General features: G+C 38.4%; 7 protein-coding genes across 10 annotated transcripts; 3 read left to right on the top strand and 4 right to left on the bottom strand.

Annotated features, from left to right (window-relative positions):
* Positions 1–9161: 9161 nt before the first annotated feature.
* Positions 9162–21432, top strand: LOC134662348 (vacuolar protein-sorting-associated protein 36). Its single transcript, XM_063518539.1, has 7 exons — positions 9162–9372; positions 9483–9678; positions 15752–16110; positions 17428–17592; positions 18182–18282; positions 20115–20229; positions 21235–21432. The coding sequence occupies exons 1-7, from the start codon at positions 9277–9279 to the stop codon at positions 21406–21408; spliced, it is 1206 nt and encodes a 401-aa protein (XP_063374609.1). The 5' UTR covers positions 9162–9276; the 3' UTR covers positions 21409–21432.
* Positions 21433–22521: 1089 nt separating this feature from the next.
* On the bottom strand, positions 22522–24956 carry LOC134662346 (piRNA biogenesis protein EXD1-like). The gene is made up of 3 exons (XM_063518537.1): positions 24369–24956; positions 23881–23997; positions 22522–22817 (listed from the first exon to the last, which is right to left on the bottom strand). The coding sequence occupies exons 1-3, from the start codon at positions 24954–24956 to the stop codon at positions 22575–22577; spliced, it is 948 nt and encodes a 315-aa protein (XP_063374607.1). The 3' UTR covers positions 22522–22574.
* A 44-nt stretch (positions 24957–25000) lies between these two features.
* On the bottom strand, positions 25001–25482 carry LOC134662347 (vacuolar ATPase assembly integral membrane protein VMA21 homolog). The gene is made up of 2 exons (XM_063518538.1): positions 25347–25482; positions 25001–25255 (listed from the first exon to the last, which is right to left on the bottom strand). Exons 1-2 carry the CDS (start codon positions 25365–25367, stop codon positions 25001–25003), a joined length of 276 nt encoding a protein of 91 aa, XP_063374608.1. The 5' UTR covers positions 25368–25482.
* A 638-nt stretch (positions 25483–26120) lies between these two features.
* Positions 26121–31386, bottom strand: LOC134662638 (uncharacterized). The gene is made up of 6 exons (XM_063518910.1): positions 30950–31386; positions 30460–30853; positions 29082–29314; positions 28653–28719; positions 26539–27646; positions 26121–26181 (listed from the first exon to the last, which is right to left on the bottom strand). Exons 1-6 carry the CDS (start codon positions 31262–31264, stop codon positions 26121–26123), a joined length of 2178 nt encoding a protein of 725 aa, XP_063374980.1. The 5' UTR covers positions 31265–31386.
* Positions 31387–39985: 8599 nt separating this feature from the next.
* LOC134662874 (uncharacterized) lies at positions 39986–43771 on the top strand. 2 transcript variants are annotated; one of them, XM_063519182.1, is made up of 7 exons: positions 39986–40112; positions 40333–40422; positions 40691–40791; positions 42353–42464; positions 42688–42774; positions 42856–42954; positions 43424–43771. In XM_063519182.1, exons 1-7 carry the CDS (start codon positions 40074–40076, stop codon positions 43733–43735), a joined length of 840 nt encoding a protein of 279 aa, XP_063375252.1. In that variant the 5' UTR covers positions 39986–40073; the 3' UTR covers positions 43736–43771. The 2 variants fall into 2 exon arrangements, with proteins under 2 accessions (XP_063375252.1, XP_063375253.1); XM_063519183.1 differs by lacking the exon at positions 40333–40422.
* A 1535-nt stretch (positions 43772–45306) lies between these two features.
* Positions 45307–55561, bottom strand: LOC134662345 (cytosolic carboxypeptidase Nna1). Of its 3 annotated transcripts, XM_063518535.1 has the most exons (17): positions 54084–54615; positions 53058–53233; positions 52360–52512; positions 51641–51873; positions 51371–51517; positions 51027–51285; positions 50784–50948; positions 50594–50709; positions 47943–48102; positions 47534–47853; positions 47336–47459; positions 47183–47260; positions 46937–47116; positions 46690–46838; positions 46262–46438; positions 45921–46091; positions 45307–45622 (listed from the first exon to the last, which is right to left on the bottom strand). In XM_063518535.1, exons 1-17 carry the CDS (start codon positions 54295–54297, stop codon positions 45307–45309), a joined length of 3138 nt encoding a protein of 1045 aa, XP_063374605.1. In that variant the 5' UTR covers positions 54298–54615. The 3 variants fall into 3 exon arrangements, with proteins under 3 accessions (XP_063374605.1, XP_063374606.1, XP_063374604.1); XM_063518536.1 differs by lacking the exon at positions 54084–54615 and adding an exon at positions 55492–55561 and having other exon boundaries at positions 47183–47459; XM_063518534.1 differs by having other exon boundaries at positions 47183–47459.
* Positions 55562–56906: 1345 nt separating this feature from the next.
* LOC134662637 (glutamine-dependent NAD(+) synthetase) lies at positions 56907–88013 on the top strand. The gene is made up of 13 exons (XM_063518909.1): positions 56907–56966; positions 65560–65712; positions 66890–67145; positions 67682–67827; positions 69212–69461; positions 70362–70566; positions 71584–71730; positions 72886–73034; positions 75089–75244; positions 79827–80041; positions 83344–83566; positions 84758–84934; positions 87882–88013. The coding sequence occupies exons 2-13, from the start codon at positions 65567–65569 to the stop codon at positions 88011–88013; spliced, it is 2202 nt and encodes a 733-aa protein (XP_063374979.1). The 5' UTR covers positions 56907–56966; positions 65560–65566.
* Positions 88014–103160: the final 15147 nt, after the last annotated feature.

The raw sequence follows: 103160 nt of genomic DNA, 5'->3' as shown, positions 1-103160 counted from the left end.
ACGCCAACATCAACATTTTTTCTGCTTTGCCTTAAGGCAGGCTTAGGGCATAAGGTGGACTGGTAGAGAATGTCATAAGACGTATAAAGTCCGCCTTTTGTACACTATGTTTTTCTTCTCTTTAAGTGGATCTAATAGGTTTATGTGTTTAAAATGATGACAACTTAGTTTATCGATATCCTTGTCAAATATCAACTTGTCTTCGCAGCACTACAGACCGCCATGTTCAGTTCTCGGCAATATGGCGCCGGCCACACTTTTTTTGTAGGTATGTCGCTTCCATATGATTCTTTTTTCATTGGGCTCTACCGATTCTTATGTCAAAATCGGTAGTATCACGTGCTGACGTCACGTGACATCAATCAAACTATTGTAAGGTGATTTGACTGAATTAATAATCATTTGAGGGTATTATTAAAATCGGTTGGAAGTCAGCTGTCAGTTATGACACTGATGACAGCTGGTGACAGCTGTCAGGTTTTTTTGGCGGCAAGTGGGAGCATGGCGGGATTGGAAGGTTAACGGCCGTACGGTTCGGACGCTTGGGACAAGCGAAAGGTGTTCAACAAAGTTACCTATTATAGGGGATCATTGTAGTACCTACCGTGTAATAGTAATCGATTAAAATTATATATTATATCGTATTGTGGAGTTTTACTACAGATCAGACGTGGTAAGTACATGCCCACATATTTTGTCAGTGTCGTGATTTAAGTATGTGCTGCGTCTGTGTATGTGTATAGAACATTCGTTACAATCATAAGATTGTTATGGCTAGATGCGCGTACAAAGATAAAGCTATGTCAATTATTTATTAATAATTTGACTTACGTATAATGACATTCTCTTGACTGTACTTTTGAATTATAAAAAAAAAACCTTAACGAAAATAATGATTTTTACGAACTGTAATATTTAGAAATAATATACTTGATTACCTAACGGTTCTTTTAATGAATTAATAGTCGAAATTGCTGTGCGCTTTGTTTGTGTAATCTGTCACGAATTTCCCCTGAAATAGTTTGGTAGATAAGAAAAAAAAAAACAACTACAATATGAAGCTAAAAACAACTACAATATGAAGCTTAATGTTTTATTTAGATTCTACAATATAAATCTTCTTATTTCTTGATGATTTAAGTTATACACAGACATAAATACACAGTGATATGATGATGATAACAATGTTTCATGCCCTCATGTGATAGGTTATTCAGGGTAGGGGGTATTAAAGGGGAACGAAAATTTCATTATTTTTGTGCTACGATGCACGGTTTAGGAGATAAAGGCCTATAAAGATATTCTACTTTGTATGACGGCAACTAACCTTTCCTTGTATAATAGTAGGTATTTGATACTTGCGATACTTCACTACATAGTATAAAACAGGGTCGCTTCCCGCTGTCTGTCCCTATGTAGCCTTAGATCTTTAAAACTACGCAACGGATTTTGATGCGGTTTTTTTTAATAGATTGAGTGATTCAAGAGGAAGGTTTAGTATAATTTGTTAACCTGTGGGAAGCCGGGGCGGGTCGCTAGCTTATTATATATCTTATATCTTGACAGTGAGTATGTGAACCTTTACTTAAATTATTGAAAGCCATAACACATGGTTTAGCAACCACGTGGTAAGCATTGAAAGACCTTTTCAGCAAATACCTTAATATGACAAATATATTAAGCATAGAGAAAGCAGAGTTAAGTTTAGTTTTTCGACAATAATAATGTAATAATCACTGTACACTATGCAATTAGTTTAATGCGTGCAGAGGGACAAATGATGATTAACAAATACTAATATTTCTCTATAAACATGTTTTAATTAATTATGACATTGAGACATATATGTTATTGTTTACGAGTTCCAGATAATGAGTGACAAGGAACCAGACCGCAGCAGGCGCTTGCGAACGCCTAGTGCTCGGCGCGAAAGCGGAATGAGAGAGGACAATCGCACTAGCCGGAAAAGCCGAACTCTTGAAAGACGAGGGGATTCTCGCGGAAGCCGCACGCGTAACCGAAGCCGCAGTCCAATTCGGAGAGACCATAGAGGTAGTCGACGCAGCCGAAGTTATACCAGACGCAGCGGGTCTAATGTAAGTCACACTCGTCATAGGAGTCGCAGCCCTGGTAGACGCAGCAGTAGTCGCCGGGGAACAGAGGAGGACCTGCAACGAAAATGTGAAAAGCTGGAACATTTAATGGCAGAGCTTCGCTCAGAGCAGCAGAGATTGCGTGGCACTACTAGTAAGGTTTCCGTCGTGACAAATCTAGGCAACACAGCACACGGTGGACGATCTTCGAAGCCACGTTCAGGGGAGAAGCATACACGTCACCATGAAGAGGAGCGAGGTCGAACGCGTGGTAAAAGGTCGGCTAGCCCTGGTTTTTCTGCTAAAGATGTAGCTAGTATTTTAAGCTCTATTAAAAAAATAAAACCACAGTCGTCTCAGCCGCAGAATGGCCCATTCGATAATAACAGTGGCAAATTAAGCCATAAAAATATTCTGCCAGAGTTTGACCCGTCGGTGAAGACCCAAACTATAGACACCTGGCTTAAGAAGGTCAATGAATGTGCCACCGTCTACGGCTGGGACGACAAAACGATTGTACATTTTGCTGTGCAAAAGCTTCAGGGATTGGCCAAAACCTGGTACGATAGCTTGCAAACCATTCTGTTCACGTGGGCAGAGTGGCAGGATAAGCTTAAAGAAGCATTCCCGTATGAACAGAATTATGGCCAATCCCTCGAAGATATGCTCAGGCGTAAAAGTAAGTTCAATGAACCGATCGAAGTTTACTATTACGAGAAGATTGCTCTCCTGAATCGATGTGGCATTGAAGGTAAGCATGCGGTAGACTGCATAATACACGGATTAAACGATAGAACTATGAGATCTGCAGCCAACGCAATTCGATGCTCACAACCCGATCAATTGCTACAGTTTCTACTTACAAATAAAGACATTTCACAGAGTTTTGAGCGACCTCAATTTAAGAATAGATTGGTTGCAGATGCCAAGTCCATTAATAGTAATGCAGATCATAAAAATGGTGACAAATTTAAAATTAATAATCAAATCACTTGTTACAATTGTAAAGAGAAAGGTCATCCTTACTCGAAATGCCCTAAACCCATATCTAAATGTGCAAATTGTAATAGGTTTGGTCATGCGGCCGACAACTGTCGAACTAAGCTAGGCAGCACTGAAACTAAAGATGAGATAGCTCGCAAACAGATGTGCATTAATTCAGTTGCATCAAACACAAAATATTATAAGGACGTTTTGTTTAACAATACGCAATTCCCAGCTTTCATAGATTTCGGAAGTGCAGCAACCTTAATAACAAAATTCGCTGCAAATTCGTTAGGGCTCGTGTCCAATAATGCTCCTGTCCCTTTTAAAGGATTTGGCAATAAGGTTGTGCAATCGTATGGAAGTGTAGTTGCTGATTTATCTGTTGACGGTGTGCCAGCTCAAATTAAAGTCCATATAGTTGATGACGATCTTCTTGATTCTCCGATACTGGTAGGGCAGTCGTTCACGGAGCTACCCCATATAATTGTCGTTAAGGATCCCCAAAATCTGATGTTCTACGATATTGGAAAAGAAATACCAGCTCCAAAGAGCGTGATAGATGATGATAGGTCAGTCAGGGTTAAGGTTTTGTCATGTGTTGACATAGGTGGACCTGCTACTGTTAGAGTCGTTACTGAACCGAGTATTGATGGCGAAATTCTCGTAAGTGGCAAAGTTGTTGGAAAACCGTGTCAACAGTATTTTGTATGTGAAGGTATTTGTCAAGTTAAAAATGGTCAAGCTCACTTAAATATCATACCCCTTTCAAGCCGAGTTCAGCTGCTTGCCGGAATGACTTTGTGTCGAGCAGTAAAAGTTCAAATTGTCAAGCGTATTGTTCCTGGTAGCAATTCGATTTCATTGCCCGAACAGTTGGACAAGGACTTGATACATACAGGTGAATGTGCAAGCGATGCGGACAGGCAGAGACTTTATGATATATTGCATAAATATAGGCATTGTTTTGCGTTTGAATTAAAAGAGCTAGGTTGTACTGATGCCGCCGAAATGTCTATTGAATTAAATAGCAAGCGTCCTGTAGTCTACCGCCCATATCGCTTATCGCACAAAGAACGCGAACAAGTTCGCAGTATGGTAAATGATATGTTAGAGGCAGATATTATACGGGAGAGCGTATCGGAATTTGCGAGCCCAATAATATTAGTACGGAAAAAAGATGGTAACTTGCGCATGTGTGTTGACTATAGGTTACTAAATTCAGCTACGGTTAAAGAACGTTACCCGATGCCCGTAATCGAAGATGAAATCGCAAGACTTTCGGGACAAGCTTATTTCATCACGCTTGACCTGGCATCGGGCTACTATCAGGTCCCAATATCGGAATCATCCAAGCCTCTGACGTCGTTTGTAACACCGGACGGGCAGTACGAATTTAATCGTATGCCCTTCGGTCTTGCAAACGCGCCCGCTGTCTTTCAGCGTATGATGAACAGGGTATTAGGATCAGCTCGTTATAATGAGGCTACTGCGTACATAGACGATGTGTTGATTTATGGTAAAACTAAAGATGAATGTCTGGATCGATTAGACAAAATTCTGGGATTACTTGATGAAGCCAATCTGACGTTGAATTTGGGGAAATGTAAATTCTTGCGCGAGTCAATAGATTACCTCGGTTATGAAATTAGTGCTGCCGGTGTTAGACCGGGTGACAAGAAGATACAGTCTGTCTTAGATTTCCCTCGACCCACAAATCAACACTCGGTTCGACAGTTCTTGGGATTGGTCGGATATTTCCGCAAATTCATTAGAAATTTTGCACAAGTCGCACACCCATTGTGTAAATTATTAAAAAAGGAGGCCGCCTGGTCTTGGACAGATGAACAAGAAAATGCGTTCACCCTTCTGAAAGATAGACTTGTAGAGCGACCAATCTTAGCTATATTTGACCCCAATGCCGAGACTGAATTACATACGGACGCAAGCAAAGTAGGGATTGGCGGTATACTTTTGCAACGCCCGCGAGGTAGCAATGACACTTTTCGTCCGGTAGCATTTTATAGCCGACAGACTAGCCCTGAGGAAAAACATTTCCATGCCTATGAGCTGGAAACTTTGGCAGTAATATGCTCCTTAAAGAAATTTCGCGTCTATTTGATAGGCCAAGACTTTAAAGTCGTAACGGATTGTAGTGCTTTAAGGAGTACGTTTTCTAAACGAGACATCATACCACGTGTGGCTAGGTGGTGGCTTCTCTTACAAGAATTTCAATGCTCCATCGAATACCGCTCCGGTTCCAAAATGACACATGTGGATGCGTTGTCTCGGAATCCTATTCCAGATAAAGAAACACTCGACGCTTTAGACTCTTACCCATCAGTAATGTCTATAACTAGTGACGATTGGTTACAAACTCTTCAACTAGGGGACACTGAGCTAAATAGAATCAGGGATATTCTTTCTTCAGACATAGATGTTGACGAGTTGAAGGACATTAAGGACAGCTACGTAATTCAGGACAACAAGCTGTACAAATGTGTAGATGGCGATAAAAGTAAATTACGTTGGGTTGTGCCGAAGGGCGCGAGATGGCAGTTGTGCCGTCTCAATCATGATGAGATGGGTCACTTCGGTGTTGAAAAGACACTTGATCGAATTAAAGATACTTATTGGTTTCCGAAGATGGCAAAGTTTGTCAAAAAGTACGTAAACGCTTGTGTTCAGTGTGCTTATGCCAAGAAGTCATCTCATTCAAAAGAAGGACAGTTGCATGTCATTGAAAAGGTTGATATTGTTTTTCACACCGTGCACATCGACCATCTCGGGCCCTTTGTGCGGTCGAAACGGGGAAACACTCATTTACTAGTCTTGGTGGAGGCCTTTACCAAATTTGTCTTCATTCGCCCTGTCAGGAATACGAACACCGCGAATGCAATACGAGCGCTACAAGACGTGTTCTATACATTTAGGTTTCCAGACAGATTGATTAGTGATCGAGGTTCGTGTTTTACATCCAATGCCTTTCGTAGATTTTGTCTTGATAAGGGCATAAAGCATACTTTGAATGCCGTGGCGAGTCCGAGATCGAACGGACAAGTAGAACGATACAATCGTTCTATCTTGGACTCACTGACGGCGCAAAACCTGAATCATGACGAGAGGGAATGGGATGAGAGAGTTGGTATTGTGCAGTGGGGCCTTAACAACACGAAACAGAAGACAACCGGCAGGGCTCCTTCTGAGGTCATGTTTGGAGTTTCAATGAACGCTGAGGTAGATCCGAGGCTTAATGAGATTAGGCAGAGTTTACAAGAAAATAGTGACGTGACAGCCATACGAGAAGAGGTTAAGGATAAAATCAAGGAGAGCCAGATAAAACAAAAAGAGAATTTCGATAAAAATAGGAAACCAGCTAGAATTTACGAGATAGGAGACTTGGTTAAAATAACGAAGGTATCTTTCAACAATGACGGCAAAAGCACAAAACTTATGCCATCATATATTGGTCCTTATAGAGTAGTTACGGTTTTAGGTCATGATCGCTATAAAGTGGCTGCTATTCCGGGGTTAACTGGTAGTAGACACAAGCGATCTACAGTTGTTGCGTCAGACCGCATGATGCCTTGGGTGCATATAGCTGCCCTTGAAGTTCAGGATAGCGATTCTCATGATGATATAAGTTGCTCCATGTCAGATGGTGATGATGATGTTTAAATATATTGTACTTGTCGCACACGGTGATTGAATATGTCGATTTTGCTGTTATTTTAAGTATATTATGGTGGTGTTAGGTACCAAGTATACGAATGTAGAAGTTTCTATGGATAAATGTTTAATATAGTCTGTTAATTATTGATTGTGGATAATGTTATGTTGAACTGGTTGTTGTGATATCTATTTTTGCTAATATGGACTGGCTAGCAAAATAAGATTTTATAATATGTACTCGTGAGAATCGATGGGTTCACGAAATCTGCTTGGGTTGTTTGGAATGAAATACATTTTACTAGAATGGATGGGTTAGTAAAATGATATTTCTTTAAATAATGGTGCCTCGTGAGAATGGATGGGTTCACGAGGTTGTGAAATTGATTTCGCTAAAAGAGAGAAAAATGGAAAATTGAAAAGTTGATAAGCGAAAAACAAAAGAGAGAAAGAGGGAAAAATAGAATACCTACACCTCCTTTGACAATGTAGGAGGATAATTTATTCCTATTTGATTGTTTTGTTGATTATGTTGGTTGGATTGGGTAAACTAATGTTTAACATTTGTAATATATATATTTTTTTGTAATGTTGATGTACGTAATCATGACTTACATTTAGATATTTTGTAAACCACGATGCTCTTACTTGCCGAGTGTAAGGTGAAAGTATAGTTTCTTTTAATACAACCACTCTGGCTACGTGTATGGGGACATACACGCGGTCAGGATGGACGAGTGTAAGGTGATTTGACTGAATTAATAATCATTTGAGGGTATTATTAAAATCGGTTGGAAGTCAGCTGTCAGTTATGACACTGATGACAGCTGGTGACAGCTGTCAGGTTTTTTTGGCGGCAAGTGGGAGCATGGCGGGATTGGAAGGTTAACGGCCGTACGGTTCGGACGCTTGGGACAAGCGAAAGGTGTTCAACAAAGTTACCTATTATAGGGGATCATTGTAGTACCTACCGTGTAATAGTAATCGATTAAAATTATATATTATATCGTATTGTGGAGTTTTACTACACTATGAACCCCCTCCACACTCGTGAGTGAATCGCGGCGCGAACTCGCGAGTGTGTTTTGAAACGTGCTTTTAAATGCAGTTAAGATCGGTTTTCCTAGGATAGCGGTGCCGTCATATAGCGGCCGTCTCCATACTAAATAATACGGTTAAATATGGATGTCGTAGTATTTGTATGGAGACGTCCGCTATATGTCGGCACCGCTATCGGAGGAAACCAAAGCTTTAGGGCCACCCCACATCGCGTCTTTCGAGCGTCGGCGTCGGTCAGCGCTATGGAAAATGACGTCACTGCGCAGTTGCGTCGAGCAACTGCGCAGTGACGACATATAGCGGCCGCTATATAGCGTTCACTGACGTCACTAGAACGTTGTCTATGTAAACAAGATGGCGCGGTTTCCTAGACGGCGTTACGTTACGTTGATTGTCAACGTAACGTAAGATGACGGCCGTCATGACCTTGTCGATAGTTTCGTGAACGTTTTATTAGATAGCGGTGACGCCATTTTGAATAAATGACACGAGATTTGAATAAATGATTCCGTACTACGATTATTTTCCTCTTCTGATGATATTTCATCCTCCAAGTAAATTATAGATGATCAAGCAAATCTTGTCAGTAGGAAAAGGCGCCAAATTCAAATTTTCTATGGGACGTTATCCCATTGCGCCTACATTTTTCAAATTTGCCGCTATGACCTTGGTGGATGACGGTGTGTTATGACGCCGTGGTACTTTCCACATGTCGCCACCATAAAGACGGCCGTCTTTTGCTGCCGCTATATGACGGCCGTCATATGACGGCACCGTTTTCGGAGGAATCCAAAGCTTTACCGTTTTAGGTGGTGTCAAGTTGTGTATGTGTGCGTAAAAACGTATGTGTGCTCTTTTAGGGATGCGAAAAGTCGATTTTAATCATGTTATATATCGATAAACGCTACACAGCGGAACGAAATAGCGATTAATTGAAGCTTCAATATCTTCGTCAAAAATAAACATAATTGTAATGCTAATGGATAATGAATATATTATAATATCATAATATAATTCAATTATTGCGGAACACATATTTTTGTAGGTATTTGCGTATTGTAATTAAAAATCTGAACTTTTCCTTTGTTCCCTGCTGTGGCGTGACGATAAAATCGTGATCTGATAACCTCCATAAAGAATAGAAGCGTTTTTTGTTTATTTTAGTTGTCGTATATTATGTCTATGATATGATATGATACACAGCACTAGTTTTTCCGTATATCTGTCAGTGTCACTGTCAAATCTGTCAGCGTCAGACATCGACTCAGATTATCTCAAAATTGAAAATTATCATTGTCAAATCTTGTTTATCTTTTAGGATTCGTTCTTTTTAGAGTGATTTTAATTATTTTTAAAATTAGCTGTTGTAATTATAATCACACTAGCTATTTTTGAAAATTATTATTTGCGTTAATAAACATCCATTATAGTTAAATAAGTATATTAACGCATCCAAATTGAATACACTACGATGGATAGGTTCGAATACATGGAAGCGCGTTTGTTTGAAGGTGAAAATTACATTAAAAGGGATAGGAACGTTAAAATTTATGACGGAGAAGACAAGGTATGTATGTTCTGTTATATGGATAATTAAACATATAAACATGATCAGGAAAGATAGCAAGACAAGCCTACCATTATTTTACTGATTCTCGTATACTTGTCTGACTTTAGACTCAATTTGTGGACGGAGAAGTTGTCCTAACAACTCACAGAATACTATGGGGTAAGCCTGGCGACATACCTAAGGGACTAACTTGCCTTTCTCTACACTTATACTATGTGTTCTGTGTTGAGGAAGAAAGTTCTGGAGTATTTGGGCTTGGTGGACTTAAGAGAATAATATTACACCTTGGACCTGCTTTACCGGGTAAGTAATTACTAATCTAACTTGTGGCCCTGTAAAAAGTATTAAATTATCCTCTACTCTGTGGCAAGGTCCGTATCGGACATCTGATATTGAGCAATTCCTAAATTCAATCATTTTAACTTCAAGATCACTATTTAAATAACACATTTTTGACAAGCCACAGAGGAAAGGTTATAATAATTCTAAATTCAGTGAATCAGACACAATTGTGAAGAAAAGTAGGTTTGTATACAATTTTGTATTGAATTATCATTAACACTTTGAATGCAATGCTGTCGTGTGTGGTAGTGGTACATCATCATGTACCTTGTCAGAAGGCACAAAGCTTGATATTGGGCTTAAACACTGTACAGCAACTACACTTGACTATTCATCTTCAGTGAGATGGTATGAAATTAACTTGACCAATCCCGCGACCCGAAAACTAATTTTGTCGTTGTCTCCCAGTATGGCTCAGATTTGAGCCGTGGGAGTTGAAATTTTGAATATCGTGGGAAATCTGGAAAATTTATTTACGGCTCCTATTTGAGCCCTTAACTGAGCACCTTGTCAACATTTTCAACAGAGTATTGGAAGAGGAAAAAGTCCCTACACAATGGTGCCAATCCAACATCATATTGCTTTACAAGAAAGGAGACCCACTTGACATCAGCAATTACAGGCCAATCAGCCTACTTTCCTCAGTCTACAAGCTCTTCTCATCAATATTACTAAGCAGAATAGCACCAGATATTGACAAAAACCAGCCCATCGAACAAGCTGGCTTCCGGCCACAATACTCAACAATCGACCACATACATGCCATCGAACAAGTTGTAGAAAAATTCAAAGAATTCCGAAGACCACTGTATGTGGCGTTTGTGGACTACTCAAAAGCATTTGACAGCTTAATACACAAATCTATATGGAACACGTTAAATAGCAACAAAATTAATGAAAAATACATCAACATCATAAAGAACATCTACTCCAACAGTGTCAGCAGGGTAAGACTAGAAAGGCTAGGAGAAGAATTCAAAATCGAAAAAGGTGTGAGGCAAGGAGACCCCCTCTCTCCAAAACTTTTTATAGCGGTGATGGAAGAAATATTTCAAAAACTTCAATGGGAAAAGGAAGGCATATGGATATCAAACAAAAAACTAACACATTTGAGGTTTGCGGACGATATAGTTCTATTCGGTGATACTGCTAAAGGTATAGAAACAATGTTAAACAGTCTAAATTCAGAGAGCCAAAAAGTGGGCCTCCATATGAACGCGTCTAAAACCAAAGTTATGACGAACAGCCACAAAAAAAACATAACTGTAGAAGGAAAACCAATAGAATACGTGGACAACTATGTATACTTAGGAAAAATGATTTCGTTTGTCCCCAATAGCAACGTAAACGAGGTGGACAGGAGGATAAACATAGCCTGGAGAAAATACTGGTCACATAAAGAAATCCTAAAAGGAAATTATAGTCTAAAAATAAAGAAAATAGTTATGGATTCCTGCATCCTCCCCAGTTTAACCTACGGATGCCAGACATGGGTCTTCACCGAGAAAGTTAAAGAAAAAATCTTAGCATGCCAACATGCAATGGAAAGAAGCCTATTGAAACTAAGAAGAATAGACAAAGTAAGAAACACAGATATCCGGATGAAAACAAAACTGACAGATGCACTACAATTTAGTTTAAGACAAAAATGGAGGTGGGCTGGACATTTGGCTAGATACAAAGACAAAAGGTGGACTATTCAAACAACCAAATGGAAAGGCCCACTGGGCAAACGAAACTCAGGAAAACAAAGAAAACGATGGGTTGACGACATCATAGCAATTGCAGGAAAGACTTGGGAGAATAATGCTACCGACAAAGAGAAATGGAAAAAGATGGAGGAGGCTTTTACCCTTAAGGGATCACACATCGTGTAAACATAACAAAAGAACAGTCAATTTTTAAAACAGATGTGCGAGAAATGAAGCTATAATAATAATAATAATAATCGACCATGGAAAATAATGTTCAACATGTATGACAAAACTCCCTAAACGAAAATGCAAACGAGAAGCAAAACACGAGCTCAACTAGCGTCTCCACGAAACGCACGCCCACCACCCCCGTCCGCATCATCATCCGTCTCCTCGCAATCGGGCGATGATTTCGCCACTGCGCCCGATACCAGCACCAGCGAGTCGAGCGACGAGTGCGGGCCGCCGCCGCCGCCGCCACGACCACCTGCGCGACGAGGGCGGCCACCGCTGCCGGCACGCTTGGGGCCTGCGGGACATCCTGCCCCGCCCACGGCTCCCGCTGCCGGTGGTATAGTGCGACGCATGAGATGGACTCGAGAAATGAACGAGAACGTCATGCGCGCCTATTATGGGGCTACAGAGGGGGGAACACAACTATCCGCCTATCGTTCAAGAATACTGCCTCTGTTTCAGGCTCTTGAACCCACCATCACCGTGTCGGAGCAGCGATTATCGGATCAGGTGCGCGTCATTCAGCGGCTAAAGCGGCTGGATGACACGACACTTGATCGGCTTCGCCTGGAGGCTCTCTCTGCTTGCGCGGCCTCCACCTCGGCGCGGGACCCGCCCGCGACGTCGCCGAATCCGGTGCCCGCACCCGACCGGGCACCGAGGGTACCGCGGGTGGATCTCAACGCCGACGAGGAGGAGATCGCGCAGAGTGTGAGTAGTACAGCCAATGAGCAACTGAGGAGGACTCTGGATGAGGCGATTACGCAGTATCGCTCCACTCCCAACACTAGGCCACGATTACCACGTTTGCCTATGAATAGACGCAATCTAGCGCTAATGGGAGCCCTAAATGCTTTACTAGAGCCATATCTACGGACTAGTAAAGATTTAGATGATACGCACGCGATCATGTATTGCGGAGCCATCGCGGCGTGCCGTGTTGCACGAGTCAAGTTTCCGGACTCTGAACGTGCACCTAGGACTGCCGGAGGTGCCCCCGCATGGCAAATACGGATCGAGCGACGTATCAGCTCCTTTAGGACTCTTATCGCAAAGCTGATCTGCTTCAGGGGGGGCAACAATCGCCCCCGAGTAATGCGCTTTGTAAACCAGGCGTTCGCGGGGACGGATATCAGGCCCCGCGACTACATGGCCAACGTTATGGAGCGCATCGACTTTCTAAAGCAGAAAGTCTATGCATGGGCAAACCGTATTCGCCGCTACAGAGAGCGTGTGGATCGATTCCAGCAGAATCGTCTTTTCCAGAGTGACCAAAGGAAGGTGTACCGAAAGTGGGAGGAAACCAACCTTCGTGAGCCCGACACGCAGCCGCCGGATCCTACTGTCATGACTGACTTCTGGCGTAGCATCTGGTCGGTGCCTGTCGGACACACCGAGGGGGGTTGGATGAATGTTGTCGAGCGTGAGTGCGAGTCCATCGAACCTATGGGGGTAGTCACTATCACCCCCGATGACGTAAGTTGTGCCATCCGCACGGCCCAGAACTGGAAAAGTCCTGGGCCGGATGGATTGCACAACTTTTGGCTAAAATGGTTCCGATGCTCGCACTCGTGCTTGGCAGCACAATTTCAACAAGCCCTCGAGCTTGGTTCTCTCCCACCTTCCTTAACAACTGGTGTCACCTTCCTGCTCTATAAGTCCGGTAGTACCACGGAAGCGAAGAATTACAGACCCATCACGTGCTTACCTACACTCTATAAGCTCCTTACATCCATTTTGAGAACAAAAATCAACGCGCATATTGTCGCTAACAATATTTTGGCCCCTGCTCAAAATGGATGTAGGGTTGGGTCCCGTGGTACTAAAGAGCTCCTCCTCATAGACATGACCATCTGCCAACAAATCCGGCGGAACAGAGGTGCCCTCTCAGCCGCTTGGATTGACTATAAGAAGGCCTATGATTCGGTGCCTCATTCATGGCTGGGGAGGGTCTTAGAGCTGTATAAAGTTGATGCAGCTTTGAGAGCCTTCCTAAGCGCGTGTATGAGGCAGTGGACCACAGTCCTTCGTCAACCAGGAGGCGGGGATGACCGGCCTGGCCCGCAGGATTTTATAAGGATTGAGCGAGGAATATTTCAGGGTGATAGTCTGAGTCCCCTATGGTTCTGCCTAGCTCTGAATCCCCTCAGCACCCTGCTGAAGGATTTGGGACTAGGTTGTCGGCTTCGGAGAGAGGGTGAAGTCATTTCTCACCTTCTGTACATGGATGACCTCAAATTATTTGCACCAAATAACCAAGACTTGAAGGAGCTACTGAAAACCACCGAAGTCTTCAGTAGTGCCATCAACATGGAGTTTGGTGTCGATAAATGTGCGGTTATGCATGTACAGCGGGGGAGGGTTGTAAATTCAACAGATTTACAACCTTCTGAGACAATGTCTTTCAGATCTATCTCTGAATCAGAAACCTATAAATACCTTGGTATGTCACAGTCGTTGGGTATTGAGGACGAGGGTATTAGACGGTCGGTGAAGGAGCGCTTTTTCGGTCGGCTCACAAAAGTTCTTAACAGTCTTTTGTCAGGAGGCAACAAAGTGCGCGCCTTCAACGCCTGGGTAATGCCCCTACTCACATACTCCTTTGGCATACTAAGGTGGACTCAGACCGAGCTGGACGCCCTGGATCGGAGGGTCCGATCACTGCTCACCGCACATCGCATGCTACACCCACGCTCGTCAGTTATGAGATTGTACATCCCACGGAAATGTGGAGGCCGAGGCTTCCTAAACGCCAAGGATCTCCACAACCGCGAGGTGTACAATCTCAGGAATTATTTCCTTAACAACGAGTGTGGGATGCATCGTGATGTGGTGGCAGTAGACAGGAACCTCACGCCGCTCTCCTTGGCAAACGAGAACTGGCGCAAACCTGTGGTACTAAGTACTGCGGATCGCAAGGCGGCATGGGAGAGTAAGGTGCTACACGGGCGGTTCTACAAGGCCCTCACGGGACCCGATGTGGACCTGATCGCGTCGGTGAACTGGTTACGATTCGGGGACCTCTTCGGAGAAACCGAGGGTTTTGCCTGTGCAATTGCGGACGAAGTAATGATGACGAACAACTATCGGAAATATATCCTGAAGGACGGTACGGTCGACATTTGTCGGGCATGCCGCCGTCCCGGAGAGTCACTCAGGCATATTATTTCCGGTTGCTCTCATCTTGCTAACGGCGAGTACTTGCACAGACATAATCTCGTAGCCAGGATTATTCACCAGCAGCTTGCTCTTCTATACGGCCTTGTGGACCGCGAAGTACCGTACTACAAGTATTCACCTGCGCCAGTTCTCGAGAATGGTCGTGCCACGCTCTATTGGGATCGATCTATCATCACTGACAGGACTATTGTAGCCAATAAGCCTGACATTGTGATAATAGATCGATCGCAACGCCGGGCCGTGCTCGTTGACATCACCATCCCCCATGATGAGAATCTCGTGAAAGCCGAGAAGGACAAGTCCAGTAAGTACCTAGACTTGGCTCACGAGATAACCGCCATGTGGGATGTTGATTCGACGATCATTGTCCCGATAGTTGTTTCAGCGAACGGTCTAATAGCGAAGAGTCTCGACCAACATCTTGAGAGACTCTCGCTAGGTGGTTGGGTCAAGGGCCAGATGCAGAAGGCGGTGATCTTGGACACGGCGCGGATAGTCCGCCGGTTCCTCTCTCTGCAGCCCTGACCACCGGCAGCTTGGGTCTTGCCCCGCTGCTGGCGGCACCCTAGGTTAGGTTTTTTATAATATGTTTATAAGTATTTTGTATTGTTTTTGTAAGTGTTTTTGTATTTTATTTTTATATCCATATTATAAAATAACCTAACTTAAGACCAAAAATAAATAAAGAGAATAATAATAATAATTTGAGCCCTTGGGATATGACACGTTAATTTAACACATTCACTGCCAGACGATAGCCATGAAATAGAGCACTACCCCAGAAACTGGTTGTCTATTGCTGCGTATAAAACAACCCGCCCAGCGGGTTGTCTGACATCTGAGAAGAGTTCACGAGCGCTCACCACCTGGTGGGTTCCTGGTAGTGAATGTGTTAACTAATCTTCATTGTGTACTTTTCCTTACAGGCAAAAAACCAGGACCAGCTGTAGTAAGTCCCTACCACTTTGTAAAATTATCATTCAAAGATGGTATAGACTCCGCCTTTTACAAAGCACTAAATGAAGCAGTCAGCGCAAAAGCATGGGAACAGCCCAGCCCAGCCTCCCCTCTCTCTGCCTCGAGCCCCAATGCTAGCCCTAAGCCCTCAGTAGCACCAACAAATTCTAAAATCAGATCTGGTATAATCGGAATTGAAAGAAGTATAGAGGAGCAACACAGAGCAACTGATGAAAGTATCACTGTGGCATTTAAGGACTTGACCAAACTTATGGAAAAAGCTAAAGAAATGGTTGCAGTGTCTAAGAATATTTCTACTAAGATAAGGGTAAGTTAGGTATTTGTATGTATGTACTTATGTATAAACTCTGTATTGTACAAAACACAGAACACAAATATATGGCACAGGATAGGCAGTACAAAGGCGAGCTTATCCCTTTAAGGGATTTCTTCTAGTTAACCTTTGAGTAGATGAGAATTGATGGAAAAACTACTACTACTACTACTTTACTATTTATTTAATACAGTGTCCAACTGAGATTCGGTTTCGGAAGGTTGTGGTATAAAACGCGTGTTTTGGCCAATGGTTCAGTTTTGGCTAAAAATTTTAGGTTTGGCCATGGAAGAAAGAATGAGCTGTGGGTTTGGCTAATGTCCGATCGAACTTAATCGCGTATCTAAGTTTTAAGATTTACCTCCGACGTTTCGAGGACGGCGTTGTCCTCGTGGTCTCGGAGAAGACTGGCTTAAGTTGACAATTAACATCAGCATCTTATAACTGTGCGAGTTTTTCGAACTACCCGCACTACAGTTCGTTTTTTTTAGCATTAGAAAAAAGTAAACAATCTTGATGTGTCTTTTATCTGAAAAACACGTTTTAAAAATAAGTCACGGCAAATATGTAACAATTATAAATCTAATACGATCATTTATATTCTTCTGCTTTCATTAGTGATAGTTACTGATTTTTAAAATGCGTTTTTCAATTAAAAGACCTGTCAAGATCGCTTACCTTCTTTCTAATGCTAAAAAAAACGAACTAGGTCTTGTTTATCAAATCAGCTTAAACGTTTTGCGCACTAGGGATGTCACTCTGTCGACACACAACACTAACGATATTCAATTTAATAATGTGCAAAAATTGTGAAAGTTTAAATCAGTGTCCGACCGAAGTTTCGGTTTCGGCATAAAAATCATGTTTTGGCCGCAGGTTTGGTTTCGGCAAGAAATCCGGGTTTGGTCCGACACTAATTTAATAACAGTGATAAGACGGATAAGATTAATGGTTTGTATTGAATGGTTGGACTTGGAAGAGTTGCAGTACCTACTTACCTAATGTTTCTGTGAGCTGAGACTAGTCGGGTCCACACGGAACGACCAGCCTCGCGAGGAAATTGCCGCGCGAAGCAGCTCGGTCCGAGTAGAAATGCCTCGCCCGAGGCATTGTGGCCGCGAGTGCGTTTGCTTCGCCCGAGACTGCTTTAAGCTAAAAAGACCACAATATACTTTATACCAGGAAATATTAAAAACAAATAATTATTTGACTAAAGAAATGTATACCTACATATTTACTCAGTTTGTCAATAACTCAATATCCAAGTAAAGTATAATTAAATATTTTTACATAAAGATCATTATGTTGCAGGAAAAACAAGGTGATATATCAGAAGACGACACAGTGCGGTTCAAGGCGTACCTGATGAGTCTAGGCATCGACGACCCGGTTACCAGAGATGCGTTCCGGTCCGATTCCGATTACTACATGGGGCTGGCGCAACAGATCTCGGATATGATGGTGGCTGTATTAATGGTAAAATTTCCTATTTTAAATAAATTTGAACTGTGGAATGAATACGACCGACGATTTTCAAGAAAAGAGCGTACTCCCATCTTAAATGCCGGAAACGCACTGACAACCGTCACGCATGGACACCCATGCCTGACGATTTTTAGGCAAAGGCTAACCTGACCTAATTTCGGAATTGTACGGCTACCACCAGTTTGACCCTATCATATTCGCTAGCGTGTACGTAACTTTATATGCATCTCGCTCGTACTAAATAGTACTAATATGCGAGTACGAGCGAGCGAGATGTATTCGCTGGGTGCGCGATGACAAATATGTCAGTTTGACATTACTAACGCAGTCATCGTAAGGATCAATGGATATTCGTAATGGGTTATTTCCCACTGGGAATTATTTTTCCCAGTAGTTACCAGTGGTAAAAGGGCGGCAAAAAAAAATTCCAGTAGTTACCACTAGTAACAACTTGGTGGTAACTAGTGGGAATAACCTTCATAATCCAACAAAAAAAGTCAAATTCACATTTATCATTCTTCAATAATTAATTAATTTGCTCAAGTACCAGCATTACATGTAATATTGTGTATTGTTACAGGAATGTGGAGGAATCATGTCTCTGTCTGATGTTTGGTGTCGCGTGAACAGAGCGAGAGGGTTGGAATTAATATCTCCTGAAGACTTACTAAACGCTTGCAAGTAAGATATATTCGATATTAAACTTTCGTGAGATATATTCTAAACTGTTTAGACGACAATGGTTTCACTCACTTGAATTTTTAGTCGCTATTGGCGACATGTTTCGGGCCCTTCGGGGATCCTTCTTCAAGTGAGTGAAACCGTTGTCGTCTAAAACAGTTTAGTATGCTATATTGCCTAAAAATTCAAGAATCCAGAACTTAGGCTTAGCACGAGTGCGCCGCGACAGAATCTCGCGCGCGAAATGGACTACCCGTTTTTTCCCAACTGTACAACTGATTAGTGTATTAGAACAAATTAAATTATTTTCAGAAAATATTTTAATTTGTTTTTATTTCAAGTAGACACACTACTATAAATTATAAACTTTGAATAAATGTCATATACTAAGAAAAAGTGACCAAGGCCTCCAGTGCCCCAGGCTGGAATCGAACCAGCGTCCTCTGCTATCGCGGCAGGTGCCTGAGCCACTCGGCCACCGGGCCACAGCGGCATAGGTCGAATTTTTCCAAGTATATGCACTTCTTACTGAAGGCTTATGGCGCCCCCTGGCCACCTCTAAGGTAGAACAGTATGGTTCGACCTTTCTAACTGGATCATCTCAGGTGATACCGAGTTAGCGAGAGAGATGGCGCTGCCAATCAATGTATTAGAACAAATTAAATTATTTTCAGAAAATATTTGGCGCCAGGCAGGAAGGCTTATGGCGCCAGGGGGCGCCATAAGCCTTCAGTAAGAAGTGCATGTACTTGGAAAAATTCGACCTATGCCGCTGTGGCCCGGTGGCCGAGTGGCTCAGGCACCTGCCGCGAATTAGCGTATCGCCGGTCAGTTTCCTAATTCGTCAATTTTGCTGATTCAACAGTTTAATGATTAGACTGTTTCTTAATTCGCAAATTTCCTTTTTTGCCAGTTTCACTAAATTGTCAGAGCCCCTGTTAAGCCAGTTTCTTGAGTCGCAAACTTCCTTATTCCTCAATTATCTTAAGTTGTCAGTTTTGCTATTTCGTCATTTTCCTAATCCGTTACTTTCCTTGTTCATCTGATAGTTTAGTTTGTCAGTTTTCCCATCTCGTCATGTTTATGATTTGCTAATTTTTTGGGGTTCCGTAGTAAACTAGGAACCCAGCTGTTAAGGCGATCTTAAGGCGATACAAGACATATTTTTGTACTCAGCTAAAAGTCACGAAATGTAAGTTTAATATTTTTAAACCACATTACAGGAGAATAGCAGATGACATAACTTTATATGGTGTCGGATAATAGTTTTAAAATAACATTTAATAAGGTGACTAGAAACATCAATGAAGCATCAATAGGTTCATCTTTTGATTCTGCATCAAGCCTTGGTCTCTTGCTACTTGCCACACGACCCTGAAATCACCTTGTATATTTGATACACCGAAACACGACTATAAGACCCTGGCAACTAGTGAAACTGGCGAATATAGAAACCGATTATCTATAGGGGAAATGACCATTTGACCAAACTGACGAATAATTAAATTAGCACATAAGGAAACCAGCAAATTTACGAAACTGAAGCCTAGCAAAACTGGCGAAAGAGTAAACTGAAGGTTTAGGAAAATGACCCACTAGCGAAATTGTCAACCTAGTGAAAATGACCAGAAGGTAAACTGTTGAATCAGCAAAATTGACGAATTAGGAAACTGACCGGCGATACGCTAATTCCCTGCCGCGATAGCAGAGGACGCTGGTTCGATTCCAGCCTGGGGCACTGGAGGCCTTGGTCACTTTTTCTTAGTATATGACATTTATTCAAAACTGATTAGTGTTTCAAATATGTACTACATTGACGTATTGCATTCTAGGTTACTCCAAACTATTGGTGCTCCTATGTCGCTCCGAAAATTCCCAAGTGGGGCCTGCGTCCTGCAGATGACCAGCCAACGAGACGAGGAAGTAGCCAAGACCACGTGTACCATGGTAAATAAGTTCCGCTGACTTACTTTTTACGTAACTTTACTTACTTGACGTACTTTTTAGGGTCCCGTAGTCAACTAGGAACCCTATAGTTTCGCCATGTCCGTCCGCGGCTTTGCTCCGTGATCGTTAGTGCTAGAAAGCTGAGGCATGGATGTATAAATCAGTTGCGCCGACAAAGTCGTATTAAATAAAAACTAAAAAATAAAAAGCGGCCAAGTGCGAGTCGGACTCGCCCATGAAGGGTTCCGTATTTAGGCGATTTATGACGTATAAAAAAAAACTACTTACTAGATCTCGTTAAAACCAATTTTCGGTGGAAGTTTACATGGTAATGTACATCATATATTTTTTTTAGTTTTATCATTCTCTTATTTTAGAAGTTACAGGGGGGGGGGGACACACATTTTACCACTTTGGACGTGTCTCTCGCGCAAACTATTCAGTTTAGAAAAAAATGATATTAGAAACCTCAATATCATTTTTGAAGACCTATCCATAGATACCCCACACGTATGGGTTTGATGAAAAAAAAATTTTTGAGTTTCAGTTCGAAGTATGGGGAACCCCAAAAATTTATTGTTTTTTTTCTATTTTTGTGTGAAAATCTTAATGCGGTTCACAGAATACATCTACTTACCAAGTTTCAACAGTATAGTTCTTATAGTTTCGGAGAAAAGTGGCTGTGACATACGGACGGACAGACAGACGGACAGACGGACAGACAGACAGACAGACAGACATGACGAATCTATAAGGGTTCCGTTTTTTGCCATTTGGCTACGGAACCCTAAAAGGATTTTTCAGGGCTCCAGGGCTAAACGAAAAGAGGGTATATTTTTTTCTCATCTACTAAGGGCCTTCAAGAACCATTTTTGATAAACATAATATTTTCGGAAATAATTGCTGTGTGGCAGGGGTCTGTCACATAGTAATAAAACTAATAAATAAGTGTAAGCAAGTATAAGTGTAAGTGTATAGTAATACGAAATCGTCTCATTTCCACAGCTTGAAGAAAATGGAAACCTGACGCCTGAGAAGCTATCGCAGATCGCAAATGTGTCCGTCCTGCTCGCACGGGAGCGCTTATTCACTACCGAGCGTCTAGGTCTCGCCTGTAGAGATGAAACCATAGAGGGCCTAGCGTTCTACCCAAATCTGTTCTTGAGGGAAACCTCCTAGCAATATTATAGAATAGTTTGTGTCACAAGAGAGCAAAATAACATTTACGGCGTGGGCGTACAGTCAGCTGCAGAGAAAAGGTACCATCCCTGCATACAAACTTCTATGTGGGGGTGGTACCTTTTCTCTGCAGCTGACCGTACATTGAAATTCTGAAGCGAAGGATTCTAAAATGGGATTCAAGTGCAATGCTCAATCAATAGTATGCACGTAATCGATTATTAATTGAAATAGATTTGTAGGATTGAACTGTAACAAAATTTTGGTGGTAACTACTGGGAAAAAAATTACCACCTTTTACCAAAAATAATTCCTAGTAGTTACCACCAACTCGGTTTGGTGTTAAAAGGTGTAGTTACCAGTGGTAAAAGGTGGAAAAAATTCCCAGTAGTTACCACTGGTAAGAACTTGGTGGTTACTAGTGGGAATAACCCTCTGTGATTAATAATAAGATTATTAAAGTTATTATTTACAAATTAACAATTATTTTTATGAATAAAATATCAAATTAAGCATTGCATATTTATTAAGCCGCCTTAACGTTTCACATAAGCATTTTGCCTGAAATAATGGACACAATTCCGTTAATATCCAAACTCCTTATTATAATCACTCATGTCATGTAAACCATCTCATAAAATAGGATTTAAATCTTACACACCACATCTGGTACATACTAAACATGGTTTCCTTATGCCTTATGTAGATTATAATAATGATATCCTATTCCTAAAATTACACATTAAGAAAACTTTACTGCAAGAATATATTTAGGACTATATTAAGAAAATGTAATATATGATATCTGCATACTTTAAGTATTTCTGTGGCAGTTACAAAATGCAAAAATATTAATTTATAGATAGAAAGCTAATCAGACACATGCGTCCAGCGATCACAGATACATCAAGCTATTGTGTAATGTGTATTAAGTATAATATCATAATTATGGCCCATTACTACTAAATCCATATAACTTATTCTTAACATTTTATTTTTTACTACACAAGGCAGAAAACTAGTAAAGCACATCATTTAAATTTCGCACATGTTCATTGTTATAATGCAAATAAAAAGGGTAAGGATCAAAGGTCTAGGAAAAACCAAAAAAAAAGGCCTACAACTACATTTTATTTTCACAGGAATGTGTTGTTCTTAAAGTAAAATTAATACTCAATTGCACTCTTAAAATCCTTTGGTAGTTGGTGATGCTTGCCACACAGTTCCCAAGCTTTGAAGTCATCGCTGGAGCGCAGGTTCTCCACAAAGCATTCCACTCCCCGCACAAATGGTAACATCATTTCTTCATTGATTATTTCTGAGAGACGGTGCATGAACGCTATATTCTTTGCAAGGGTGTCTTTAATAGTGGCAGACAATGGACGAACGGTGCACTGTAGAATGTCAAGCTGCAAATTAAAGAAAATCATGCATATGGTATCAATCTTTTTTTTTAACTACCAGGCTGACAATTCAAAAATGACAATCGAATGTCAATGTCAGTCATACTAACTGAAAATAGAACACATGTTTGAAGTGCCGTATGTGGAAAATATATAATACAGGATGTAATCTAAAACGTGATACAAGATAATCAAACCTGAATCTTTTCATGATTTTGAACAACTTTTACTATGGGGTCAATTTTGTAATATTAAAAAAAAATTGAGCTGTTCCATAGAAATGGTCAAGGAGAGGTAGACAAAAATGTATGGCAAAGATTTTTTTAGGGTTCCGTACCCAAAGGGGAAAAACGGGACCCTATTACTAAGACTCCGCTGTCCGTCCGTCCGTCTGTCACCAGGCTGTATCTCACGAACCGTGATAGCTAGACAGTTGAAATTTTCACAGATGATGCCGCTATAACAACAAATACTAAAAACAGAATAAAATAAAGATTTAAGTGGGGCTCCCATACAACAAACGTGATTTTTGACTGAAGTTAAGCAACGTCGGGCGGGGTCAGTACTTGGATGGGTGACCGTTTTTTTGCTTGTTTTGCTCTATTTTTTGTTGATGGTGCGGAACCCTCCGTGCACGAGTCCGACTCGCACTTGGCCGGTTTTTTTATTGTTAATTTACAAAGTTGACCCCATAGTAAAAGTTGTTCAAAATCATGAAAAGATTCAGGTTTGATTATCTTGTATCACGTTTTAGATTACACCCTGTATATCCCTTAGCCTGGTAAAGGGTTAATCTAACTCCCACTTGACTGTTTTTTATAGTATATTATTATGGTAGGGTTTTCTAGGGCTAGGGGTTCTAAAAACACCCAAGTTTGTTATATAGTGGCAACAGTAATACAAACTAAACATTTTAAGGTGTCTATATATAGGTTGATTGCAATTTGCAATACAGTTCCTGAAATATGGATAGTGGAGGTTTGCTTGAATAGGTTTCCTTGGCATACTTCTGTTACAGAAAATTTATGGTTTAAGATAAGTCAATTACAGTTTTCATCACCAAACTTACTTTCTCTTCAATGGCATTTAAATGCAGGCCGAGATAAGTGTTGAGGCACTCTGACAAAGATTTCACTGTGTCAGGCAAGCGGCCTTGTTTATTTCTCTGGATTATGAGGTCACCAACCTAAAAAATGGTAACAGCAAATTACTAGTAAGACATACATATAGTCAGTGGTCTACACTCAATTATACAGCAAATCATGATGATGGAATTTCCTTTTGCACAGTTGCTTCTTCTGACTCACAGATTAAGTTAGGAAGGGGAGCCGTAAATTGCACTTTTATGTCATGTAGAGATCCAACAAATACAAGTATTGAAAATTTGAAACCAAGGCCGTAATTTTACGAAATCTTATAAGTTATAAGCTTACAAGTTCCGAATATAGTGACAACATAATTAAGAAAGTAGAATGGGTATGCTGAGGAAGTTGTAATGCAATAAAAAAACAACCTCTACACAACTGTACTTATGTTTGTACTCTTGCAAACACTCACCTGAGTGTCAAAGACTGAAGCCAACTTCACATTATGCTTATGATATAAGCAGTCAGACAGTTTCCTGCAATCATGCACAATTTTCTTTGGAAATTCACTCTCCAGGAGCTTCTGTAAACCAGCCTCAAATGCGTGATACTGCATCACTTGAATGTCAAAGATGTAAATCTGCTGATGAGTAGCCATAACCAGAAATGGCATTTTGCATTTGCGACCCATCGCTGAACCGTCAGAGCTCACACTTACATAACTGTACTGATTTAAGTCTTCCAAAGCTTCATGGAAACTGTTATCCACTTGATTGATAAAGATGTACTTCTTTGCAATATTAACAATTAATTCACATTCCTTCTCTGAGATCTTTAGGTGCTTCTGAATGTCAGGTTTCTGAAGTTTCACTATGTTAGTTACTTCAGAATTATAGTAATGTGTTATACCTTCACTTTCATTCCCTTGTGGTAGCTCTTTAACATTATAAAGAGAAATTTTAGACTTATCACTGGTAATACTGTAGAAATGACCTTCATAGACTTCACTGTTCTTAGTTGTAACTTGTAGTAATTCCCCTTTAATGTACAGACTGTCCATTTTGAGTTGTTGATATGCAAGTAGAGTAAATAGAAGATAAGTGCTTAATCCTTCTTCACTGGTTTCGCAGGCGGTGCGGTATCCGTTGTACCATAAGCTTTGTAAATGTAGAGACCGAGAGTCACATGCAGTACAAGGACGGCCACAACGGCGGAGTATACGCTGCTCGTAGTTATATCCAATCGCAAAAGGCTATCGAAAAGTACTATCTTAGCAGTGAAGAATGAAATAACCGGTACGATTATAATTACCAAACAGTATTTTACTACTGTTTGAAAGACTTGAAAGTCGGGTAATTCCTGAAATGTAACAGGTTATGTGGGTATAATATAAATTACTTGAAACATCAACGAATTTTAGGGTAACATTAATAACTACTATATAACTTACATTGGCGCGACCTTCAATCATGTTAAGAAACGGAAAATAAATAAAAGAACGAAAAATTTACAAGCACCTTCGAGAATCTTGGTCTCATCAATGCCAAAGCGATTTCACCGATAATAAATCGTAAGAAAGAATGACTATGATGTTGACAGCAATGACAGCATACAATTTGACGCAAATGAAAATCAATGAATATTGTGTTCGAGTCACTGATTTAAACGTCCATCAAAATATTGCCTTGAAAGTTTTCTTTTTTCAGTTTAAAAGTCATACCACACTATCGCACCCCGCCGCGACCTTGGTGCGTCGCACCCATAAGTGAGAGCGAGAAAGAGATATATCGTGGCGCACCAAGGTGCGATAGTGTGTTACGACTTTAATACATTACAGGCGCACTCCTAAATGAGAGAGAGAGAAAAAGATATATTTTTCTCGCTCTTATGGGTGTGACGCACCAAGGTCGCGGTGCGGTACGATAGTGTGTAACGACTTTATAATTACCGCACCGTTCAAGGTCACGGTGCGCCGCACCCATAAGTGAGAGCGAGTAAAAGATATCTCTTTCTCGCTCACACTTATGGGTGCGGCGCACCAAGGTCGCGGTGCGGTGCGATAGCGTGTTATAGTGATAACAGACTATCGGACCGGATCGCGACCTTGAGCGTCGCACCCATAAGTGAGAGCGAGAAAGAGATATATGTTTCTCGCTCCCACTTATGGGTGCGACGCTCCAAGGTCGCGGTCCGGTCCGATAGTCTGTTACTAGCTTTACGGCTGTCAAGCCTCCTCCCCACTCGTGCGCGAACGCAATCGCGGCGCGAAGCCGCGAACGCACAGACTAATAAGAGATACTACGTATCAGACGCACAACTGTCATAGAGCTATTTTGGCCAATAGCAGACCGTAAGATCATGTTGGAATTGATCGGAGTTTCTTTTTTTTTTTTTATTGGAGTGTGTGAATATGTGGGCAAAGGGGCTAATGTAAAGAGCTTCTCTAGGTAGTAGTACCAGTTTTTAAAATTATTTTTAAAACCTAAACAGAAATACATGACACTTACCTTGCACAGTAATGTGCAAGGAGTAAAGTCATGTATTTCTGTTTAGGTCATGGGCATGTCATGGGAAATGAAATTTAGAAATAAAACAACATTATAGATAGTTATTTTTGTTTATTTTTTAACCTTTTTCTGTACTTTATTAATGCTTTTTTCTGAGTTAATGGTAAAGATTTTCGTAAACGACAAATATCTGTGCCTTTTAATATTTTGTTAATTATATTACACCAGTTAAATATTGAAAATTTCACACTGACCGTTAGTGACATATCAAGCACAACTTCTTTGTGAGTTGCGCATTTTAGAAAGTCAAATGAATACTTGGAGAGGATATGCCCTTTAATTTTTTCTGAAATATTGTTTATGTGGGGCTTCTTCTCCAGGTATTCATTTGTTTCCTTCACAATATCCCCAAACATCCTCACGACATACTCTGACGGGTACGATAGTCTTTTATTCTTTATAGAATTATATTCTCTTTCACTGATCCAACCGTGACAAGATCCTTCTTGCGGTGCGGTTAGATCAGTGAAACAGTTTTTGCATTTAATTTTTTGCAATATTTTCCTGACTACCCATCCCGCAGTGTATGCTCGTGAGTGCACATTCAAGCGCTCACGGTGAACTTGTGCTTGCATGCCTTCTAAATCGCAATCAATAGTTGTGTTGTCAAGAGGATTACTGATCTCTGCTTCCTTACATTCTTTAGGCTCGAACATTTTTTTGATATTTAATAATTGGGAACCAGAATCCTCTTCACAGTTAAATCCCGCCGAGTGAAATTTGATAAATCTTGTAATCAACAATGATTTGAACGTGTTTATAAAGCTGTGGCAAGTGGGATCATTGTTGCGGTAATTATACGCTCGTACCTGACCGAAAAAATTTTCAATGGGGTCTGAGTTAAAATACCTTGGTCGCATTATTTTAATATTTTTGTTTTTGAAAAACTGCCACAGCCTTATATAACTTTTTAAAGTTATAATCCAGTTTTTCACCGAAGGCACAGATACTTCACCTCTTCGTTCATCAATAAACCTTATTGTCTCTAATTTTTTTATAGCTTGACGCCAAAATTCATGGTGTTGAGACCCATCTGTCACCGCCTTCTTCAAAGATTTGCCACCTGCTTCTTTGTCATTAAGTGTGGCCCCGTTGCAGGAATCGAATAATTCGTCAAAAAATGACACCGCCTTTGATGTATTTTTTATCGTGTCACTCACTTTCCTGCCGTCCGAGTAATGGGCTGCAAAAAAAAAATAACGACAAATAAAAATTAAGTAATGGCCTGTATTATGTCACACAATGACGAAAACCAATGAAAAAATATATAAGAATGTCACGCGTAACGTAAGACATTAAGAGGAAAGGGGACGATCACTTCTCCAAACAAACGTAGTCCTCATTTTCCTCGCTTGATATTGACATTTTAGAAAATATTTTTTATATAATTTGATGTATTTTAAACACAGCTCTGCTCGCTCATTTGTTTTTTTTTTAATATCGATTTTTTAATAATTATAAGTTATAGGAGCGTAAAACGAATTTCATACAAATTATTAAAAGCTCCTAAAACCTATAATAATTTAAAAATCTAAAAACGAGCGGACATAAATGTGGTTGATATACATCAAGTTGTGTCAACACATTTTCAATAATGTTAATATTTTGAAAAGAAAGTGAGGACTACTAACGTATGGAAAGGCGGTTTCTTCTTAATTACTCATATCGGGGTCCATGTTGAGATGAATATTTGTTCCATAGTTGCAATAAAGAATATTATTTTTCCGTTAAACTAAAAAAAACAACATAATAAAACTTACTAAACATACTACACTACACTAACTTATGCTACAGGTAAAAAAATTGCCCTAGATCGCCGTCAACGTGCAGGGTGCCCAGCAGGCTGGCCGCGTTGCCTCGCTGTATAGCGATACTAATTCGCTGTGCAAAGTAGTGGCCAGCCCTCTGGTCGCCCGAGGCCTCTATTTGGCGCGTCGATAATTATTTGTACAGCCGACGCGCGCTTGGCCCCCATGGCCCCAAGGTTTCTACGCCAAACGCCGCAAATATGTAGCTGGTTCCTAGTGCGGCATATTTGCGGCGCTTGAGGCCTTCGGCCGAGGATGCCGCAGCGCATGTTTATTTTCCGTTTATTTATTTACTTTCTTAAGCCAAATTATTGTTTAAAAATTGTATGTCAGGCATGCGATACTAGAGTACATTATAGATATAAAGAGTGGGAAACTCACAAAATTTAGATGTATACGATAAGGCGGCCGCCATGGTGTTGCTGAGGACTCGTGTGCAAGTCTTAACCTGAAAATATTAAATCGAGAATTAATATTTATATTTGACGACTTTGTTTTATACTATGTACTGATGAGCGATGACTTACAATATATACACGACTGTCGCGGAACCTATCCATCCTTCTTAACCGGAAGGTGAATGCAAACAGTATCCATGTATATATTCATACATATATGGGGCATTATCTATGAAAAGGGACCTTATTGTCGATGGCGCTTACTCCGCACAGCGTCGCGCGGCATTGTATTTATATCGGAGCATCATTAATAATGGCGTAAGCGCCATCGACAATGGTCCATTTTGATAGATAACGTCACATATATTGGGAATATTATAGTGATTTTAAAGAAGTAACAAAGTATAGTTACCTTCATTTTATTAATTTTATCGGGAATGACATGTGTGTCATTGAGTTTATGTAGCAGCCGGCTCTCGGCATGCTCACAGTCCGTCTGGTATACGTCGACGATGTCGCTCCACTTGCACACGCTTCCTTCAAATTTCATATTTTTTGTTAAGAAGTTATTTCTAATTCCCTTTATTAGATGAGGTGGATCATAAATAACATTTATATCGTGCCCTTTGAGTGTTATGACATCATCTGAAAACATAAAAAACAGCATTATAATAAGAATCGTTTCTTGTAGCGAATAATGTAGTGCAATTAATTGATCGAGTAAGATGGGTAAAATCTATGACAATTTCGTGTGTCGAATTTAACTGGTAAACGAGATGGCGCTGTACAGCTCGATACATTTTGCGGTAATCTCTGATTGTCAGACTCAGAAGTTGACGTTTGACAATTCAGTGACCGCAAAATATATGGCGCAGTACAGCAGATCCAGTGGCGAAGCGTGAACTAATCTAGCCGTGGGCGAAACCACAAATGCGAGGCCGTTTTCAATGTGTATTCCCATGGTAATAAAAAGATTGGCTTTGCGAGGCCCCTCTAAGTGCGAGGCCGTGGGCGAGGGCCCTATTCGCCCACGCCTAGCTACGCCACTGAGCAGATCTGTTTTGGATGTGGGGAACGTATTTTTCTTAGACTTTACCTCTCTATTACAGTCAATTCTCTTTGGTAGTTACCTGCCTACCTACCTAGTTAATTGTAGTAGTAAAACAATAATTATCATACACTAAAGAAAAAGTGACCAAGTCCACCAATGGCAGAGGTGGGAATCGAACCCGTGTCTTCATCTTACGCGGCTAACGTCCTGACCACTAGACCACCCGGCCACGGCGGTGTTCGTCCCAAATTCTCTAATAATTACAATCTAATAATTTGTTTTACTTTATATATAGTAGTGTGACTACTTAAAAGCACAAATCAAAAAATATTTCATAAAATAATTTGATTTGTTTCTGAGTTGGAGCTTTTATTCAACTTGCAATGTACCTATGTATGTAACTATGTTAAGGTACGGGTCAAATCCTGCAAGTTACATTTTTCCCACTTCCCAACTTCCAATGAAGCTGAAAATTTGCATACATATGTAAGTCTGGTGACAATGCAATATTATGGTACCATCTAGCTGATCTGATGATGGAGACAGGAGGTGGCCATAGGAACTCTGTGATGAAACAACGCAACCTAACTGTGTTTGGGTTTTTTTTAGAAATGTCTCGATGAGTATGTATTAGTTGCCTGTGGAAAGAAAAGTACAGTCAGCGATAAAAGCTTGTACCAAAAATGAAATTTTTGCCAAACTTATTTTTAAATAATAAAATTAATAAATTTAAACTTACCAGTCGGATTTCCAGCTTTAATCTGGTCGCTGCGTGTTTCTTCCATAAGGCCCTTCAAGGCTGATTGGAATGATTGGCCCTGATCGGAGATAACCGCAACGGGTATCAGGCCCGTGTCTATCACGGCACCAATCAACGTTTTTAATATCACCCGTAACTCTTCATTTTTTGTCGCTCCTTCACAAAAATAGTAGGCCACAGGCTGTTGCCACTTGTGTATGGCACCTCTCACCATAAAGGCTAATGCATGATCTGCGAAATTGTTCGTTTTCTTATTGAGGTGGACAAATCCATTGATGTGGTCCATTCCTTTTTGATAGTCCAATCCAGGTTCAAGTTTAACTTCGTCAAAAATAATGGAACAGTATTTTTTGTTTTCGGTCCAGTTTTTTACCTGAAATTGAATAAATTATTGTAACAAAAACTATATCAAGCTCGACTAAGTTTGCCATAAACATTGTGACCAAAATTAAAATTATTTAATAATTACCTGATCCTTAATTGCATCAAAAATTTGAACATTGATCCCCGGCTGCACATTTAGAGTTGATGTCAGTTTGTTCAAAGTATTTCTTGAGGGCAAAATAAATATTTGCTGCAGAAATCTATATCCCTTTGGACTTTGTTTCATGATTGCCAGCGAAATCATTTTTTCTTCATCTGTGAAACGCCTGCCTTTTCGTTTCTTATTACTTTGCGTTATTTGCATCCATATCATTTTTTTTGCCAAAGGATTTAAATTGGCAGCTAATTTTTCAAAACATTGTGTTTTTGAAAATTTCATGGCCCTCTTGGCTCTTTTCATAAAATCCAACTGCTTCTTAGATTTTTTATATTCGTCGTATATTCTGCGACAGTAAGGTGGTAAGTCTGCCACTCTAGGAATAATTCTCTTCCGTTGTTCGGGCTGGGACTCGGTACCTTTGGTTGCATTATGTTTACGTTTCCTGTTAGAAACTCCTCGACACTCGTTTTCTGAAGCAAAATAGTAACTTTAGTAATGCATTTTAGGTAAAAAACTTACCTAACTAAAGCCCCTTTGGTTCTATTCGTAAGTATAGATATGTAGGTAATGTGTTTTGATAGACGTTTCATATTTGTATTATGACGTATAGGTTGCAGATTCATTATTTATTCAGCTATGAAGTTAGATAAACAAACCCGTTATCAATGTTGTACGTTGCCTTTAGTACAAAACTTTGGCTTAACTAACATGAAATCATATTTTCAGTATAACTGGGCTCAATAGTCCGCAATGTAACTAAATTCGTATGTATTCATTCGTTTGTATTTGAGTATTTGTATGTATTCGTATTAACCACCTAAGTGCGAAATTAGTATTTTTTGCTTCAAGTACAGTGGGCCAAGAAAGTGGTCTACCAGTTTTGACAAAAGTTTTTGCAAGATCTAACGTTGCTAAGGTTGACAATTGTCACCGACATAATGTCAAATCGACCTTGTTGTCTCATGACGTTCAAACGAACCTCAACCGTAGGGTGGTAGACCACATTTTTGGCCGACTGTACCTACATACCTACAAAAAAGCGTCAAATGCAATGTTACACAATAAGCTTCAAAATAAATTGCTAGATATAAAATAATTTTATTTATTGCACCCAATTTTCTAAGTTATGCGATTTCTGTAACTCATTGTGTATTGAGGAGAGTTTAGACAGAAATGAAACGAGACACTGAAAATATAATTGAACTGTTCGATATCAAAATTAATTCCCTCGTCTCATTGTAAGATAGGTAACTAACTAACCCACGCTAACTCAATTCGGTTAATGGACTTTTATGAGATAGCATAATTATTTTAATAACAATTACCTGATACAGAAGTGTGGTCTGGTTGATCTGGGGTTTCTTTGAGAACTGCTGAAAGTGGCTTCGGTGTCGAGCCTGCAATAAAGTAAACATGGGTCTTCATATTCAAAGGACTAACACACTTACAGACAGTTACTTTCGGGGATTAAATCTTGTACTTGTAACTTAAAAAACTTAACCATATATTTGTCAGCGTCCAGTGTTGAGTTAACATTTGGCGTAGCTTTCATAATTTAAATGTCAATGCAGTAATGTGCAAACATAGATCCAGCATAATTTGTTTGACGCAAAAAGAGAGGTGTTGTGTGTTGTGTTACGCTAATGTCTGTCTGTATGCTCTGTAACGGATGGATCGACTTCGACGGTTTTTACGTGAAAGCAAGCTTCCTTGCAAAGGGTTTTAGCTATGTTTGATAAAAATCGATCCAGCCTTTTGAAGATTACCACCTCTTTTCCGAAATAATGTAAGTAAGGCATTTTTGACATATAGCGTAGGGGTATTATTTAATTTTAATAGTTTTGTGTACCTGACACTGAAGGCTGACATGATAAGTTTTGGATTTCCTGAAGAACAAGCCGTCGCTCCAGTGATAGTGATGAACCTGTAATCAAATCAAAATTGTGTCTTTTAAAGAAAGATTGGCTCTGAAAACGATATACAATTTAATTATTTGACTGTAGGTAGGTATCATAAAATATTGAGCTCAATGCACACACACGGCGGCAGCGTGCGTGCGCCGACGTCAGCGGGCGGCGGGCGGCGCGGCGGGTCCCACGTAGTCTGTATGAAGGTCCATAATAAAATACAACGCAAATGACACGCCCGCTCACCGCTCAGGCCCGCGCAGCGCGCACGCACGCTGTCGCCGTGGGTGTGCATTGAGCTGAGCTTTATGTTAAGGCCCCAGTACACAATGGGCCATCGCCGGCCACTCCGAGGGACGCATTTATGCGTTAGAGGGAGCAAGTGATATTGCTATCTCATTCTACCGCATGGCTGCATCCCTTGGAGTGGCCGGCGATGGCCCATTGTGTACCGAGGCCTTTAAGGTTTTCATATTAATTTAATAACTACGACGTAAAACAATTATCTAATGTTTCCCACACATAGATACCACATTTTTTTTATTTACAAAACAAGATACGAGTTTTTTTTTCAAAATAATGCCGATACTTATGTTATATTTTCATGTTAGGTACATAAACGGCGAAGCGCTGGTGGCCTAGCGGTAAAGGCGTGCGACTTTTGGTCCGCAGCTTGCAGGTTCTAACCTGGTTTGTACCAATGAGTTTTTCGGCACTTACCTATATGTATATACGAAATGTCATTTGATATTTACCAATTGGTTTTCAGTAAAGGAAAACAACGCTAGGAAGCTGAACTAATCTGAATTATAAGACCCTTTGGGTTGGAAGGTCTGACGGCAGTCGCTTTCGTAAAAACTAGTGCCCACGCCAATTCGTGTGATTAGTTGCCATTGTTGCCAAGCGGACCCCAGGCTCTTATGAGCCGTGGCAACAAGCCGAGACAACACGAGAAAGATTACATAAATGTTCATGCCAAGTTTCATGAAATTTCAGCATTTTGTTTTAAATTTTAATATGAAAGCGTAACTTCTACTGTATGAGAGAGGCCTTATGGCGGCGGTCTCTTATTGTGACTCTTAAACGAAAAAGAAAACAAAAAATAGTCGTTACCTGATGCAATAGGTTGCTCTGGTACTATCTGTGGATCTGGCACACCTGGTGGTTGCTGCAGTGATGAGCCTAAATAAAAAGTTTATGTTTTAAAAAATGTGTCTTCTAACCAAACAGATAAATATTGGGTTTTTATATTAGCCGGAGAGCTAGCCACGGCAATAGGTATGCAATTTATAGAGCAACAAAATCCCTCTAGTTAGTATGCCATACTATCATTATTAATTAATCCGGGCGCCTGGCAGCTGTCTAGCGATGGGTGTGGGAATGGATGGGCAAAAAAGTGGTTGTAAAATCAATTGAAGGTGTGCAATTTATAGAGCTCTGTGTTTGGTGTGATATAATAGCTAATTGTGTATTTAATTCAAATATAACAATGCCAGGCGTTTTATTTGGGGGAAAAGTAGTGCCAGGTGATAAAAATCGATAAAAATACACAATTACTTGTGCGCCTGTAGGAAGATCACGAGCAAATTGCACCTGACTCACAATCTATGCATAAAGCAATTGTGAGTACTTCCTGCATGCGCACAAAGTGATTGTGTATTTTCATCACCTGGCACTACTTTTCCTCCAAATAAAACGCCTGGCATTGTTATATTTGAATTAAATACATAATTAGCTATTATATCACACCAAACACAGAGCTCTATAAATTGCACACCTTCAATTGATTTTACAACCACTTTGTTGCCCATCCACTCCCACACCCACCGCTAGACAGCTGCCAGGCGCCCGGATTAATTAATAATGATTAATGATAGTATGGCATACTAACTAGAGGGATTTCGTTGGTCTATAAATTGCATACCTATTTACGTGGCTAGCTCTTAGACCATATTATTTTACCACTAAAGACACATCTAAAAATAATTACCTGAGACAATAGGCTGCTTCTCTTGTAGAATTTGTGGATCCAACACAGCTGGTGGTTGCTCCTGTGATGAGCCTGTAATAAATAAATAAACTAAATACCAGGACATCCAAACTACAACAATGGCAACATTTATTTTATTATCATCTTAATGTGACAATATCAGTACATATTCTTTTCTTTTTTTGACTGACTCAATAGTTTACCAATGTAGACTTTACTTCAATGCAACAAGGTTTACAAATGGTTAGTTAACATTGATACTATAACTACATTCTTACACTGACAATGAACTTAATCCCAGGGTAGGCTTAATAACTCCCCATGACTCAGTAACAAAATATTTGTGGCCCTCACATAAATAAATGCTCTTATGGGATTCGAACCAGATGGTCAGCGTCACAAGTAGGGTCACAGGGCAGGTTCTCTACTAAAGCTCTATTATATAGCATTTTCTATTAGAATAATTAAATTAAGCAAAATTATGGATAGTTAGCTACCAGCAATTTCTGAAGAGCTGACTTTAGAGTAGGTGTGATCTTCATGCTGGTGACGTCTATCATAGCAATGATCAAACGTTACATGCTCTGAAAAAAAAAACATAAAATATTAATATTGCTGCTGTATCAGGATCTAAGTCTTTATCACTGGAAACAACGATATGCATATAGTGATCTCGACCTGACAGCTTATAGTAAATAAATAAATAATAATAATAATAAATAACCTGTAAGTTGTAAGTGTTTTTTATATTTCACTTTTATATTCATATTATAAAGAACCTAATCTAAGAAATTAAATGAATAAAGATTAATAATAAATAAAAATTGCTCAAGAAGGCTTGTGTTGTGGGTACTCAGACAACAATGTAGGTACCTATATATTATATAATATGTAAATACTAATACACATATAAAACACCCATGACAGGAACAAATATCGGTGCTCATCACACAAATAAATGCCTTACCAGGATTTGAACCTGGGACCATCAGTCACTACCCCCTAGTATTGGAACGAGTATGAGTATAAAGAACCTGTGAAAGCGGGCTTTTACTCCAGCGTTGCACAACACTGATTGCATATTCAGTAGCATATCATACCATGGGTATATTCAGTGTTGACTAAAACCCCCTCAACTCTACATTAAAGATATTTAATATGATTTCATTACCTTTTTACAGATAATAAACTACAGTGACAATTGTAATCACATATTAAACAAGTACCATATGTTTCAGTCAATTTTGTAAAATAAATCTATTAGAACTATCTTTGGCTCTTTAAAGACCAAAAGTTTAATTTAATCACCACCACCACTTAACTATTTTTACTTTGCTTAAGCATGGTGTTTTTTCATGAGCATATTATAATTATTTGCTAGAGCTACAGCAATAAAAGTAACAAAAGGTACTTAATCACAAAAATACCACATGTTTCTAGTAGTGAATGTATTAATTTTTCTATGTATGTAATAACTCTGTACAATATTTTTATATTAATGATATTGGAGTTTTAATTTAAAAGAAATCTATCAAAACTAACTCTGACTTTAGCTCTCCAAAAAATAAGAGTTTAGTAGTTTATTTTAGTTAAATTTAATTACCTTGTTCTATTATAAACTCAACATTAAGTTTTATAACTTTGCTTAAGAACTTTCATTAGCATGGTATTTTTATAAGATCTCATTAGCATGGCCAGAGCTACAAAATTAAATTATTCGAAAACTACACGAGTAATAAAGGGCATTAAAACTTACCAGTTAGATCGGCTTCCTGTGGGAGGCTCGGTACACCACTTTCGATCTCTTCTTGAGAGAACAAAGTGGGATAGCCACCGAGTTGTATCCGGTTCTTGCGTGTGATGAATCTACGTTCAAAGTGTTTATGGCATACAAACACTTTACGTAGTTCCTGGATACTCAGGTTAAAAAGCCGATCACTTTTAATGCACTGCAACCACTTTTGGAGTCCTATCTCCGATGCAGGAAACTGGTGCAATTTAACGTCCTGTCGTATACTTGCACAGTTATCAACACAGCACTTGCGCGACATATTAATAGTTATTAAACATAACTACTGTCCCACAATTATTACTGATTTAACTTGAGAGGATAAGCTCGGATATAAATCAACGATACTTCACTCGACCAAGGCTAAAACAGTAATGTTGTAATGGCGTCAACATGTATTCAAAAACTAGCGGCAAGCATAAAATTGACAGGTGGGGTGGGGAGGCTTGGGGGCAAGGGGAGCGGAAGAAATGTCAAATGTGATTCTAACAGATCTAACGCCACAGATAACTAAGGCTAGAATTTGATGTTTGAAGATTATAGCCCGTGCGCGAACGCGAGTGTGCAGTAGAGTTCGCAGATCTGCGAAAATTTTGGTGCTTCGGTTCGAATCGATTCAAATGGCCTAAAGATCAATCATCATACCCATTTTCATACCTTTTACTCCATTTGCAGCGTTTTTTGGCGAACCACTAGCTATACTGAGGAATAGGTATCGAGGGGTGAGTGGTCAAATAAGTCGAGTAAAAGGGTTTTTGAAATAATTAATATTTGACCTTAATTAATATTTAATATTAATATTTATTAATATTAAATATTTAATTAATATTTAGCCTTCTCTTTGCTGACGATGCTGCTTTCGTCGCTCACAGTCAGTCTCAGCTGCAGGCCATCATGGATAAATTTTCAAGAGCTTGTGACCTATTTTCCATGTCCATTAATGCCAAGAAAACCACCATACTAGCGCAAGGATGTTCAGAACAGCCAACGATCACGCTTAACGGCGCACCTCTCGAGGTGGTCAGCAAGTTTTGCTACCTTGGTTCGCTTGTGTCGAGCAATCTCTCGCTTGACGCAGAGATCGACTCCCGCATCGGCAGAGCAGCCACTACGTTCGGGAGGCTCCGTGCAAGGGCTTGGGACAACAAACATCTCACGGTAAAAACGAAAATGCTTATTTACCAAGCATGTGTCCAGAGCACACTTCTGTATGGAGCAGAATCCTGGACGACTTACGCAAAACAAGAACGCCGGCTGAACACCTTTCATATGCGCTGTCTGCGGGGCATACTTGGCATCACATGGAGGGATCGCGTGACAAATGAGTCTGTTCTAAGCGAGGCACAGCTCCCCAGTATCACAGCCACACTGAAGAAGAGACGATTGAGGTGGCTTGGACATGTGTATCGAATGGAACGGACTCGTTTGCCACGCCAAATCTTGCTAGGAGAGGTTGCGGATGCAAAAAGACCGGTCGGGCGGCCAATACTGCGCTTTAAAGATTGCGCGAAACGTGACATGGTTGCTTTTAACATCTCATGCAACCAATGGCAGAAACTGGCCGAAGACCGACCCATGTGGCGTCGTGCTATTCATGATGGTCAATCCAAGCACGACGATGCCTGGTTTTCCTTATTAAAAGAAAAACACATGAGGCGCCACGAGCAGGCCTCCAACCCCCGCCCACCTGGGGGAGCATACACCTGCTGCGTGTGTGGTCGAGGGATCCTCTCTCGTATAGGACTTTACAGCCACGAACACAAGTGTCGTAACCGGGATGCTGCTTAAACATCTGACACAGATGGTAAAGGCCTATTATTATTATTATTATTATTATTAATATTTGAATGATAAAATATTTGGATTTATTGGGTTTGACCGCCCACTCGCCGAGCCCACCTGTTGAACAGCAGTATAGAGATAGAGTGCCGTTTTGACATCCGGTAATGTGGTACTTTTCGTTTACAAAGGGGACAAGTATTTATTGTTATATTAATAGCTTTTTCATTGTGTCGATATGCGTTAACTGGATTTCGTTACTTCACGCTTTGTACACATGAATGGAAATATTTTATGGAATTATGACTAAATGCTACATACACATATAAATATTGTGAACCAGTGAATTTGTCTTATGAATTATATAATTTCAAAAGAATGTTTATAGTGAAGGTCGAAACTCCTGCACTCCCGAAAGCAGTTTACCAATGAGAGTGTACATTAAATACAGTGTGTCAAAAAGGTCTGTTTGATTTCAAACATAGACAGAGAGAATCATACTATCTTTGTCTTACACTAGTACTAGCACCCAAAAGAAAATGATGAGTATAGTTTTTTTTGTTCCTATTTACTGACAAGATTTGGTTGACCCAGTATATGTATTAGTAAAGCCATAGAAAACGAGCTATAATTATTCGGTAACCGGTGATTTCGGCGTATTCGTTCAGTCACTTTCTCGAATTTTCGGTCTCTTTGCCGAACACCGAATATTGTACCTTGGGAATTATTATCATGCCGCGATCAGAAAGGGATTAGAAATAACAGATTTCCCTACACTTACGTCAAAATCAATATGGATTGACAGCTATCTCAATCCCTTTCTAATCGCGATTCAGTAATATAAAATGAACTTATAGTAGTTTATGCAACAGTGATATAATAAGGGTTCTTAAAATTCAAGGGTCGAAGTTACAAAACGAGACGTAGTCGAGTTTTGTAAAAAAAGACCCGAGAATTTTAAGAACCAATTATGAGCTGTTGCATACATTACTTTTTCTATGACAGCTGCAGCAAAAAAAAAAAAAAAAGTTATTATTAAAAAAAAAGAGTTATTATTAAAAAAAAAGAGTTATTATTTAAAAAAAAAGAGTTATTATTGTAAATGAAAACATACCTCTTTCAATCAAGATGATCGGAACTTGTATCTTTAAAAAAAATAAAGCAGTTGTATTATACTCATAAGATGACTGCTAGCAGTCATCTTATGAGCCTATAGACAAAGCATTCAAATGACATTGCTTTAGATATCACTGTCAGTCATTTAATTGACACATTTAAGTGCTGGAGTAGAAAAAGTATTTATTAAAACCAACCTGTATGGTCCTTCGAGCCGGATCTGAGTTGGAGAACCAGCGCCTTCAGAATAGTCTTTAATATACCTAAGAAAATATTTGTTTCTAGGAAAGATATGGTATTTGATATTATAAAATAATAAATTGTGAAGAGTAACGTCGCGCGGAAAAACTAACTAGGTAGGTAGGTACTTAGGTAGTTATGGGTGTTAAATTAGATACTTATCACTTTACATAGTCACACTATTTTATATCCAGCGAGAATAATGGTGCATCCGTTTATTTTACACTTTCATTAATCCTACCGAACATGTAACACGTTAACTACAGTTGAACAAATCCTGTTTGTAAAATGAGAAAAAGTCATTATTATTGGAGTTTAATATTTTTTGTAAGTAAATGTTTGTTATGTTATCTATACACTATGGCAATTTAGGCGTAGGGCAAGGGGCTAGACTAATTTACATTTACCTACTTAATTCCTAAAGCTTTTATTCAATAGCTGAGCTTTTTGATTTGCTAATTAATAATTTAATTAAATACTAATGCTCAATGAACATGGCTCTTTGGCGACATGATCATTATTAAAGTAACCTCGATTTATCCGACAGATCGAGATAAGTGGTACTCTCGTTGATATAAACGAAATCAAGAATAATATTTTAAAATGGAAACAACAGAACACACTAAATTTTAGTGAGGTCAGATTCAAACAGTTCTTTCTCAATTTACCTACATATTTATATTATTGATTATTTTATGTACCATCACGCTCCGCGATTGTTGCGCCATTTGGGGGCCTAGCTAAATTGGTTGTCCAATACTTACGCTATAGAATTTCCAACATACTTAGCAAGAACCCTAAATGGCATAACAATCACGTGTGGTGACTGACTGTACCTATTCAACTTTTAATAGTTATAATGAAATAAACTATAATATTGAACTTGATTTTTAATTTTTATGCAGATTGGGGCATCATCTAGTGGTATCTTCGACTTTACTGATGTTAAAAATAAAATTTTACAATGGAAAAATCAAAAATTGGCTGCTCTTTGTCCGACGAATGGGTAATTATAATAATTGATTATTTTTATGACTGCAGTGAATAAATTGATGACATGAATGCAATTAATAAATGATTACGATTAGGTATGATAATATGTAGATACCGCTGGAGTGACGAAACCCAAAAAGACCTGTCCGCCCTTGGAATACCCAACTGGCGCGAAGTGGCACAGAATAGGGTAGAGTGGCGCTCTCTTGTGTCAGAGGCCAAGATCCTCTTTGGGTCTCTGAGCCAGTGATGTATGTATGTATATGTAGGTACCTAGTTACTAATTATTATAGTAAAATATTCCTTGATAACTCGGTCAAGCAACTACATATCTTGTTTAAAATTTCCATTAATTTGGCTCAATCTATTCTCTTTGCCGTATGATGTTTTAGATGAATAGTTTTATTTTGATTTTTATCTTTTTTGTCTGTGTGCTCATGTACAGTCACGCTCCGCGATTTTTGGCCATTTAAGGTTCTAGCTAAATTGGACATTCCATGGCGTAAGTATTGACAAATCAATTTAGCTAGGACTCTAAATGGCTCAACAATCGGGGAGCGTGATGATACCTTTATAATTCTACTTTAACATATTTAAGTACAAACGTGGTTAAGTAGTTAAGTAAGGCTTATTATTAACTGGGCAACTAAAATATTAAACAGGAACTTTCATTGGGCATATAATAATATAATTTGGCTGTGCATTAATATTTTGGCGCCTAAAAAAATATTTTAGCCTCAAATATAAGCATCATATTATTAAAAAAAACTGGCAGCAAAATCAAGCCACCTAAAAAAATTATATGGAACTTAAAGTGATAGGTTGGCATCTAAAATAATAAATTGGCAACTAATATTGTATAGCGATCATAAAATTTAGTTGTCATCTAGTTATTCACACCTAAGTAATCAACTAATCATAACTGAGCATATCGTTTCAGCTAGGTAGTATTTTAACACGAAAGCAGTTAAATTTAATGAATATTGGTCACATTTTACACAAAACACCTCAAATTAATTTACCAATACGCAATGGTCAGTTTACTTATAGTCGAAATTTCTAATCAAGAAACGCCTAATGGCCATTATACCATTAGATCTTTAAATTTATAATTACTAATTTCAATAGTTACCACTGTGTTCTGCTAGAGTCAACAGATAGGTGCGACGACGAGCGAAGCGAGGAGGAGCGTGTTAGGTTGACCGTGTAATGACCATACAAAATATTTTAAAATAACTTCATTTTTATATTAATAGATAGCCGTTTTCTTTTTAAAATGTGCTTCATAAATAGTCTCCAATATATTAATTCAGTTGCCAAATAAATACTTGGTACCTGGCCAAAAATATTCAAATGCTGTAACGGCTTTAAAATACAGCCCATATTGATATATTTTAAGACTCCGTGTTTGTTGCCAAACTATTAATTTTAGTAGCCATTTCTATTTTTTTAAACTACCCAAAATCGATTAATTAGTTGACCGGTTAAATACGTGCCGTTAAATAATAAGTTGTACTAATGAAGGTCGTATAGTGAGAAATAATCGATTATTCTAATATAAACTTTACTTACAGGGCGCAACTTCAAAATTTGCTAAATTTAGTTTGTAGTACAGCTCAACCTACCAATATTACACTAAGAGACGGGTGTATAACATGTTTTTCCCGAGTTACTTCCATGCCAGAGGTTAGTAAGTTTCTCTAAGGTAATACAAATGAAATATATTGTTAAACCCTTTTCTTGGAAAAAAAAAATACTTGCACATAATAGAGTCTTATAAAAATATCTTCGTTAAAATACAAAAAAAAGTCAGCTCTAAAATTATGCATCTTGTTAGATACGATACTAAGAAAAGGGTCAATAATGCCAATAACTACTTAATTTATAGGTACGTTTGCTATATTTTTAGGGTCCTCAAGAATTAACTGCGTTAAGCGCTTGTGCCTCGCAGTACTTCGTGAATACAACTTACGCTGCCTGCGCGACTGCACTCGCTGTAAGTAATTATATTCTGTAAAATAATACTTGAAGTTTTCAGGCCCATAATACATATACAACATACATTAACTATTTCCAGACATTGGCATCTTCAGCTTTGAACGTACAGCCTTCTGGTTGCTTCATAGGTTATTGCGATTTTGTACGCTGTCTAAGGAGAACTAACTCAATTAATTTGGTGAGTATAAAATTTAATTACAATCCCTATTTAATCTCTGCTCTTATCCAAATTATATGGCTACTAGAATCACGCTTCACCTGGCACTTAGAAGTCATTAAATTTTTAACTATTTTTTTGTAATGATATTGTATAAATATATATATGAGGAGGTAGGTACTTTTGGAAATCTTAGAAAGACTTTTAAGTTTTTTTTTTGATACCTTGGAATCATTAAAAAAAGGCCTTTTCAGGCGGGATAATCAAATTGACATTTAGATTAGAAAAAAAAATTACAATTTCATAGTGGAATTGGCGAGCCAATGCCCTCCAATTTCATTTTTGTATCAATACCACCTGATGAAATTGGCAATTCAATCAGGTAGGGCGGAAAATTGTCCCGTCTGGAATGGCATTAAGAGAGAAGGATTTACCCAGTAGTAGGACACTCTAGACTTATAAAAAAATAAGCGGCCATTTCTTCTTTCAGATAACTCAATGTACTCGAGAAGCGAGAACAGGTGTTAATATAACACTCGATGCCGACAACGTGCGATTTTATACTAACGTGACATCCTGTATCTTAGCTAAATCACGCTGCAGTACCTATAATCCAATCACTGGTGAACCACAAACCCCAGGATATACGTCGTCCGGTGCTAGAATCAGTAACGCGTTGCAGTTTTCAGCAGCGGGTGAATTAAGGATACTTGCTTTCTCTGCTTCCACATCAGTAGTAACTTCCTTCTGTTCTACATCATCGAATCTCACACAAACTAGTTGGCTCACTAACGTTTGCTAGCTTGCATTAGTAGTAAAAATAAATAGAAACCACGTATATGTACGTAAAAGTGTATTTAGAATTTTCAATCAAATCTTTTAACATTTTAAGGATCACATTGGATCGTTGATTGGACTAGAATTCCAGTTATTGAAATAAAGCTTTTATAATCTGTTACATCTATATGACTCTCTGTGACATCGATTCGTCAAATGTCAAACAAATGACAAATACCTTCTATGCAAATATGACAACTAAATCCATCTGTCATTTTTTACCCAACAACAGTGTCGGGCAAGTTTAAAAGTTTGTTTTGGATTGTGTTTTAATTATACGCACCGTTCATGGAAGTAATTAACAATAAGTTGTTTACGAGCATTCCATTCTGAAAATTCCAGTCTTCAAAATCCGTGAGTGTTTCATATTTATACATTGTTTTTCTTATCGTACCCTTACATTCCTTAATAACATAACCTTCACATTCATTTTCGATTGTTCTTCTGATTCAATACGGCCTATATGATGGGGTTAGTGTTATCTAATAGATAACACTTCGTACTTATTTAAATATTGATACCAGTCGGCGCGAAGATACAGTAAGGTTTTGCAGGGTCATTTATTATAAGTAGCATTTGGGCTTCAGTGAGTAATACATTTTAATAAATCAATGCATTTATCCTGTTCGTCTGTGATTCACGTATGTATTCAGTAAACGAACCACGACTTTTAAATTCTCTTCGTAAATGTAAAACTGTAGTTTTTTCTCAAGGTACAATTTGCCTTTTCAAACTAAACTAAAAGATCTCTAAATTATGCTAAAGACTACAAAATACATTGTAATTAAATATAAATTAAAAATAAAGCTTATACCCGCCTAAGGTAATAACCCCAGGTCGGGCCCCCCCTGTGCAAGGGTGCCCTCAAGGCTGGCTACATTCCGACCTTGAAAGTGATTGCTTTGGAATGAGCCAGTCCTGGGGCCAATCATCATCTCAATTTGGAAAAGGTTGTGAATGTTATGGCTCCATGCAAATATGCCATACGGTGTCCTGACATTCTTAAGGCTGTCGTAGTGGGACAGACGGCCAGTGCTCTGTTGGCAGGAGAGCCTATGGGAGTCCAGACTGTCTACTTCTGTCCTGCAGAGACACTAGTGGGGGACAACTATTTTGGCATTTGTCTTGAATGGCAAACAATATGTTATAATTATACATTCTTTATATTTTGATTATACTCTAAGAGACCAAGATCACAAATACCTATCTATCCTATTGGATATGAACACGACTAAGTGGTCCCTACTGTATACTGTATCTTCTACTAGTTTTTGAATGGATGGAGAAATAAAACAAGGAGATGGGCTATGTCTAAAAATCGCAATAGCTCATTTAAGAAATAGTGTTTTTCTAGACTTAACACAAAACACAAAAGCTAATCACTGTTGATTTATGTCTAGTGAAATTAGTTTCACCATGAATCATTCAAAACTGTCAAGTGTGTTTGTGATTAATTTATAAATATTTAACTGAACTTCTACTTAATACATGTTGCTTGGATTTATACCTATGAGTATACACATACATGTAATAAAATCAGTTTTTGCTAGTCTTAATCTCTGTTGCCACTTTACGTAACCTAGGTTTTGCGGTCTTTGATTTTTTCTTTACTTTCTTTGTTGATTGAGTAGAATCATCAGTATCAGAGTTTTCTGACAATATCAAGCTATTAATTTTGTTATTCCTTTTGCTCTGGACGGCTGTTGTCACAAAGGCACCTTTCCTAAATCTGGACTTTGCTTGTTTGTCAGGATTGTTTGATTTTTGTGAAGGCTGTTGTGTGTTCTGAGGTATATCCGTAAAACTTGGATTATTCATGTATGGAGATCCCTCTGACTTAGTATGTTTTAGCCTGAAAGAAGAAGAGATTGTTTACAAGTGCTATTTTTTCCTTAATAATGTCTTGCTATCTTGGTTAGGGCGTCAACTAGCTAACATCCATCACATGCGTCTGCGCCAGTGAATGTTGCTCATTTTTCGTTAAACCGGTCACCCACTCCGTGCAACCACGCCAGCTAGTGGACGCTCTTAACGCCGCGTCCGGGAACTTTATGCCTTTGTTGTCCAAACTGTCAGTAATGGTGCCTTACTTCTTTGTTACAATTTATAGGGTATTTTTCAAAGTTTTTATAAAAACTACAAGAACTTACTTTCCCTTTTTCTTCCAACTTTTGGGTGATTTGCCAGCAGACTCTGTCACTTCATCTCCAGCATTTGGCACTTTAAGAGAAATTTTTTTGGTCTTGGTTTTTTTCTTTTTTTTGTTGTCTTTACTCTTTTTTCTTTCTCCTTCAATTTCCTCCAGTTTTTTTGAACAGGACCTTAAATTTAGAATAAGTATAAAATTAAAATGACTTTACTTTATTTAAATTATAAAATACTAAGGCTATCAAGTCCCCTTAAAGTGTCTTTAGTACATAATTAGTAATTGAGAAAAATTATGAATTTTAGTTGGTCTGCTAGAGTTTGAATAAAATAAAATTTTAAATACCGTAACAAAGCCTCACTGTCTGTGAAGTAAGAGTTCATGGCAAAACTAGAGATACCCCAGGACAGGGGCCCCTTCTCTTCAGCCGGAACACCGGTCCAAACATTTCTCTTCAACACATTCAGTTTCACCTGTAGCTCTGCGGGTTGCAAGCTTCTGCTCTTAATGTCTGATAGAAACCTGGAAAACAAACAAGTTAAGTGTTTTTTTATTTTATTAAATACATTTCATATATGTACTACATATATGTGTACATCATACTCATACTCATACTCATATTTTATTAATAATATAAATTACAGGTCAGGCTTACATGACTAATCTACATTGTAGGTAGATAAATACACAATTTTCATATTCAAACATTTGAGAAACATATATGTGTCATTTCATATATGTGTTTCATCTACTGTTATATCTCTTTTTCTTACTTTGGAGGAGGCAAGCGTCTAAATTGGTGCCACGAAGAGGGGATTAATCTTGGCTTCTCTGTAGGTTCATTAAACATGGATACGCTGCGTGGTCGCCTACCTAGAGGAGTTTTCTTCTCCTTGTCCGATTGATATGGAGAATCACTTGTCTGAAAATAAACATAGTCAAAAGACTTAACAGAAATTTCTTCTATTCTGCAATGCAATACCTTTATGATTGATGTAACATTTACTGCAAATACTTTACCGGTGCCGGTATAATTTTTAGCTCTGGCGGCATCTTCTTCTTCCTCCTAGGTTTAGATTTGGTGAAATGCAGAAGTTTTTGAACTCTTCTTATTGGACTGAGATTTTCATCACATGATTCAGCATCCGAGGACCCGTCTGTCATTGCATCTGATGTCAAATCAATTGTCGCTCTTGAAACCTAAAATAATATCAATTAAATCACTCCACATAAGATAACACTTTAACTTTTACAAACTCATATTACCTGCAAAGTTTCTCGCTTAGTTTTCTTCTTTTCGATCCTGTTAATTTTCTCCAATTTTATTCTTTGTTTTATCGGTTGCTGCAAAGGAGGATCATTTTGTATTTTGTAAGATCCTAGGTCCAAGTAAGAGGGCATTCTGTGCTCTATACTCACATCACTAATATCTCTGTGGATATTGGGCAAAATGGGAGAGGATGGTGGTGCAGGCTGCAGTATCTCTGGTGGTCTTCGTATAGCACCTGATTCTGAACTACTACTGGACGTATCTCCCTCGTCGCTGAAAAATACATTTATTGTATCAATTGAAATACAATTTTGAGGGTAACTTTAAACCCTAAATCCAATAAATACCTGGAGTAATCAGACAAATCAATATTGGTTGGTTCGTCGGCATTTGACCCTTCTTTCAACAGCCTTGTTACAATTTTCGTCCTCAGCCTTTCTTTACTAGGGTTTTCGTCGTAAAAGTCGAGTAAAGTTTCACAAAACGTTCGTCCCAAACTCTCGTAATCTTGAACCGAGAAGTGCGTGGACATCCTGCTGCCCAGCTCCGATCCCCCGAACGATGCTTCCATCGTGTAACTGTTTGCTACACCGAGCATCCACACAACTACTCTACCAGTTCCTTCTTTACTTCGTTGGATTCTAAATTTGCAATTTTCAAAGGAGAACTGTAATAATTTGTACCTTTTTAGTGTCTTGTTTAAGTAAACAGAATTTTTAGTATTAGGTATTTTAATTTATCTATTTTTATAAATACCTTGTCTGCAGCGTTTTTGTGTAACATCAAGGGAAAAACTTGTTCTTGTAACCTTCTATCCGAATTTCTTCTACTCTCACAGCCGTAAATAAATATATTGTGTTTTCGAGAATGGGCATGTAAATCCAAGTACATCGCTACACCACATTCCTCCTGCAATCTGAATATAGTTTATTTATGATATGTATAAGTATATTGCTCATTGCTATATACCTGTGAAATTAATGTGTGGAAAATTTGGTCGTACATATTTTTTTGTAATTTCCTCAATAAAACGAAATTTAATGTTTTAACTTTTTTTACTAATAATACATGTCAGAGGCTTAGGGCTTGCAATTCGAATATTCGAATATTCGAATTTGTCGAATATTCGACCTGTTTTGATATTCGAATATTCGGCCGCTCAGGTTTCGAATATTCGAATATTTTTTATTACTATAAAAAACCTATTTCATCCGCTGTAGTTACAGTTTCTGTGTGTTTTCCGGGTATTTACAGTGAATGAGGAACGGTATAGGTACCCAAATACGAAGGAAATAATATTTTACTGTATTCCTCTCGATAGACTTCGCGAATACAGTGAAACCTAAGTCAATTTGAAAGAAAACGAAATCAAAAAGTATGTTATTTTTACGGTGCGTAAGTTTTAAGTTAAAGGGTCATTCTGTTTATTCAGTACAAGCGTACGTTAAGCGAATTTTTGAAGTCTAAACCTTGCCATGCCACTTATCGCAATTCTCAAATGATTAAAAACCAAACCTGCCCAACTAGGTAATCTAACCATGCACCTTTAGCTGACGCATAATCCACCCAGTAGTCAAGAGTCAACTAACTATTATATAATTAGGCGACCAACAGGAATAGAAACTTGCCAAAACAAATAAAGTCAATAAAGATTCAAAATACAATGGAAATAAAGGCCTTTTTACAGGCTCCTGAGTGACTACAACTTAATTTAAATCATAAAATAATTACCTACTGAAAAAATATCTTACATACCTAGGTGTTTGGATGGTTAAAGTTATATTATTTCATGCATGGACGCATTTATAATAATTATAATAAAAGTTTTATCTAGAAATATTGAATACGTCTAATTTTGGCGTTTTACTTGATTTTATAAATGTGGGCATCTCATAGTAGGATGATAAAATCTAGTCAATTAAGTGGATTTCTGCTAAATATCATTAGTTTTAGCAATATGTGAAAAAAGCTTTTGAATAAAACGATAATAAACCGATTTCTCGTTCCTTTTCTTATTTTTTATAATATTCGAATAATTATTCGAATATGTCGTCAGAAAAAGTCGAATATTCGAATACCTGAAAGTTTCGAATATTTGCAATCCCTACAGAGGCTATAAAAATGCAATACAAAAGTTACTCAAGTTTATGCGTGTGTATGACATTACGTACTTTAGACTTCACCTTCGTCATCATTCGCTAAACAACATAATCAGAAACTTCTTTACTAGCTTTTTGCCACTTCGCCTTAAAAGTTTTAACGTCTTTACAATCCGTTTTATACTTTTTTTAGATTTTTTTTCACTATGGCCCAATATTTCTCAATGGGCCTCAGTTCTGGGCAATTGGGGGGATTTGCTTGTTTTGGTACTACGGTTACGTTATTATTTCTGTACCACTCCATGACAACCGCACTGTAATGGCATGTCGCCAAATCCGGCCAAAACAGTACAGAACCCGTATGTTGTTGGATGAAAGGCAGCAATCTCTTTTGCAGACACTCCTTCTTGTAAACTTCTCCATTGATTGTCCCAGAAGCCACGAAAAATTTGCTCCTCTTACCGCAGGAGCATATCGCTTGCCAAATCATGTGACGTTTTGGGAATTTTGATAATTTAATTTTTTTATATTCATCAGGAATAGTTGCCTTATTTTTTGCCACATAAAACTGTTGCCCAGGTAACTGATTAAAATCAGCCTTGACGTATGTTTCGTCATCCATGACTAGGCAATCATATTTTGTCAGAAACTGGTCGTACAATTTTCTACAGCGTGATTTGACAGAATTTTCTTGTTTTTTTGACCTATTAGGTCTGACTACAGCTTTATAAGTCTTTAAACCTTCGTAACGTTTAATTTTCTGCACATACGATTTGGACACTTTCAACTTTTTTGCAACATCTCGGATAGATATGCCCGGATTTCTCGTAAAACACTCGACTACCTTCTTTGCCTTTTTTTTGTCCACAGGTCCACTTTTTCTACCGCTTCCTTGCTTCCGTTCCACAGTCAAGTCCTTTTTGAACTTAGAAAATACCGATTGTACCGTCGATTTATTGATTTTCAGACACTTAGCAATGTCGTTTTGTGAAATGCCTAGATTTTCTTGAAACATGTTCACGATTTTTTTTCGTATTGCAAGTTCTTTGGAGGGCATTCTTTTAATTACATCATATATTATAAAAATACCGAAACAGATTGATAGAATCGAGTATTGACAATAAGGTTTGACATAATTTTTTTTGTTTTTAAAACAAATGAACGCCGACAGACTGCATTCAAACCGACCAGATTTTTTCATGTCCACACTTTAAGTAAAAAGGACGCACGCAAAAATAACGATGTAATGTAACTTAATAGATAATAATTAATATCGTGATATGGACAAGTATGAATCGGAAAAAATACCTCCGTATCATCAGTTTTGTATGCCAGACAGGTGGATATGTTTCTCTTATAACGGTCCGATATTGCCTGTTCAAATCCTTTCCGGTCAATGAACAGCGATTATTACCCACGATTACCTGGAATATTTGTAAACTGTTAACAACATGCCACCGTTTGTGTGTAGTGAATAAAATCTAGGCCAACTACTCACGCCATCCGGGTTCAACATTGGCACTAGTTTGAATATAAACTTTTCCCGCAACTCGCGTGCTTGGTTTGAGTCACCGGTTAAGTAATCTATAAAACCTTTCATCATCCATGACGATGGAGTTTCCCCGGGATGTACTCTCCCTGTTATAACAACTGCCTTCTTTTTCTGTGAAATCATAAAAAAATCTATCAAGATTCTACACTAATACAACCTTTGAAAAATAGAACTTGATGCTTGGATCACCTTTGGCTCCATTTCGTTGGGGTTTGGAGGTGCAGTTATGGTAAGATAGTACACATTATTTCCAGCCAAAGTTCGACAAAGTAGTCTCAATTTAGAGAAAGTAGATTTGACTGGATGTGACTGTAATCTCGATAAGTATTCCTGTAGATCGGAGTACGTGTATGGGTAGCAGTGCGCGATGTACACCGCGTCATCCGTGTGAGGAAATTCTATGTTAAACGTCAAGGTGTAGTACGGGAATTGTTCCTCTTCTTCGCATCTGTAAACATGATATACGTTTCCCTTTATCAAGATCATAGCGAAGCTACAATTTACATCCGATTAGGTAGTTTATTATTACTTACGTAGGGTCATTCTTGTAGTACGCGATGTTATCGCCGCACCGCCTCCAACCAATCGAATGTAGGTTTGCGTCTTTTGTGGAGTACAGTAAAGGTCGCATGCCTTCGTTGTATAAGCTTTCCGCTTTCGACAAGTTTACTATAGAAAACCTGGATAGACATTAAAATAATTAACCTGGATAATTCACAGGACGCGCAGAGGGGTACCTAAGATTATTTATTTGATAAGTGTTTTACCAAAAATGACATTTTTGTAAAATTATATGTTAATACCTGTACATCATTTGCTTTTTCGTGTTTGTCACTTTAAAATAAAACCATTGCATATGCCTATTCGTGTAGAGATCGGTACGGAGGTGAAGTTCGTAATACGAAGATGTAATTTTCACTGCTTTTGCTAGGTTCCCACTTTCGAATCGCGATTCAAATCGTAATTCATCATCACCACCGGCACTGGCACAAGCTGATATGAACAGTCTGGACCCCCCCACGGTAGATCTACTAAACTGAAAAAAAAAATATAAAAAGCCTGTGAAACAAATATTAACAGTGGATGCGTCTTTTTTTAAACATTTTTTATTTTACTTGAATTGTTGTTACTCATCTCATATCTATAAATTATAATTTAGTTTTTTATAGTCTCCAGGAGTTTGAATTAGTAAGGTCCTAACCGCAGTTAAATACACCAGTGGCGGCGCGTCAAACATACCTATCCATATGCAAGCCGGGCTTCTAATTTGACTTACATATTTCCTTTACAACTCTGCTCACACGTCCAAAAAAGGCAAGCCGGTGGGATCGGCTTTTATGGACGCGCCGCCACTGAAATACACACAAAAAGATAAGCCTTAAACACAGACAGGCGGAGGAGAGGTATAGGTAACTGATGGTACCTATGTCACTAACTCAGTCCATAGTGCCAAAATCTTCAATCGTCTTCGGATAATGATACTTCATCATTGGATGTTGTCGATGATGTACAAATGACTCACATAATTCACGGCACTCATCGGGTAATACTGGAAGATGACTGTCCCAGCTTCTTCACCGACTGGTTGTGGTCGCAGCTCCTTCCCCGTGGCATTGTAGTAGGGTTCCGGACACGCCGGACTCCATGATACGTGATGTATCCTTTCCTCCACTACCTATGTAGCGAACGAAGATTAAACAGGTACAGTCGCAGGCCAAAAACATCTAAACACGCATTCTAAAAGGCGCTAACTATGCAAGTATGCATATACGGTGTAAGGTGAAGGCGCGGCGCAGGCATGATGCCGCTTCAAAACTTTTCATAGGTACATAATGTAGGAAGGTGACCTGTCGTGAATCGTGAATTATAATCATGCAGACGAGCGACGTCGCGGGCAGAAAAATGTGACTTATATGTAGTGTCCTAGTGTCCAACTGAAACAGGATTTTTTGCTGAAGGTTCGGTTTGCGCTTTGCGCGGCCGAAACCTAACCTTCGGTCAAAACATGATTTTTATGCCGTAACCGTAACCGAAACTTGTGTATTCCCATTTGTTCCCGCCGGGCACAGATGGGAGTAGTGTGTTTTATATGAATCATACCTACTCATTTAATTTTGTCTCAGTCTCATGTATGGCGGGCGGTCACGTGGGGCGGGCAAAAAATAGGAATACACACCGAAATTACGATCGGACACCAGTTGTATTAACTTTAGATCTTACTTGACATTCCGAGGGCCATCTAGGCGCTTGTTGAGGACAGTCCAGTTCCTTAGGCAGAGCGAATAAATCCCGAGGCTCCTTAAGCTTCGCCGTAGTCCGGAACGTCTTTGCGTCCGTGCTCACTTCGAATTGATTAGTCTTGATGTTGTTTTGAAGAAAGTTTGATATAAACGTTCCTGTTGATAGAGCGAAAGCGAAGTTTTTGATTGCGTGACGATTAATTAGTCTGAACGAATTACTCGCTAAACACTTGAAATTGGAATTTAGTTTAGAACTAAATTTGGGCTGTTGGTATCTTTATATGGCAGACTTACGCCTTTATTGTGTCGGAAGTAAAAAAAGCGAAGGTAAGAATATTACTTTTGTAGTACAGTCAGCATCAATAGTAGCGGATGAAACAACAAGCCTAGCAACCCTCTAATACTTTTCCAAAAAAAAAACATGCACCAACACGCTTTGGTGCATGATAACTCTAGCTATTCGTTGTTTTTTCAGTTGTTACCATTGATAACTTCGCGGTAACTAGTGGGATTGAATAACCCCAACATTAGGTGCATTGCCTTCTCGCGGCGTTGTGTAGGTATATGAGACTATGTTAGTTGTCAGTCTTCTTATTATTATTCGGTAATATGGCGCGGATCTAGTGATGGAGTCGAAAGGAAATCTCCAAACGAAAAGTTGCAATGCAACCAGCCAACCACATCGTGGGCCTATAAAATCGTCTCCAGTACGGATATGATGGTCGTTCTTGTCTTTGTCTACGTGACAGCGTGATAAAACGGTGTCCGTCACTTTCTTTCCCACGGTGTTAAACAGTGACAGTTATTTTATCACGTGGATAAAGATGGATAAAGCTATCCATAATAGGCTGGCTGGACTATACCTACCTAATTGATAGATGTGTAAACAAATCTGCGGTTAGATAAATTCGATTTTAAACTAATATTAATAAACATTTTTTACAGAACCAGATGACATTAACATTATTAATTATTACGTTTATAAAACTTCCACAATTTCATTTACCTTTATTGCAAATAGGAAAGAGGGATGCTTGTAACGATTTAACTTGCTCTAAATTGGCTATTAGCAAATTGTCTTCCAATACTGGGTCTCTAATGGGGATGGGGAGTGCTAATGTCACCGTAGTACTCTCTATATACTCTTGCTTCCTTTGTTCTTCCATTTCGACCATCATTGCGTTGTCCTGTGCTCTTTCGAGTTGTTTCCACCATAACATTTTACGGAGGATTGAGATACATTCACGGTTCTGCGCGCGCGAACTGGCAATTAGTTATCAGATTGTTATCTCTCCTTGGCGAGCTTATGGTTACCATCGTTACGGGCTGGCGTGTTGTTGTGACTGCAAACAGGCGTGCAGCCTGGCCTCGCGGCGGCGGCCAGAGTCGAACTGACGACGATCTCGTGTAAGGGCCTAATATTTTGGGTATCGGAAGACTATTACCTTCGTATCATGCTTCGATCGCACTAAATCTCGTTCATTTGCGTCAGAAGGGCATCGCTTGTTAACATACCTTTATCGCAATTTTAGAGGCCTAGTTATGTTATATGCAGTATATGAAGTATATCACTTAGTAATCTTATTTGCGTTTTATGCTTAAACGAGCGATTCGATGAAAATCCACTTTATTGATGTTACTGGGGTTCCATGACCTTATAAAAATAGCATCATTATCTATAAATAAACCGATCTGCTCTCCTGATAAGAACGATTTTACTATGTACTTATAATATAGGTACATAATTATACTGGAATTATTCTTATTTGAGTCTTTTGACACATTATGACTGACGTATATAGAGATGTAACTAACCCAAATCGATTGTCACAGCAAGCGATTACGATTGGATGTCACCTAGAGGTATCGAATTGTGACGTTTAATGAATTTTTATTTGAGATTTAAATAAAGCTAGAATTATATGGTTAATAAATAATAATAAGACGATATAATAAATTTAATAATCATTTGTTATAAATATCGAATAACTATTGTAATATCAATGATTTATAACAACATTTACCTAGATTTAATAATGATTAAAAAGTTGAAGTGTAAAATGTATATTTTACGAATAAAACATTGAATTGAATTGAATTGTCGCGACCTAAAATGAAAAATTTATATCGATTTACTTAGGCGACTATCGATTCATATAACGATTCATAACGGTGGTGTCCGGCCAACCCTAAATTAAAAAAAAAAAAGACGTAAAACGTAAACGTTCGCAGTGCAATTATCTTCCTTTGTAATTTCGATGTGCAAGATATTTTACGTTCTATTGCTGTTGTCAGTGTCATGTGTCAAATGACGCAAATAGGACTGCACAAGGTATAGGTATAGGTTGACAATATAGGGTGAAATTGGTTATATTTGACATACATTTATTCATAATATTTTAAATGTTACATACCATTATTGTTTTGCTGCTCGCATTGTTCGGCTTCCGATTTTATTTCTAAATTATCCGACATGACTTTAAATTCTTCCCCATCAAATTTTATTTAAATCCATTCATATCTAACGAGTTCTAAAGGTACGGCGGGTTACGTCCCTTAGCCGCGTGCTGCCTGGTGCCAAATAATGCTGCCAGCAGGCACCCCTTACACCTCTACACTGCGCGTCGAGTCCAAAACTACATGTAAAACTGGATATACCAACGTATATGAAGAATTTTCCGCCTAAACACCCGCAAATGCGTGTTCAATGTTCACCAGTGTGATTAGATTAAATGTTACACACAGTTTTCTAGGAAAATCCACGGTTTATAAAGCGGTTACCCCGTAGGAACGTAACGTTTTCCTGGAAAGCCTGAAAGGTGACTGCACTTCGCGGTAGCGCCGGCTCGCGGCTATGTGAAAACCCAACTTCGCTAATGGCCCTATTACGGTAATAAAACTTAAATTTGCTCGTAGAGCTACGAAGGAAAAGATCTGATGATAAGAATGTGGAGACTTTGTGAAGTTATGATAGTTGGCAGTATTTTTGCTTGATAAGTTGCACGCGACGTGGGTAAATGACAATGAAATTGTATTTTAGTCATTGTCACTACGTGTAATTTGTGTGGTTATTAGACTTATTAGTTATCATCATCATCATCGGTCACCAAATGATTATTCAGTCGCCATCAGATATATCGGAGCGGCTAAGTTGTTCACAATATCTGAACACGGACTCTAACGCCCAGCCCTAGTAGCACGGTCGCATTTTTATCGTTTATCACCATGCCTGTCACGTTCTAACAAGTATGTAAGTGCGAAAGTGACGGGCATAGTGATAGTCGATAAAAATGGAACCGTGCTGAGCCCGCTGACCCCCGAGTCCCCCGACAATAGAGGCGTGTTCAGACTCAGATATATGTGACCGCCTTAGCCGCTCCGATATATCTGATGGCTAATGTACTAACGTACTTATATTTAATTTGATGTTTTATAGTTAGTATTTTCGTCGCTTTGGTGTGGTGAAGAATTTTGTGTTTCACTCGGTCGCAAAATTTGTTTAACCCTCATGCCTTGAAACCCTCGCAACGCTCAAGATTCCACTTTTCGAACCACTTGCTACGTTCAGTTTTGGAATCTTTCACTAGCTCGGGTATCAATATATTAGCACAAGCGGTTAAACAACAACTTTGTCTTTGTAAAACAAGTAACTATTGACATTGGACATGGACATGGAGTTGTTCGCATGACTCTTGGTCCTACTTAAACGTAAAAATAAGATTGTCCTCGTAATGACTAATGACATACGCTTAGCGAATCATGAATTAAATTAGCTATATAGACGACTGTGAAAGCTTTTAGTTCTTTTACGTAAGCAACTGTTGCCTAGGATACAGTGATAGCAAAATCGATCCCAGCTAGCAAGAAAACCTGTTCCTAGAGCTTTATGGTAAGATTAAAATAGAAAATAGCCTAGTAACCTATGATTTCATTTAAAATATTGACCTTGCTTGGTTATAATTATAACTCGGAAATCGTCCGCCCTTATGTTTTATGCATGAAAAGACACGGCATCGTTTCACGTCATTCATTTGCGCACCTTCAGCTTTTTACCTACGTGTAGCTGTAGATACATTTACGCATATATCTAGATACATTTGTAGCGTCTATTGAATAAAGCAATTCCCTTTACAAATTGAATATGGAAGGCGGGGAAACCTACCTATTATTGTCGCAGAAAATACTACATTGTGTCAACGGTGAAAGTAGTAGTATTCTTTAACTTGTATTTAATTAAATACGGGGCATTTTAAACCTTTTGCCATAATCGAAGTAACTGAATACCTATACATAGGTCATAAATGAGCAACTTTTATTGTCTCACATTTATAGACCTATCGCGAAATTTATCATACACTTCATCTTTTTCATATAGGTACTTTTCGTCGGGTAGCTGCACAAATCTCTGTTTTAACATTTTGCTAGGACATCAGTTAGCCGCGACCACGACCAGTGACACCTGTGTCGAAACGTCGGTATATAAAGGTAATAAAATAAATTTCGCGAGACCCGTCTATAAATGTGAGTTAATATGTGTTCAAACCGCGAAAGTTTTAAATATTATAACTTTTATTGTGGCACCAAACCCCCAAATCGCTAAAAAAAAACACAACAGGTTGCACTTAGGGAGTCAGGGAGTGCCGGCAGAAGTGAAAACTCAATCACTATTGCAAAATGTCTGCAGCTCTATGTATAATTGAGGTTAACGCCATGTAGCGTTATTTCCTCGCATTACTTGAAACCCCTAAGCACATCACTGTTAGTACTCGAGTTATATTAATACTAGTTAGAGGGAAACTCACTAGATGGCATTTAAATCAATAAAGAAAAACTCAATGACATTGAAGTAACAGTTTTTCGATCAGGTCACGTGTCCGTCTTACGGCTTACGGTCACGTGACACCTGTTACGAGTTTAACATGTATTCCCCATCACAAAAAGTGCACAGCGCCGCTAAAGAAGTTTTCACTTCAAAAACAATTCAAAGCGACTTCAGTATGGATAGCCTCCTAAGTCCCAGAGTCATTTTTGCATTGCAATTCCCAATTCGATTTGAATGTTAAATAATTGTCATTTTAAAAGGACATCGTAACTTATAAGATTAAACTAAGGGTTAAATCTACGATGGCATGCGTGTTGGGTCTCTATTGTTTCCCAAATAGTTTTAAGTCATAATGTATTGTTTGCCCGCATTTTCGTTAGTCATAATTCATTTGGTTCAAAAACGCGTCACTTTTCAGGATGGCCATACGTATAAAACAAACCTAACCTAACCTAACCTATCTATAGGATAACCCAACGAAAATCCTGAAATGTTAACGGTTTCAGTTTTATGACTAATGATAATATAACAAACAATACTCACATTATGACTTAAAACTTTATGGGAAACAACGGGACCCCGTGTGGGGTTTGCCTCGTTCAGTGTCCCGCCACAGTGTCCCAAGGGAAGGAAAGGTGAGTGACCGGACGGCCCCTGGTACGGGTCGCCGCGGATCGATCCACTAGTGACTACTACACCATTATTGCTTCTGCCAATAAGTAAGCTCGTTGATGATTAGGCTGCGTTTCCACCAGAGATGTGCGAGGATGCGTAGCGAGGGATGTGTTAACAACCAATCGAATCACTTCATTTGTTTTCCTCGCTTAGCGTGTAGTGATTCTATTGATTCTTAACAAACACATCCCTCGCAACGCATCCTCGCTCATCTCATGTGGAAATGCAGCCTTAATGACGTTTAAACTTTTAGTTATTGCAAGTTAGGTACCTATATTTTTCGATCTGAATCTTCTTTTGGCTATTATATCACGTCGATTTATATACGAATGTAAGTTTTTACACACTTTTTATCGTTTCCGTTGGCATGGCATTTGCAATGACAAAGTGTAGCATGTCATAACATAATTAATGAAAATATGACGATTCATAATGACAACTACTCACTTTGCACATTAAATTGCAAAATTATAAACTGAAATAGATGTAGGTAATATTATATTACTAATATACAAAGGAAAAGGTGACCCAGGCCTCCAGTGCCCAGGCCTGGAATCGAACCAGCGTCCTCTGCAATCGCGGCAGATGCTTAAAACCACTCTGCCACCCGGCAGTGTTGGCCGAAAGTTAATGCAAATTGAAAATGCTGGCCATTAACCATTATAAATTGAATCGTAAACTATAATCGTCCGATACGGTTTAAGGTTCAATTTATAATGGTTAATGGCCAACATTTTCAATTCGCATTAACTTTCGGCCAACACTGCCACCCGGGTCACAGCGGAAGGTGCGAAGTCGGTGGAGGGGGAAGTGGTGCTGATCGTCACAAACACGGGTAATCTTATGGAATGTCCGACATTAGTACTAGCGGCAGCCGCTTGAACAAATTTTTACTCCATAAGATTTAACGTAGAATGTCCGACACAATGAGGGCAACACCAGTCGTGCACATAGCGAATAGGGCTCAGGGAATAAAAATCATCAAGCAACGGAACTGCAGTAAAGCAGTTATTGGAGAATCGCCTATAATTCACATATTTCTGTTTACAGAAGGCAGTAAACCTGCAGACTGATCGATCCACTGATAATACTGATGAATGTAACGTATTGCGGCTTTTCATGTCTAGGCTTTGACGGTTGATTCAAGTCTGTTAGTACGTGGTATCTTTAAATTATCAGGCGTATTCTGATTTTAATAACAAGATATGAATAAGATTTGTATTAGATATGAATCTGATCGGTCTGTGTCAAAAGTGACATTTCCTCAACTAAAAACATGACTTTTTATACATAAATATCTAATTCATGTCCTGTTATTAAAATCGGAACGCGCCTATATATAAATGCTTAGCCACTGGAAAATAGTTCTTAACGGCCTGTTTTAAGGTCGGTCATGAACGCACGGTAGAATTTAGTTAATCGATCGATGGATAACAACGGAGCTGATTCATAATGCTTTCCGAGCGCGTCGCCTCGACTGACGCATTACCAGTTATATAAAGGAACTAGCGACCTGTCCCGGCTTCGCACGGATTAACAAATTATACATAAACCTTCCTCTTAAATCACTCTGTCTATTAAAAAAAAACCGTTGCGTAGTTTTAAAGCTCTAAGCATTCAGACAGACAGACAGACAGACAGCGGGAAGCGCATTGATATAGTATAAACTAGCAAAAAGCAGAGCTTTGTAAGGGCTCGCGGAGTTTTCCTACCTAAACGTACCGGACCGCGACTTTGATCCAGTCCAAGGCTTGTTCTATGATCGATCGAGTGGGTCCGTTAAGAACGCAGCTATAAGTGAGAGCAAGAAAGAAATATACTAACCGGACCCCGGTTGCTGTCTGGTAAGCCTGTCTGTTACAGCTTTTACTTCGTCCATTAAAAACGTGTCCAGACGACAAAATCAAATTGCCAATATCATCCACATATAATATACAATTTCATAAGCGCTTATTATTACATCCTACACGGTCGCCCAGTACTTTTTGTAAGGAAGCCAACTGGCTTTCCTACATAATGTTGGGTCAGCGAGCCAATGTCCTTGAATTTAATTTTTGCGTCCACACCACACAGTTGAGCGAAAAACAATCCCGTCTGGACACCTACTGGCGGTAATCACGCTGCTCCGCACATAAACAAACACACAGTTCCACTAGGTACAGCCAGGGTTCAGCATCAGCACTATCTTGGGTACTGCTCTTCTAAGTGCTCATTAAGACATGTCAGATGACCAAAACAGCGTGTGCCTATGTTGCCCCAAACCTATCTTGGGTACTAATCTCCTAAGTGCAACGAACCTGAGTTCCACTAGGTACTGCCAGAGTTCAGCATCAGCTATATCTTGGGTACTGCTCTCCCAAGTGCTCATCATGACGAGTCGGATGTCCAAAACAGCGTGTGTCTATGTTGCACCAAACCTGAGTAGCAATAAGTACAGCCAGGGTTCAGTATAAGCTTTATCTTGGGTACTGCTCTCCCAAGTGCTCATTATGACGAGTCGGATGTCCAAAACAGCGTGTGTCTATGTTGCACCAAACCTGAGTTGCAATAAGTACAGCCAGGGTTCAGTATCAGCTTTATCTTGGGTACTACTCTCCTAAGTGCTCATCGATACGAGTCGGATGACCAAAACAGCGTGTGCCTATGTTGCAACAAATCTGAGTTCCACTAGGTACTGACAGGGTTCAGCATCAGCTCTATCTTGGGTACTGCTCTCCCAAGTGCTCATCATGACGAGTCGGATGTCCAAAACATCGTGTGTCTCTATGTTGCATCAAACCTGAGTTCCACTAGGTACAGCCAAGGTTCAGCATCAGCTCTAAAAGTGCTCATCAAGACGTGTCGATTGATTAAGACAGCGTGTGCCTGTGTGCACCAAACCTGAGTTCCACTAGGAACTGCCAGGGTTCTGGGTCATTTTGTTGAACTGCACGCCGACGTTGCAATTGGCGTGCAGTCGGCGTGTAGTTCCCATACAAGTTGCAGTCGTGTATCGGCCCTAAGTCGCTGAAGTTTGTATTATAATATGATCTTTATTTATAATTTATAATTTTAGCAGTTCCAAGCAATAGTAACACTAAAGGCGCCATTGATTAATTACGTAAGACAATTTTTTCCAGTTTTTGACCCCCTTCCCTATATGTAAGAATAGGCTGACCCCCTCCCCCTCTCATCCCTATATTATCCATATATTACGTAAGAATCTAAAGGAAAAAATGAGTACACGTTTGGTTTGTTTTAGTGTTTATTATTCAAAAAAATATTTTTATGAATGTTTATTTGTACGTACGTTGGTACAGGAGAAAGGTACTTGAGCTCGTTTTAGCTAACTCTGCACCGTGTTTGATAGCATAGAGTGTAGAAGTTCATATTATTATTATTTTAAACGTCATAATTTCGTAGAAATTAAAAAAAATCGCATCTTTGTGATCTTACTTACGTAAGAACTATAAAAAACCCCTCCCTCCCCCTAGTAACAAAAAATTGGAAAAAATAAGATAATTATGTTCGACCCCCCTCCACCCCAAAATCGTCTTACGTAATAAATGAATGGCGCCAAAACTGTTTCTCGAACTGAAAATACCCGATTTACGTTTGCTAACACAACATGACTGATCAGTTCATCAGCGTCACAAAACATACGAGTAAATTGACCTCCGCAGTGAATATACAGCAAGATTGATTGTTCTAGTCTAGTAGGTAGGTATTCACAGAAACTTAATTGCTAAATTGGGAATCAAACCAAGCGAAGCGAGGTGGGTCTGAATCCAAAATGTTAACCCACTTTTGTATTCATCGTTGTTAATGGCGTAAGCGCCATCGACATTATTGAAATTGAAAACACCACATAGGTATCGTTGTCTGAGTCTTACCCACAACACAAGCCTTCTTGAGCTTTTCTGGGGCTTAGTCAATTTGTATAACGACGTCCAATATTTTTTTTTTTTTACTTTTAACGCCATCTGTTAGAAATAAATAATTAACATTAGCACGAAAGTTAATTCATTATTTTGCCAACAGATGGCGCTAGTAGTAATACAAAGTGTTATTACATTATTTAATTTTTTTAGGTTTATAAAATGATATTTTTCTGTTTGATAACACATCTAGACATGAATTTAAATTACTATGTTAAATCTCAAACCTAACAGTGCAGTAGTTTTTCCGTAAAGTGTACCACAAGAATGCATAGTTTGTCGAATAGTGATAGGGCTCGCTTCGCTCGCCCTAATAACTGGATACCCAATCAGCCGCCAAAAATGGCCCCACAAAAGTAATGTCAAAACAGATCATGCATCACTTTTTCGTTTAGTCTTGTTTGAAACGCTCAAATGTGAAGTTGTCAACAATTACGAAATGTGCCGTTAAAATATGTAAAAATAACAATGATAAAACAAGGAAAAAGGATGGAATGTATTTCTTTCGGTTAGTTCTTTGGATAGCATTACATAATTTATGTAATCTGGTGGTAATTATATGGTTTTGAATAAATTAATTTGTTAGTATCAAACAAGGGATGTCAAGGAACAAAAATCTAATGATTCAATGTGAGGTCAATATTTTTTTATATTTTTATATGGAATTCATAAGGAATAATATTATGTTTAAATTCAAGATTTCCAAGAAAACCTATGCCACGTGCAAAGTGGACTGCTATTTAATTATAGCAAGAGATAGGGGTGATGCAGTTTTAAACAAGGCAAAACGGCACTTGTGTGTTCGGCCCATTTCCCTGTTTCCGACATATACACCACCAATAAGGGCTTATATCGACTAACTGTAAATGCTAAACCTGTCTGAACACAGTGACAACCACAGGATTTTTTTTGTAAAGTATAGGTAGACTTTATAAAAAAAATCCAATCAGTACCTAAATGTCCCCGTGCACCCGTGCTATGAGTAAATCTTAAATACACAGTTATTTAATAAGTAGAATTTATTTAAAGGAAATTAGTATTTAAGAACGTATACCTACTTACGAATTAAAAAATTAATTTGTTTGAATTTGAACCACGAATTAATTTTATTTGAGCTCTCGATTAAATTAAATTTGTTTTATTTATTACTTGAATTGGTTTTTCCTGTAATACATACATATTAAAGTGTACCAAAGTGACTCCATTCGTTCATTATTCTCGTTTGACGTTGTTTGACGTAAATACGTTACGTTTAGTGCCATCGGACTAAATTTTTTAACAGTGTTGGTACTTATGTTTGCAAATTTGACACTTAATGCTTACGACATTAAGCTCTTTTCTGTACGAAACATTTATCTTGACTCAAAATTTACGTAAGCGTTTTTATCATCAATGCAAATGGTGCGAAACGTCATTGGGATCCACATTTGTTGACGTTTTTGTTCTGCTTTGTGTGTCTATTTCTTTTATATTAAGTCAGTGGGGAAGCGACTTTGTTTTATACTATGTAGTGATAATCTACGGGTTACTTAATCCTATTTAAACAAAAATCAACAGTACTTACATATAATCTATTAAAGTAATTCATTAATTTGGTCTTATCACTCGAGTATTGAGTGTGCGGCATTATGCTGAGTGGGGGTCCTATTTTAGCGTCCAATGTTTTTTTTTATGCCTGTATGTTTTCATTTCTATATGTAATATATGTTGTGGCGTTAAATAAATGTATTTTCTTTCTTTCTTTCTTTCTTTCTTTCACATAATAAGCATATATAGAGTCTGGCTAATGAAAGTTGAGCCTGAGATTTATTTAAAACTTTTTATATGGCAACTTTTTTTCCTATCAAATAAGCTGTCAGTTTCAAGCTGTCATTTAATTGCATAGTAATTTTATTGCCAGGTGCGGTTTTTATTGAAATTCCCGCGGTTCAACTTTCATTAGCCAGACTCTAGTTGTTATGGAACAGCGTAAACTCGATCACAGTCCATCTCGCTCGCACTGATGTATTGGTGCGTTAGAGAGGTTAACGTTAACGTAAATATCAAATGACAACTTTTGGTAGCCGTGTAGGTCAAGTTATACGAGTAGGTAGGTAATACTACCTGTGCCTCACGGGTGAAACCAAATGTTTTGGGAATTAGAGCAGACTACGTGCTTTGAACTAGAACGGCGTAAAAGTTTTTTACTCCGCTGTAATAAGCATACTTTTTGAGTTAGAAGAGACCATTCGTATAATTTTGAACACAGACAAGACATCCTCCAGACTGAGCATAGTAGCGCTACCCCCTCTGCCACAAATATACGGTAGTTTTACTCCATTTTCGAGTCAAAGTGTCTGTGTGACGTCCGTGTCGTTGAACGCACCAATCACGCCACGGGACTCGCTCACCTCTTCCCCCGCACCCCAGTATTTTTGGCAGCATCGGTTTCATGAAATAATTGCTCTAAACTCCGTCTAATGAATTTTGAAATACTGCGTGTTCAACACGAACCAATGTTTAATTGAGAGGAGAGGGGACGACCCTTTCTCCATACAAACGTAGTACCCATATTCCTCTCTAGATATTGGCATTATTGAAAATATTTTTACATAACTAGATTAGATTAGATATATTTTTATACTCGTAAGCATTAAATTATATATTTTTTTATAAATTGTTAAAGAATGTGAATTTACAAGAACACATGTTATCATCGTCAAAAGAAAATTTGATGTACATTACATTACATACATATGTATATTAAAGTCTGTGCGGGAAGAGAAGAGTCGTGGAATGTATTGCATGGGCCCCATACATTCCACGACTCTTCCCTTTCCGCACAGACTCTACCCATTGCGATTTTCGAACAAATTCCATACAAATCTTTAAATGCTCCTAACTCTTATAATAGGTACTTAATTAAAAGTTCGAACAAAAAACAAATGAAGGCCAATGGGCATAGCCGTGATATACATCAAATTGTGTCAAAATATCGCGAATTTGCCACGACCGGTACCAAAAATAAATCTACCACAAAATCTATTTTTTTTTCTGCGACGTGCACTTTTTGTAATAAATTGTTACAGATAAATAATGGGTCGAAAAGTGACGGTGGCGGCGTGCACGCTCAACCAATGGGCTCTCGATTTCGAAGGGAACCTGAGTCGGATCCTGCAGTCCATCCAGGAGGCCAAGGAGATGGGGGCGCTTTATCGGACGGGGCCGGAGCTAGAGATATGGTAACTATACTATATAATGTTCGTATTTTAATTTGGGTGGAAGTCCGCATAACAAACAGAGTTAGATTAAAGTAAGCACGAAGAATTTCGTACAGTGATCGGCCTCTTCCTATCTCTATCGCACGCGTGTAATTATATTGCTGCCATGCTGTCCCGTCCCGCCCATGATGCCGGCGGCCAATGATACTGTGCGTGCGGGACAGCAATATAATTTTGCGCATGTGATAGAGATAGGAACAGGTGGGTCAATTTACGAAATTCTTCGTGCTTAGCGTCCTTACTTTGGTATTGGAGAAGATCGGGCAGCTAAGAGAGAGAAAGCTGGCATGAAGCCTCGCAGAACCGTGCAAGTTTTGGGTCATCTCTTTGGAAAGCAAGTAAAAATTAAAACACTACCACTCTGTTCGCGAAACATTGCGTTATTTGCGTTCAAAAAGTGTATAGCATCATGAAAAGGTGAGGGGAAATGACCGAACGGAATAGTCTTATGTATCTTTCAGTAGGAGTAGCAGCGAAAGCGCTATTATTGTTAGCCCTTGTCACAGTCTCACATTTTTTTAAATTCCTCACCATAAATTAGTATGGATTATGGTGGGCAACAAATAAATTCGACCAATCATAGTGTCGCATTGCGTATGTTTAGTCCCTCACGGAGGCACGCGTATACCACTTCTATAGGATACTACCTTCTATGGTATAGCATAGTAAGTGTATAATAATATAATGTATTTTATGTTAAAACGTTAAATCCAGCGGTATGATTTACGTTCATATTGACAAACAACAAAAAAGTTTCCTAACTAAAGCAATATTTTGAACGCGAGCTTCCGAAACCATTATAGTGAGGGCAATGATTTATAACTCAAGATAGGTTATAGGCGTTCCAAAATTGAAGCGCTTACCTTGTGACAAATTGGACAAGTTTCCTTTAGTCGCACCTGGACAAGCGAGAAATGTGCTCGTGCTAACGAGCTCCCGCACACCGAAAGAGAAAGAAACGACCTTATGTTTAACAACGAGTGTGACAAAAATGAATGGAATGAGAAAATGAATCAAAAATAACAGATTTCTTCGTAGGCACAGAAATAAATATGGAAGTATTTTTTGTGCTCTTCAAGTATGAGAATAACCTATCTATGGTTATATAATATCATTGAGTGAGGGTAAATGATTTCAGTGGCTACAGTTGCGAGGATCATTTCCACGAGCCAGACACCTTCCTGCACAGCTGGCAAGTTCTGGCCGAGCTGCTCAAGTCCCCGACATGTAGCGACATGCTCATCGACGTGGGCATGCCGGTGCAGCACAGGAACGTGTCGTACAACTGCCGTGTGGCGTTCTTCAACAAGAAGATACTGCTGATCAGACCAAAGATGATGCTGTGCGAAGACGGAAACTACAGGGAGTCGAGGTGGTTCTCTTGCTGGACGAAAGTGAGTTGAGATTTCTTATGATAAGACTTTCGTTTCAGTTGATATTTCTTTACATTCTTGAGTGACGCAACGTCACTAATAAATTAATAATCATCAATTTTTTTGTATTTTTTGTAATTGCCCTTCGGGACGGTTAAACCTGTTCATCATACGTACATACCACGCGTCATGTCTTAAATGATACGTCGGTGGCACAAACAAGCATACGGCCCGCCTGATGGTAAGCGGTGCATCATTATACTGGGTCAACCAAATCATGTCAGTAAATAGGAATAAAAAAAACTATACTCATCCTATCCATCCTATCCACTAGTACTAGCACCCAAAAGAAAATTTGGGTGCTAGTACTAGTGTTAGACAAAGATAGTATGATTCTCTCTGTCTATGTTTGAAATCAAACAGACCTTTGACACACTATAATTATTATGGGTTCTATAACCTCGTATGCCAAATTGAACAAGAGAGTAAAAAGATTTTGTTGTTTTATGACACTATTCGGTTTTGAGATAATCATAATATGAGTGTTATTTGTAAAGGAGCGGCAAGTTGAAGACTACTATCTTCCGAGAATGATAACAACCATCACTAACCAAAGTACTGTTCCTATCGGCGATGCTGTGATTGCTACTAAAGACACCTGCATCGGTTTTGAAATTTGCGAGGAGCTATGGAATCCACAAAGGTACCTACTTATTTTTTCTGTATGTTTTGTTGTTTTCAGAACTATTTTAGAATGTTTCAACTCAAGTCATCCGGAAAAATCATGCATAGGTACATATTGCATTTTAATTTTGATTTGGTGCTCTACTCTAATAAGAGGTGTGCTTGTTAAAATTACCTTTCTGAATAATGTATGCAAAGAAAGGTGTGTTTTTTAAGTATTTTTCTTTTTACTTTGATCGTAATACGACTTCAAATATTGTACTGTGTATACTTGCGTAAAAAACACAACGATGACTTGTACATTTATTAGGTACATTGAAATTATAGACGGAAGTACAATTTAAATCAATAGAAAACACGGAAGGTCGTGAATTAAAACGGCACGTATTTAACCGGTCAACTAATTAATCGAATTTGGGTAGTTTAAAAAAATAGAAATGGCTACTAAAATTAATAGTTTGGCAACAAAATCGGAACCGTAAATATGTCAATATGAGTTGTATTTTAATGCCGTTACAGCTTTTGATTATTTTTAGGCAGGTACTATTTGGCAACTGAATTAATATATTGGAGACCATTTAAGCACATTTTAAAAAGAAAACGGCTATCTATTAATTAAAAAATGAAATTCTTTTAAAATATTTTGTTTGGTCATTACACGGTCAACCTAACACGCTCCTCCTCGCTTCGCTCGTCGTCGCACCTACCTGTTGCCTCCAGCAGAACACAGTGGTAACTATTGAAATTAGTTATTAAAAATTTAAAGATCTAATGGTATAATGGCCATTAGGCGTTTCATGATTAGAAATTTCGACTATAAGTATACTGACCATTGCGTATTGGTAAATTAATTTGAGGTGTTTTGTGTAAAAAGTGACCAATATTCATTAAATTTAACTGCTTTCGTGTTAAAATACTACCTAGCTGAAATGATATGCTCAGTTATGATTAGTTGATTACTTAGGTGTGAACAACTAGATGACAACAAAATTTTATGATCGCTTTACAATATTAGTTGCCAATTTATTATTTTAGACGCCAACCTATCACTTTAAGTTCCCTATAACTTTTTTAGGTGGCTTGGTTTTGCTGCCATTTTTTTAAATAATATGATGCTTATATTTGAGGCTAAAATATTTTTTTTTGGCGCTAAAATATTAACGCACAGCCAAATTTTATTATTATATGCCCAATGAAAGTTCCTGTTGAATATTTTAGGTGCCCGGTAATAATAAGCCAATTAAAACTTCGCCGCTCCATATTAGCAATGATTCTAGTAAGATAAAAATACAAAAAGAGGGTCAAAGATTATATCCAGTATTTTGGACATTTAATCGAGGATTTTCTGTACCACATCAATTTGCACAGCACACAAACCGTTTATCTATCTACAAATATTTTAGCCGTCACATCGCGCTCGGCCTCGACGGCGTAGAGATTATAGCAAACGGCTCAGGTAGCTATATGGAGCTCCGCAAGGCCTACGTCACCGTGGACCTGGTCAAGAGCGCGACCTTCAAGAGCGGGGGGGCGTACCTGTTCAGCAACCTCCGGGGCTGCGACGGACAGAGGATCTATTTCAACGGGTGCTCCTGTGTGGCCTTGAACGGTCAGATTGTCAGCCGAGGACTACAATTTGCTTTGGTTGACGTTGTAAGTTTTCTTCGTTTAATTTGTTCAGTCTCTGTAAACCTTACCTTTTAATGCCTATAAGCCTATAGCACAAAATAGATACAGTACAGAAGTCAATCACATGTATGTACTTCACTTTTCATACCTACGCTCGGCGGTCGCTCTAGGGTTGTCAACTATGATTTATGCACAAAAAAACTATCGTGGTAGTGGCACTCGTATCTAGTAGTGACCGGGGCGGGGTGCTTACCTACCTACCTAACTGTTCTGTTTAACGTTAAAACGAACCATCGAAATACAAGCAGATACCTACTTACCTCTCTGAAACCACTGGTAGCTTAAAAAACGACAATTCACCGTTTAATGTTGAATTTAAACAACCGACCACTGAACAGTTATAATAACTTTTTTTTGTTTCTCCATTATTGCACAAAAAAGTTCACAGACGCGTGTCTCAAGCGGATGGCACTCGCGATCGCACTGGTCCCAACCGGTCCGGGATATCGTGTCCGTGAGCAGTGTCTATGTGTGCGTTGCTCGAGCGCACTTTGTATGTAGATTGATTTCTGTACTGTATCTATTTTGTGCCTATAGGTTTTCCATGGGACCGATGTGAAACGCGTGAAAAAAAAAACATGCCCATTGTGATATTTGATAAAAGATACTCGGATTAATTAACAAGGACTTTATTATTTAATTTACTTTACATCCAGTCGGCCACTATGGATGCGTTCTCACACCTCCGGGCTTATACGTTTCGTCTACTTCGGGCCCTCAAGCTGTTAGTTGTGGTCAGTCCTAAGGGGAAATTTGTTAAGTATGACCATCTTAACACATCTTTGACTTTCACGATCACGACCCCAAAATCACCCAGTATATTGCATTATTTATTCAGTGCTTTAATATGCTTTTATTTGTCAGGAAGTGGTGGTAGCGACGATAGACCTGGAAGACATCCGTTCGTACCGAACACAGATCCGCTCCCGTTCCCATCTCGCCGCCTCTAACCGGCCGTTCCCGCGAATCACGGTAGACTTCGCGCTGTCAGATGACGATGACGCCTTTCTCACCACAAGCCCCCCTATCGATTGGAAGTATTTGACACCGGAAGAAGAAATTGAGCTCGGTAAGTACAATCAGCATCAAAAGCAACGGACTACGTGTCAAAATGACTCATTCTCTTATACATAGCTTAACCTTTTCGACGCCGTGTCAAACACATAAGCTGTCACTCAGACGTCACGTCATTGAAGTGTCAAAACTGAAGTTGAACTATATGTATATGCACGTAGGTCGATGTTGCTCTGTGGTCTGTGACCGATTAATCGGTCTTTGGCGTTGAACCTACGGTGCCGATATATCGGTCATTGGCGTCCAAAAGGTTAACACATTCAGTGCCGAAAACCCGACTATCGGGTATTTTATGATTTCGTACCCAGGCCGGACGACCCGATAGTCGGGATCGTGGTACTACACATTTATATGAAGAACTTTTTGTGGCCTGGCGCGGATGTCTTGTTTGGCTGGGTGGAAATGAATGTGTTAGTATCGTCGCCTAGCAGCCATAGTACAATGTATGAATGAATGAATGAATGAATGATGCTTTATTCGAAACACACACACAACAACAATAAAATAGGCTTAAATGTAGATAAATTTGTAGGTAAGTAACAGTGCTGCGAGGGGTTCCAGAAAAGGATAACACTCAGCATGTGTCGCAGCACATGAGTTGTGTTACGACGCTGATTTTCAGTGTACCCATTGACGCTTAAAACAAACACAAAACAACACAGAACATAAAAACAAAACCGAAGCAGAATACAACAGAATGTGCAGTTGACACGGTAATTTATTTACCAAAAACCGGGACATGTTTATCTATAAATATTTGGACAATACATAAATAGATACATATATATCTATATAAACTCTAAAGCACGGAAGTCGGTACAAATACAGGTGGGGGTAGGTAAAGGTAGGTAAAGGTCGGCTAGGTGGAGATCGTTTGTTCCTTGAGTAGGTGTAGTTTCAGTTTAGATTTGAAGAACTGGCATTTCTTATTGGCGGCGGGAGGTTGTTCCAGCACCGCGTGGCTGCGTACCGGAAGCTGCCATATGTATGCGTTGTTGTATGTTTCATGCAGGTCCGGCGTGTTGGTTGTGGGACTACCTGCGTCGTTCGGGGCAGGGTGGGTTCTTCCTACCGCTGAGCGGCGGCGTGGACTCGACCAGCACGGCCTGCATTGTGTTCTCTATGTGCACTCAGATATGCGACGCTATACAGAAAGGAGGTACCGTCTTAACAATAGGCTACGTGACTAATTTTTTTTATGGTATCAATCGATCGGGATTGTTTTTAGGATCAAATGTCTATATGGGACCCTTTGCATTAAAGTAACACAAAAGCCAGAAATTGTAGTCAAAGTCCGACAGTCGCACTTCACTCGCGAAACGCCCTATACAAAACGGCCAGAGGCCGTGACGTCATCGCCCATCTTGTAGTATGGACAAAACAAGAAAATTGCGTTTTTGTCGGTGAAATATTGCGTTTATGTATATAGTTGCTATACAATATTTTTTTGGATGAAATGTAAGGAATCGAATGGTACCCTTACTTTTATCGTTTTTGGAAGTTAAAAAAATAAATAAATTTTGAAACTTTCAGGTCCTGTAATTTTGTAATTTTTCAATATTTTATTTTAATATCCACAGTATTGTGATAAATTGCTCGTTTGCTATCTATTTTACTAGATTTTGTTATAAAATTCAACATGTGTCATCATCCCTATTTATCTAAGTGTAAGGCCTGAGTGGACGCTCGAGTTGGGCGTGCAGCGGGGCGGGGCGTGCGGCGTGCATGTTAAACAAATGCAAGCGTATAGGAGCGGCCTTAGTGCACGCTGCTCAAATTACTTGTGAGCCCGACGCCACGCTGCACGCCCCGCCGAACGCTCCGCTTCGAGCGTCCACTCAGGCCTTACACTTAAGAATCAGACCCTCGATTACAGTGGTACCAACTAGAAAGCATACCCTTTCAAACAAAAACAGGAATCGGTCTTATTGTCTACTAGAAACTGGTGAACATACTTTCAAAAGTAAAGATCCTGACGAATGAAGTGATGACCTCATTTCTTTGAAGCCGCTTAAAAATTAAATAAAAAATTCATTTCACACAATTTAAAATTAAATAAAAACTTCAATCAATAAATCAAGTTGTTATTTCAAATATGTATGTTGATGTGTTTTTTAAAGTAGACACTACTATAGGTACATATATAAATTATAAACTGAAATAGATGTCATATATGTACTAAAGGAAAGGTGACAAAGCCCTCCAGTGGTGGAGTTTTTCTAAAATGTCATGTAGTCGAGAAATTGGGACGGGTCCTGTCATGACGGGGTGGCCTAATCTATCCCAGTTTACAATTCACGCGATTTACTTTCAGAAAGCCAAGTGTTATACGACGTACGGAAGATTCTCTGCCAGGCCGACTACACGCCGTCCGACCCTATGGAGCTGTGCAATAGACTACTAGTCACTTGTTACATGGCCACAGATAATTCCAGCCAGGAGACTAAACAGAGAGCGTCACAGGTACATAAAGGAAAGACGCTTACCACAAGGAACTTCGTACAATTACCCGCCTGTTTTTATCTCTATTGGTCCGGGACCCTATGGTCCCGAGATATGGACAAGACATACAAAAACATAATAATAATAATTTCAATCTATATACGTCCCACTGCTGGGCACAGGCCTCCTCTCTTGCGCGATAGGGCTTGGGCTATAGTCCCCACGCTAGCCCAATGCGGATTGGGGACTTCACATACACCTTTGAATTTCTTCGCAGATGTATGTAGGTTTCCTCACGATGTTTTCGTTCACCGAAAAGCTAGTGGTAAATATCAAATAATGATATTTCGTACATAAGCTCCGAATCATTGGTACGAGCCGTGAGACGCCTCATTCGGTTCTCGTATGTTTTTTTTTTCTCGTAAGTTGTTAATCATACAGGATTGGTGACTCTTGGAGACCCTATACATCTCTAAGGATAATTTGATAAACTATGTTATTTTTTAGTTCTGACACTTAGAGACATTTACACCTCTAAATAAGTTTAGATTTTTTTTTCCATGTCTCTGTTTTGTTTTTATTTTAATATTATTATTATAGTTTTTTTATGTAATTCGACATTAAGAGACCTTATACATCTCTAAGTAATTGTATTACGTTAGTTTGATTTGGTAGTTGTAGTTGTATTTAATAATTGTTGATGTATTATTATTATGCTTGTATGTAAATTCAATGTTGACTTGTAAACAGAGATGTGAAAAATACTTTATAAAAAGTATTTAAATACAAAATACAAATACTTCTTTGATATACTATTTCAAATGCAAAATACAAAATAGTTTTTGAATTTGTATTTAAAATACAAAATACGAAATAGGTATTTTCAAAATACTTTTTAAAAATACAAATACTTTGCGATAAAAGGTACTCTGAATAGTGAATACCTAGTCTGAATTAAAAAGTATTACCTACTTAGAATATCCGAATTGAAAAGACTCTCTTTATTCTTTGAAAACAGTGTGTCAATCAGTCCTCTATCTAAAGTGCAAATTTCTAGTTGTTTGCTCATATTAATCGGAAGGATGGATGGATGATGGTTTATAACGGACAATTTTTAAAAGCATTAATTTAGATTTGTAATGTTTTACAGCTAGTATAATGCCTCTCGTTAGTGTGATGAAAACGTCTCGTTTGTGTTTCATCAGGGCAGAAAAGTTTGTTCTCCTCTCGTATCTTGAAACCCTCGCAACACCCAAGATTCCACTTTTTTAACCACTCGCTACGCTTGTGATCATGTGCGACGTTACTAAACAGATTCAACAGTTCCATGTTAAAAGAATGAGAGAGTTGCCAGGATTGTAACATCAGAGGAGATTGTAACTCCTACCTACATTACCTACTATAAAGTATTTTGTATTTTGAAAATAGAAAATAGGTCCCAAAAACTATTTCAAATAAAATACAAAATAGTTTTCTTCAAAAGGTATTTAAATACAAAATACAAAATAGGTATTTTGCATTTTGTATTTGCATTTTAAATACAAGTATTTCAAATAAGTCACATCTCTGCTTGTAAAAGTGCCCTTGTGGCCTATTTGCTGAATAAATGTTGATGTTGAAGTTGAAGTTGAAGCCAGGATTTGAACCCGCAACCTCCGGATTGAAAGTCGGATGTCATATCCACTCGGCCACCACCGCTGAATTACTAAAAATACGCGAGCTAAACCGTAAAATTAGCTTAAGTTTAAATTGGACTTACGTTTGCGTATGTTTCAGCATAGAGAAAAAAATACATAGAGTGCTTACTCCATACATCAGTTTTAGTACCAAAAAAACTATTAGCATCTAGCATCGAGTAGCGGAAGTATCAGTACTGCTACTTGACAATAGATGTAGCACCGAACGGAAAGTCTTATGCTGTTGAAATAAGACTTTCCGGTCGGTGCTACATCTATTGTCAAGTAGCAGTACTGATAGTTCCGCTACTCGATGCTAGATGTAGACACTGAAATTAATAGTCTAAACTGATGTATGAAGTGAGCACTCTTTTCTTACTTATTTCTCTATGGTTTCAGTTAGCAAGTCAAATAGGCAGCTATCACTTCCCGATCACGATCGACGCGGCCGTGAGCGCGGTGCTGGGCATCTTCACCGCCGCCACCGGGCTCGTGCCCAAGTTCCGGGCCCAGGGCGGCTGCCCGAGGCAGAACCTCGCCTTGCAGAACATACAGGTGAACATGGACCTTATGTGGAACGCGTGTCTCTATGGTTTCAGTTAGCAAGTCAAATAGGCAGCTATCACTTCCCGATCACGATCGACGCGGCCGTGAGCGCGGTGCTGGGCATCTTCACCGCCGCCACCGGGCTCGTGCCCAAGTTCCGGGCCCAGGGCGGCTGCCCGAGGCAGAACCTCGCCTTGCAGAACATACAGGTGAGAATGGACCTTATGTGGAACGCGTGTCTCTATGGTTTCAGTTAGCAAGTCAAATAGGCAGCTATCACTTCCCGATCACGATCGACGCGGCCGTGAGCGCGGTGCTGGGCATCTTCACCGCCGCCACCGGGCTCGTGCCCAAGTTCCGGGCCCAGGGCGGCTGCCCGAGGCAGAACCTCGCCTTGCAGAACATACAGGTGAACATGGACCTTATGTGGAACGCGTGTCGGTCGCTATTTGATTGGCCTATTGATAGTAAAGCTCTGGTTTCCTAGGAAAGCGGTGCCGTCATATAGCGGCCGTAATACAGCGGTGAATGATGTCACTCCAATGTTAAAGTGTAAACCAAATGGCGCGGTTTCCTAGGGGGCGGTGATTGACACCGTAACGTCAAAACATGTTCCACAGTCAAATAAATGTAGTTTTGTGGACCTTTGTCCTTAACAAAAAAGTTGTAACTTTTGTGTAATAAATAAGTAAAATTAAAAAAAAAGCGGTACCGCCATTTGCATGACGGCCGGTGTCGATAGTTTCGTAAACGATTTATTTGATAGCGGTGAAGCCATTTGTACTAAAATCACAAATACACCTTCTATACCACGAGGTTTGAATAAATTATCTTCCGAACTACGATTATTTTCTTATGATGATATTTCATCCTCCAAGTAAATTATTAAAGCTAAATCAAGGTCGTCTATTTTTTCTCCTGGATACGTTCTGTTTGACCTTGGTGGCTGACGGTGTGTTATAACGCCGTGGAACTTTCCACATGTCATCACCGTAAAGACGGCCGTCTTTTTGCGTCCACTATATGACTTCCGAGGAAACCAAAGCTTTAGGGAACTCCCCGCTAAAAAGCCACTCTCTCAATTTTAAGTCTCAAAGTTACGCTCTTAATTTAAAACGGCATGCTTAAATGACGTGAACTTTTACGTAACCACTACTAATACCACAATTCTACTACTACTAATCTTTCTGGTACTAGTTTTCATTGTTAAAAATAATTATGCAAAAAAAAGAACGATTAACCTTTTCCACGCCGTGTCAAACACAAAAGCTGTCACTCAGACGCCGCATCATTGAAGTGTCAAAACTGAAGTTGAACTTTATGTATATGCACGTACTGTGGTCTGTGACCATTAATCGGTCTTTGGCGTTGAACCTACGGTGCGGATATATCGGTCATTGGCGTCCAAAAGGTTAAAAGTTGTGTATGCTGCATGCACATGCAGCTTTGTGTACCTTAATGAGGCATTTTTAAAATCTTTTTCTACTCCCGTACCTTTATTTGTCATTTAAAAGGTCGTACACACACCTTTAAACCCCTATGTTATAGTTGTCAAGACAAGTCTTTAGTCTATTCCCCAAAAAAGTATTTGTGCATACACGCAGTATCTTTTTGGTACTTTTACGATACTTCGTGTAATCACCACTTAAGAAATATTGTATGAAATACATTGTTGCCAACCTAATTTTAATTGTCATCTCTGACAGATGAGTACTAAGTGCATTGCTGCCAATTTACAAAATATTCATTAGGTTCTATAGTAGAAACAATAAAATTGCTTCAGAAGTCAGAAACGCGCATGTGACACCCGTAATATAGCAAGATCCATAGACTACGAACACCGCTTAGCGTTTCTTCTTAGTCTCCATAGGCTACTGTGGCCAAAATCGAGAAAAAAAAAATATCCAAAATTGTAATTTAACCCTTAAATGCATGATTTTTTCTTTTTGGCCGAAATTAATATATGTATCACATAATTGTTTGCCGTTTCTAGGAAAAATAGTAAAAAAAATTATATCATCGATTTTCACTGCGAAATCAGTGTTAAAAGTTGTATAGGCTAAATCATATTTTTGGAAATATATAGGTATTTGTAAAGGGTATACATTGATATAGAATAAAGAACTGGATACCCAATCAGCCGCAAAAAATGGCCCCACAAAAGTGATGTTAAAACAAATCACGCATTACTTTTTCGTTTAGTCTTGTTTGAAACGCTCAAATGTGAAGTTGTCAACAATTACGAAATGTGCCGTCGAAATATGTAAAAATAACAATGATAAAACAAGGAAAAAGGATGGAATGTATTTCTTTCGGTTAGTTCTTGGGATAGCATTACATAATTTATGTAATCTGGTGGTAATTTTATGGTTTTGAATAAATTAATTCGTTAGTACCAAAGAAGGGATGTCAAGGAACAAAAATCTAATGAGTCGATGTGAGGTCAATATTTTTTTATATTTTTATATGGCATTCGTAACGAATAACATTATGTTCAAATTCAAGATTTGCAAGAAAACCTATGACACGTGCAAAGTGGACTGCTATTTAATTATAGCAAGAGATAGGGGTGATGCAGTTTTAAACGAGGCAAAACGGCACTTGTGTGTTCGGCCCATTTCCCTGTTTCCTACATATACACCACCAATAAGGGCTTATATCGACTATCTGTAAATGTTAAACCAGGATTTTTTATAAAGTATGGAATTTATAAAAACAAGCAACAACGGTTGCACTCCAGGAGTGCCGATAGAAGTGAAAACTCACCTCACTATGTTACCGACGCCCGGTAACACGATACATACGTTTAGCGGAGGTATTCTATTTATTTATTATATATTATTATCATTCTCAAATAAGATCACACTTTTTCATTGACATGTTTATTTACATACTGCCATGACAACGTCAAATTATTTGAACATAGGTAAAGAGTCTTGAAAAGGAGTCCGCAACACTTTTTTCTGTATTGATTTAAATGCCATCTAAATTATGAGTGGCCACCTTACGGGGTTTACGGTCACGTGATCGCCATACGCCCCTTACGGTCATGTGATCGCCTTACGCTGTCTCGAGTTTATCATTTTTTCCCCACCTCAAAAAGTGCCCAGCGCCGCTAAAGAAGTTTTCACTTCAAAAATTACCCACCTCTCAAAAATCCAATCAGTACCAATAAATGTCCCCGTGCACCCGTGCGATGAGTAAATGTAGATCTAAAATACACAGTTATTTTATTTAATAAGTTGTTTTTATATTTAATAAGTTATCTGATTAGGTTTTTACAGCACATTTATAACTCCCGGAACTATGCCAACCTTACTCTGCGTGGTACAATTACTGTCGGTGGCGACACGAGCACGCTCGATTAAAAATTGCTGGCGGTTAAAAGGTTAAAGACGTATACTTACTTATTAAAAATTAAATTTGTTTGAATTTGTACCACGATTTAATTTTATTTGAGGTCCCGATTAAATTAAATTTGTTTTATTTATTACTTCAATTGGTTTTTCTGTACAATACCTAATAAAGTGTACCAAAGTGACTCCATTCGTTCATTATTCTCGTTTGACGTTGTTTGACGTAAATACGTTACGTTTAGTGCCATCGGACTAATTTTTTTAACAGTGTTGGTACCTCTGCTTGCAAATTTGACACTTAATGCTTACGACATTAAGCTCTTTTACGTACGAAACATTTATCTTGACTCAAAATTTACGTAAACGTTTTTATCATCAATGCAAATGGTGCGAAACGTCATTGGGATCCACATTTGTTGACGTTTTTGTTCTGCTTTGTGTGTCTATTTCTTTTATATTAAGTCAGTGAGGGTACTGAGGGTATAGGAAAAATCTTAACTGCCATCAGAAAGGTACACTATTTATGATGTTCCTATGATAAAGTTTGTAAATATAAAATAATTACAAACCCCGAAAAATCTGCCCAAAATCACATACTAAAAATCATCAACTTCCAGGTTTTTCCAAATTTTCCGACATTTCGTCTATAAACAAATGTAATTTTTATGAATTAAAATACTGCGTAAATTTATGTAATAATTCGGAAAATTTATTAGTTTTACTATTGAAATAATATACAAGAACAAATAGAATTTGTTTAATAATGCATAACATTTGATGTTTATGTTGTGTGTATAAATGCATCACTATGCATTTAAGGGTTAACTAAGAGCAAGTACCAGGGCCTCATGAGTTACAAGAAGGTGTCGCTGACCAACCGGCCGTGGGGCGCGGGGCGCGGTGGCCGGGTTTGGTTTGTTTACCTACGTATATGTCCTATATGATTGTACTTGTTAAGTATTATTTTTGTTGAATGAAAAATATTTGTATTTATTTACAATTTTTTTTCAAAGTAAGTGCTTGGTCGTAGAAAAAGTATTGTATGCAACGTTGTTTAACTGAGTCAAACAATACTCGTGGCGTCTTTATTAACAATTTTCGGCTTCGCCTCAAATTGTTACTCACGCCACTCGCCTTTTTTGACCCCTCTTAAACAACGGTTGCATAAAATACTATTAAGAGTGTAACCCCCTTGTCCATAAAACTGAATTAATTGAACCCCCTTATATATCCAGGCACGTCTCCGGATGGTGCTGTCGTACCTGTTCGCGCAGCTGATGCTGTGGGCGCGCGGGCGGCCGGGCGGGCTGCTGGTGCTGGGCGCGTCCAACGTGGACGAGGCGCTGCGCGGGTACATGACCAAGTACGACTGCTCCAGCGCGGACGTCAACCCCATCGGGGGCATCTCCAAGACGGACCTGAAGGCGTTCCTCTTGTACGCTAAGAGTCGGTGAGTTCCAACCTTCGTTCCAGGCAAGTCTCAGAATGGTGCTGTCATACCTGTTTGCGCAGCTGATGCTGTGGGCGCGCGGGCGGCCGGGCGGGCTGCTGGTGTTGGGCGCGTCCAACGTGGACGAGGCGCTGCGCGGCTACATGACCAAGTACGACTGCTCCAGCGCGGACGTCAACCCCATCGGGGGCATCTCCAAGACGGACCTGAAGGCGTTCCTTTTGTACGCTAAGAGTCGGTGAGTGCTATAGACATATACATAAAGTCTGGCTAATGAAAGGTGAGACTGAGATAACTCGGGAATTTCAATAAAAACCGCACCTGGCAATAAAATTACTATGAAATTAAATGACAGCTTGAAACTGACAGCTTATTTGATAGGAAAAAAAGTTGCCATATAAAAAGTTTTAAATAAATCTCAGTCTCACCTTTCATTAGCCAGACTCTAGACATAGACATCCTTTATTGGTAATGATAAATTACAGGTCACAACTTACATATTATTCAATTATTATACATACGACATTATTTACACATTATTTACACACAACTTATTTGTACATTACGGTCACATCACAATTTATAAAAATAATAGCTTGCAATTATTTATAACTCATTATTTAATTGTTATAATTTAATAATTATTCAAACAAATATAAAATATAATTTAATAATTATTCATACACACTATTGAATGTATATATGTATGTATGTATATATGTGTGTATGTATGTGTATATGTATAACATCAGTAGGAAGGACGAATAAAACGAGACAACTGACAGTGTCTATACAAAATCTCGTTCTTCCAATGTTCAGCGCCACCTTTTGAACGAGTGGGTTAAACTAACTTTGCTGCGAGGTAAAACAAAAATATTCACCACACTAACGCGAAAAAACATTAACTGTAAATGATTCAAATCTAAATGAACGCTATTAAATATTTTTCATTTAAAATCATCACATAAAAATCAATTCTACCAGCAATATGAAGAGACAACTCAAAATTTGTATTAAATTAGTTTGCCACTCGTTTGGATAAAATGCAACTTTCTCATCAGTTTTCGAATCAAAACGAGCCGGCGTGTTGAAAAATATGTTATTAAAAAAAAATATTTCGGACGATTGAAATCTATAAAGTGTTAGTTACAAACTCCTCTAATGATTTCATATAGGTAACTATAGACAGATTTAGAGATGGGTCGTGGGTATTTACCCAATTTACCCACCCAGGTAAATACCCGGTAAATACCCATCTACCCGGTATTTACCCGTATCTACCCAAATGGACGGGTAGATTCATTTCTTATTGCACATGTCGAGTTGTGTTAAAGTGGAGATATAAACCGAGTTAATGGTTGTAATTAATGTGTGTCATTTAAAATGAAAAGGTTTAGTGAAACCTGCAGTTGTAACTAAGGATTTTTTAGTACACTTTTGATAAATATTAAAAAAAGACCGTCATAAGAGTTTATTTTTTTATTTTAGTAAATTATCATACTTATACGTTGATAATACACATTTGAACTTCAATCGAGGGGGGGTGTGGTTGGGGGGAGGGGGGTAAAAGTGAACTTTTTCATATTTCTTGGAATCTGTCATTAATATCGAAAAGTGTTGTATGTACAAACTAAAGTACACAGAATTTCCTACAAAAAAGGTTATATACATTTTTGTCCTAAAACTAACTGTATTTGATTTATGAGCTTCTCAAGTTGTGACACTGCACAATTTTTTTTTCTTATCATTCATAAGTAGTCTTTATTTTCATCTTTCTAATGTATATTAAAAGCGTTATAAAACATTTCCGGAAGCCAGGGAATGATTTTACACGATATTCATAATTTGACTTATATGTCAAAATCGAACTTCACCTCATAGCAACCTTTTCGTAATTAGTTTGAACATACATTTTATGTAACATTATAAAAAATTACTTAAATTAATCTTATTTATACTCACATACCATTAAACACATCAAATTTAGAAGAAAAACGAAAATACCCGCGTATTTACTCGCGGGTAGGTACATATCGGGTATATACCGGGTAAATACCCGCTCTCGGGTATTTACCCGGGTAGTTACCCATCTCTAGACAGATTATACTCATACACAAGGAGCATCAAAAAATAATTCATTACCCACGAATGAATCTGTTTTTATTGATTAGTTTTCGCATACCATTTTGTTATACTCGTTTCTAATCATAAGCTTGTCTCTTTCGGTATGCGGGGAGCTCGTTACCACGTCCACATTTCTCGCTTGCCTAATCGTGACTAAAGGCAACTCGTACAATTTGTATAAGTTAAGCGCTTCAATAGGATATTATACTGCTTTTAAAATAAATTATTTCACACCATGCATGAAATACAGCACCAAATAATTATTAGAAAAACATTGATAGCAGTTATTTTTAAACACAATTTCTATTTAATAAATCGGATAGAAATATAAAAAAGTAGGTGAGTTGACCGTGACCTCAACGTAAGCAAAGGGCGTTTTTTTTGTTGCCCCCTACACTTTTTTTTCAAATATGGAATTTTTTATGTTATTTCTACTCAGAATCACGAGCTCTGTCTATCCTAATAGGAGAAAAAAAGTGTCCCAAAATTTCCATACATTTTTCGTTCTTTCCATTCTGCGACTGCCATACAAAGTCTATGAAAAATGGTGACGTAATGGAAATAAAAACCTTAGGACACTTTTTTTCTCCTATTAGGATAGAAAAAGCTCGTGATTCTGAGTAGATATAACATAAAAAATCCCAAATTTGAAAAAAAGTTTAGGGGACAACAAAAAAAAAACGCCCCATATAGTTTCGACAGTTCTAAAAATAAAAAACCGGCCAAGTGCGAGTCGGACTCGCGCACGGAGGGTTCCGCACCATCAACAAAAAATAGAGCAAAACAAGCAAAAAAAACAAGCAAAAAAACGGTCACCCATCCAAGTACTGACCCCGCCCGACGTTGCTTAACTTCGGTCAAAAATCACGTTTGTTGTATGGGAGCCCCACTTAAATCTTTATTTTATTCTGTTTTTAGTATTTGTTGTTATAGCGGCAACAGAAACACATCATCTGTGAAAATTTCAACTGTCTAGCTATCACGGTTCGTGGGATACAGCCTGGTGACAGACGGACGGACGGACGGACGGACGGACAGCGGAGTCTTAGTAATAGGGTCCTGTTTTTACCCTTTGGGTACGGAACCCTAAAAAAGGAACTAATTTGACTAGTAGGAAAATTCCCTATTGTGGAACGCCTGTGACCTATCTGGACTTATAATGTGATTGTTACCCTCAGGTTCTTCTTACCCTCGCTGTCGGAGATCCTGCAAGCGCCGCCGACGGCCGAGCTGGAGCCGCTAACGGACGGGCAGATCACGCAGACCGACGAGCAGGACATGGGCATGACGTACGCCGAGCTGGCCGAGTTCGGCCGCCTCCGCAAGGCGCAGCACTGCGGCCCCTACACCATGTTCCAGAAGCTTGTGCACAAGTGGAGCGACAAGTGCACGCCGCACGAGGTCAGCTCATGGCTACACTTTTACACACACACATAATTGGCAACAATTATGAGACATTTAAAAGGTTGCTAATGCTAGCGACCCGCTCCGGCTCGCTAGCATTAGCAACCTTAACAAATTATACATAAATCTTCCTCTTGAATCACTGTATTAAAAAAAAACGCATCAAAATCCATTGCGTAGTTTTAAAGATCTAAGCATACATAGGGACAGACAACGGGAAGCGACTTTGTTTTATACTATGTAGTGATTTTTATATTTACACGTTTTAACGGGAAAAATAAAATAAAATAAATCACTCGAATACTAGACTATTTTTGAGGGCAGACTACGCAAAACATTAAAAGGTTCAAGTTTGCTCGATAGAAAAATAAAATACACGAAAAGTAGTTTAAATGACATTTATTTGCTATTTTATATCATTACCCTGTGTAGCAGTTATAATTTTAGTATCAATTTGCTGATATAGTCGAGGGATTTCACTAGAAAACATTTTGATAGAAGTATACTTTCAGAGCTATTGAAGTAAAACGTTACAACCCGCTCGATCGTTATTTCACTAATACATTTAAATGTACCTATATATGTACCTATACACCTACGTAAGTATATCCCTAAATGATTTTTTCTCAAAAATGGACGGCAAAGTCGACGTTGCCGGTTAAAAAATAGGTCGCGAAGTGCGTAGTTTATGGTCAGCCAAAAAATTAAAAAGTTAAAAACATTGCAGTCTCGATTTCGGGACTGCAATGTTGCATACAAATTCCATTATTTAACGAGTTCCAAACTTTTTAAAAATTGAAATGGCCATATAAAATGAAGGCATAGGTCCATTAAACAGCCAAACATGATCAGTACTTATTATTATAATGTTGGTACCGCGACTATTTAGGTGTCTCAAATAAGTTGGCGTACTTTCAGCAGAAAAATACACTTCTATTTTTTTTAAAGGCGGCAAAGCAAATCTTTTTAATGGTTTTACTTTTTTCTGTGAAAATTAGAACGTTGCTTCTGTAAAATATTTCTATTTCTTGCACCAGTTTTGAGAAAAGCACTATATATGATATATGACTCGGCTGGAAGGCTACTTGCTGGCTCCCAAGGTCGTCCGTTTAAAACGAATCCTACAGCAAGTAGCTACTTCCGAACCTCGACAATAATGTACTATTTTTAAATCCTTCCTATTTACAGGTCGCAGAGAAAGTGAAACACTTCTTCCGCTGCTACGCCATCAACCGGCACAAGATGACGGTCCTGACGCCGTCGTACCACGCCGAGACGTACAGCCCGGACGACAACCGCTTCGACCACCGCCCCTTCCTCTACCGCGTGCACTGGAGCTGGCAGTTCAGGGCCATCGACGATGCGGTGAGTAGTAGATCGGTCAAATCTTACAATAAAAAAACATTGCGTGATGTAGTTCTATATTTTTATGTATGTTGTTTAGAGTCCATGGAGGAATGTGAAACTATATTTTGCATGCAAAAAAAAGTTGTGCTCCCTTCGTAATTTGCAAAAAACTGCAAAAATTTCGGACTTTTTTCAGTTTTTGCACTTTTATTATAAAACTATGGGTTTTTGGTCAAAGCTTGCTATGTAATGTTGAAAGAACATTAAATTTGGAACAATTTGAGCCCATTTACAGCGCCGTATGTCAAATAGTTCATGAGATATGGAATATTAAAAAAGGGTATTTTTTTTCCTTAGTTTTTCCTATATTTCAGGACAAATATCGGCACAACCGCTCATGCTATGAGATATATTGCGTGAATAAAGTTGTAGCAAATTTAATTACCTTTCATTTAAGTGCAAGAAAGGGTCAGTAAGTTCTACAGTTCTCTAGTTATCGTAAAAAAATGAAATTGCTATAATGAGGAAGGCAAATAATGTATTGTTTAAGGCATTGTCAAAATCCCTACAAAAGGCAGTACCATCGATGAGAGTGCCATCTACGCTTTTACCGGCCTTCTCCAATAGCAGCAGAGCGATGATAGAGATCAACCATCTTTAAAATGCACTCCCCTCTTACGAGTAAGCACTTCATTCATTTAGTAATAAAATCAAGATACAAACTGTAGTTTTGTTTGTTTTTCGGCTCCACTTTTTGGTCGTAGCCATTGATTGTAGTCCACGATACCGATTCTTATTTAAGAATTAGTTTTGGTTTTGATATTGTTTTGATACGACCTTGACGATAGTTCACAGTGATTGGCGTGGTGTTGGCGAAACGCACTGGAATCACTGGAAGTCGTGTCATTAAATATCTAGCTAGGATATTGATAGGATAGGATATTATCATGATCTTGTATTAACACGACTCACAGTACACTCAAGAGCACCAAGAAGCGACAGCTAGATATCTAATGACACGACTTCCAGTGATTCCAGTGCGTTTCGCTAACACCACGCCAATCACTGTGAACTATCGTCAAGGTCGTATCAACACAATATCAAAACCAAAACTAATTCTTAAATAAGAATCGGTATCGTGGACTACAATCAATGGCTACGACCAAAAAGTGGAGCCGAAAAACAAACCAAACTACAGTTTGTATCTTGATTTCATTACTGAATGAATGAAGTGCTTACTCGTAAGAGGGGAGTGCATTTTAAAGATGGTTGATCTCTATCATCGCTCTGCTGCTATCGGAGAAGGCCGGTAAAAGCGTAGATGGCACTCTCATCGATGGTACTGCCTTTTGTAGGGATTTTGACAATGCCTTAAACAATACATTATTTGCCTTCCTCGTTATAGCAATTTCATTTTTTTTACGATAACTAGAGAACTGGGTAACTTACTGACCCTTTCTTGCACTTAAATGAAAGGTAATTAAATTTGCTACAACTTTATTCACACAATATATCTCATAGCATGAGCGGTTGTGCCGATATTTGTCCTGAAATATAGGAAAATCTAAAAATTTCATTCGAAGGAAAAAAATACCCTTTTTTTAAAGTTCCATATCTCATGAACTATTTGACATACGGCGCTGTAAATGGGCTTAAATCGTTCCAAATTTAATGTTCTTTCTACATTACATAGCAAGCTTTGACCAAAAACCCATAGTCTTATAATAAAAGTGCAAAAACTGAAAAAAGTCCGAAATTTTTGCAGTTTTTTGCAAATTACGAAGGGAGCACAATTTTTTTTTTGCTTGCAAAACATAGTTTCACATTCCTCCATGGACTCCAAACAACATACACAAAAATATAGAACTACATCACGCAATGTTTTTTTAGGAGATTCTTTTGTAAGATTTGACTGATCTATAGTGCGCGTTGCTAAAACTTTACACTGTTTACTAAACACATAGAAAAATACATATTAGAACAAATTAAATTATTTTCTGAAAATATTTTAATTTGTTGTTATTTCAAGTAGAAACACTATTATATAAATTATAAACTGAAATAAATGTCTTATACTAAGAAAAAGTGACCCAAGCCTCCAGTGCCCCAGGCTGGAATCGAACCAGCGTCCTCTGCTATCGCGGCAGGTGCCTGTTGCCACTCGCCATAAGCGCAATAAGCCTTCAGTATGAAGTACTGTAGAAGTATAAGATGTAATTATTTTTGAAAAGATGTGTCCCGCCGAGTTTGTTGCCGGTCCCATATTGGGATACCCTCCTCCAATTGAGGGGGGATTTAAATATTCTCAGGGCAGAGGTGTAGGGTTGGAGCCGGTCTACCTAGCTTTATTTGACGTTCATAAGCGCATTGTAATTATGCCTATTTGAATAAACTATCTTTTATCTTATGTTTATCTTATCTTAGAAGTGCATATACTTGGAAAAATTCGACCTATGCCGCTGTGGCCCGGTGGCCGAATGGCTCAGGCACCTGCCGCGATAGCAGAGGGACGCTGGTTCGATTCCAGCCTGGGGCACTGGAGGCTTGGGTCACTTTTTCTTAGTATATGACATACATTTCAGTAAATAGAAAAATGGTGGAAAATTTTCGAAAATATTACAACAAATATAGAATAGCGTCAAACTAACTCTGCACAGATTTTGCGATAAAAAAGAAAATCTTTGGTTAATTTCTTTACAGAAAAATTAAAGACGAACTAATTTGCCATAAACTGTAATCCCAGTAGAACATTGCTTAAACCCGTACCCGCAAACGATAACGAAATCCTTTTTAACCGACTTCCAAATCTAAAAGGAGGAGGTTATCAATTCGGTTGTATGTTTTTTTTTATTTTTTTTATTGTTCCTGAGTGAACAGACGAAAGCGGTTTAAAACATGAAAACGGTTTTCGACCCCTGAAATGGAGAACCATTATTTTTTAATACATTGCGTTGTTGTTTTTAAGGTTACACAAATGACGAAGCTAAAGGGAGCATTGAAAAGCGATGGCGATAGGCAAGGCAAAAGCGAGCCAGCGAGACCTACCGGCAGCGCTCCTTTCAACATACGCGGCGATCGTAAAGGAGTTCTCATATGATAAGCAAACAATAATATTATTTCACTGTGTCGGGCGATGCTCGAACTCGCGACACTGGATCACTAGCCCATGCTCTGCCAACTGAGCTACCGACACTTCACCAGAGGACAGCGAATATTTCCACCATATAAATAAATAAATAAATATTATAGGACATTCTTACACAGATTGACTAAGTCCCACAGTAAGCTCAAGAAGGCTTGTGTTGTGGGTACTCAGACAACGACATATATAATATACAAATACATAAATACATATAAAACACCCAAGACTCAGGAACAAATATCTGTGCTCATCACACAAATAAATGCCCTTACTGGGATTCGAACCCAGGACCGCGGCTTCACAGGCAGGGTCACTACCCGCTAGGCCAGACCAGTCGTCTCAGGGATATGCGCCTTAGGGACGCGCCGTAGTGACATCTACCGTAAGAGTGTTACACTTCTTAAACGGCTACCAGAGTTCCAAGTCATATTGGAAATTCACATTAACGGTGTTTTTCTCTTAATTTATTTCTAAGCTTAATAGCATCGTTTGCAGACGTTTCTGCTTAATACAGTCAACATAATAGTTATTTTCGATACAAGTGCGAAAAAGAGGAAATTCGAAACGAGTGGCGATAAATTAAAACACGACCGAAGGGAGTGTTTTAAATCGACACGAGTTGCGAATTACCTATTCGCACGTGTATCGAACAACGTTTTACAGTACATATGGCACTTTAAAGTTTCGACATACGCACGAAAAGTGCTATTTTACGCACTAGTGCGGAAAAGTAGCCCCATATGTACTGTAAAGATATTTTTTCATTTTTCGCCTTATTACAAAGGAGTAAGGTGCTAAATTGTAAACATAACTTTGACGTCGACTGTACAAAAAATAATGATATTATTACTATAGATATGGCATACCCTAATAGAACAAGCGAAAACATGCTTCCAACGTCACGGCAGCACACACCCTCAATATGTTTATTGTTTACATACACCTAATAGGCGAGGAGAAAAAGAGATGGCATCTTTAAAAGAATACCTAAGTCAAAAAGAGACGACTATCGTAGTGTTTGCAAACGTTAAGCGTGTATCTCATTCATCTTCCTCGCGTTCTCCCGACATTTTGCCACGGCTAATAGGAGCCTGGGGTCCGCTTGGCAACTAATCCCAAGAATTGGCGTAGGCACTAGTTTTTACGAAAGCGACTGCAATCTGACCTTCCAACCCAGAGGGTAAACTAGGCCTTATTAGGATTAGTCCGGTTTCCTCACAATGTTTTCCTTCACCGAAAAGCGACTGGTAAATATCAAATTAAATTTCGTACATAAGTTCCGAAAAGCTCATTGGTACGAGCCGGGGTTTGAACCCGCGACCTCCGGGTGTATCCGTAGTTATATTAACTAACTGGATCTATAGAGAATGATTGAATTTTTGGCAACCGTATTGTGAATTGTGATTTGGATCTGAAAATGCGCTACGACTTTTCAAAAACTCCGTTCAAACCCAAAAAAATAAAGACAGAACCGTTTAATGGTGTCTTTAAGACCAATCTATGTAATCATTTTCTATCGAACCCATTTCGTCCAATCATGTATGGAGTACGGCCACCGTCGTTGAAATAGGATGAATATTAACATAATATATTTTTTGCAAATAGTTTTTCTTAAAAAAACTGATTTTAAGTAGTAATTTCAATACTAAAAAGGTGTGAAGAATTTGTTCGCGCCTAGAGACGTACGTAAATCCATGTTTATACAACTGGGGTACATTCATTGAACAATTAAAATTTCGCATCTTTTACCGTCATAATAAATTACGAGTATGTGTTTTCGACAGTAAATGTGTTGATTTCAAATAGGTAGGTAAAGTTACTTTAGTTATCTTACCTTGTATAACTTACAACTTAGCTTTGCTTATACAATAATTAGGTTAAAAAGTTTGGTAAAACTTGAGATTTTAAATATTATATGGGATTTTATATGGGACTTGTCCTGAAATAAATGTTATTCATTCATTCATTCATTCATTATTGATAAATATTGTAGACGGTTTGTAAAACGTGAATTCAAACAAAAATTGTTAAGATGAAAGTTGACTGCGCGAAATCGCCTTGTAGTTTCCATACAAACGTAGTCCTCGTAGACATAGTATTAACTTCTATTGGACTGCACTTTATAAATGAGCATTTCTTTTATTTTTTGCCATTTTTATATATTGTGATTTTTTTTGCCATATTTGTATTATTTCTACTCAGAATCCTCTTTCGATCCTAATGGGATAAAAAAATGTCCTAGAGTTTTTTTTTCCTATTGTGTTACCATTTCCCCATACTCTTTATATGGCGGTAACAAAAAGGAAATTTTGAAAAATGTATGGAAATTTTAGGACACTTTTTTCTCCTATAAGGATGAAAAGGGCTCGCGATTCTGACTAGAAATAACATAAAATTGGCAAATATTATAAAAATGGCAAAAAATAAAAGAAACGCTCAAATAGTGTATATTATACACTGGCAAATATATAACTATTTCTAATTATGAATGTGAAATATAATTATGGTCGTTAAAAAAGCACAAAGCATGGATATTTAATATATTCACTATTAACTATGTACGAAATGTAGAGCAGCGATTATTTTCCTAATAAAAGTAGAAGAGGAAGTATTTTGTTTTATTAGCTCCTTGGCTGATAGTGTAAGTACTATAGTATGCCGTTGGAAAGTTTTAAAATTGCGAAATTTCCACATGAAAAAATTCAGAAACTTCTCATCACCATTTCCAAAAATGAAAGTTTCCTTTATATAAAAAAAAATAAACCTGAAGTTTCGCTAGAAATTTTTGAAACTTTCCGCCATTTACACATCTCTAAACTTAGCTAAATCCCGTTCTGCGTGTAGCTGTGGGTAGTTTATAAAACAAGTATTAAATAAATTACATGTTACTGACAATGAATTTACGATTTTACTGCAATCAATAATAATATTAATAATTATAGCTGGCGTGTCTCACTCCGCGATTTCGTCGCTTTGCTACAGGTAGCTAAAAGTACATCCGTTCGGCCCCAATTTTGGGAAAAGCCATAAGCCGCGCGTGGCGCTGTCGCCACCTAGCGGCCATATCTGTGCTGATCGTAACAGACGCGTTTTGTTAGAGTGAGTCTTCTGTACTTAGTATTATTATTTATTCTGTGATTATAGTTACAAGATCAATGCAATGCAAGACTATTTTACAGTGGGACAGGTAAATATGTAATTGTATGATAAACATTGAGGCTCGATATTTATTCCTAGTAATTTACCTAGTATTTTATTCGGATCAATGGCCATGAGGGAAACCTGTGAGTAAAAAACAATATTTATTCGAAGTGGTATTTAATATCAGCTGTTCACAATTTTGGATTTAAATACATTAGCATCATATAATATTATAAAGCTAGAATATTTATGAGAAATCGAATGTCTTATTTATAATTATGACATTTATGACACATACCTACATCGTTAGGTTACAAATAACATTTCTTCGATAGGTACTTCTGGATGGTTGTACACATTAGAAAGGAAAGAATCCGGCGAATCCTGCAATGAAACAATAATTTAGTTTAAAATGGATACAATAAATAAATGTAGGTACCGATAATGAAGAAATAAATAATATTATAAATGTAAAGGCATAGAGAAATAAGTAAGACAAGAGTGCTCACTCCATACATCAGTTCAGACTATTAATTTCAGTGTCTACATCTAGCATCGAGTAGCGGAACTATCAGTACTGCTACATCTATTCTCAAGTAGCAGTACTGATAGTTCCGCTACTCGATGCTAGATGCTAATAGTCTTTTTGGTACTAAAACTGATGTATGGAGTGAGCACTCTTTTTTTTCTCTATGGTAAAGGTAACGCTTGCTCATAGTCACATTAATAGTATTTATGCATCAAACATCATCAAACATCAACATTTATTCAGCAAATAGGCCACAAGGGCACTTTTACACGTCAACATGGAATTTACATACAGCAAAAAAAAAAAAACACATCTACAATTATAAAATACAACTTTCTAAGCCGCAAATATAAAATCAAACTAAAGTATTACATAGAGATGTATAAAGTCTCTAAATGTCGAATTACAAAAAAAAAACGCTATAACAATAGTATTGAAAAAAAAAAGAACACAAAGATACAAAACTATAATCTAAAATTATTTAGAGATGTAAATGTCTCTAAGTGTCATCATAACTAAAAGATTACAATATATAGTAGTTAATCAAATTATCCTTAGAGATGTATAGGGTCTCCAAGAGTCAAAATCCTGTATACCTAATTAAAACATTCATTAAGTAAGAAAATGACAATAAAAATAAAATAGCATACGAGAACCGAATGATGTGTGTCTGTGTCCATGTAATTATCCTCAAAAATAGAGTAACTAAATATAATAGCTCGTGTTAGCTTAAATAGACCAGTCTCCACAAACAGCACCCGTTCACGAGTATGACGCGTATCTCAGCCATCGCCTCTCTCAACCTTCATTCGGGAAAGTGGCGACCCGATCAACAACGCCACCGTAAGCAAAGACTTTTAAGCGAGCATGACATATTCAAGCTGCCGGGCCATATTAATATTTAAATTGTAATAACGTATAACTGTGAGACACAACATTTTGTTCTTGTATGTTACATAAAAAAACGGTAAATCTTCACATAATTACCAAGCTAAATGCCCTATATTGACTTAGAGATGTATAGGTCTCTAAGTGTCGGAATCATTAAAAATATAAGTATGTACAAATAAAATAAAAATAAAATTAAAACTAAAACTTAGAGATGTATAAGGTCTCCAAGTGTCAAAAATTAAAATTAAATTAAGCAATATAAACAATATAATTAATCGAGAACATGATGGTCTCATGTGTCAATTCTACTGGACACTAGCATGATTAATTTACAATGAAAAGAAAAAAAAAGAAAACAATACATATTTATTTAACTCTTATTATACTATCGAAATCAAGCTGCCGGCTTAAAGGCATCTCTATCATCTATAAAATCATTTACAGTGTAGTACGCCTTACTCAACAAGGAGCGCTTAATGTGTGACTTAAATTTGTTAAGTGGTAAATTCGCTATATCAGTGGGAACTTTGTTATAAATAACTTAATATAAAATCTTTTTTTAAAAAAGGGAACCGCCTTCAAAAAACCAACCCACTGAAAAGCATAAAATAATTGTTATATGGCACCCCTATACATGTCCAGTCCCTATATCCCGTCGTAAAGCAAATTTCTGCTAAAAAGTAATTAATACCTAATAATAAGAAAATTAATAATCATCCGGGTAATTACTTCGTTTTTGAAGTCGGTGCCAAACCAAAATTTTAGAGAACCGATATTTTAGACAACGAAGAATGCTGCACGTACTTGCATTATAAATACATACTTAGTTTACTCATTAATTTAGTTCTTGTAGGTACTACATACTCGTATTTTTTTTTTCTGATTGGTAGCAAAGAATGTTTTTGTTGGTTTGGCACCGCCTTCAAAAACGAAGTAATTACCCGGATGATTATTAATTTTCTTATTATTAGGTATTAATTACTTTTTGGCAGAAATTTGCTTTACGACGGGATATAGGGACTGGACATGTATAGGGGTGCCATATAACAATTATTTTATGCTTTTCAGTGGGTTGGTTTTTTGAAGGCGGTTCCCTTTTTTAAAAAAAGATTTTATATTAAGTTATTTTGTTTTGGTTTTCTTTTTGTTTATTTTTAAGTTTTTTATTATTTTTTATTTATTTTATTTTATTTTTTAATTTTTAGTGATAGGTCAATCATTTATTTTAGGTCTTGGGCTAAAATACTAGTTTGTTAGGCTTAGTTTTAGTGTAATTTAGTATTAAGTTATTTTGTTTTGGTTTTCTTTTTGTTTATTTTTAATTTGTTTATTCTTTTTTATTTATTTAATTTTATTTTTAATTTTTAGTGATAGGTACTTCATTTATTTTAGGTTTTGGGCTAAAATACTTGTTTGTTAGGATCTCCATTTAGTTTTGGGCTAGTAAGTAACTACCTACCTACTAATGTTGCTGAACTGATGGCCTAACTCGATGATAATCGCGACAAAACATAAGATGACGTTTCGGTGCTAAACGATTTGTATTAATATTGCTCCCACTCCCACTTCCAGTCCCAGTCCCAGTCCCACTCCCATTCCCAGTCCGAGTCCAACTCCGACTCCCACTGCCACTATTTTATCTAAATCGGATTCAGCAACTTAAATTTGATGGTAGGTATACCGATATTAGCATCGCCACCTACCGGATCCAATTGGTTTTTCTAACCATCCATGTACTGTACACTAAAACTTTCTCCAGAATGTAACAAACACTTTTCAGAAAATGGCATCAAAATCGGTTCAGTCAAACACGAGATAATCACGAAGAAACATACATACAAACATACGGGTCAAACGGAGAACTTCCTTTTTTTAAAGGCGGTTAGAAAATAGTTGATCGACCCACCTAGTGGAACTCTGCAACATAGGCACATGACGATAAGTCGGCTAACCAAAACAAAGTGTGCCTATGTTGCACCAAATCTGAGTTCCACTAGGTACAGCCAGGGTTCACCATCAGTTCTATCTAGGGTACTGCTCTCCCAAGTGCTCATCAAGATGTGACGGATGACCAAAATAGCGTGGGCCTATGTTGCACCAAACCTGAGTTCCACTAGGTACATCCAGGGTTCAGCATCAGCTCTATCTTGGGTACTGCTCTCCCAAGTGCTCATCAAGGCGTGTCGGATGACCAAAACAGCGTGGGACTATATTGCACCAAACCTGAGTTCCACTAGGTACAGCCAGGGTTCAGTATCAGCTCTATCTTGGGTACTGCTCTTCCAAGTGCTTATCGACGCGTCGGATGACCAAAACAGCGTGGGCCTATGTTGCACCAAACCTGAGTTCCACTAGGTACATCCAGGGTTTAGCATCAGCTCTATCTTGGGTACTGCTCTCCCAAGTGCTCATCAAGACGCGTCGGATGACCAAAACAGTGTGGGCCTATGTTGCACTAAACCTGAGTTCCACTAGGTACATACATCCTGAGTTCCACTAGATACATCCAGAGTTCAGCATCAGCTCCATCTTGGGTACTACTCTCCCAAGTGCTCATCAAGATGTGACAGATGACCAAAATAGCGTGGGCCTATGTTGCACCAAACCTGAGTTCCACTAGGTACAGCCAGGGTTCAGTATCAACTCTATCTTGGGTACTGCTCTTCCAAGTGCTCATCAAGACGCGTCGGATGACCAAAACAGCGTGGGCCTATGTTGCACCAAACCTGAGTTCCACTAGGTACATCCAGGGTTCAGCATCAGCTGTATCTTGGGTACTGCTCTCCCAAGTGCTCATCAATGCGTGTCGGATGACCAAAACAGCGTGGGCCTATATTGCACCAAACCTGAGTTCCACTAGGTACATCCAGGGTTCAGCATCAGCTCTATCTTGGGTACTGCTCTTCCAAGTGCTCATCAAGACGCGTCGGATGACCAAAACAGCGTGGGCCTATGTTGCACCAAACCTGAGTTCCACTAGGTACATCCAGGGTTCAGCATCAGCTCTATCTTGGGTACTGCTCTCCCAAGTGCTCATCAATGCGTGTCGGATGACCAAAACAGCGTGGGCCTATATTGCACCAAACCTGAGTTCCACTAGGTACAACCAGGGTTCAGCATCAGCTCTATCTTGGGTACTGCTCTTCCAAGTGCTCATCAAGACGCGTCGGATGACCAAAACAGCGTGGGCCTATGTTGCACCAAACCTGAGTTCCACTAGGTACATCCAGGGTTCAGCATCAGCTCTATCTTGGGTACTGCTCTTCCAAGTGCTCATCAAGACGCGTCGGATGACCAAAACAGCGTGGGCCTATGTTGCACCAAACCTGAGTTCCACTAGGTACTTCCAGGGTTCAGCATCAGCTCTATCTTGGGTACTGCTCTCCCAATTGCTCATCAAGGCGTGTCGGATGACCAAAACAGCGTGGGCCTATGTTGCACCAAACCTGAGTTCCACTAGGTACAGCCAGGGTTCAGCATCAGCTCAGATCTATGTATACTAAAACCTTCTCCAGAATGTAACAAACACTTTTCTGAAAACCGCATCAAAATCGGTTCAGCCAATCGCGAGATAATTGCGAACAAATATACATACATACATACATACATACATACATACATACATACATACATACATACATACGGGTCAAACTGAGAACCTCCTTTTTTTTTGAAGGCGGTTAAAAACGTGTACAGTTCCCGACGAAAGACGTACTAACCTTACGGAGGCGGTGGGCGGGCACAGCAAGTTTATGTTTGTTTCTAGTGTTATAGTTATGGATATCACTGTTAAGCTTGAATTCATGGACGTTTTTCCGAACATACATAATATTCTCAAGTATGTATTGAGATGCAAGGGTAAGAATGTTCACTTCTTTGAATTTCTCTCTCAGGGATGCTCGAGCGCCCAGTCCATAGATAGAACGTACAGCTCGTTTTTGCAGCACAAATATTGTCTGAATGTCTGCCGCTTTTCCCCACAACAGAATTCCATACGACATAACACTGTGGAAGTAGCTAAAGTATACCAGCCTGGCCGTCTCTACGTTTGTCAGCTGTCTGATTCGCCTCACTGCATAGGCAGCAGAACTAAGTTTGCCGGCTAGAGTGGCTATATGTGCATGCCACTGCAGTTTTGCGTCTAAAGTGACTCCAAGGAAAACCGTTCGATCTTCGAATTCCAGCGTATCACCTTTTATTTTAATATTGCTGTTGTTTACCTGCTTGACGTTCGGCAGCGTAAATTTGATGCACTTGGTTTTCTTGGCATTCAAAAGTAAGTTATTTGCCGTAAACCAGTCTACTATGGTGGATAGTGCATCGTTAATGTTATCGAAGCTGTTTTCCTTCCTGTCTACTTTAAATATAAGAGAAGTGTCATCTGCAAATAACACTATATCATGTCTATCTTGCACTAGTTTTGGTAGATCATTAATGTATACCAAAAACAGAAAGGGACCAAGAATTGAACCTTGAGGCACTCCAAGAGCTACTGGGGACCCCGCCGATTGAGCTCCATTGATAACTACTCGCTGAGTTCTATCCGAAAGGTACGAAGAAACAAGATCAAGGGCAGTAGCTTTTATCCCATAGCGGCATAATTTTCTTTTTAAATTCTCGTGATCAACGCAATCAAATGCCTTTGATAGATCACAGAAAATTCCAACAGCATCTTGAGCTTTTTCCCAAGCGTCAAAGATGTGTTTTAGAAGTACCGCACCGGCGTCAGTAGTTGACCGACCTCGGGTAAAACCAAATTGATTATTGTCAAGCAATTTATTTCTGTTAAAATGAGACAAAAGTTGATTAAGAATAAGTTTCTCGAAAACTTTGCTTAACGCCGGTAGTATTGAAATTGGTCTAAAGTTGGTGGGGTCTGTTCTCGTTCCAGATTTAAACAGTGGGATAATTTTGCTGTGTTTCATAATATCTGGAAAAATTCCAGTATCAATACATCTGTTGAAAATCTCGGCTAAATATGGTGCGATCGATTCTACAATAGAATGTAATACTTTTACTGATAATCCCCAGAGATCTTCCGTTTTCTTTAAGTTTAATGATCTGAAAGTTTTAAGAACTATATTCGGAGTGACATAAGAAAATGTGAACATTTCTGTACATTCCGCTACTGTTGTCTTCAGAATTTCTTCAGCGACCTCTGGCGATGAATTAAGTGACTTTGTTGTTTCTACCGGTATATTCGAGAAAAACTGCTCGAAATGATCTGCCACTTCACGGTCGGAACTTACTAAAGTGTCAGCAATTCGTAGGTTGTAATGCGGATCCTTCATTTTACGTTTTCCAGTTTCGTTGTTGATTACTTGCCATACAGTTTTAACTTTATCGCTGGAATTTAGAATCTTTTTGGACAAATAATCAGCTTTAGCGGCGACACACATCATCTTAAAAGATTTTGAAAAATTCTTTACGTGCTCTAGAAATTCCGGCCTTTTATCTGTTGTTCTCAAATCATATAAATCATAGAGTTGGCGTCTCTTCTCGTGAATATCCGGCGTAGCCCAGTCGCTAAATTTAGTCTTGATCTTGCCCTGCGACTTCTTTGGAATGAAACATGCATCAAATTCCTTTTTAATACAGTTAAACAACTCGGAGCTCAAACAGTCAGGGTTATCCTGGGTACATGAAAGATAACATAATCTTCTTTTGATATTTCGGTTGAATAACTCCAAACGCCTTTCGGAAATCGGTCTGCACATAGTGTCTTGTGGAATTTCCTCAATTTTCCCGCTGAAAGAGGCTTTTACTCCACAGTGGTCAGAACTTAGGGTGTTTATAACAGATTTACAAATCGCATCCTGGTTACTGAAGATGTTATCTATACATGTAGCACTGGTTGCTGTGATCCTAGTAGGTTCACAAAATAAATTGACTAAATTGAAGGACTTAAAAGTATTTAGTAACCTTCCACACAATGGCGAGTTTTCTAGCAAATTAATGTTAAAATCACCACATACAATTATAATTTTCTGACTTCTAAAAACAGCACTAAGTACTTCATCTATGACCGATTCGAATAAATTATAGTCTGCCGATGGGGGTCTGTACACGCATATAATTATAAATTGTTCCAACTCAACACAGGAAAGTGCAAGTTTTTGTTTGGAAATATGTAGGTATTTTCAAACACAAAGAAATATGTATTTCTGACATATTTTTAGGGTTCCGTAGCCAAATGGCAAAAAACGGAACCCTTATAGATTCGTCATGTCTGTCTGTCTGTCTGTCTGTCCGTCTGTCCGTCTGTCCGTCTGTCTGTCCGTCCGTATGTCACAGCCACTTTTCTCCGAAACTATAAGAACTATACTGTTGAAACTTGGTAAGTAGATGTATTTTGTGAACCGCATTAAGATTTTCACACAAAAATAGAAAAAAAACAATAAATTTTTGGGGTTCTCCATACTTCGAACTGAACCTCGAAAATTTTTTTTTCATCAAACCCATACGTGTGGGGTATCTATGGATAGGTCTTCAAAAATGATATTGAGGTTTCTAATATCATTTTTTTCTAAACTGAATACTTTGCGCGAGAGACACTTCCAAAGTGGTAAAATGTGTGTCCCCCCCCTGTAACTTCTAAAATAAGAGAATGATAAAACTAAAAAAAATATATGATGTACATTACTATGTAAACTTCCACCGAAAATTGGTTTGAACGAGATCTAGTAAGTAGTTTTTTTTTATACGTCATAAATCGCCTAAATACGGAACCCTTCATGGGCGAGTCCGACTCGCACTTGGCCGCTTTTTTAAACCTAAGGGCTCATAGAATTTATTACAATAATTAAAAGTATTCGCTTATAAAGAGATTGCAAACTGAAGGGTTACCTACGCCATTTCGAAAGATGTTTTGCCGATAGTTGTTTCGTCGAAGACCTTTTATCGAATCTACTTTTAGACGAAAGCTTGATCAATCGAAGGTACCATTCATCGAAATATCATTTCACCGACAATGCGTTTTGTCGAAAGCTTAAAACATCGAATATTCATTTTATCGAAACTTTTTTACACATGATATTTCATCGACATTTGAAGTACTTTACCTACTTATGCAATGTTTTATTTAAAAAAATGGAAAAATGGAATCTTGACCGTTGCGAGGGTTTCAAGCAAAAATTCTTATAAAACTGGAAAACCGTTTATAGGTTTTCCTTTCCTTAAAATTTGCAATAATTATATAATATAACTAGCTGTTGCCCGCGACTTCGTACGCGTGGATTTGTACATTAGCTTAGATCATTATGCAGCAAAAGATAGCAGTAGGGACGGTTAATCATTTGTTAAGTATTATACAACTTAATTATTAGATTTGTCTTTCACAACCTGGCTACGAAGTTTCAAGCCCCAAACTGAATAAAATTGTTCTCGATATAATCCCTCTCAACCCCCAGGAGATTTTCAAGTCCACTATTTAATAAAACTTACTACGTAACTACCTATTTACGAAGCTAGAAATTCCTAGCTTTAAATAAAATTTGAACCCTCTACCAACCTTACAACCCCTTTTTTAAACCTTTTAGGGGATGATTTTTTAAAAACGCTAAAATCACTTTTCTTGTATTCTAATAATATGCCTTTATACAACGATTCAAGTCCCGCACTCAAATAAATGTTTGACCTCCAAACAAATTTTCAACCCCTTGTTCACCACTTTGGGGGATGAAATATCAAAAATTCTGATATTAGTTTTCTTTTCTTTTTATAAAATACCTTTTTACGAAGTTTAAAGTTCCTAGTTTTAAATAAAATTTGAACCCTATACAAACCTTCAACCGTTTTTTAACCGTTTTAAGGGATGAATCTTTATAAACGCTGAAATTACTTTTCTTGTGTTCTAATAATATGGCTTTGTACAAAGACTCAAGTCCCGCACTCTCAAAAATATTTGATTTCCATACAAACTTTCAACCCCCTTTTCACCACCTCAGGAGATGAATTTTAAAAAACGCTTAAAAGTAGTTTTCTTCTCTTTTAATGAAATAACTTTTCACGAAGTTTCAAGTTCCTAGCTTTAAATCAAATTTGAACCCTATACAAACTTTCATCCCCTTTTGGACCCTTTTAGGGGATTCGTTTTTAAAAACGCTGAAAACACTTTTCTCGTATTCTAAAAATATGTCATTATACAAAGATTCAAGTCCCGCACTTAAAAAAATATTTGACCTCCATACAAATTTTCAACCCCTTTTTCACCACCGTAAAGGATGAATTTTGAAAAACGCTGAAATTAGTTTTCTTCTCTTTTAATGAAATAACTTTTTGCGAAGTTACAAATTCGTAGCTTAAAATAAAATTTGAACCCTTTACAATCTTTCAACCCCTTTTTAACCCTTTTAAGGGACGGATTTTAAAAAACGCTGAAATTACTTTTCTTGCGTTCTAATAATATGGCTTTATACAAAGATTCAAGTCCCGCACTCTCAAAAATATTTGATCTCCATACAAACTTTCAACCCCTTTTTCACCACCTTGTGGGATGAATTTTTAAAAACGCTGAAATTATTTTTCTTGAGTTCTAATAATATGGCTTCATACAAAGATTCAAGTCCCGCACTCTCAAAAATATTTGATCTCCATACAAACTTTCAACCCCTTTTTCACCACCTTGGGGGATGAATTTTTAAAAACGCTGAAATTATTTTTCTTGAGTTCTAATAATACGGCTTTATAAAAAGATTCAAGTCCCGCACTCTCAAAAATATTTGATCTCCACACAAACTTTCAACTCCTTTTTCACCACCTTAGGGGGCGAATTTTTAAAAATGCTGAAATTAGTTTTCTTGTTTTATAATTTAATACCTTTTCACAAAGTTTCAAGGTCCTAGCTTAAAATAAAATGTGCACCCCAAGACAAACTTTCATCCCCTTTTTAACCCCCTTAGGGGTTGTAATTTTAATGACGTTCAAATAATGTTATTTTGCTATCTTATGTTATGCCTTTATAAGAAGTTTCAAAGAATTTGTAATGGATTCCATCTTTCAACCCCTTTTTAACCCTGTTAGGGGATGAATTTTTAAAAACGCTAAAATTACTTTTCTTATTTTCTAATAATATGGCTTTGTACAAAGATTAAAGTCCCGCGCTCAAAAAAATGTTTGATATCCATAAAAACTTTCAACCCCTTTTTCATCACCTTAGGGGATGAATTTTCAAAAACACTGAAATTAGTTTTCGTGTATTTTAATAATATATCTTTTTACGAAGTTTCAATTACCTAGCTCAAAATAAAACTTGAACCCCATACAAACTTTCATCCCCTTTTTAACCCCCTTAGGGGTTGAATTTCTCAAAATCACTTCTTAGCTCTTATACATTTTATAAATGCAACCTAGTGTCCAAATTTCAACTATCTAGTAACGTCTAACGTTTGTAGTTTCGGCTCTGCGTTGATGAGTCAGTCACTCAGTCAATCAGTCAGGACACGTGCATTTATATATATAGATAAAATATGTATTTTTTTTTTAAAGCGAAACCTATAAACCTAGAATATATTATGCTGAAGCGATCGACATCAAAATCAGAGTGGTTTGTTAAGATTAGTTAGTGGAAACCGTTTTCTCCCGAAATGGAAATTGTATCAAACATGTACCTATTATTGTCAGTAGCTATTCATCCCTCTTAATATTATGTACCTACTTTAGGAAGAACCTTGAGCCTTTGGGCCGATACAGACGGAATGCAACCCGACTGCAATTTGTATGGAAACTGCAAGTCGACTCGACTGCGCGCCAACTGCAATGTCGGCGTGCAGTTCCCATATGTACAAGTTGCAGTCCGTCTGTATCGGCCCCTAGGCGGGTTATATGCATGCTATTATATTGCACACTACGCGGTTAGTGTAGCCGTACGTGATTATATGTATTGTGAAACGTATTTACCTACTTCGTATTTGTTTCCACTAACTGAAAAATGAAAATGAAAAAATGAAAATATATTTATTTAAGATAAGTAGGTACAATACACTTAAGTAATCTATATTTACAGACTTATTCGCTAATTTATTATGTAAGGAACTTATCTTAACGTGCGATGCAAATTCGGTATCGGTGGTCGCCGCACTAGGCAAGCCTGTGTCGCGGAGGCCAGGCCGCGTAGCCAAGATGCCAATCGCTTACGCTCCGTAGCGATCGAAACGCAACTGTCACTGTCGCACTAATATGGAAGAGTGATAGAGAGACATGAAGCTTTTCGTTGTCGAAGCGATAGCGATTGTAACCTTGGCTAGGCCGGCAGTACTCGGTGTGGTACAGATAAGGTAAGGTCGGTTGACACAACAGTCAAGTGAAAAAAACTAGTATTTTGGAAAATATGTACAGGAAAAACAAAAATTATAATACAGATAAAAATAATAAAATGTGAGCTGCGAAATAACTGCAGAATACTGAATCTGTTACTATTAACTCTTAATTAACTACAAACAAAAGATTAAAGAAGCATACGGGGAAAATAAAATTAAAGTAGACAATTATTAATTTAAGTGAACGCGTGATAACTCCAATTTAGTGAACTCACTTAAGTAACT

Source organism: Cydia amplana, chromosome 3, assembly GCF_948474715.1.
Source record: "Cydia amplana chromosome 3, ilCydAmpl1.1, whole genome shotgun sequence".
In the NCBI taxonomy this organism is placed as follows: Eukaryota; Metazoa; Arthropoda; class Insecta; order Lepidoptera; family Tortricidae; genus Cydia; species Cydia amplana.
This window is presented reverse-complemented; position numbering and strand designations above follow the sequence as displayed.

Excerpts from the sequence above, each read along its gene's own strand:
- LOC134662348 (XM_063518539.1), top strand. The coding sequence starts at position 9,277 with ATGGATAGGTTCGAATACATGGAAGCGCGTTTGTTTGAAGGTGAAAAT. Across the intron at positions 9,679-15,751 it reads CCTTGGACCTGCTTTACCGG|GCAAAAAACCAGGACCAGCT; the intron begins GTAAGTAATTAC and ends TTTTCCTTACAG. Across the intron at positions 18,283-20,114 it reads GACTTACTAAACGCTTGCAA|GTTACTCCAAACTATTGGTG; the intron begins GTAAGATATATT and ends ATTGCATTCTAG.
- LOC134662346 (XM_063518537.1), bottom strand. The coding sequence starts at position 24,956 with ATGGACAGTCTGTACATTAAAGGGGAATTACTACAAGTTACAACTAAG. Across the intron at positions 23,998-24,368 it reads CTTCAGTCTTTGACACTCAG|GTTGGTGACCTCATAATCCA; the intron begins GTGAGTGTTTGC and ends ACCATTTTTTAG. Across the intron at positions 22,818-23,880 it reads TAAATGCCATTGAAGAGAAA|CTTGACATTCTACAGTGCAC; the intron begins GTAAGTTTGGTG and ends TTTAATTTGCAG.
- LOC134662347 (XM_063518538.1), bottom strand. The coding sequence starts at position 25,367 with ATGATTGAAGGTCGCGCCAAT. Across the intron at positions 25,256-25,346 it reads TGATTGAAGGTCGCGCCAAT|GAATTACCCGACTTTCAAGT; the intron begins GTAAGTTATATA and ends GTTACATTTCAG.
- LOC134662638 (XM_063518910.1), bottom strand. The coding sequence starts at position 31,264 with ATGAAAAGAGCCAAGAGGGCCATGAAATTTTCAAAAACACAATGTTTT. Across the intron at positions 28,720-29,081 it reads ATAAAATTAATAAAATGAAG|GTTAAGACTTGCACACGAGT; the intron begins GTAACTATACTT and ends TAATATTTTCAG. Across the intron at positions 27,647-28,652 it reads ATCGTATACATCTAAATTTT|CCCATTACTCGGACGGCAGG; the intron begins GTGAGTTTCCCA and ends TTTTTTTTGCAG.
- LOC134662874 (XM_063519182.1), top strand. The coding sequence starts at position 40,074 with ATGAGAAAAAGTCATTATTATTGGAGTTTAATATTTTTT. Across the intron at positions 40,113-40,332 it reads ATTGGAGTTTAATATTTTTT|ATCGAGATAAGTGGTACTCT; the intron begins GTAAGTAAATGT and ends TTTATCCGACAG. Across the intron at positions 40,792-42,352 it reads GCTCTTTGTCCGACGAATGG|GGCGCAACTTCAAAATTTGC; the intron begins GTAATTATAATA and ends CTTTACTTACAG.
- LOC134662345 (XM_063518534.1), bottom strand. The coding sequence starts at position 54,297 with ATGTTATGGTGGAAACAACTCGAAAGAGCACAGGACAACGCAATGATG. Across the intron at positions 50,949-51,026 it reads CCAACGAAATGGAGCCAAAG|AAAAAGAAGGCAGTTGTTAT; the intron begins GTGATCCAAGCA and ends ATGATTTCACAG. Across the intron at positions 48,103-50,593 it reads ACAAAACTGATGATACGGAG|ATTGCAGGAGGAATGTGGTG; the intron begins GTATTTTTTCCG and ends AACTATATTCAG.
- LOC134662637 (XM_063518909.1), top strand. The coding sequence starts at position 65,567 with ATGGGTCGAAAAGTGACGGTGGCGGCGTGCACGCTCAACCAATGGGCT. Across the intron at positions 69,462-70,361 it reads AATTTGCTTTGGTTGACGTT|GAAGTGGTGGTAGCGACGAT; the intron begins GTAAGTTTTCTT and ends TTTATTTGTCAG. Across the intron at positions 71,731-72,885 it reads CGACGCTATACAGAAAGGAG|AAAGCCAAGTGTTATACGAC; the intron begins GTACCGTCTTAA and ends ATTTACTTTCAG.